This window comes from Ambystoma mexicanum, chromosome 6q, assembly GCF_040938575.1.
Source record: "Ambystoma mexicanum isolate Mex_15411 chromosome 6q, UKY_AmexF1_1, whole genome shotgun sequence".
Classification (NCBI taxonomy): domain Eukaryota; kingdom Metazoa; phylum Chordata; class Amphibia; order Caudata; family Ambystomatidae; genus Ambystoma; species Ambystoma mexicanum.
Window position 1 is genome coordinate 1,238,753,351 of NC_090937.1, and position 144,179 is coordinate 1,238,897,529.

The 144,179-nt window shown below is 44.0% G+C and overlaps 1 non-coding gene across 1 annotated transcript; it reads left to right on the forward strand.

The window, feature by feature from the left end:
• The first annotated feature begins 53,920 nt into the window (after positions 1 to 53,920).
• On the forward strand, positions 53,921 to 54,082 carry LOC138517244 (U1 spliceosomal RNA). Its single transcript, XR_011282454.1, has one exon. It is a non-coding gene; the product is annotated as a U1 spliceosomal RNA (small nuclear RNA).
• Positions 54,083 to 144,179: the final 90,097 nt, after the last annotated feature.

The window sequence follows — 144,179 nt, forward strand, 5'->3', positions numbered from 1 at the left end:
AAGCCAATTGCTGAAAACAGCTGCCTGTGGATATGGGAGGCAGGCCAAAATGGGTAAGGTTGTGTGGGAGACCCCAGGCAGAGCCGCTGTCCTGGAGCAGGGATGAACAGACCCGGGGTGGGTGGGTGCATTGTGTGTGCAGATGGACTGGGTCTCCCCACATGCAATAACAGGCAGGTCACACCAAAGACTGTCAACACCTTGGAAGACAGCAAAATCAGAACTCAGGACCTGATCAATTACTGGCAGAAAAGTGAGCTTGTAGCCGGAAGACTACGTTAGGGACACTGGACAAAGGGGTATGTCTGGCTTGGGCCGTAGCCAGAAGGCAGGAAATAGATGGCAGGCAAGCAAGAGCAGCACAGCCAATTTCATGGGACCAGGGGGTATGTGGACTACCCTTGGATGCAGTGGAGGGACAGGAACATCAAGGGAGGAGGTGTATGGCGGGAGAGAGACATTTTGATTGGGTAGGCTGACAGGAAGGAGGGGAGAGAGTAAGAGGGACTGGGAGAGAGGAGAGAAAGTAAAGAATGGACAGCTGAGGAGGGGCGAGATAGAGAGGGAATGAGAAGCAAGGAGGAGATTAGCTGGTGGGGAGATGAGGCTGGGGAAGGGGCCTGTTTGAGAGGGTGAGGGCTGAGAGAAGGGCGGAATAGAGACAGAAAGTGATAGAAGGAGAGGAAAAGTAGGAAGCTGGAGAAGAGAGGCCGAGAGGCCAACTGAAGTTAAAATAGAGCAGGTGCTTTGTGGGAGTGCTTTAGGAGTGCTGATTGGCTGAAGGGTACTCGTGAAGTTGCTACCGATCCATATCTACTACCTGAGCTGCTATCTGAACTAATTGTGTGGACCTGGGCTCTGGAATACTATTGGAATTCATATACTACTCTGAGAAATAATTCAAACTGCAAAGGACTTTAGAACGTTAGAATGTTACTCTGATACTTTGTTCTTATACTTTTTTCAGCTCCATTGTTGGCTCCTCCCCAACCTCCCAGTGTGCACTACAATACCTTGAGCACACGTGCATCGCGCGCCCACTTTGTGGGGGTTCTTTAGGAGTGCTGATTGGCTGATCAGCTGTGCAGCTTGGCGGAGGGCTAGCTGCTCTGTACTATTATTGTATTTCACTTCTGACACAGTGCTGGTTTAGTGCTCAATTGGATCTTGTAATGTGTAAAAAGAAAAAGCTTTAAACAGGAGTAACGGCTGTGCCAGCATGGAGCCGTATACACTAAAATCAGGCATGCCGCCCATTCCTTCACCCTCCGTGGTGAGGTTAAAGACTACAGCTCCTGCTCTTTCTGACCATTTGCACACAGAGCAGAGCTTTCTGGATGGCACTACATTGTTTGCTGGAATGAAGAATCTCAAGAATTCCAAATTATTAGGAATGGACATTCGTAAGTATTATGCTTCATGCTTGTCCTCACCATGCACGGGCACAAACTTGGTGCTGCGAGTGGCTGCTCCGCGTGGTGAGGCCGATGCAGCTACTCTGAATTCAATTACAGGCGAAGAATTACTGGATCAGTTCACGCCGCTGCCTGCGGCATTTGACTGTGAGCCAAATCAAGGTCAGCTGCCTAATGGTAAGAAAACACAACGCAAGGAGTTCATTTGTATTTGCAGGATGAGACTGTGATTCCTTATTTGTACTCACAGGCCTTAAAAATGCGAGTGCCTTTGAGAACAAAACAACCTTTCACGACAAATGAAGTAGTTAGCTCCGATGAAACATGCGCAGTGAATAAGCTTGCAGAATCGTATAAGCCAGTGCCTGAACGTTTAAGCTTAGAGGCAAACAATGTTTTGCAATTAAGAGTGGTCGCCCCAGTTGAAAATGAAGGGAGTTTTGGCTGTGCGCAGTGACCTGACTAAAGTTCCTTCACAGATGATTGATACAATGGCACCAGAAACCCATTATGAGCGATAACCCCATTGGACACAGTTAATCTGTCACAATCTCGCATCCTATACCATTATTCCCCTGACTCAGATGTAAATACTACCGTTTCCTTTCCTGGCCAACCCCACGCACATCATTCGGGATGAAACAAAAGTATAACTTAAGCCAAGAACCAATGTTAACTGTATTGCATAATAGTTTATACACATTGATTATATTATATGAATCTCTAAATAAAAAAGCTGAGTGCCATCAGATAACCTTAGACACGATAGAAATGAAATTAGAACTGATGTTTGAAAATGATAATAATCAAAGAGCAAGTGAGAAGCAATGATCTTTTGATGAGTCTCTAGATCAAACAGAATCTAATGTGATAATTGAGACCGTGAAGGATGTAACTTGGGCTGGCCTCCCGACGGAAGATACTCCTGCGTTAGTGATCACTGAAGAGAGCATTGTGTTCATTAACAGTCAAAACCCGCCTGCTGCAGTCGACATTGCCACATATGACGCCGGAGAAACATCTGCAGAGGCTTGTGGTGAGGAACTGTATGACGTTTTTCGTTCTGAGCCCAGGAGGAAAAAAAAAGAGGAATATCTGCTTCAAAGAGGGAAAAGAGCAGACTCCCACCATCAATAAATCAAGGAAAAAGCCAAAGAATCAATCAGATCTGCTAAAAATCACAAATTCACACACTAAAGCTTTTATTAAGGCGCTATCAATGCCTGTCTGAATAAAACAAGGGAAATCACTCAAAAAGAGCATAGCACCAACAGAAAGTCTTGCACAACTATCTGAAGATTTAAATCTGGACTCAATTGATGAAATACTAATAAATTGCTCGACATACTCCACTACTATGTCACCTCACGTGCTCCGAAATAACCTCAAAATAGGAGTAAATGAGATAAAAGCCCCTTAGATGTTGAGAAAGATACAGTTCCCAATAAGATGGCTGGCTATGAGAGGCTAGAACAAAGACGCTTACACAAAGCCAATGGTTGCAGTCGGGCTCATGTAGACTCGGTTTGTATCAATTTAGATATTGCCACTGAATAAGATAAAGCTATAATGACCAGTATAAAACTTCAGAAAGCAACAAAAAGTGATGATTCTGATGCCAGCCTCAAAGGCTCGTAAATGAGAATGGAAGAACCTCTAGAAAAAAGACTCACGATCGCACAACTAGCACAGAAAATAATGATTTTGAACAAAGACCAAGATCATAAATTTGTTCAGATGAAAGATCGGAAAAGAGATGATCCCTATCCTAACAGGACTACATTACTAACAATATTCAAACACATACCAAAACTAAAGAACATAAGATCAGGAGATATTGAAGCAATTTAGTATACAAGAGCTGCAAAAAAGGATGCAGTGTCATCATGGGTGCCTTTCTGCATAGGCAGAGATACCATCTGGCAGGAGAGAAGTAGTCTTGAAAAGAAAGGACTGCTGTTAACAGCCACACATGCTAAAGACACAAGTAAGGAAATTTCATAGGAGCTCGGTCTGTGAAGCTGAGCCCTACAACAATTCTAGAACCGTAAGTTTCAATGATGGCAGACACAATAATGCAAATAGGGAAAAAAAAATTCAAAATCAGCACACAAACTCAGCACTGCAAGTGGCCAATCGGGAAACTCTAAAGATAGAGACACCCATCTAAAAATATCATTGACCGGTTGAGAAATACCAGTAAGGACCAAAAAAAGAAGGTACTAATTAGAGCCAGGCTCCTAGTATCCCACCACTTAGATGTGTTATTGGGAAAAAAAGAGGGTTCTCCCATTTGTTAGATAAGAACAAATTCAAGCATCTTTAGGCATATGATCTACTTATTTTGCAAGAAACATGGCTGGTAGATCAACCCACATGCTCTGACTACGATATCGCCTGTATCCCCACCATAAAACAAAAGAAAGGGAGGCCATGGTCGGGACTCCTTATCGCTATGAAAAACAATCTAAAAGGGACACTGTATCCATGGGCATCTCCTCATGCTTTTCTACAGCTAGTCAGACTCTGTTTCAAAACAGACAGGTGTGAAAAGAATCTATGTATTGCTATACTAAATTTATATTAGAACTCGGCCCTGATAGAAGATGATGATTTTATCACAAATGTTATGCAATTGCTTAATGTAATAGCATGTGATAAATATAGCCATATGATAATGATTGCTGGTAATATGAATATAACTTGCTTGGATAATCGGAGGAAACAAGCAAGCGTAAAAGCTAGCGATGATTAAAATTGATGGAGATGCGCAATCTAACTATGCTGAATGGTACATTGTACCTTTAAGGATGACATTCCTCCGAAGTCTACATGGAAACGAGGCTCATTCTCATGTAGCATTGATTATGTGTTCATATCACAGTGTGCGGTACATAATGTTATCAACTTTCAAGTGGTAAAAAACGATGATAGTGATCATAATTTATTTATTTATGTATTTATTTATTTATTTAATTTATTTTACATTTTTAAAGCGCTCACACAGCCCGCGAGCATCGAGGCGCTGTTACAGGATTGTTTTTTTTTTTGTTTGTTGCATAATTGTTTTTGTTAATCTTAGTTGCGTATTTATAACGCGCTTAAACACCCAGAGGTTTCTAAGCGCGGACCCAGGGATCGAACCTGTGTTGCTTCGTGTCGTCTTGCTTCCAAGGCGCGCACGTGTCGTTAAGCTATCCTCCCGGGATATAATATACTTGAAATTGTCTGGGGTAGAACGCATTTCAGCAACACACATCATTACAACTCAGGCGGTAAGGGGTTTACGGCGCCGTAAACAGCGCCGACCCTTACCGCCTGAGTACGAGGTCCCTTAGCGCCATGGCGGACTTAACACCTGCATTTAGCAGGTGTTAAAATCCATGGCGCTAAGGGACCATGGAGTTAATTGTGCCACCGTAATTTACGGTGGCGTAATTAACGCCTTCCCCACTCCCATTATGCCCTATGGGGCAAAAATGGGAATGGGGAAGGGTAAATGGGGATTGGGGACTTACCGCCCCGCCAAGGTCGGAATGGGGCGGTAAGTCCGCCAACCACCATGGCGTAAACGTAGTTTACGCCTTGGTGGTAAAGTCACGGCCCAGGCGGTAACTTACCGCCTGGGTCGTAATGAGGGCCAGTATTACAATCATCCAAGTGTCACAAGGCCAAAACAGAATAAAGTCGAATTTACCAAAGCTAAAAAAAAATTGACAAGACATACAAAATGCTAAAAAGAAGTTCAACAAAGACACACGCAGATTAAAATTAAGTGTGAATAATGACGATAAATTGAAATTGAGACATCTGCATACTAAATATAAGAACTTTGTGTTACAACATAGAGCAAAGGCTAACCAAGTACAGAATGAACAAATGTTAACGGGCGAAACAACTAAATCAAGTTCTATGATATGGAAACTGTTAAAGGAGTTGTCTATTAAGAATACAGAACCATTGATACTAAATTCAATCGCGGAAGCGGATTGGATTGGATATTATGCAGATATATATGGACACCCCGACCAGACAACAGAAATGGCTTCCACCCAGCTTGATAATAAACAACTCCAATTTGATTACCATGACATTATGACATTAAACAGAAGACTGAGTACCTCACGGGCACCAGGACCTGATTGCCTTTCCAACATGGTACTCAAAGCTAATTTGATGGAATGGACAGAAATACTGTATCTATTGTTTATAAGGGTTAGTAAAACAAGAAGTATACCAGCTACCTGGAAGAAATCAATTCCAATCTTTAAAGCAGGCAATAGGAAGCTCCCAGAAAATGAATGGCCCCTGGCGCTCTTGGATATCCCGGGCAAATTATATGCCCTACTGATATAAAGGGATTTAACCAGATGGCTGGTTGGGACTAAGATGTCAGATCCACATCAATTGGGATTCATGGCCAGACTTGGAACATCTATCAATCTCACAATATTATCAGACTTAAAAAAAACAAGCAGAGATGAAAAAACATCAAATTTCTCTAGTTTATAATGACTTCAGAGTCGCTTTTGACTCAATTTCAAGAAAAATGTTATGGACAAAACTAGCCCAGGCAGGTTGCCCAAACTACATATTACAAGCCCTACAACAGTTTTACATGAATACGACCGTCCATTTCAAATATACTCAGAGTGGGTTACTATCCGATTCCATACCCACTAAATAAGGCCTTAATGAAGGCTGCATATTTTCTGCAACCTTGTTCTGCTTTTACATAAAATACTTGTATCCGCTATTCCATAATAGCATATCCTTCCCACCTAAATTAGAAGCCAAACCAATACCCGACTTGTTCTATGTGGATGATTTGGTTATTATTGATCGGACCCCAATAGGCCTGCAAAGGCATCTGAACAGGCTAGCAATCTATGCTAAAGAAAATATGTTATCAAGTATTAGTACCCAGCATTGCGAATCCACGTGATGCACTTAACGTGGAATGGCTCATTTCCGAGTCATACCACACTGTAATCCCGTGGACGCTGTTGGGTGTCCTGACCCACGTTTGAGCTATCATGCTGCAACATTTGGTGTTGTGGGCTTAGAAAATCCAAGATGGCCAAAAAGCCCACAAGTGCGCCAGAATCCAGGAGAACCACACAGTTTGTGCGCACACCAAAATGGTTACCTCACTTGCCACCCACCAGTGTAAAGAAAGATCTTTGTTAACAAAATCCACTGTTATTGATGTCACAAAGTTGCTGAAATCGTGGCTCACCGGACCACTTTAAAGATTCAACCCTTTTGTGGGGTTCCACATAACCATTTTACTGTAAGGAGCCCCATCAAAACAATGTTAAGCAAGGATTTACTACCATGTAAGAACCATTCCTGTTTGGAATGCATTAATCCAAGAAAGATCCCAAAAATGGATGCAGTACCAACAAAATCCTCAAGGCGGCGCTAGCGGTCTAAACTCTGACAGGAGAACTAAGTGCAGTTGCTGACAAAGGGATTTGACTCAGCTGACTTCAAAGGCTGCATTTTAATTAAAAATTAGCCACCTGCTGTTCCCAGAGGCCAGAAGCCTGGGAAACCCTCTCACCTCAAGAGATTCACATCACAGCCCAGGATATCACATGGTCATAATAACCAAATGCAAAGTGACCCCCTGGTCTGCTGACCTCAACCTCCTGGAGACCACACAATAGGCTATTGCACTTGAATAGAATATGTTGATTTTGACTGTTTCCTGTCAACAAAGGCCTGCCTGCCAGAAGACACATGTGATCACTGACCCACCCAAGTCTTGGAGGCGGACTCCAACACTCTGAGAACTGAATTGAAAGCAAAATATATATTTTACAGAAACACTGATAACTCTTTGTAATCAAATGACAGGAATGTATAACTTTGAGAGCCTTCATTTAAAAAATGTACCTTCGATTCAAGCCCAAACTCCAATTTGTGTGATGTTCTGGGGCAAAACCCTGCTATTTATGTATACTACAGACTCTGTGTTTAAGCTAGAGACATGGTCATTTACTGGGGTATGTATTGACAGGCCGTGTAAATGTATATAAATCTGGAGAAAATTCCGATGTTGCAAAACCCACTAAAAAGCACCAAAGGTTGCCATTTCTGAATGCAAGCCCCCAGGAAGAGCAGAATTGGAACAGGGGCTACCTCATGTGATATGTGATGGGTGCATGTAATTTCAAACCACTGTGTATCTATGAAATATGTATTTTGGATCAGATATAGATTTGGATGTCAAGTTGACAGGGGTGGGTTCTCTGTATCATAAACAGACCTCATCATGATGACACTTCATTTCATTCCCCCAATCAAGGGGAAGAGGAGGAAGTGGCCAATGACAAGTGGAGAGGGGTAGGGCCTAGAAAGCTAGCCTCTCCACCCACTTTCAAAACACATAAAATCAGACAGTCAGGACAGATAGGGACATTCAATTCCATTTGCTGCGGAGCATGCTGCCGGGCCATACAACATCCAGAGATCCAGACTTCAAATCCATCAATCTCCAGAACCTGTAGCAGTACTTAGAAAGCAGAGCAGTATCCAGAATCCAGAGAGGCTAGACAAGCAGAGCAGAGCTGACCCAGACCGCTGTTCGCAGAACCAGAGAGCTGAACCGGAGTCCAGTCCAAAACCTGTTGACCAGATCCGTGGCGAGGCCTCTTTCTAAATATATTGCGAGTACCTAGCAGAACTGTGCAGAACCAATCTCTTAGTTAAAATAATATAATCCAAACTATTTTAATATAAGTAGAACTGCCTTCTAGTTGTCACCTGTCATTTTCTAGCTGCAAGCTGTAACCTTTCGCTTTGAACTTTTAAAATTTCAAATCCGAAAAACTACCTTTATTTAATCATTCGTATCTCTGGAATCGTTTGGGCTAGGAACTTGGTTTAACTTTCCTCTGAAAGCTTAGAACCGACTTCCTACTCCTCATACTTGTGCCGTAATCACGATTCTCGCACTCGCGAATTTTACCGCGATTTGCGATTTGGTTAAAAATCCAGCCACGTGTAAAAACAGCAGCTTCCTTGCTTTCCTTGCTAAAAATTAGTTTGCCTCTTAAGAACCATCCCTGAATCATTGCTAGAGTGAGCCTGGACTAATATTTACTAGATACCACTCACCCTGAACCTCTAGAGGGAATTAAAAGCATTTTAGCATATTTTTCACTTCATTGCCAGCACATATAAAAGCATTTTGGGCCTGTGTTTCAAACTTCTGTAGCTAAGCTTGCTGGGGTGAACTGAATTACATTTGATTGCATTTATGAGAACTGTGTGCTTTCCTTCCATTTCCTTGCATTGCATAAAGGGGGGAGTGGATTGCCAGAGAAAAGTGATTATATTGTTTTGTTGAAATCATATTGAGTATTTCTGTACTGCAATTTCATTCCACCTTGCATCGTTTTGAAACCAGAAAAGTATTGTTGCTATCTTATCCATCCTATAACCACTTATCATTGATTATAAAGAAGTGTGCTAGTGCCGGACTATCCATTATTGATTACTGCTCAGATTAAGTGTGATATTCAATTATTAATTTATTATAAAGGGTGATATATATATATATCTATTGTTTAAATGATCAAATAAACCTTTTAAACTTGCAAAACAGAACTACTTCTTGGCTCAGTGGGGTCAGGGGGATTCCAAGAGAGGGGTGTTATATAGGGGTAGTCATCCAGAACGCATGAACTGGACGTAAAGATATATCAATAAGGGTTTCCATTCAGTATCCCAGACTAGGCATTGACTTAGCTGTAGTGTTGAATTGAATCCTCTTACAACGCAGGTACGTGCTTCGCGTGCCAGGTACACTGCCTCACTTACCTTGATACGCCGCCATTTTGCCCTCATTACATTCCGTTTCCTCAACCGGAAGCAACGCAATGTGGCAGTGAACACAGCTCTTTCATTCCGCCGTAAACGCCGTCAGGAAACAACCCTCAGGCTCAATCCACCTTCACGCTCCAGTGAAATGTACGCATTGGAGACAAACATAAACTTCTCCATTACAGGAATCATTTCCAAAGAGGAGTGGCTTAACGAGGAAAGCATGGAAAGAGAAAAAGGATCATCTACTTCATCAAACCAATGTGATTACATAAACAACAAGGCCTCCTGTGCTGTTGCCAAGCGCCATCTTTCAGTACCAGATGCGAAGCTTGATGTACTGGAATTGAATAGGAGTGAGCAAAATACTCAAAGTGCAACACAATAGACAGTTGACACTTTGAAAGGCTGGCTTTGCCAGACAGGATATTCCATTACTTTTGAAATGGAATCATTTGAAAGTCTAGCTTCATACCTATGTGCATTTTATGCTGAGGTGCGCACAGTCCAGGCAACTGAATTCCAATCACAAAGCCTAATATCTCTCTGTTCTGGTATTAATCACCACCTTAACAATCCACCCTTCAGCCAAAAAGTCAATATAATGCAATCTCCCGAATTCACTGCTGCCAACAATGTGTTCATTGCCATAATTAAAAAACTATGGCGAAACGGAAATGATCAAGTACAAAACAAAGCACCAATCACTTCCAGCATCTTACAAATCTATGGTCATGTGGCATTGTTTATGTAAACTTTCCTCAAACCTTACAATACAAAGTATGGTTTGACATACAAATCCATTTTTCAAGCCACAGACATGAGGATCTCCGTTTACTACCACCCAATGCATTGCAAATGAAAATGGCAAACAATACGCAACACTGACATACAACAAATTAAAGTAATGCCCCCGGGGCCACCGTTAAGGCCCTTGCTACGATCGGGCCTGTAACTTCAGGCCCCGGTGGCATTATTTTAGGCGGTAATGGCCCACCGGCTCAGCAGTTATTGCCACAATGTTAACAAATCTAACATCATGAGATGGAATAACGCCAAAAAAAGATTGGAGCGCCTATTCGAATGGGTGTTAGGTAATAAAGATATCGATATAACCAAGCAGCATAAATATATGGCCGTAATCATAAATGACACAAAAATGAAAGTCTGTATAAGGTTGGTTTAAGTAGTAAAATCAAAGCCCTGACATCCCAAGTGAACATTATACAATCTAAATACAGGAAACTTTCTATTGCTCCAGTGTTAACATTTTATAGGGGCAAGGTTGTCCCAGATATTACATATGGAGGGCATACTAAACTTCCGGAAACCCCAATAGACTGGAACATACTGGAAGGTGCATTTTGGAAGGCTATGCTACCTATTCCAAAATCCTATCCAGTACATCAGTACAGAGTGTGTGTTTTGTACTGGGTGTGACTTCTCTTTGCTGTAGTGGAGTGGAATAGGCTGACACTCTATGCAAAATATAAAACAGCGAATGCATATACTCCATCATTACTATCAGCCCTGGATAAGAGCATGGATAGAATTGGCTCATTTGCTGCTTAGCAGACTGCTTGTTGTACTGCTATGTCCAGTGCAGATATTTACTTAGATCTGTTAGTAACTAACACTAAGAAGCTGAAACGAAAATGTGTGGATCCTAGACTGGTGTAACACTATTATGGAATGCAGGAAATATAAAAGTTTCACTCAAGGTGTGTTTATGGAGAAACAACTTAACCTGATTCCATTGTACCTTATGAAGTCCCTTGACCATCAATACAGAGCAGATATCATGCATATGAGATTTCATTTGTGGGCCACAAAAACTGTGATTGCTAGAAGATCTAACACAGTTATAGATGTCACATGTCGCTTTTGCAGAAATCCCAGAATATTCTGAAAGATTGAAACATCTAGTTGTGGAATGTGATAATTAAACCGTTGTTAGACGAGAACATTACTTAAGGTTTTTTGGTGAATACCGGACATTGTCCAATTGAATATGTGGGAAGTAGTCTGCAATGCGAAGAGAATAGCTGTGAAAATAGCAACTGTACTCATTACAAGCCTAAAATGTGAATATAGACTGTCGAGAAGGCAGGGCAAAGCTGTTTAACTCTATTTTAAGTGATAGATGTTTTTAGGTTGCATACCTTGTTGTTTTTACATTGCAAGTTTTTGCATCTTCATTTTAATTTCTTTGTTAATGCAAGTGAAAATTGTGAACGTGTCACTTTGTTTAAACAGTGTGTTTGAAATGCATCTGTAACAACTGTAAATATTCTGATCTGATCAAATGAATTGTTTGTACAGTTGCACATGAAATGGAAACTATGGAAAAATATATATTTGAAAAAGTTGTATTTCAACTAAACCAAATATTAAAAAAAATAGAGCAGACAGTGAAAATGAGGAGTACCTACCAAAGGGGACTCCGCAGCTTCTCAGCCCCCAACCCACACAGTCAACACAACAATGCAGGCAACCCAGAAACAGATCCATATCCTCACTCCCCACGCATGTAAGACTGTGGCACCCCACTCCAGATTCTGCCTTACCCACCTACATCCCCTGTTAGAAACCATAGTACATGGACAGGTCAACACTGCCCTGCAGTTGCTTGCCCCTCATTCAGAGCCCAGCTCCAAGATGAGCTGATCCCACGAAGGGGGCAGGAATCATAGGGTGCAGTGCAATCTAGAGGGTGGAGGAAGTTTCCCAGGCATGAGCAAACAATATACAATCACGTAGAGTGCAGCCACTTGCAGTGCAAGATTGTAGCAAGAATTGGGAAATGAAAAGTCATCCAATACATTGAAGGTGAGAAAACATACATAAAAGCAACAGTACAAGTAACTTGTATGTGGAACACAGATAAAGACTGTCAGGTGTGCACATGTGTCAAGCAGTCCAAATCCCGATGGTTCAAGTGTGCTAAATATGCCCTGTGGAGTGCAGGGAAATATACAGGCATGCTGCCCGGCCATCAATGTGCAATTCAACTGATGTATTCCTATTAGCCAGGCACCCTAAAAAAAATAAAGTTGGACTCCATGAAAACCACCACAGGCATGACATGTAGTACTACACTTCCATGGGCCATAACGGTGCCCTCAGCAGGGCTATCTGTGCTGGGACATTGTATGGGAGTATTGTTTTACCAGGATTAAGGAGGAGTTGGTTAGTTGTCAAGCAGTGGTTGGAAATCTGTGAGGCACGAGGTGAGGTCAGGATGGGGATATGCAGGGCCTTGTGGATCTTGGAGATGATCTGGGTGTCATCTGCATTGTTGTAGCAGCAAAGTTCAAGTGAGCGGATAAGGGTGGGAAAAGAACTCTGCACAGGTTGAAGTGTAGGGAGGATAGGGAGTCTCCCTTGGGACCCTGTTGGAGTCAGGGCAAGGGGGAAGAAGGGTGGTAGGATGAAGATTTGTGGCCTGCCAGTGATGAAAGAGGTAAACCATCTCAATGCAGGGTACATGATGCCTAGAGATCAGAGTATGTCCATTAGGATGCTGTCCTAGGCAATATAAAAGGCTGCTGATGGGTTCAGGAGGATAACTCAAGCACAGCCTTCTGAGTTGGGTGCCCTTTGTGCATGTGCACCCAGAAACCCAAAGCACATGCATGGTTTATCAAGGAGACATGAACACACAGGCATGTGGGTCAAACCACATCTTTAGAGACATTCACCATCACCCAAACATTAACCAATCACCCATACAAACCCTACATGTGCCACTGTATGCACCTATTGGGGTGCAACAATCACCAGCCTTGAACATGATAGACCGTGCACAGCCTTACCTGCCAGCACAGCTGTTCTGCTGCAATTCCCTCCCCACTTCCACCAAAAACGGTGTCTCCGCATTGGGGCATGGTGGGCCAGTGTCCTGCAAAATATATGGGGACTAGGGTGGGAAAAGGGTGCTGGGTGGAAGTCTCAGGGCATGTGGGCCCTCGATGAGGCAAGATACCTGTAACAACATAGGACATTGGATTGGACCAGCAAAATGAGTCATTAATGCTGACTGTACATATGTAAATCAATGTAGATTGTTATCTGCGGTTGTATGTGGGATGCCATTGCCGTCGACTGAACCATGGCAGTTAGCTCCATTGTGCATGGCTGCATGTCCAGTCCCCCAACTCCATAAAGCCTAGAGAAGCAATGTCCCATCACTCAAGGTGACAAAAAGATAAATGATGAAGAGTCCATCTCAGACTGGGGTAACACTTAATTATAGTCCACCATGGATAAGGACACACAAAATAGAAAAAAATCCATATTGGACTGGGCTACAAATGAGATTAAGTCCACCCTGGATGGAGACAACAAAAAATGTGGAACGCCCATCTTGCATGGGGGTGAACAAATCAAATCATGCCCACCCTGGGGGTTGGGGTCCACAGAAGTGAACAAAAACATAAATAATACCCCCTCCATGAGCTCATGAACATCAGGGCATAGGTGGTTGAGGTGGATTGGGTGGGCTAGGACTGCCATCCTGTGGAGGATCCTCAGGTGGTGCTGGTGGTGGTGCATCATGTCCACACAGTGGCAAACCTGGTCTTCATTGGTAATGGCATCCTGTGATACAGATGCATGCATGACTACCCCAATAGTTTCAAGGTCCCGATGTACAAGTGTCCATAGAGTCCACATTTGTACTCACTGGTGACGCATCAAAATGCCGGCAGAACATCTTCCGCAAGATGCCCATCTCTATACAGTGGAGAAACCTTGTAGCCAACAGCTCATCATTCAGTGAATCCCCCAAGGTCTTTGTGTTATGTCAATTGGATGTTTCAGACGACAACATCTCCAGCTGCAGGCTTCTTCTGTTGGCCACTGCATTTCTATGCAGGAAATCCCACAGAGATGCCAGATCAGCCTGCTGACTTTTGATGTTATATTTATAATTCTAATTGTTATTTTATAATGTGCTTAATACCAGAGACCAGTTTCTAAGTGCAAGATCGGAATTCAAACCTGTGTTACTATGCACTATCTAATTCCAAGACAAACTCATTGCCCGTGAGCTATACTCCCGGGCCAAATGTTGACTTCCATGCCCAACCAGTGAGAGAGCCTTGTGGACTGCATCTTTGCATGCAGTGTCATTGTCAAGGTGTCCATAAACTGCTGCCAATGGTCCAGAGAGGCCAGATGCGGTGCATCCCGTGCAGCTGCTGAGGAGATGTACTCAGCCAGGCGATAGAAGTCCCTGACCATCTCCTGTTGGATGGTTGCACGCTGAATCTCCTGCTCCCACTATGACTGTCTATCATGCACACGTACACCACATGTGAGGGGCAGGTGAGGGCGGGATGCCAGGGGTCTGGCCAGTTGCAGTGGCACCCGACATTGGCAGCAGGCCTTCAACCCTCCATTGGACAACAGACCCTGCTGCGAATTTTGACACAGGGGAAGGTGATCTTGCAGCCATAACCACTGTTGCCGCAGGGCTACTCACTGACCAGACCCATGTCTCCTGGCTCCCTCCTGGGACTCAACAGCCACATCCAGACTGCCCACTGGGAAACCCTCCATGACCTCCACATGCGTTACCTCAGCTCTATGTGAAGACTTTGAAGAGTCAGTAGACAAGCCTGAAACCCTATCTTGGAGTGCTTGCAGTACCTGGGGATTCACATGAGGCACGACACCCCGACCTCCACTGGTGGTCTATTGTGCACCCCCCTCCTCTTCCTACTCCAACTTCGTATCTGCTGCACCATCACCTGCACAAAGACAGACAGCAACATTCCAAGGTATGAGCACCTGGCAGAATATGCAAAAGTGCATTTCATTGCATAAAGACATGAAATGGACAGCCACACATACATCAGACATTGTAACTGAGCACACTGTGACCTGTAAAGCACAGATGAATGGCATTCAGTGACCTGTGCAAACATGACAGGGTTTATCAGTCCATGTGAAATGGCATGGTTTATAGTATCAAGAGTACATACATACACATGGACATGATTGAGAGTGATTCCCATCAGTGGAAGGATGGAGGTCTGTGCATTATCAGTGAGCCACTACTCTATTCTATCCATGTTTTATTGCAGCATGTGGAAATACGACCGGTACATCTGCTGACCCAACATTGCATGCAGGCATATGTGTCGCCTTGATCTTCCCAACCACCAACGCAGCATTGCCCCCCAGCAGATACATGGTTCATCATGATCACATGCACCCCAACCATGTGTGAGGACAGTGCGACATGGAAATGAACAGTGCATGCTTGCATGGCCACTGATACATTGACACTCAAAATGTGGCCATCCACATATTCTCCTATCTGGGAGACAGCCTCATGCATTTTTGCACTAAAATGTTCGCTAATCCCTGTCAACAGGCAGCCAGGGCCAGGGAATGGATGACCGTGACATCATCCGCTCCTTGCTGCTATATCCTGTGAGTCGTGATTTGCATTCACAACTATATGAATGTGTCTAATGAGATTTGTCTTGCATGCCATTGCCACACATGGGTGTATTGGCATTGCAGTGAAACCCTCTATACAGTGATGTGTACTGTGAGATCAATGTGAATCACTCAAAGGCAGCACACAACCACCTCCCTGAATGCAGGTCATGTGATGGAAGCATACCGAGTAGCATTTCTGCAGTCCGCATGCTTGGCTGCCAACTCTACCCCAATGTACGTGAGCATCTGTTGAAAAAATGTACACACATATGGAAAGCACACATGGCACTCACCTGATGTGGCCTCCCACGCCAGCCACCTGCTCACTGCTAAAAAGTCCAGCGGTGACCTCTCCAAATGGGTTCATCTCCTCATCCTCTGGCAAGTCCCCACCAGTGGCCATGGCAGAGGCCAGGTTCCCACTGAGCTTCTCCTCGGTCCATCACAGGAGGGCCCCATCCTCTTTTTGACCTGTCTCGCAGGGCGCCTCTCCACACCACAGGCTTTGATGAGGTCAGTGACCTCCTACTCCTTCCTCTGACACTGAGTCGGAGTAAGGGTACTGCCAGCCGAAGGGTAGAGCAACACATAATTCTCCTCTGCATGCTGCTACATGAGGATTTGCAGCTACAAATCAGTGAAGTGCTTGCTCTTCGATGGACCCTTCTCCCTCACCTGTGCCTGTTCATGGGGTGGTGAGTCTTTCTGCTCTGCAGGATGTCCCCTGCTGCCCCTGGTGGTCGTTGGTGGTCCAGGGCTCTCCACCCCCATTGTCGTCTACGTCCTCGTCCACGTTCACGCATGTCAGCTGAGCCTTCCCACTCATGGTGCAGTCAATCTGAAATGCACCCCTATAAAATAGGCCATGTAATGCAGAATGTAGAGTAGTGGTTTTACAGGCAACTCCAACCAAAATAATGGGTAGGGAATGCATTGACGGCTCCGCAAGGCACTCCACAAAAATAAATGTGGTATGTGATGCGTATGGTCACCCAACTGAATAAATGTGTACATGATCTGCAAATGGTGCAAAAAGCACCACACAAAAACATTTGCTGTACGCAATGCATTTAGTCACCCCCAACTGTGAAAATGGGCATGCGATGCATAGAAGGCTTTGCAAGGCACACTACAACAAAACATTGTTGCACGCAATGCACCCCTAACAGAATAAATGGGTATGCAATGCTTAGATTGCTCTGCAACGCACCCCACAAAAGAGTACGCAATGCATAGAGGGCTCTGCAAGGCACCCCCACAAATGAAAATGTGGTACGTGATGCATAACATGGAGGCAAAGGCTCACAAAGCACCTCCAGATGAATGTCTGCTGTAGTAAATCCTCTGTCTCAATACCTTCTTGCGCACGATTCAAAATGTGCATCACACCTCTTAAATTTCCCTGGAACTGCTGTGGGCCGTGTAGGCATGCTACGTGCAGTGCTTAGCATTTATTTTATGCACTAATGTCCCTTACTCAGTTGTCCTTGCTGTCTCTGAATAGATGCAACACTGAAATCCTGCCACCATGTCATTGTATTTGCCTCCTCCTGCCCTGTCTTCCTTCCAGACCTCACCATCTGCTGTTGCCTGGTAGTGTGTGAGTGCCTGCTGCCCATTAGCAGTTCCTTGGAGTGCCTGCTGTTCCCCCATTGCCTTTTTTCCTGTGTCTGACCTGTAAGGCCCTGTGACCACCTCTTCTGCCATCATGGGACTGTCACCTTGTTAGGGAAAATTCTCCAGAATGGCTAATTTCCCTTACCCTCAGCAGCTTTGCTGGATTTCTAGGATTTATTTTTTTCACCTGCTAAGAGTGTGAACCTTTTTTCGCTCTCTTATATGTGTTTTGCTGTGTGTGTTTAACATTTTTGTGTTCATAGACTGTGGAGCCTCACCTTCTCCATAGGCATCATCTTTTTACTGTGTGTTACACAGCACATTCAATGCAGTGACACAGGGTTCCAAATTTAAACTCCATTTTCTGGGACTGACTACTGTCTCCCAGAACATGTAAAGTTGCCATTGACATTATTAGTCTTTTTAAATCCACAGGCCCAGTACAAACTATCTTACATAGAGTTCTGGAAAGGGTTAATAGTTATCCCTTTTTGTCTGTTACTCATGGAACATTATTTCGTTCCCTTTTCATTAAGATTTGGCAGGTGGCAGTGCTATCTACCATATATTGCTTACTGCGGTTTACTTAAATAGCCTTGGTACTGTTTTAGGCTATCTTAGTAGCCTCAAACTTAAACTCGCTGGACCACAATTACTTTTATTTTGTTCCAGCTGGGTTTATTCAACATTTCATTTTGTAAAAGTCTTTCTTGTGTTTTACTCTGTGCTTCCAAACCAGGTTTGGTTCCTTTGTCCACCGGTCTTTGGTGGTCTTATGCACAGAAGCGCTCGTTAGGTGCCTGAATGTCTGAGGGGGACAGGATGTGAGGGAGGGGTTTGAGACTCCCTGCACAGGGTCTCCTTGGAGACCTATGTCGCACTCTGTGTGATTGGCTGTGGTGACTGTCCCGCCGGGACAGCCACCCTGCTGTGTGATTGACAGGCAGGCTGTGTGACTGGGGGAAAACTGCATATAAAGCAGGTCTCCTGGACTGAGAAGGCAGAGTTGCCAGTGAATCGAGAGAACCGAAGAGAAGCTGAAAGAAGAGGACCTCTACCACGACTGAACCTCCCAGTGAAGGTCTGCTGCGGGTCCAAATCTCCAAACTTCGATGACAGGGAAGATCTGCAAGGAATCTTCTCCCCTTGAGCTGGTGGGACCAACCAGTTTGCCAAACTGCAAGCCAGGCCTCCCTCCTCTGGTCGAATTTGCTGTGCACAGCAACAGTGAACCGGATAGCAAGGAGGATCGGACCCTGCTTGGGTTTTAAGGAGAGCACCTTTTATTTGTTGCTGTGCTCTGCTGCTGGTTTCTACCCTGGGCAGTGCAGGACCCTCCAGTCTTCCTACTTTGTGTCAGTCCGACAGTCGCTTCAGGAACCGTGAGCCTGCAGGACCTGCCAGGAACTTCTGCCTCAGATACAGCCTTCTTCTCCATTTAAGGTACTGTTCAAATCCGGTCGTTCGTTCCATCCGACCGCGGTAAAAGTGCTTGAAATCTTTTGGCAATCCAAGGGCTTGTCCTTCTCTATTCTTTAAAGTAACTTTTCATCCGACCAACTTCGTTCTGAACTCTTGGGAAAGACTTAACCGCAAACTACTCTGAACTGTGTGTTCCTCTGAAAAGACTCTGGTCCTATGACTTTGGCTCATGCCTCTTGATTTGATTTCCTCACCGTAGTAGCTTTTTCTAGATTGCCGTGCTGACTTATTTATTGGTGCTGCTTAATTTTTGTCTAACTTTGTCTTTCCCTTCCTTTTAAATTACTGGAGTGCCATTTTTCTCACACTTCACTTTGAGCTTAACTTGTCCAGAATCTATTGGGTGTGGCGTAGTGTATTAAGATTGTGATTTTTCAACTGCTTGATAATAGTTAAATGTTTTATAACTGATGTGTAAATAAATGTATATTCTTTTTCTCAGAAACCTAGAGTCAGTGTTTGTTTGAACCATAGTAATTGCTGTCCTTTGTGTAACTATTGATACTGCTCACTTTACTCTTGAGATAAGTCTGGCTGCTCAGCCATCGCTACCACTTTGCTGTGTAATACAGGCTTGTACCAAAGGTGAATTTGTACTGTCATTTGTAGTCTTAATTGTGTGTGATGTTCCCAAAGGGTACTACATATGATTCTGCCTAATACACCTCATTGTTCCACCACCACAATTCCACAGCACATTGTCAGGACCCAGCAAGTGCACACCTGCCTCAGGGGTTGCCATGTCTGCTCAATATTCCTCTCCATCCAGTGGCACCCCTATGTCAGTGAGGCAGATGGTGACCAACTTCACCTATTCTGAAATTGTCATTCTGGTGGATCGGGGCATGGCAAATTATGATTCCCTCTACAAACCAGTAATGCAGCTCGTAACGGACAGATGCCTTCAGATTTGGGAACACATCTCAGTTGCCATCAATGCGGAGGGTGTGTCAGTTCATTCTGTGAAGACTGTGAGGAAATGCTGGGAGGACCTCAAGCACGTGAGCCAGGAGAGGGGAAGGCAGCCCTAGAGGCAGCTGCCATCATGGATTTGAATCATGTGGGCTGCCCTTGCATGTCATCTCTTCTGTTGTGGGTCCTTGAGAGGTTCTATCCATCACTCTACACCCAGATGTTTGACTGGCAAGAACATCTGGAAGCTGCTGGTGTGTACTCATGGGGTGCACTGCTCTGCAGTGTATCTGTGTTATGCATGAGTATGCATGATTGCAGGTGCTCCCTTCTGTACACAACATATGTGTTGGACTGATCTACACTGGCATGCATCCTCCTGCCGATGCTGGGCGTCTGTGATGACAGACATCTGTGAAGTGGACAAACATAGGTATGCCCTGTCAGTTCTTGGGGAGTTGGTACACTCATGCAAATGCAATGTGAGTTGGCGACAACAAGTGCTCTGACAGGCACAGATGGCAGATTACAATGATGGGGGCATATGGGAGACATGCATGCACAACATTTCTATGGGTTGATCATTTGCAAGTGAAGGTTGTCTCATTCACACTCAGCAGCGGAGACTGACACATGTGCATGGATGTCAGGAAATGTCATGTTGATGCATTGAGCTCTCAGGTACAGGGGTGTGATCGGTCAGCCTACTGCATGGGGAGCCAGGGGTGTATGTTGCTAGATGTAATTGTGTGTACATGTGCCCAAGCAGGTGGTTTGAGACCTCTCCACCCACTTGCATGGCCATGCGTTATGTAATCAGATCATGACAGGCTCATTGGGCCCTGCACAGAACAGAGTGGCTTGACAGATACTGTGTTCCCAGCGTGCACCATGTCTGCATGGGGGGGATGGGCGGGGGTGGGTCCCCGAGTCCAGCCATGTTCCCATGCATTCAGTGTCTGCCCACCCTACCAAGGGACACACTGCACACCCTTCTACCCCTGTGTTGTGCCTACTGGGACCACGCAGTGTGGGCATGTGGTCTTTGCCAGGAGGCCTGGCCATTGGCTGCATGTGCTAATTGTGATCCTTTGGACTGACTGTCATCTGATGGTGGACCTTAGGAATACATGTTAAGTTCAGAAGGCTGGCCGGCTCCAGAGATCCAGATGGGACACACGATTTGGAATGTACTCCTGCTGTGTCCATTAGGAGACATGACACTTTTGGACTGTCCTCCTTATATGTAAAATAGGGTACACATTGTATAATAAGCATAGTCGCCTCCCTCTGCCCTCTACCCAGGATGGACAAGGGCCATGCAATGTGCCCAAAGAGCTTTTCTTGCTGGGGGAGCTCATCTGAGTGGGCAAATACCTTTGCCGCCCAGAAGAGAGCCTGGCTGTCAAATGACCCTCAATGACTTGCACCACAACAGCAGGGCAGCTTGTCCATCTGGCTCCCTGCATGCCACAGGTTAGTTTTGCACACTTGGAACATCTCAGGTAGGTTGGACTGCTTATCCAGCCATGGCCGCTGAGACAGACATTTGCATGCCACCTGCTTTGGGACGGTGTTGAGTCGAGGCATGTCCCCTCAGGTTGTGCCCCCTTACATTGGTGTCTCTCCCCTCCAAGCAGTGCAGAGGCAGACCAGGCAACAGTTCACCTGTGCCCATGGGAGAATATAAGGATGGTGGGCTGGCCACAGGGACTGTCCAATACCTATCAGGTGTGGGCCAACATGAATCATGCCCAAGCACTTCTCAACTAACCTTGTATTGCAACCAACTGCAGTCCAGGGCAACAGAAGTTCAACAGGTCCAGCCTACCCTTACCAACACTAGTGGTGTGTGCATGTGCTGCAGCCGACTCCTTCTCAAAAGTGTAGTCATGTGCCCAAGCTTGTCCTTGCACCCATCCAGCTGGGCAGTTGGTGCATGCATGACAAATAGGGCCTGCAGCATTGGGCCATCCACTGACATTGAGGGCACATGGACAAGCCCGAAGTTGTGATGCTTATCTGATGCCAGCCATCTATGCTCTTGTCACCTGGCTCATATCAACGTTGGCAGGCTGCTACATTTGGGCATGTGTTGGGAAGGGGGCAGCCCTGACCAACCCACCTAAGTGCTTTGAGTGAGGTTAGATGCAGATGATGGGCCAGGGGGAGGAGAGGTGGTGAAAGGTCTACTTCTCAACACAAAGGACCCCACTTCAATATAATCAAATATAACCAGTATTGCTATTTGCATATCTAGTAGAAAACATAGGTAGAAGGGAAGGCCTGCACAGCGAATACAGCATTGTATGCACTAGGTCAAAATTGTGAAACGAGGGAAATCTCCAGCCATGGCCAAGCTCCCATGAGGACAGCAACACCTCCAACCACCACAACACCTATTCATTGTTCTTACAGTGTTGCAAATATGTGTTTTTTGCTCAAGAGGAATGTGCTCTAAAAGGCAGTGATCACAGACTGGCACCTGGTGTGCATGTTATCTCACACTGGCCAAAGCATGACCTGGGCCATCCCCTATAACTGACTAAACCATAAAATCCCTGAAATCCATGGTACCAGGTGCCCTTTGACCACCAACCCCAAAGTAACAAGTCCTGAAAAGTTCAAAGAGGATGGACAGGGCACATCGTTGAGCGACAATCATGTAATGTGTATTGCGAAGTGCTGGGATGGATACATTATAGTTCAAAATGGGAGTGGAGACCTTGGAACCAGATGGCGCAGGAGTGAATGAAATGTGTGTGTGAAGGTTAGAGTGCCCCAGAACCTCTGTTGTGCTCGTCTTAAGCCCTGCCAGGTGCACAGTATAGTGATGATAACATGCCCCAACGTACTTCGGTTCTCAAGCTTAGCCTTTTTCCAGCTCATCTCAATTCTTTCCATGAGCTTTTTGAGCTTCCCCACACCTTTTGCAATGATTGTTTTCATTCGCCGTCTATTTTCAGCTCAACATTCTCTTAGCACATCACATAACTGTAGATTGCCAAATATAGCGGTTGTTTTTAACCTGCATTTCGGTTTTGGGCACTGGACCCACTTATTATATTATCCCTATGCATTGTTGCTCAGCACAGAGTCCTCACCCAAAATGGCATCCCTCTCACGCCACCCACACGTTCATCCGGTGCTCGGGCAATGTGTTATTTTGCAAGCTGGAGCCGCGCACGCCTGGCTCCTGCTCTCAGTTACAGCTGAGACGCTGGTAAGAACAGCAACTTCTTGCAGACCTCTAGCATGACAGAGGGGCTATGCTCACTCCTAATCTGTGGCCAGACGCGCACTACCGTCTAATTGTTAATTAATAGTACTCTCTGTTTCTCTCTCTTCCCATCCCCTGTTGGGCTCGCTGCTTCGTGCTTGACTACAATTTCTTCCGCGCGCGCAGTTTCTATGCGAACACGCTTTCAATTGACATTGCAACTGCACAATAAGGTATGATGGCTCTTGCCTCCAGACTCTTTCATTTCCAATTAAGCTGCTTACTTATTTAATGTCACCACTAATACATTGCCTGTTATTATTAGAGTGGAGCCCACGATTCATTTTGTGTTTTTTTCGCTTACCACACCTCTTGGTAAGTGCAATTCCATTTTTCCAATCATCTACCAGGCTTTCTTCTGGGCAAATTATCTTTACACTATCTTCTTCCCTGCCAATTCCCTGCTATAGTGTCAGAATCACAAGATTACCCCTGCAAAGGTAGTTTGTTTTAATTCTTGGAAATATACCAACTAACTGGATGGCCAACCTTGATCAATCATGCTAACTCATTCTTTTGCCCTTTTTGTCTTTCCCCACCCCATCTCTTTTTCCATGTGACAATTCATTGCGTTATACCTTGATTTGCATTTCATTTTACCTTGCCATATGCATTGGTACAAATTGTCTTTGCATTTGGATTATTTCGATACCATTGTTTTTGTGTGGTTGATATATATATTTTAACCTCATATGTTTAACGTGTTATTGTGTGTTGACCTCCAACTTTGTTTTTGTTTCGTTGCTTGGGTCATTCTTATGGATTATACATTATGCTGTATTTTCATGCACTGGCCTAATTTGCTTGTACATAAACCTGTAGCCTCAGTAGAAGAGCAAGTCGCTCGAAACACGTGTCAGGCTACCTCCGTGGGAATTAAATATACACCAACTCTAATCTAAATTGTGTGTGTGAGCAGTGTGTTTGTAAAACCAACCCGCTAGAAATAGATGGATGTGACTAATGTAAATAATTTGTTAAATAGGGACCCGAGTTGTAGATGCACAAATGAGAAAATATGGAACAATGTTTTTTATTCTGTGTGACACTGATTGTACTTTTGGAGCTGTATTGGAGGGAGGATGTTACAGGGGGAGGTCATATAAAAGGGGGGAACGGAATTGTATATTATCCAAATGGGACAGTGCATGTACATGTTAATATACATATATTAGAAATAGTCTGAATACTAATAATAATAATAATAATGGAATGAATATAGGAATAGTGCTGATACAAGTGTTAGTGATGACTATAACAAGTACAACATGACAGTGGGCGGAAAAAGTGAAAAGGTTGTTCTCAGCAAGTAGGAGATTGTCTACCAATTTGAAACAATACCATGTTATTGTCTCTAGCACTGTTAAAGCTGCCATTCCTTAGAACATGTATAGAATAATGAAAAGAAAAGTACAGAGATAGTATGACATGTATCAAGGGATGGGTTTGGATGTGATTGAGGATATCCCTCATCCAGAGTTTACCAACTCATGGTATTCTGTCATGAGTTGTGTGGGAAGACATGCTGTGAATGGAAGCTATTATGTATGTTCACTCATTCTGCACACGTCAGGGGCTTCCAAGGTGTTAGTACTGCAAGCAGTCCCAATTATAGAGGCACAATGCCTAGTTCATCTTACAAAGAACATTCCAGGCACATAGTGTGCAACTGCAAATGGTGGGTCCAGATTGTGTACAGTGCAGCCGCGACTCAAAAAACATCAAATGTGTAAAGCTACCATATTTGATGACGAAAGGGCGTAAACATGTCAATAACAACTGGCAGGGCAGCACATTACCTTGCTTGGCAGAAGGACTGTAACATACAACAAGAAAAGCATAGAATGGGTGGACAATTTATGTGCACACATCTAGACAGAGCATATCATAAAGCTGACTTGGTTTGCAACAGTAGAAAAGCCGGTGCAAGTGCACAAGGTAGAAGAGTATAGACTCTGTTTCTGCAGCAAGAGTACAGAGGTTGTTGGCTTGTACGAATAATGCAATCAGACTCTCTTGATCACAGACATGAATTAAGGAACAGCAGTGATAATGGATTACTACTGGGTCTGTTGCCTTGCCAACAAGCTTACTTCCACCTCGCACCATCATTGAGGGGCTGTTGTTTGCAGGCCACATTGCACTGCACTGCGCTTAGTAATCCCAGAAGAACACCTGAAGGGGGAGCACTGCCTGCTGATTAGCCAACTAGTCTCCCTGCATTCAGAAATGAAGATACAGGTTTGTTGCCCACACAAGAGCTCCACGTCCTGCCAGGAAAAGGACAGTTCCAACAATTAAAGGGGACGAAAAGTTTGAATTACATATCCAAAGACTCTTCTGTATTGCTTGTCAAAACACCAGAAGAATACAGGTTCTTCAGCTCAGCAGAATCCATTTTTGCATCTTTACTTTTGCTGGGAGTGCAAGCTGCGACAAATGCCAAATGGTTGTAGATCGTGAGGTGGGAGCTGGTCCAGCTTGTGAACGATACAGAGAACGGGTTAAATGTGATCAAGGTTGAGTTGTGTGCCTTATGATGATGCAAAACCAATATGTGTTGGACTTGTTAAAAGCACAGAAGTAGGGGTTTGCAACAAATGGGAAATTCCTGATGCACATTTGTGCCTCCAGAGTATGCAGAGAAAGCATCATTATCCCACATCATCGCAGCTGTCCATGGCTCGGAGCGATCATGAAGATGTTGATGTCCGTCATTGTGTTCATCCTTGTTATTTTCTGCACCTGTCAACTGGGCCTTCGATGTTGTGAAAATGTGGCAACTAATAGCGCAAGAATGATGGTATCAATTGGTGTTTCAAAAGCACCTTGTGACACAAAAAACATTAAAGTACAGACTGATATCCCACAAATTGGCCCTAAGTGTGAAATGCTCCCCTTCCGTATGGAGATGAAGTTGACCATCTATACCACACTATCATTATGCCACCCCCTGATTTAGAAAATTACACAGAGGTTTGGGTGGACCTGGCAGGGGAGTGGGGATGAATCTATATGACTTGCTCACCTGAAGAGTACCCACGCTGGGAGGAGAGTTTGCGGTCAGTGTGTAGGGCCTTGGCTCCAATAAAAGTAACTCAGCCATATATGGAAGCAGAGAGGAGGGAGCGGGAGTGCGGAGGTAGAACAGAGTTAATTACTGTAGAAGTAACAAAATGGGAAAATGTTAGGCAGGGGGCAGCACCATCCCACCCCCCTAAGCGATTGAGGCGAGATGCATGCGAAGCACTATGATGGGCCATGGGCGAGGAGAGATGGCGAAAGGACCACCTCCCAACACAAATTACCGCACTTCAATATAATCAGATATATTTAACCTACATAGTGCAGCGTAGATACTAGTAACTATAGGTAGAAGGGAAGGCCTGAACAGAGAATGCGGCATTGTATGCACTAAGTCCAAATTGCGAGACAAGGGAGATCTCCAAGCAAACCCCGAACTCCCATAAGGACAGCCCACACCCCAACCACCACAACACCTATTTATTGTTCTATCAGTGTTGTAAAGATGTGTTTTTTACTCAAGCCCTACAAGGCCAAGATGACAGACCGGCACCTGGTGTGCATGTTATCTTACACTGGCCAAAGCATGACTTGGCCCATCCCCAGGCGACTAGGAGTTATAGCCCCTATAACTGACTAAACCTTAAAACCCCTCAATTCCATGGCACCGGGTGCTCTTTGACCACCAACCCCAAAGTAAAAAGTCCTGACATTTTCAAAGAGGACGGACAGCGCACATTGTTGAGCGACAATCGTGTGATTTGTATTGATAAATTATAGTTCAAAACGAGGATGTAGAGCTTGGAGCCGGATGGCATGGAAGGGAGTGGGTGAAATGTGTGTGTGAAGGTTAGAGTGCCCCAGAACCTCCTCTGGGCTCATCTTAAGGCCTGCCAGGTGCAGAGGATAGTGATAAAGTAGCTCTATGTTAGAAGTATAGTTAATTTGTTCTTTGTCAATCGACATGAGAAGAAGATGATCACTGCAGCACCCACGTGATGGAAGACAGACGGACTGGACTGGAACCAATGACCTGGTATCTCTTATGGAGCAGGCGGATCATGTATAGGCACACACCAACCAGCCGTACAGGTTTTTACTATATGCATTGTGTCATCTATGACAATGTTTTCCTTTATAAAATGCTGCGTGTACTACTTTTCGGCAGAACGTTCTTATCAGAAGAGTCTGTTGCTGTTGCTCTCTTCTGCGTTTGAGATTAAAACTTGTTATCCTTACAAGATCAACTAGGACCTTTCTTCCCTAGTGGGTTGTATTCTTTTCTGGTGTGAGCGTTTAGAGGCGTGCCTTCACATGTTACTTGAGTGGATCATTGTTACATGTCCAGGATTCACTCATTCACATGTGTTGTGGGAAGTCCGCAGTGCGCAGTGTCATTTCGTCATCCGACAGCAGACACAGGTCATGTGACATTGAGTGGCCATCTTCCCAGCACTGCTCACAAGTTATTTTGGTGGGGCTCAACCCACAGACGGTGTTATGCCACTATCAGACCCCAGCATAGTGCCGGTGGTTGAAGGCCAGACCCTGGATAATGGCCTTGTGGCTAGCACTGCCTCATGGCCACACAGATGTCCTGAGTTGCAGCTATGCTCGATGGACCCCACTTTGTGCATGCATTGTAGTCTGAGTATGTTGTTTCCCTCTGTGATGGACATGTGGCATGGTAGTTTGATGGGCTCCTCCATGCTGGTACCGGGGCACCAAAGCAGGTATGTGTAGTGCTCTAGTGCATCAATGGCATGGAACCAGTTGTGCACATTGTGGCACCACACTTCTGTGCCACTGTATAGGACATGACTGTCATGTTTCCCTGCCCCATACATTACTCCTTGTGGCTGTCCTGTTTGTAGCCTTTTCTACACTGCATGTCTATTCGAGTGTACAAAGTTATTATGCAAGACATGCAATGATGTTGGTGAGACATAGCCCTGACTGCGGGTTACACTTGAACCACTTTGGCATTGGTCTTGTGCCATGTCATTATTTCTTTAAATGCATTTGTGGCCACACATCAATCTGCTGGGTTGACATGTGCGTGTGCCATACCTGTAACTCATTGTTGTCCCTACACTTGTGTGTCAGTATTGTGTCAGTATTCACACTTATTTTATGGGCATGTGTGTGTGTTAGTTGCTGGTTGAATCGTATTGACTTAATGGTAATGTTTATGTTGCGTATGTCACACTTGCATTGTCACTGTTGACTGATGTCAATGTTCTTTGTCTACTTTTCCACAGTTGCCACAACTGGTGAGAGGGAGGCAACAGTGCTGTTTAGCAGAGAAGCAGGGTCATGGCATCCAGACCCAGGCACAGAACCAAGCCCCTCACTGTTGACGCCTCCTATTCTGAGAGCGCAGTGGATAGGGAAACTGTAGTACCATCAGACAAGGCTGCTGAGGGTAAGTCCCAGGAAGGGATTGTGGTGGAGGACAGCTCAGCAGCCATGGTCCAGGGTGCTGCCACACAGGGACCATCAAGGACTGAGGACACTATGGAGTCATCTAAGTTGATGGAGGTGGAGGAGGAGAAATGAGGATGTGCAGTCCATCGTGGAGGGCTCAGCACAGCCTCCTGTCCCTGGGCCATCTGCTACAGCAGTGACCAACTTCCTGGACCCCACCAACCAGATTGAGGCCCTGATTGAGCTGGCCATCTTATTTATGTATTTATTAATTTATTTGTATCGTGCTGAAAACCTGCAGGCATCACGGCACACAAAAACATAACAATACGAACATTCATGACAGGACAGAGAAAAATATCTAAGAGGGACCTATTTCAACACGCATCAGCTGAACAACGCGGTTATCATGGATTTGTGAATAAGGGCATGTTTGTTAACAGTCATAGTTACAGAGGTAGGGAACTCCAGGTACAAGCTGCTGTGACTGGAAAATACCTGCCTAAACCGTTTGTCTGCTTTAATCTGGGGCAGCAAACGAGTGCTCAAATTCCTGAGTGTAAGGTTCTCTTGGGTTCATAGATGATCAACCTGGCCTTCAAATAGTTTAGGGCTTTGCCATAAAGGCATCTGTGCACTAGCGCAGCTGCTATCCATTTACTTCAGGCTGTCACTGGGAAATGTGGTTCAGCACCTGCTTGCTGGTATTGTGAGGCAGACTTCATCTATTCATGATGTTATTAAAGCTTCTCGTGGGGAGCTTGTTCAGCATCATAAAATGAGCCGCTTCCTTTACCAGCTGGCAACTGCACTGCTCTTGGGTGGTGTCTGTGGCGTACCATTCAATTGCCCCCTCCTCCACTTCCTCCACTGTACTCCAGTTGTCCTCCAGTGAGCCTTCTGTGCCTCATACCACCTCAGCCCTCTGTGCAACAGTCCCATCACCACCACCCAGTCTGGTTTTGCCTACTTCCCTGCCCAAGGTGGATGTCCCAAGAACGCCACATGAGGTGGTGACTGTGCTGCCAAGGCACCAACACATGAGCAGGCAGTTGAGGGACAACAGGCACTTTAGCGCAGTGCAGGTGCCGTACACCCCAACAAATGTTGTCCGGTCGGAGGGCGTACCTGCACAGTGTGCACACTGACCGGCAGCAGCAGATGGTGACAGTGAGGAGGAAATTCTTAACAGGCCATTCCACCTAGAGGAGACAATTGCCAACTGTGAGACAGGAGGAACACAGGGGATCCCTACAGGCTATGGCCTCTGTTATTATTATTATTATTATTATTATTATTATTATTATTATTATTATTATTATTATTATTATTATTATTTCTAAAGCACTAGAGACAGATAGCCCTGAAGCAAAGCGCGCTAACATAACATACAACAAAAAACAAAAATCAGTAGGACTGGGGCAAGAAAACCAGGGAAAGATATTCATGAAAGACAGATTTTATTAAAAAAGAAAGGTTTTCAGGTTTCATTTAAAAGATGGGAGGCTAGGGCAAAGCCTGAGGTCAGGTGGGTGGGCATTCCACAGATAAGGAGTTTAAAATGGGAAGTATCAGCACCAGTTTGGCCTTTGGCACCAGAATGAGCCCTGAGTTGTTTCATCTCCGGGCTACGTCTGTCTGGAAGCCTTTTCAGCTGAGTAGCCAGGTAGGATGGACTCTTGCCATGCATGCAAGAATGTGCGATGCAGGTTTCTCTTTGCAATGGTAAGTCAGTGCAGCGGTTGCCAAGCAGTTGACACATGATCCATTTTGCGCAGTCCCATTGCAGCCCTCACTATAATACATGCAGGTGGTTGCTACCGTAGCACAGCTGGATACATCGAAGTAAGGCCTGATTTGTGTCAGAAGTTTGATGTAGTAAGTAACACTAGGCACCAGACAGCTAATGTGGTGTTTCATTGAGAGCCCTTGGTTGATAGTAACTCCTAAAGTTTTTACTTTTTTCGGGGTGGGGAGAAGACAGTCTACAATTTGGACATGTGCGTAGGCCTGATCTAGAAGGTGCAATTTAAGGCCTATGCCTAGATTATAGTTTAATTTTTGGAGTTGTTCAAGGTTCATCCGGTAAGTGCCACCTCAATGATGAATTTGGTTGTAGGTAGCATTGATGACTTCATTGTCCTTAGGGTAGGCACCAGAAAGTGGAAAAATACACTGAGTATCATCATCATTATTGGCGTAACAGGTGCCCTCTGCATCCAGATGATCAAACAGAGTAAGCATAAATAAATTAAACAAGGTAGGGGATAGACAAGAGCCCTGCGGCCCACCGCATTGCAGAATAAGACCCTCTGACATGGTGTCTCCATGGAAGATCTTGGCTGTCCGTTCTGCCAAAAAGAAAGTACCCAGTTTACTGCTTCCTTAGAGAATGCGGCACGTTCAAGCAGCCTGCTAGCAAAGATGGAATAAACGACCAAGTGAAACGCGCATGTTAGATCTAACAACATCAGCAGTGAGGTTTTACCCTTGTCCATTGTTAGGAAAGATTTCATAATTGTAGGTAATTTTCCTTCCATGTGGCAACCCCCAAACCTTTTGCTGTTGTTTTACACCTTGATCTAGACTTTGCCAGAGAAGCGAAGCCTTCCGCCGCACTCCTCTGGGCTTTCTTCTGGCGAGTCTGACATGCCCTTAAGAGACTTTGTTTCCCTTAGTCCTTTCCTCATGTTGCAGCTTTTGAGCAACATGAAACAAGAGTGCACTGTAACTTACATTACCGTGCTCGTGGGTCTCTAGTCATTCCAAAGGCCCTAGAAACTCTCGCTGGACTTATTATGAAATGCGCAAGTGTGTCACGGACGAAACTGGTGGCAGCTATCGGTTCTTTGTGTTTTGAACCCTTTTTTGCCATGTTAACCGCGCTTCCCGTGTTTGGCCCAAATGGGTGGCCTGGCCTCCAAAATGGGCATGCCACTAGGTTCTTTGTCCTGTCTGCTGACTGTCTTGCCCCTTCACTTTCACCCAGGTCGGCCCGACCCAGTGAAGTCCTTATTTGGTCATGCACTTTCCCGCGAAACACAACGCTTTTGCGGGCTTCTGCATGCCATGTGTGTGCCTCCAGGATGTGCGCTTGGGATGTCTGTTCCCAATACACATCCTGGGTGCCAGAGAGTCTAGAGTGTCCTGAATGCCTGGGACCACTGTGGTCCATGATAGGTCCACATATGGTGTGAGTGTTTGTGAGCAGATCTCCCATTGGGCCCTCTCGGTTTTGGCGCGAAGGGAACTTTGGATAAGAGGAGGCTGAAAACACCACTACCAGGTCGATCTCCTGAGTTCTCACGAACGAAGTATAAGGAGCCAAATATACTGCAACTAAGAAGCTGCGTCGAGGAATCGCTGGTGACCCGCTGAAGGTTTGGCACCCTGAACTGCTGTAGTCCTCCAAGACCACTTGGCCTCTGATCGAACGAGAAGGTCCGCAAAGGCGCTTCGACCATTTAGAATAGTGGGAACAACTATTCTCAGCATCTTCACCAAATCCTGTATGTAAGCCTTCGGAAGCATCCCTGGGCCATCCAGTGGACTGACCAGCCTACCCAGGAATCTTGCTCTGTCACCGCCGTCTGGCTTACTGCTAATCCTGTGTCCTCGGCACTCTCACACAATTTGTACACTTGGCGTTCCCAGGTCTGAAGTAAGACGTGTGCTTTGGGACCGGAATACACGCGGTTGCCGAGTTGCCCTGCTGTGGTAACAAACCTGTGCGTGTTCGCTGCATCTGGGACACCTTCGACCCTGACTCCTGCTGTCGCCGAATCTACACGGCATTGAGACGTTCCTCTGATCGTATCTGAACCTGCCAGTACCGAAACTGAACCTGAGAAGCCTGGGTCTGCCTGCATCGAGGACCGGTGAGTAGTCAATACCCTAACCGGTCGCCCTCCCGCAGAAGCCTGTGGCTTTCCATCTCTGTTGTAAACAGCAAACCCTTTCCCGTACTCACGCCCTGCTTCTGCCCCCAAGTGGAGGCCTTGCCTGAGTTACGGGGATTTGTTCACCATCTTTTCGTCCACCTTTCAGAACTGCCTGATTTCCCTAAAGAGACTCTCCTTTGCCCGTTGGCACCCGCGTGTGCAGGTACTTTTGAGCACAAGGCTCCACTCTTCGTAGGGCTCGGACTTCCTTCTAGTTAGGTGGCCTCTGATGTCAAACTGGATCTAAACGATTACTTGCACTGCCTGTTTTCCTCCCCATCTAGGTGGTCTGCATATTTCGTGCTTCTAACTCTTTTCACCCCTCGGTCTTGTATATATATTGTAATGATTGTGATGTGTTGGTTTACTGGAGTTTTGCTGTGATTCTTTACTATGGTCGATGTTACAAAGGCTTTGTAATAAATGTGTCTATATTTTTAATATAGCACCTGTCTGGAGTAATTTGTAAGCGTCCTTGCTTTGTGTGCTCATTGCAGGCTTTCAGTCACCCTCACCCCTCTTGAGACCTAGTCTTAACCGCTGCCATCGCTACCCTGATTGATCTGGCTTGTCCAGAGGTTACCCTGTTCCAAGAAACTAGGCTGGCCTTCTGAACCTCTGCCCCTCCAGAACAGAGTTCAGAAATCCATCTTAACATACATACATTGTAAGATGTTGGTTTTCAAGTCCAGCAAGGTGGACTCAGTGTTATGTACACTCCGAAAACCTGATTGTTTATAGCCTAGAATTCAGTGTTCAGTCGGAAAAGCCTGAATCTGTTGATGTCCTACTTTATACAGCAATTTCAGGAGAAAGAGAGAGTAATTGGTTGGTAATTGCCAGCCAAGCAGGGATCTAATGAGGGCTTCTTTAGGACATTTAGGTGTTTGGGTCATACCGGAGGCAGCTGGTGGCAGAGAGGCAGCGGGCAAGGGAGGCAACAGAATTGGTGGCCAGGGCTGAGGTGGCACAGGACAGGCAATAAGGTGGGCTGACATCCTGTAGGATGCTTGAAGGTCATCAGAGGAGACAGAGAGGCAGATGATGGCCACCCTGCAAGCCATCCAGTCAAGAATGGAGGCCCGCCTACAAGCAGAGGATGTATAATGTGACTCGGCCCTGGTCGAAGTGTTGTCAGACATTTGAGATGTGTAGCCCATTGCCATTGTATATAGTTACATAGCATTAGGTTTCATTTTGGACTTTTATTTTGTGTTTATCCCTGGAAAGTTTTACCCTTCCCATCATTTTCTTTTAAATAATTATTGTTTAATATCAGTTTTCATTCAGTTCATTCCATGCTTCTTGCAGTCTCTTTGTATGGACATTTACATTTTTCAGGTTCTCTGAGTGCATATGTTCTTTGTCAGTCATGTGGATTGGGGCCTCACTGTGTGTGTCATGTTGTTACTGGGATGTTCGCTGGGGGACGTGAGCCATGTTTTTGACATGTAGGAGTGGGGCTTTCAGACAGCAGGAGGGGGCCCTAGCTGATTATCAGATTCCATTCTGTGTGCAGTGAGACTGCGTGTTTGACGTCAGTGTGTTGGTGGTGTTGAAAGGAAGTATTTTGTGTGTGTGATGTTTTACTTATGGGTATGGTTGTGCTGATGTGTGAGATGTCTCATGATGATGTTTGGGGTCTCACATTGGAGATGGATACTGACTTGTTCATGTGTATTGCCACATGTTCCATTATGTTTTGTTGTGTGTTGTATCTGGTGTCAGCCTCTGCAAATTCTCTACTGGAGGTGGAGTGTATTGTACATTGAGTTCCTTTCTAGTCCACTGATGATTAGGTGTTCCTTTGGTACTTCCTGTAAATGTGTATGTGCCCATACGTCATTCACTTTTGTGGGTATTTGGCATCGTGGGGTTTGAGGTGGGATGTGGCTCACTGTGAGTGAGTGAGTGAGTGAGTGAGTGAGTGAGCAACACTTATCAGTTGTTCACTCAATGGTGGATTGCTGTGCCCCACCCAAGGTGCGGCTACCCACATACATCTGCAATCAGACACTTCCTGATCGTCCATCACCTCTGTCACTGGAATGCAGCTGAGTTCCTTGAGTCATTCTTCAGCCTTGCTGAACACATTAGCAGTCTCCATCACTCAAACACTCTCTGAGAACCTTCACATCACCCAACCACAACCCGTTTTTCTTGGGTCACTAGCACATACTTTGCAACCCAAACCTACCTATGTGCAGGATAAAATGCACACAGATATTGTAAATCAGTTGGACGAATCTATGATTCCTCATACTTTGGTCATCCAAGGACATTTGACTTTAGTGCTTTGAGGCCATTGCAATGGCACAAAGGCACAAATACCACATTGCATTACATTGCATTGGTATCTCACATGTATATGGAGTTGTCAAAATGTATCTTGTGCAACAGTATGGTGTCCAGTTGACATGCAGCTGCATGTGGTCTACGTCCAAGTCACGGTGGAAGCTACAGTCCTGGATTCAACAGCAGCACTCCCAGTTGTTCACGTTGGGGGAGGATATGTGGCGGGTGTCCTTCATGGTGGAGCCAGGCCAGTGGAGTCTAGGTAGGTTGTTTATCCACATGAGACTAGATGGGGTGCGGATTAGCAGGACCTGGTGGGGGTTAGTGGGTACAGGTGAGTGAGGTGGGTGGGAGTCATGAGGACTTGAGGGGGCTGCCTGTAATAGTGAGCAGAGGCCAGTGAGGGGTGGGTGGTGCAAGGACTTGCGGGCGCTGCCTGGGGTAGAGGGCTGAGGTCACTGAGGGTGGTTTGGAGGTGCAGGGACTTGAGGGGGCTGCATGGGGTAGTGTTTGGTGGTGAGTGGGGGAATAGGAAAAGAGGGCTCCGAATTTTAGCAAAGGCTCTGAACTTTAACTAAGGCTTTGAATTTCAACACAAATGAAAACTGATCCCATTTGTCAACAAGAGTGTGAGACTCAGGTGTGAGACCTTGGACAGCATCTGGTGTGAGTCAGTATTGAGAGTGCATACAGACATACAAGGTTAAAATGGGGTTTGAATTTGGCATTATATAACAGCTGATGTTATCAAGACACACCGCGCCACAGTAATATGGATTGAGAGCAATGAAGCATAAAATGTACTAATCCTATTAATAACCTCAAAACCCAGAAACCTTTCCCTTTACTAATATACAAGGCAGGTCAGTCCATATCCCTGTGTTGCAAAATATTGACGCAAGAAATATGGTACAAAGTGGCCTGTTTTAAAAGAGAATAAAGCATGGAGAATGAAAGCTGTTTTCTTTCAAGAAAATAAGCATGAAGAATTAGATTCATTTTGCGGTGAATATGTGACAAGTTGAAGATGTGGAATGGGGAGAGCCATGTTGCCCGAAGGAGCCTCATTGTTCTTGTTCGTTCTGCAGGAAACCACACAAGCAATATAACGCTTTTCATACATTTGCTGCCTTCTAAAAGCCAGGCTGATCACCTGTTCTCTACAACATTCTAGTGAGTTTCTTTTGTTAAAGGGAGGAGGTTTTGATTGCCACATGACATTGCTGTGAGAGTCAGTCATTCCTTATACTTCCTTTAAGCAGGGATGTATTCATGCGCAGGTCAGACAGAGAATTTATAAAGGGCTCTCAGAAGGAGGAGGGACTCTTTCAGGTACTCTGGCTCTTGCTCGTTGGCTGGCTCTCGGTCGGGGTGTGCTGCATTCGCTGGCAGGCAGGCTGGCTTGGAAGGCTTTGCTGAGTTCATTGATGACGAGATGAAAAAACATATAAAGGCATTCTCCAGTGTGGGGTCTGTCGAGGAATATGAAAAAAAAAAAGAAATTGCCAACAGTCCAGGAGGAGGGGCTCCTGACTTTACAAAAATATTTTACAGGCAGTTGTATGCTGGCGAAAGTTGTCATAAGTTAACAAATATGGGTAGTTGATTTCAGGTGCTGCGCTGAGCAATTTTCTATATTTCAAGGGTTTTTTGATAGCAACATTTTACAAAGAGTTGCAACCTAGAAAAGGGCATTGACATCATAAATGTAGACAGCTATTTTTCAAGTGTTTTTGACCACTTATTTGACAATCTTCAGATGTAATAGAAGGTTTATGAGGTGCCAAGATTAGTAACAAATTTCAAGGTCTGTTTTAGCAGAACTCTTGGCATCTTGACAAAGCAATACAAAATAAAAATGGCCAAAAAGGGGGGTTAAAATGTAATTTTGTATTCCTCTTTGTCTAGCAAAAGACAAGTAAGCCCTAAAATCAGTAGCAGATCACACTTTGTATGCAACCTAGACAAATGTGAGGACAGATATTATGCTTCTATCACTAGTGAAAAGAAATGTGCATTTGCAATGATTGACACAGGTGGCCAAGCAACAATAATATCTCGGGAACTAATGCAAAACATCAATGAGGGGAGATCCCCACAAAACTGTATATAGTTGAGGTAGAATTAAGGCCCTGTGCAAAACATCAATGGGTAAGAAATACTAGTGGAAGGTGTCATTGAGGTTGACATAAAGATAGGATAGCATAGAATGCTCACACCCATGCAAAAGTGCAAAAGAATGCCACACCATTGCTAAATCAGAGAGTGCAGTGGAAGTCTATCTTCAGAATGGCTGTGTGCCTAGCATCACTGTAATTCTCATGTGTCAAGATGAAATGCGAGGAGAACAAGAGAAGCAATCTTCAGAGATGTATTTGAATCCTAAGAAAAACTGGCAAACAGAGATAGATAAAAACACATAGGGCTTCATTACAAGTTTGCCGGTTTGGAAATAAGGGTGCCGGTAAGCTCATCGACAGCCTTGTTTCCAGACCAGCAAACTACAAGTCTGCCTACCGGGATCGCTATGCTGGACAGGTCTGACCCTGCAGGGCACAGCGGCCAAGGTAGGCAGACCTGTCATGGGAGCACAGGCACCATTGCTAACGGTACCGGTGCTCCCGTGTCCCCACTCCCATGGGATTAACAAATGTACAGGTGCCTGACTCCCCGGCTGCTGGACTTGTAATAGCCCGGTAGTTCCAGGATATCAGGCACCAGACAATTATTACAGGTCTGGCAGCAACCCGCCAGTAGCACCGGCAGGGTTCCCGCTGGACCCGTAATGAGGCCCATTCCGTTTCTATATAGATGAGGAAAATTACAAACCAAATATTGATGCAGAATCAGATCGGGAAAAATACATTTCAACAATTGCAGAAATACACACATATAAGAACAAGTTACTTCTTACCTTGTAACGTTCTTTCGATGAGATGTTCCTCCGACGTATTCCTTATCTTAGATATCTCTTTCCAGCTTTGCTGGCCTCGGAAATGTTTTCTCTAGAGGGTGCTGCGCGTCGACGTCCGCAGAGTCGATGTCCCTCGACAGCCTCCGTATCGACGCCGACGTCATCCTGCCTATAAAGGCCGCGTGCAGCGTCCGTTGCTCAGTTCCGTTTTGTAGCCCACAATAATTCTTTCTGGACTAGACTAATCACCCTGAAGGAGCGTAAGCTGCAACAACAAGGGAAGTAGTACTGTGGGGATGGATGGGAGGGTCGATAAGGAATACGTCGGAGGAACATCCCATCGAAAGAACGTTACAAGGTAAGAAGTAACTTGTTCTTCAAAGGGATTGTGTCCTCCGACGTATTCCTTATCTTAGATTAGCAGTATTCTGTTATTGGAGGTGGGAGTACTGACTTCATGCTTCCTCTCATTGATGAATAGAGTGCAATACTGCCCTTCCAAATCTAGTTTCCTGACTGGAGGAGGAATCCAAGTTGTAAAACCGTGTGAAGGTATGGACGGACGACCATGTGGCAGCAGCACATATGTCTCTAACCGGCACTCCTCTTTTGAGGGCCGATGAAGCTGCGATACCTCTGGTCGAATGAGCCCTAAGATTTTGAGGGGGCTCTTTTCCTGCCAGTTTATAACATTCCAAAATGGCTAAAATGATCCATCTGGAAATGGTCTGCTTAGTTATCGGTAACCCCAGCTTGTGACCTGCGTAGCCTACAAACAGCTGGTCTGCTTGTTTTATCCTAGCCAGTCTACTAATGTAAAAACTTAAAGCCCTTCTTGGGTCCAGCCTGTGTAACCGCTCTTCCTCTTTCCCCGGATGGGGAGGAGGATAGAAAGATGGAAGGGTAATCTTCTGTGTGATATGAAATTCAGAAACCACCTTTGGGAGGAAATTAGGCTTCACTTGCAGAACAACTTTGTCTTTGTGAAAGATTGTATGAGGGGGTTTACAAGAAAGAGCTTGTAACTCGCTCACCCTTCTAGCAGATGTAAGTGCTACTAATAAAACAGTCTTAAGGGTAAGAAATATTAACAAACACGAGTGGAGTGGTTCGAAAGGTGTGCCCATCAGGAAAGTTAGGACTAAATTTAAATCCCATAGGGGAACCTGGAATGGTCTTGGGGGATAAACGTTAGTTAACCCCTTTAGAAACTGTATTACCAAGGGTAACTTGAAATAGGATGGTTCTTCCGCAGTGCGCTTAAAGATGGATAGCGCTGCGAGATAGCCCTTGATGGTGCCAACTTGAAGGCCTGAATTTGCTAAATAAAGTAGGAAGGACAAAACCATTGGTGTACCACATGAAAAGGGATCGATATTCTTTTCCCTACACCAGCTGCAAAATCTGTTCCAACGGCAGCGGTATAAAGATTTTGTTGCTGGCCTTCTTGCCGAAAGCAACACCTCCATAACATCATCAGGGAGGTCCCAATCCTTGTACCTCAGCCTTTCAGAAGCGAAGGAGCAGATTCTCTCTGAGTGGAAGTCGAATTGGAGGGCAGATGGACAAGTCTAGAAGGTCCGGGTACCACATTCTCCTGGCCCAATCCGGGGCAATTAGGATCATGGTTTTCCGGAATCTTCTCAACCTCCTCATCATTTGAGGAATGACAGGGACTGGTGGAAACGCGTACAGGAGCGGAAACTCCCAGTCCACTATGAACGCGTCTCCCAGAGCTCCTCTCGGGGGAAATTCCCTTGAACAGAACAGATCGCATTTCCTGTTGACAGTGGTGGCGAACAGATCCACCTGAGGGGTTCCCCAAAGGGTGAAGATCTCTTGAAGGACTTCCTGAGCTAGTTCCCACTCGTGGGAGACTGTGCTCTGCCTGCTAAGAGCATCCACTGTCAAGTTCTTCTCTCCGGCTAGGTGAACTGCCGATAGAGAGATTCCTTCTTGGATTGCCCAAAACCAGAGCTGCATCGCCTCTCTGCACAGAGGTAGTGATCCTACGCCTCCTCTTTTGTTGAGGTAATGCATGGCCACTGTGGTGTCCGTCATTATCAGGACATTCTTTCCTTGTACAGATGGCAGAAAAGCCTTCAGCGCAAGTTTGATGGCCCTCAGCTCTAACAGGTTGATATGTAATCTCGAGTCCGATGGAGACCAACGACCGCTGATGGTCAAGTCGTTGGTGTGGGCTCCCCACCCCGTAAGTGAGGCATCCGTGACTACTGTTATCTCTGGCCAGGGTTGCCAAAACTGCTCACCTTTCAGAATGTTCTCCTGACAGGCCCACCACTGAAGGTCTCGAGCCACCCTGTCGGGAACCTGAAGAAGATCTGTCATTCTCCCTGAGAATTGTGACCACTGAGTTCTCAGTGCCCACTGGAGGGATCTCATTCTCAGGCGAGCCTCTGGCACTAGGAAAATGCAGGATGCCATGATGCCTAGCAACCTCAAAAAGTCGAAGGCTGGGAGACGCTGGGCATTTTGAAACTTGGTGACCATCTGTAGAATATCTTGAGCCCTCACCTCTGGTGGCGAGGCTTTTCCCAGGGAAGTGTCCAGGATCGCTCCGATGAACTGGAGTCTCTGCGATGGTATCATTTGTGACTTCTTTAAATTGAGGGAGAAGCCCAGTCTGTGAAGGGAGTGGCAAACATGATCTAGCTGGATCTGAGCTTGTTCCGAAGATACAGCTCTGATCAACCAATCGTCCAGGTAGGGGTAGACGTGAATCCCTTCCCTCCTTAGACTTGCAGCCACTACCGACATTAACTTGGTGAAGACCCTCGGGGCGGAGGTCAGCCCAAATGGCAGCACTCGAAATTGATAATGAGAGTTGCCAATTGCGAACCTCAGCTATTTCCTGTGTTTGAGATGGATTGGCACATGGAAATAAGCGTCCTGAAGGTCCAGAGATACCAACCAGTCCTGGAACTGAAAGGCCTGAAGGATCTGAGAAAGAGTTACCATCTTGAATTTGTCTTTCCTGAGGAATTTGTTCAATTCTCGCAAGTCCAAGATGGGTCTCAGTCCTCCGTCTTTCTTTGGTATGAGAAAGTAAGGGGAGTACCAGCCCTTGTTCCTCTCCGCTACAGGTACGGTTCTATGGCACCTTTCTCTAGCAGGTCTAAAATTTCTTGCAAGAGGAGCGGATCTGGAGCTTTTTGAGAGCTGATCCCCGGTGGATGACTCTGAGGTATAGGTAGAAGAGGCAGGCAGTAACCTTGTGCAACTGTCTCCAATGCCCAAGCATCTGACGTGATAGCCTGCCATTCCGCCAGATGTTGAGTTAACCTGCCTCCTACAGGTGTCCTGTGAGGGAAGTCCTCAGAGTTGTTTGGGGGTGGCTGATGCAGATGCCGATGGTAAAGAGGCACCTGCTGTTGCTGCGGCTTTTGAATATCTACCCCTTCCACCTCGGGTAGCTCTTCTTTGTCCCCTTTGAGCCGGTCGTCCTCTACCTCTTCCGAATGCGGAGTAGAAGCGAAAGAACTTGCCTCTCGCAGAGGTTCCTGTGGGACAAAAAGGTGTCTGACGGATTGCAGCGCCTAGGGATTTTGCTGCTTCCTTGGAGGTTTTCAGTTTTTCTAAACAAAGAAGAGCCATCAAATGGCATGTTCAAGAGCCTGGCTTGCATATCTGGGGCAAAACCAGACTTTCTCAACCAAGCAAATCTCCTGGTTGTTGTACTTGCCGCCATTGCTCTGCTAATACTGTCAGCCGAATCAATGCCCGTCTGGAGGGATTCGCACATAGCGTCTTTACCGTCCTTTATGATATTTAGGAATGCCTCCCTTTCTTCTCCCTCCGGGATGCAGTCAGCCGCTGTAGAAGCACACTCCCAAAGTGTATGGCTAAATCTAGCAAGGGTGCAAGTAGCATTAATAGATTTTAACGCCATGCTATATGCCGAAAAGACTTTCTTAGCCATAGCATCATATTTTTTATCGTCCCTGTCCTGTGGGACGGTAGGGTAAGCAGTCTTGATGTCAGTAGAAGATGCTGCCTGCACCACCAGACTTTCTGGGGATGGGTGTTTGGACAAAAACTCTGGGTCTGCAGAAGATACCCTGTATTTAGTAGACAGTTTTTTATTTACTGCCGGGACGACATCTGGGGTTTCCCAGTTCGTCATGATTTTTCTTTGAAGAGCTTTATGAAAAGGTACTACAGGATCCTCCTGTGGACCTTTATCAAGAATATCCGTGAGGTCATCCTGTTGGAAAGCCTGTGAAGGTGTTGACCACCCCAAAAATTCTGTGATCCTGGCCATTTAGGCTCTATAAGGGGTTTCAGCATGCTCCCCCGGGTCTGGCCTAGCGAACTCCACCTCTGGGGAAGTGTCTAAACCACTTGCCTCAATGTAAGGAATCATGGAGTTCCTTTAATCTGTGTTCCTCTGAGGATAACTCCTCTTGAACTGGGGTTGCAGATCCCTGCAACTCAAATGTCTCTTCTTGGTCAGATAGTTCTCCCTCTTCCATAATGGAGGACATTGTTCTCAATTGGTCTGAACTCACAAAGGGTGTGAAACCCATCTGCAAGGCAGAGGGTGCCAAACTTGTTGTAATCGGCCTCGAAAACGTCAATGTCGTTGACGCCGACGTCAAAGGCTTCGAACGTGGCGTCGAAAACAAAGGTGGAGGCCTCGAGGTCCTCGATAGAATTGGAATTCTGCTTGAGGATGTCGACAATCTCGACGACATCGTCATCAAAGACCTGGGAATAGCCACTGGGTGCGCCGCAACCGTGACTTTCCTTGGCGTCGACGCCGGTGTTGAGGATGGCGTCGAGTCGACAGACCCGTGTGTCGAAGGTCCCTTCGACAACGGCGTCGAAGACACCGACCTCGGCGTCGACGGAATCTTCGTCGATGGCGTCGACGGAATCTTCGAAGAAGGATTCAAGGTCTTTGCTTTACTCGAGGGTTTGTGACGCGCTCGAGAAGCTTCCTTCTCCGGGTGCTGCGACTCGCGGCGTTTTGGACCTTCGGGTCTTTCGGCCAGAGCATCGCTCTCGGCAGTCTTCGAGGGGGTCGAGGCCGCTTTCTCGAAGACGCTCATCATATTTTTTCGGAATTCCTCCCATTCAGCCCGGGAACTATGTTTCGTGGGGCAAGGGATTCTCTTAGGTGAAACAGAGGAAGAGGAGGACTAAGAAGGGGATCTTCGGCGTCTCCTTTTCGAGTGCTTCGATCTCGAGGAGTGATGGGACCCGCTTCGAGACCTGGAGCGCGAATGGTGACGAGGAGACGAATGTCTCGACTTCGTCGAGGAAGAAGAAGCTTTAGAAGTCTTACCTTTTTCCAGCTTCCCCCTACACTCCTTCAGGGCCTTAGCTGTCATGGACATACAGTCCTCGCACTCTGAACAATGGTGTTCAGCTCCCAAACACCACAGACAGACCCTGTGAGGGTCAGTCAGCGACATCTTTTTTCCACAGTCTCGGCATTTTTTAAAGCCGGACCGAGGGGTCGTCGGTTCAGACGAGGAAGCCATCGAGTATGGATCGAATATCTCGAGGAAATTGGAATAATTCTCTACGAAACTGAGCAACGATATTCCGAGGCACTGAGTAAGCGCGGAAAAATGGAACTGAGCAACGGACGCTGCGCGCGGCCTTTATAGGCAGGATGATGTCGGCGTCGATACGGCGGCTTTCGAGGGACATCGACTCGGCGGACGTCGATGCGCAGCGCCCTCTAGAGAAAGAATTTCCGAGGCCAGCAAAGCTGGAAAGAGATATCTAAGATAAGGAATACGTCGGAGGACACAATCCCTTCGAAGGACAGTATGGATCCCTATGCATGTGAATGGACATCCTGAAACAATTGAAGCCACTTTGGTGCTAGACCAGGAAAGAATTTCATTAACGAAAAGGTGTTTAAACAAATACTTGACAGAGAGGACATTGCAAATTATTTTATTAAAAATCAACACATTTTTGGGCTGGGTCACCCTGAATTGAGGCAAAGAATTGTGGGAAAACGCTAAAGATTACAAAGGGCGCTAAAAACAGTAGTCACATAATGTGAATGGTATTCAATTTCTTAAATCAAAAGGCCTGGCCTAGATTGGGTGGATCTGCACCTGCATTTGAAAATGAAAGAATAGCTTACCATTGTGCCCACATGATGCCATATGCGACTGAGCTTCAAGTCCAGAAGGAGATCACGATTCCCGCATTAACCAGACAATTTACAGTAGAATTACTGTAGCATTAAAATACAGAAAGGGACAATAGATGAAAGGGCCTGATACATTTGTCTGCCTAAATGAATCCATGAGACAGCAAAGATTAGAATGCAAATATACACTATTGTGAGAGATTGGGGATGGTCCATATGTATAATGGTAGATAACAAAGTGTGTCAGGACGTTCATTTAAAGGAAGCACAGCGTTAGGGATGACAGTGCAGAAATCTTACTACACTGCTGAGCTAATCAACACAGTGATTGGGAATATCCCTGGAAACTATGTGACATCACTAGGTGAATTACCTGAATCATTAGATTCTAATCCAAAGGGAATCTTTAGAATCCAGTCTGAATATCCGTATGAAACTGAAGAAGTGACATGCTGTTATCAAGATAATTGTGTTCTATTTGAAGTGGGTGAATCTGAAAGAGAAAAGCAGCAAGGTAAAACACAGCCATTGAGATGGAATTCAATATTACAAAATATTAGAGGGTAGCAGCTCTCCAAGTAGACACTGCCACACAATTAGAGGAAAGTGCAGAGGTTCCTCCTTTGATGGGTTTCCCAGAATGTCTAAAATGGTAGAGAAGCAGATTCAAGATGCAGATGCTTGCACACCTGAAGAAGAGAAAGATCAATTGAGGAAAATATGTATGTAATTCAAAAAGATGCCTATGATTGTGGGCTGACTGATTTACATGTTGCCACCCTGCCAGCATATGGTAGGGAGATAGTATTTGTGCAACACTATAGATTACACCTGGTCTGCCTGGAGTCCATGGCAGAAATCATTAAAAATCTGGAATCTAGAGCCATTATTAGACCTATTCAGAGTACAACAAATAATCCCATTTTAGGTGTGCTAAAGCCCGATGGCCAATGGTGCTTGTGTCAGACTTAAAATAATTGATCAAGAGGGTCCCTATTTCAAGGCGGCCCCTTCTGTTTGTTGATCAAGGACTTGCACAGGTTCAAGGGTCAAAGGTGTTTACCACGTTAGATCTCACAGCAGTACACTGGTGGGTACCACTAGCTGAAGACATACAAAACGTATTTCCATTTTCCTTTGACAAATTTCAATATGCATGGTCCCGGCCCCCATTTGTGTATGTAAATAGCAGGAGTGAATTTGGTATATTCCTGAGCCGGGCCCTCCCAGATGCGGCTGAGAGAGGAACCATAGTTTATGTGGATGATGTGCTGATCCTAAATGATGACTTAAAAAGTCAATTCAATGAAATTAGGCATGTGCTCGGTCAATTACAAACGGCTGTGGCAAAGGTTTATTTACAGAAAGCACAGTGGTGTAGACAAAGGGTACATTTTCTAGGCCATGAAGTGACAGAACATGGGTTAAATTTGCAAAAGAAAAAAAGTGGAAATAATTAAAACATTAAAATATTCCACCAACCTGAACATTCGAAAGAATTTGCTTGAAATGACAAGTTACAATAGGAAATGTGTTGAAAATTATGCAGAGATTACGCAGCCTTTGACTAAATTACTGAAGCAGGGTGTACCCTGGAAATGGGAAGAAAAACAAGGTGAGGCAGTAGCCAAGTTAAAACATTGTTTGATAAAAGAGCCATGTTTAGGATATTAGATGAAAAATCAAGACTTATTTGTGGAAATAGGATTCACAGGTCAATGTATGTCAGCAGTACTATACCAAAAACAGGATGCAGATAACAAAACCATAGCATATGCCAGCAAGGCATTGTCAGAGGTAGAGACCAAGTTTAGTGAATGTGAAAAGGCTCTTTTGACCACTGTCTGGGCATTGCAACATTTATGCCCCATTATTTAAGGGAATCTTGTGATTGTTGAAACACATCATCAGCCTTTACAATTTACAGAGTAAATAGATCAGATCAGGAAATTTGTCTCAGTCAAGAATTATTTCATGGAAACTAGCATTATAGGGATTTCCAGTGGAATTGAGATATGGACAGAACAAAAAGAGCCCAATTGCTCAAGGGCTAGCAGAATTACATGATTGTGCAGCTATCTGTGCACCTGAAGAAACATAATTAAAGGCAAATGTAAATGAATTTGAGCAATCCCCACAGAAAGCTTTCAATGAAGAAATGTGTAGGGTCTTCCAACCGTGTATGTAGATGGATGTGCTTACCATGTGGAAGGTGATTGTGAAAAAGAACTAGTGTCAGGAATGAGAAATTGGTGGGTTAAATGTAATGGTATTCCAAGGGTAAGCAGGCAGTTGGGTTCTAAAAGCAGTCAAGCTGCAGAATTGGCCACCATTTATAAGGCAATATCTATAGCAGTATAAAATAAACTTAACTAAAAACTTAATTAAAAAAATAGTTTTGTCTAATATTTACCCTGCTGGATATTGAGAGGAATGGTCACATATAACAAGAAACCATGTAAACAGGGCAAAATGATTAAAGCCATAGACAAACTTGTTTCAGAAAATAACCCGATCATCCATTGGAGGAAGATTTGTGGTCAATTGAAAACACCTGGGGAAGACAAGGAAGGAAATGACAATGCAGATCAATTAGCAAACATTGGAGCTGTGATGTGGAAATGTTTTTCTATTGAGCACCTGCTGGGTGAAATCCAGGTGGGTACGATGACACGCTCAAAAACAGTTGATCAGCCTGTGGCACAGTGGAGTTTTGAAACTCCTGATTAAGGCACAGAAGGAAGATTTTATTTCAGGCCCATGTTATAACCACTTGATAGATGCAGTGCAAGATCCTTTGACTGAGGAGGACTTTAAAGGGAAAGAAGAACTAGGAAATGTATTTGCAAGATGGACTGATGATTCAGGAATCCATGTCAGCCCAAATTCAATGGGTAGTACCTTTGTCATTTCAGGGATTGATGCTACATAATGACCATGATGCCATAACTGCAGGCCACAGAGATTCTCAGAAAACATTAGAAATGTTAAAGCATTATGCATATTGGCCACACATGTCACAGCATGTACAACCCTATACATGGGGATTTCTGCTGTGTGCACAATTCCAGCCTACTTCGCCAACACATATGGTGCCATTCTTGAAATGAGGTGTGACACTCCCATGGTCAGACCTACAAATAAACTTCATTGGGTCCGTGCAAAGGTCAGCATGGGGAAACGGGTATTTGTTGACAGTCATTTGTTTGATGTCCAAAAGGGTGGAATGTATACCAGCCCCATATTGCAGTGCGCAAACGGCAGCCACTTTGCTGGTCAATCACATTTTTTCCTGATTTGGATTACCTCAGAGAATAACATTGGACCATGGAAGCCATTTTACTACTACAGTAATGACAAACATGTGCCAAATCGTGGGTGTGAAAAGAAAGTATCACATTTCATACTGCTCCTCTTCTTCTGGAGGTTTGGAATGTTGCAATAGATCAATAGTTGAAATATTGAAAAGATTTGTAGCTGTAGTGGCAGGATCTAGGTGGCATCTGCGACTCCCTCTGTTGTTAATGGCTATTAGGTCAACCCCATCTAAATCAAAAAATCTCAGCCCACGTGAAATTTTGATAGGTAGAAAAACGGTTATAACACAACTCTTGCTTTACAGGACCAATACGTAGGCTCTGGTAAATGCAGCACAATCCACAAATATGCGTTAGAGCTGATAAAGCGCTTGCAACATGCTTTTGTGTTTGCTCAATGGAAGTTGGAAAAAGTCAGTGATAGTGCAGAATTATACTATGGGGCGACCAGGTATATAAGTTTGAAGTTGAAAAAGGTAAACATAAAAATGCAAATTTCCTTGCATAATGGCGCAGGCCATTTAGAATCGTACATACAGTTTCACCTGCAGTATACATAATAGCCATAAATGAGGGAGAGTTAACTGTGGAACAATTTGTATATGTTAACCAAATTAAACCGTTCTAGCAGAAGCATCGGGTGAGGAGGTTAGAATACATTGGAGAAACTAATAGTGTCATGGGTACTGGGCTTGGGTTTCCAGTTAAGCACATTTTCCCCTTAGCCCATGGGGGTATGTGGGGCAAGCAGGCAGGAGCACTGTGGATTAGGGCCTGGAGAGCAAGACACTTGTTAAGCACCCACTCTCTTACTCAATGAAAGAACTCTATGCAGCAGTACCTTTATTTATAGGCACTAGGCAGGTATCCATAGAAAAGGCTTCACTTCCTGTTCTAGCAACATGGACTCCTAATGTCCATGTCTGAGCTGTGTAAAGCAGTCCAGTCTCTGAGCGTGGCTGCCTTTATAAGCTATGCCCAGAGATCAGCCCGTGCTTTGTGTGGCTTCTGTTTGCTCTAAAGCTACACGCTCACCGTAGTTCCGACGACCAGCAAAGAAGGAGACAGAGTTTATTGTTAGTGGAAACTCCAGCAATTACCTGCAGCCCATTCAAGGTGATCTGGACCGAACATTCTCCAGCACCCTGGCACCTGCAAAAGAAAAGAAAAGGACAAACAACAGGTTTCAACGCAGCGCATCTCACCTGGCCAGACTCACAAGCGCAGCACACACAGACTCGGCAGCTCACTTACCCTGCCTCGCGTGTGCACCCAGGTTGCCAGCAAGGACCAATCCGACAACGGATCACTGCTAAACACTTCCAACGTTCGCAATCAGAATTTGTTCCTCAGGATCAGCGGCAGCATCCGGAACTCCTGCTCAGACAAAAGTGATCAAAGTAAGAACAGAAGAGATTCATTTCTGTGCCCCGCACATCGCAAGCTAGCTCTATGAGATTCCAGGTAGCACATGAACTCACTGTCATAGCGACGGGACAACCCTGTGACATTACAGCACAATAGACAGCTGAACTTTCCTGCAGCTTCCTACAGTAGAACTTACCTGCAACACCCAGACAGCAGAACTTACCCGCAGCAGCGTCACATCAGCAGAACTTACTTGCAGCATCGCACCATCCAAACTTACCTTGCGGAATCACAACAGCAGAACTACTGCAAACAGCATCTGAGACCCAGTGAATTAACTGGTCTTCAGGACACCAAGTTGTAGCGCCCCTGGGTCTCGCAAGATGGAGAGCTTGCCAAACTAGACAAAAAGGTGAACCAAGCCCCTAGCTTTAAACAATCAACACTGGGTATCAGGGAGGAGGGAGGCCCTGGGTAGTTCTCCACAAACAACCACTAAATCTTCTTTTCATTGGCAGGTTGGTCTCCCAGTTAAACTGGGATCAGAATCTCATGCAGGAAGAACTCATGCAGTAGCAGAGAGGGGCATCAGAGGACTTCATCGCTCCTGCAGAGACCCAGGTGAGCATGACAAATAGGGAGTGAAAAGTATAATTGTATCTTGAAAATGAAGCGATTGCATCTCAAAAAGGTTCACCATAGTAGGCAAGTATGTAAATAATATAGAAAATATCAAGTTAAAGTGTAAATGATGCGGTGAACGGAGAGGTACAACTGTCATTACATTTTAAAATCAGTGGGAAAAAGCGGGGATGAAACAGGTGAGTACATAAACAGGAATTTGAGTGCAAGGTAATACAACAAAGAAAAGATATAGGCAGGTTTCCAGGTGACATTTATTTTGATTGCTAAGTATCCCTGGTCGAAGTGTGAGTAGAAAAACATGGGCAATTGCCCATAGGCAGTGATCATTTTGTCTCTTGTATTTTGACTGCAAATGCTTCATTGATGCTAACCTGCATTTTATTTCAACCAACAGTGAAACAATGTGTCATAGTGTATCTTTTGTAATCACCACATGTATTATTTGCTGGTCCAGAAACGGTATCCTTGACTGTTATTTATATGGTACATTTATTTGCATAATACAACATTTTATTTCAGGTAATCTGCAAAGGAAAGAGAAAAAAGAATAACAGCGGGGACAACAACTGCAAATGAACTGTATTTGTGGATATTTAATCTTCATTTCTGAATTACAAGAAATGTCAAAACCCAACTGTTCACTGTGAACTGGGACAATCAAATGAGCTGGCTATGTTGATAACTTTTTCAGGTACTCTGGTAAGTGTATTCTGGGTTACCATCAAAGTGGTATTGCAGATAGAATACCACATGATAATAAAATCGTGATTTAGGGCACACAAGGTCCATTGTTGGCTTACCGTTTATGATCCCTGTATAAGAATAATTTCAAGCAGTCCTGTATATTTAGGGCTCACCAAAATACCACAAAATACCCCAACAGGCTCACAAGAATGCCACAAAAATAGGTGGGAGGTGCAAGGACTTGATGGAGCTGACTGGGATAGTGGGTGTAGGTCTGTGGGTGTGGGTCAGAGGTGTGAGACTTCAGGGAATGGCCTGGGGTAGGGGTTGGAGGTCAGCAGGAGTGGTGGAGGTGCAAGGTCTTGATGGGGCTAGCTGGGGTAGTGGGCAGGGGTAAGTGGGGGGGTGGGAAGAGGGCAAACTAGCAGGGGCTGCCCTGGGTAGTGGGCGGAAGTCAGTGGGGGTGGTGTGAGGTGTGAGAACTTAAGTTGATTGCCTGGGATAGCGGGCAGAGGTGAGTGCAGGTGGTGGGAGGTGAGAAAACCTGAGGGGGCTACCTGGGAAGTGGGCAGATGCCAGTGAGGTTGGTGGGAGGATGTGAGGAGGCTGCCTGGGGCAGTGGGTGGAGGTCAGTGGGGTGGTGGGAGTTGGGAGGACTTGAGTGGGTTGCCTTGGGTATTGGGGGAAGGTCAGTGTGGTCGTGAGAGGTGTCCAGACTTGAGGGGGCTGCTATGACTTAAGGATGCAGTGCCACAGTTTGGGTGACGCATGAACTTAGGGGTGACAGACCGCAATTTTTCCAGGGTGCTGACTTGAGTTACGGGGGATGGTTTGCAGTTTTGCAGAGTGCTGTCTTGCATTACGGACGCCGGTCCACAGTTTCGCTGGGGTGCTGCCTTGCGCTATTTGTGATGGTCTGCAGTTTCACTAGGCTGCTGCTTTCGTTACAGCGACTGGCTGCAGTTTTGCTAGGATGCTGGTGCAAAAGCTGTAACAAATGTTGTTTGTTGGTGTTAGTTTTTGTTTGCGTGGGCGTGTTATGGGCATTCTGGGTGCAACTCATTTTTGTTTGTGCTGCTGGTTACGCTTTAGAATCCATGAATCAGTGAACAGAGCTACATTTTTCACACACGCAAGTAGGCACAATGGGCCTCATTGCGAGTTGGGCGGTATTCCAGTGGTAAATCCACCAGAACAATGCTCAGTAGAATTACCGTTACCACCACTTGATCAAGAGGAATTACTGACAGATTACAAGTGGTGGTAGTAGAGTAAATCCCCATTTTCTCACAGTTCATTGGACTCTACTGGGCATTTTCGGCACAATTATTGCTGCTTTTATTCCGCCAATTTTGGCAATCTTTTACTAGACAGTTGGCCTCACTAGAAGTTTGTCAGTATTCTTGCTGTAAATCCACCAGAATACCGGCAAACAGAATTACTGTTAACTTGTCTGCCATAATTAACTGCAGATTACAAGTGCCGTTATACACTGTAAAACTCCATTGCCACAGGGCTGCATGGGGGATTTTGCTCCTATAATGGAGGACTTTTTTTGCTGATTGGGGTCAGATTTACCCCCAGCTCTTAGCTAGAAGTAAATCCTTAACCCTTACCAAAAAAGTTGTAGTTGGCCAGTTCGAAAACAATATCAGAAATGTTATTACCTGCACCTTTACCGTGTGCCGTTTACCGGCCAACTTGTATTGAAGCCAAGCAGGAGGATTTCCCTCCAGCATGATGGAGGTAAATCCCCTACTCCAGGGTCATACTTGTCGTATGGCGGGCCGGGAAAAGTGGTGTTAATTCTGTTACCACCATTTTATTCGTACACGCCATACTTGTAATTGAGCCCCAATGTTATTTATGGCGCAAAGTAATTTGCATAGACTTAGCACTTTTTCTATGATTTGGGCCCTTGCTGTTGATTTAGGTGTTCTTTTGTGAAGGCTCTCAAATCAATAGTAAAGCTCAAATTAAACATTCTGGAGTAACATTGTTATTTAATAGTAGCTTTTGATCCTCCACCCCTATTGGGGGAGGATAGCTCAGGGGCAACGTACTCACCTTGGAAGCAAGACAATGTAGAGCAAGGTTGTCCAACATACAGCCCGCGGGCCACAATGGGGCCCGCCAAGCCATTTTATGTGGCCCGCGAGGCCGTATGTTGGACAACTCTTGAGAAGAAAAAAAAAGAAAACTTTTTTTTTTTAAATGTGCCTGTGCGCAAAACTAACTTCCTCTGGTGACCCCATGGGATCAACAGAGGTAGTTACAGTCCTCAGCCACGAAGCGTTCATTTATTTATTTATGGAATGTTTGTCGGATATCCGACAAACATTGCAGAAATAAATAAATTCGTCAAGAAGATCTTGGGACTTGATGATGGAGGAAGGAGAGACTAATTTGTATCACGGCAGAGTGAGGGTTACCTCGGGAATACCATTCATTTTCAGTGAGCGCGGGTCCATACAATTGCCCAGTACTCCCACAAACTATGAACAATGGGATTAATATAGTAGCAATTACTTTGCATTTAAATATCCCATTTAAGGCAAGTAGGACCCACCATGCAAGAGAGGAACGGGATCCGGCCCAGACATGCCCGTTCCTCTCTTGCATGGTGCTCCGAGGGGCAAAAGGCGAGCCGAGTTGAAGGGAGGAGGTGGCGAAGTGAGGATAAGAGAGTGCTGGCCCGGGCGAAGGATTATGTGGACAGGTGCTGTGCAGAAGTTCCTCTCGGCGTGGGCAGCACAGTGGATTCCTGAACCCCTGATTAGCCGTGGGCCGCTGCTCAGAGGGCCATTGTGCGGAGTTACTTTCAAGGTTTGTCATCTCTGGACATATGTTTAGCAGGGGTTGCGGCGACAGACTGTCTGCCCCAAAAATTGTTCTTTTGAATTGCGAATGTCACCGAAGATGAACCTTTATCAGCTGAGAAACTTAACCTTTGCAGTGTTTTTTTTCCTCGTCTCGAGTCAAAGATGAACAGCGGGAGCTCAGTTACATTTACCTCTAAGCACAGTGAGGATTGATGAAAATGGCCATGCATTATACCAAGTACATTGGACATTATAGATGTGGCCAGTGGGGTATCAAAGCATGGCGAATACCACATGTACAGCACAATACGTTACCCTATAGTGCCCCAATAACACACTGCAACCTGCAAACGGGCCTCAGTGGACCACCTGCCAAGGTTTCTGGAAGTTGCTTATGATCTGGATCTATGATCTATGATATGATCTGATATGATAGGTTATTTATAACACGCTTAATACCCATGCAGCAGTGATCCCAATCGTACAAGTGAAACAGGTAAGCTCAAAAGGTATAACTTATTTTCACTCTTTTGGTAGCGCAGTCTGAGGGCACCCTATACCCTTCAGGAGAGGTGTGAGCTGATACACTGGCAACACAAAAAACAATAGTACTATGTTCCCAAAATACCTTAGTTCTTGTCTTTCAGATCTCAGCAGAGCCAGGCTTTTCAGCATCAGACCAGAAGCATGGGTGCCTTTGCGCTGGGCTGGGGTCAAGTCGGAGAGCAGCAGCGATGGGCCCCAATGATGCAGTTCTGTTTGGCAGTGGTGCTGATTTGTGGGTAGAAAACGCTGGGAACAGTAGGCCGTGCCAAGTGGATGGCACTGAAAGAATCAGTGACCTCTGGGCCCGGACAAGGGAATACTTGCCTTTGGCGCTGTGCAGGCTCAGCTGACACAACACGGCATATGGTTACGGCAAAGATGTCAAAGCTTCAGCATTGTCATTGAGCAGAACTCTGAGATTCAGGGGTGGTGGAGCGTCGAGGTCCAGGATGATTATGATGGTGTCAATGGGACCAGCGCTGAGCAGCTCCACTCAGGAGGGCCATGGGCCCATGTGGGGCCGACAGGCCAGTGGGCAGACTGCAACAGGCCTGCTCGAGCCATCCTGCTATTTATACAAATCTCGGGCCGAGCAGGGCCTGATGGGAGAAAGGAACTGCGCTACAATTTGCTCTTCTGCTGGGCTCTGCCTGCTGGAGCTTCCCCCTACACGCGGGACAGGCAGCTCTGCAGACGCTCAGAGCTTCCAGGGGGTGGGGGGTTGCGGCTGGGTCAGGGCCTGCCTTCTCAGCCTCGCTTAGTGGGGCTTCCCAGAACTGACCCAACCCCTGCCCTCTTGCATGCAACTCATACTTAGCTGGCAGGGGAGAATCTGATCTCAAGGGCAGATCTCCCAGGGTGAGGCTTACCCATTGCACATCGGATTTGCTGACCCCTGCTATGTTCCCAAATGCGGGATACACAACTGCATTATTTCTGGTAGTGGGGGACTGCGTTTGTGCTCTCCCCACGATTTATTGGTGAACGAAAAGGTAAAGTGTGCACTAGGCCTGCTAGGTTGCATACTTTAAGATTGTGCTCAGATTGTGTTTCTTCAATTAGGTTCACCTTTGGGTTATCACTTTTCCACATTTTATCTGTTGAATTGAATTATGCTTCTTTCATCACCACAGAAGTAATGTGTATTACAGAGATAAACTACCATATGTATTGGGCACACTGCACATGCTCAGGCAGCATCACTCATGCTTTGTACAGGACAATGCTGGCTAAATTGGGAACAGTCAGGATAGACATGTTGCTACAGAGGCATATTTTGGGTACAACCAGCATGACAATGTGTTACATCAGTGACAGTGGACAGACACATTGATCATTAAAATGTGTTGTGTTGTAAAATGTTCTTTTCTGCTGTTGGTGACATGGAATGTTCATGTTCCCCTTTAGAACTGATTGTAAACTTATGGCTTTTTGATCACCTTTTCTGCTGTAAAATGCACCATTTCAACCTCATATTTGAAAAAAAATTCTTGGGGGGAACCCCCCCAAACCCTCCCTAGAACCTTATAGATCCCTCGCTATTCTCGGTCGCCCCCACTATTTCAGAAAAATATTAACACATAGACACTGAAAGAAATCACAAGCAACTAACCTTTGATCACTGCCCATGACACCAAAAGCTATCTTTGGGACTGCATGGCTATCACTGCCTGTGATGCTATTGTGTCAAAGGTCACACAATATCGCTTTTTAATATACTGCTTTGGGTGAGGTTGTTGACTTTTGGCTCGCCGGCCCACTTGGTGACAAAATGTTAATGCTTCAGCCCCACATTCAGAAAGGTTGGACAAGCATGATGTAGAGCAACACAGGTACAATACCCGGTCCGCGCTTAGAAACCTCTGGGTATTAAGTGCATCATAAATAATCAATTACAATTATGACAACTGTTCATGCGCACGAGTGTATATGAACACTTTCATTTACACCAAAGCCAGCAGCTTCAACGTTGCAGAATGTATCGGTGAAGCTGCTCGCATTGGTTTAAATAAAGGTGTTCCTATACACCCATGCAGTGTATATGAACACTTTCATGTACACCAAAGCCAGCAGCTTCAACATCCTGCAATGTTGAAGCTGCTCACTTTGGTGTATCAGCAGCCCTTTCGTTAAATAACGATTCCAAACGATTCCCTCAGTATTTAACGAAAATGCTGCCGAGATTCTGCAATCCGCCTTTTTCCATTAGAACCAGGCGGATTACAGCGAAAGCACTGTCGTGCTTTGCGATGACGCCCAGGCCCACTTCAGGATAGCAGTGGTGCCTGGGCGTCATAAATGGCGCAGTGAATCGTGCTATTTAGAACGTTCACTGCGCCATGATGAGAATCGGGCCCTCAGTTCTTTCAGTTGTGTCCCTCTTTTTCTTTTATGCTTTTAATTTATCAGGTTTTTCAGACCACCTTTCTATGCCCATTTGTTTGTCTTTGCTTTGTATTTATTGCTTTGTCATTGTGAGGCCTTTTCATTTGCCCTGAGGGTTATGTGGGATTCAGGCCTATGGATATTTTTGTAAGTATTCAGGTTTTAAAGGCAATTCTGTAAGGTACAGTGGCCTTGTTGTGACTGGGTTCTAAGGGATGTGTGTTCTACAGTAAAGTACCATAACAGTAAAAGAGGAGCCTCCTTTACATTTTCTGTGATCTTTTGGATACCTGGAGTAAGGCAGTGTTGGATGTAAGTTGCTTCCACTTTTGGTGCACTGGTACATATTACCTGAAATGGCTCCCCTGTCTAATTGTGGTCCTAAATAATATTTGTTGTGCTGGTGTTTTGGGTAATCTTTGTACGAGTCAAATGAATGGTTTTGCAGCAGCATGTTGTACTCTCTAAATCCCTTGCAACAAATACTCTACTAGTCATATGTAGAGGATAACTGTGTAGTCCACTGTTGAGAGAACCAGGGACTCAATGATGAGTGTGTGCACACCTGAATCAATGGAATTAGAGCTTATTTTTTATTGAGTGTTAACTTGTGGATTCATTGTAAGGTCAGCACACATCATTTCCCAGATTCTTCAGTCATTTCAGTGCTGTGGCTATGGGATGGTTGCGAGGAAGGTGCCTTGATGAAGGTAATTATTAGTTGAGTTTTGTTGGGGCTAAATTGTAGACTTTTTCACATCATCCCGTAGTCCACTTGCGTGATGCTTTGGCATAGTTCATTATGTGCTCTCCGATTGTCCCCTTTGAGCCCAAAATTTACTTTGGTGGCATCTACACAGTCCTAGAATGTGGCATTGTGATCTTGGAGAGTTTCCATTAACAGCACCATGTAGCTGTTAAACAGGAGGGGTGAGAGGATGCAGACGTGTGGTATATGCAAGTGAAATAAGAGCTTCTGCATATAATTGTTCCTCCGGGAATTTGTAAGTCTTTTTTATACCAGTATTTTCTCTCATCACAAAAATGTGAAGCACTCAGTTACAGCCACTACAAATACATTTACATCTTGCACCAAAGAATCCTAAGACTCCATAACTAGTATGGAATCTTGTCACAAAACGATGGCAGACTCCTAAAAATATTGTAAGGGAGGAAGGGTCTCCCAGGCCCCCCTTCAATCCTATTAGAGTGTACATGATATGCTCATTCCGCGGCTGACCACGTGCCTCTTGCGAAGGTGTGCGGTACCCATTGAATGACACATAACAGTGCATGGCATGTACGCCACGAGAGTCCATTTTGTTTAGTCACAGACTCCATTTTACATTAGGCCACACGTAAACGCTAAAAGCCAGCCTGCATCTCTCCCCTTCAGTGTCCGTGTACAGTCAGCAAGCCAACCCCCCACCTCCTCCCCTGTGCCGTTTCCGTAGCTGTCTGTCCTGTTCTCACAGAAGGCTGGGCACGAGAAGTTAAACACTGTATCTCTCGCCTTCCCTTTTACATCACTGCCCCGTGAATGACCGGGCCGGAGCCTGGTCTTGGAAAAACCCATTTGTCTCCACAAACCTGCCTCTCACCCACAGACCCCATTCAAAGAAATATAGACTACAAGCCCCCTCACCCCAAAGTATTTTTGATGTGACAGTTGTATACCCTTTGTCTGTGTGCTACCCCAGCTCACCCCGCAGCACTAATCCTATGTGTGGCCATATATTCTTCTCGTGCTAACAAACGATAAACCATTTTCTCGCGAGATCTATAGGAACACTTGATGAATGTGTCAATGACATGTTGTGAATAGATTAGGCACCTGGACCCATGTATTCTCACTATTATTGTCCAGGTCAAATGTCTAATAATATCATTCTTATATGTAAGAATGTATATAAATAATGTTCAAAGCATGTGTCAGATAGTCTACATCATCACAACGTGGACATCGCCTGACCCTGCACCCCTCCCAGATGTGCCCAGCTGACCTGCACGCTCCACGAAGTAACCATCTCAACACCAGCCAATCGGGAGCACCACCCCTAAAGTTTGGATATGGTCCTGTCCCCTTCATCCAATGACTGCAACTTTATGTATCCCCTATAGCACACGTAATAGATGATGTGTTTCTGTAATATAACGTATATTCTCTGATGTTTGGGAAGAGCACTCTCGAAGTAAGCAGAGTCCTCTGCGTTCCCCATTTTACATTTTTCTCTACTACTTGTCTTTTACCTCACCTGCTCTTGGTCCTGGTCTCATTTCCTACTGGGGTGTGTCCAGTAGTGTCTTGTATTTGGTTATTTTATTATATTTGTGGGGAATGCCAGCTTTCAATATTTAGCTTACTTCTCTACAGCTATTATTTTCCCTTGTGGCTGGCATGATACATTGCAGCCACTGAACACAATCCCTTCCCTGAATCCAAACAGTTGTGCATTATTCACATAACAAAACCGATTTAGCCGGTAAAAACAAAAACATGATTTATCATATTTCAGTGTTCTTCCTCTACCTTAATATAATCCTCTTACAAATATGCATACCCCTCAACTCAATCCTATTAATTGTCTAACATTTGTTTGGAGGAGGAAACGCTGTTCGCTGGCAGTTACAGCATGGCTGTTGCTTTAAGGATTATACATATACCAGAAAAGGGGCAGAGCACCGGCGTGGAGCCTGCTGGTCAGTCCAGTTACTCACCTTAAAGCCCCCCTCTTTTCTCACTCTCTGCATTTGTTTGGAGGTGGAAACACTGGTATGCTGGAAATTGTGTCGTGGCTGTTTCTTTAGGATTCTATAGATACAAGAAAGAGTCGCAGAATATGGTGGTGAGACCAGTTACTCACCTTAAAGCCCCCCTCTGCTTTCACACTCTGCATTTGTTTGGAAGAGGAAACGCTGTTCTGCTGGCAATTACTTTGTGGCTGTTTCTTTAAGGATTCTATAAATACCAGAAAGAGGCGTGGAGCACCGGCATTGGTGTCCCCTGGCAAGTCCAGTTACTCACCAGTTAGCCGCCAGAGGGATGCTGCCATGACCCGTGTCCTGTCTGAGAGTTCTGTCCGAGACCAAGCGAAATCAAGCGAGGTGCATCATTGCGTCTGCTGTGGGTCAGCCTATGGCGGTGACAAGGAGCCAGCAGAGTGGGCGTGGGGCTTCAGCTTACAGCAAAGGAGACGCAGGATGTAGGCCAAGCAGTAATGAGCAGGAGCTTAACGTATCTGCTACTCAAGCACAAAGTTGTGGAGGTAAGCCTGCATCCCCTGCATCCCTCTGCCTGTGCTTGCGGGGGTGTTGGGATTTGAATGTGAGAAGACTCTGCCCACCTGCCCGCACCGCCCACAGAGTCTTGATTATGTTCCTCTTGTTCCGGAAAAAAAACACCATCTCATATGTTTATATGTAGAATTCCCCACAGGCACGGATAGAGTGGGTGGAGACTGGGCCATTGACAGGGTGATCTAATGTCACCTCTACGACCCCAGTATTTTAAATAATCCGGGTACTGCGGTGGGGGTCGGCATTGTTGGTCACCCCTTTGAAAACTGCACCGACAGCGCTCTCCTCGCCTCTAACCTAAACCTTTAACCTAAACCGCAATTCCAACTTGGAGTTGGGGGACGAAAGTGAGGAATCCAAGATTATAGTGCAATTAGCTTTATTCACCCCAGCAACCTTAAACAAGGATCTAATAGATGCAAAAGCTAAGGGGAAAGACATGGTCGCTCCTTGGGTTCCACAAATTAACCATTCCCCAATACCTGCACAGACCATTCAGAACACACAGCAGACACCGAATATACAGAACATAATGCCACCATCCTCCTTAAGCCTACCGAGGCAGGAGTGCCTTTGTGAAACCTTGAGAATAAGACGACCTGTGGCAGGCCGACAAACATCCCACGTCTCAGAACCCCCTTGTGACTCTTGATGGGGGGAGAACTCCACAGGTCGAGGCTTTAGACGGGGGGCAGTCCGGGCTCCTTGTTAACAACCAAAGCCATTTTCCATGAATACATGAAGCTCTCCAAAAACTATAACACAACTAAATATGGGGATTAAGAAACAAGCTAAGGACATATTTTTTCTTAAGAAACGTAATTTGCCTCAAAACTGAACTGAACACCTAGTCAAAGTCTCTGATGAGGAAATGCTGGAAGGAGCAGGTGTAATCTCTGACCTGATAAATGTAAAACGTCATTCACAGCAGAAAAAATAACTAGTTATTGGGTCTATAAGGGCCCAGCCCCCAAATTCTTGGACAACCCTTTGTCGGTTAACTCAAAGGTATCAACATCAGTAGTAACACAAGACCCGTCTACTCCCATGACATAGAACTTTCTGTCAATCCCTGGTTAGACTAGTACACCTTGCCATCTAGCATTTGTTGAGGAAATATTGGGGGGCTGGGCGATGGAGACCTCATTGCGACAGGATATTGGCAGAATTCAGGATATGATTAATACCATTGACATCAGAATGTCTCTTGCCTCGGTCAAGTCCTCAGCACCCCATCTAACGAAAAACATGGCAGGTTGTCCTGATGTAACACTAAAGTCACTAGTGAAAACACTGGGTGACCTTTGTGAGGAACTACATATGACCCCACAGGTATTCAAGTTGGGGTGAACAAAGGACTTGGAGATATCACTTTTTTAAATCATTCCTCTCTTTTAGAATCATCATAGTCATCCTGATCAATCCAGGAGGGTTCACGCCCTGTAGTCCGGGACACAACCGAAGTCACGGGGAGGTGCAAAGCTTCCAAAATCTATGCAATAGCATGTCGATGCTGACAATTGCCTTGCCCCCTTCTTAAAACTATACAAATCAATCAGAGCTAACATCAAGGACCAGGCAACCTTCGTTGCCATGCTTAATTCTAAAGTACTCTTTATAGAGGGCTATATTACCATGGCTAAAGATAAAGAAGTCAGAATGACAAGAACAACTAGCAAAAATAAATACTTTGTACCATCTAATACACAGAAGGGTGACCGGCACCTCTACCTCATGGACAAACAGTTGGTCCTTTCAAGGGATTTACCTATGAAAGTAGAAAAACTACCAGCATGTGGTTCCGGAGATGCAGTATTGACAGGAACCCCTGACACATGAAGAGCCAGCAGTTGAAGTCAGGCATTCACTGCCTAACAAAAATAACATGACAGCCAGCGAACCTTTGATCAACGTCCCTTCAGAATACCTCCCTGTAAGTCGTCTGATATACAGGTCTCTTCACTCAGCAACATTATGACCTGACTAGGCTGTGAGACCGAAGGCCCATAGATTTCAGCAGGTCACAAAAACAAAGGCCTAGAGGAAAATCAAAAAGACTTCTACAAACCTGGGTTGGATAGAAGGAGAGAATGGAATGATCTGGTGAGGTAGGATCGGTATCCCTCTCTGAGAGAGATTGGTCGGTTCATTCTGTGAAAATTGAGGCTGTGCCACCCACCCTTGTAAATTCCATCATCAATGACATTACTCAACTGACAAGTGTGCAACTGATAGTTGGCAAGCATAGAATTCCTTTCTCAAATCTTGCATAAAAACATATGGCGGCAGATGTCAAATATAGACAAAGTCAGAAATCAGCCCTGGAAGTCCACAATCGGCAGGGGTTATGGGACCCCCGGGTGGAATTTTGCAACCTAGCTACCAAAGTGCTTAACCCATTGAGCCTCACTACTGACCCGTTCCTTACCTTGGAGCAAACAAGAACAGACCTTGACAAACCTCACAAACGAACACAATCAAATGCTAAAGGACACCCCAAGCATGGCAACTCAGCAAACAAACTTGATGTCCGCAGACCAAGAAATGCAAAAAAGGAGTCCTATCATGAAGTTTTCATCTGGAAAGAATGCTAGATAGAGATGAGTCCTTAATTCTCACGAGACACAATGTCCTATCCTTGTTCCACTCTGTCCCAAACCTCAGACAGATATCTACGGAGGACTTGTCAGTGATAGAATTCATAGACGAAAGAGACACATGGGCGCCATATTCCTCCACATCCACTTGCCCATATTAAATAACACTTTGTTGGAAGCAAGTGGGAGTTTGTGATTACTAGGGTTTGATTTAACACCTGTGATGGAACTAGAGACTGATATAACTAAATTAAATTCCAGATCAAGTAAGCATTATTGCCCTGAAACCAAATACTCTTGGAGTAGTAAAGATCCAATAGAGGAACCCTTGGAAAAGGACAAGGCCAAAGATGTGACACAATCAAGGAATCCACCGGCCTGATTAGATCATAGAGGGAGCCCTCATACCCTGGAAAGGAGTCACGGAAGATGTTGATCACAATGTACAAAGGCCCGGACTCAGAAAGGAAGGTGGAAATCCCCAAAAAATCAGCATGTGGTGCACTAACAAAAGTCGTGTGGTCCTTGCTGCTGTGCACACTAACACGCCCACATATGAAGTAGCATCTGGAAGTGATCAACCTGGTTTGGGTATGTTTGACCAAAGTCAAACTGACTGTGGCAAACTGACCGTAAATCAATTCTGTCGGTGCCCAATTTAAACGCATATGCAGGTTTGCTTTTTGTTTTGTTTTTTTGTCCCCGCTTCCAATTATAAGGAAGCAGGGGACACCCCTGCACCCCCAATATTGCTACATGCCATCCCTGAATAGCATGGGACACCCCCGCAACACCCGTTCTTCAGGGTTGGCATGCAGCAATAGATGAGGTCAAATTGGCCGGAAGGCCAAATCACCCATATAATATTTGGTCAAATTGGTCATTGGACCAGTTTGCCGCGGTCAGATAGGTTAATACCATCGCCCCAGGAGATTAACTCTGGCATCATGGAACACCAAGGGCTTCTCTGTCTTGCTTAAAAGGGGAGAAGTGAAGATTGGAGATTTTGACCTCATCTGTTTACAAGAAACCTGGATGAGAGATAAACCTAGCCTGGATGGATATTCTATCTATATTAACTCAGCTAAACAGGCTGTTAAGGGAAGAACATTGATGGTCCTATTGTTTGCACTACAGAACGGCACATATTGGGAATTGACAAAAGCTGAAATCCCCATTCTGTTCATGCAAATACTTTCCTTATGTTGCCATCTGGGAAGTGGCGAAAGAATATCCAAGGAAAACAGTACTAATAATAAACCTTTACTGGAATCCAGCAGAGATGGGCGAGGCAGACTTTATAGATAAGGCCTGTGACCTTATTGACAACACTTATGTGAATGATAACTTGTCATGCCTAATACTCTGTGGGGATTTAAATATCAACTAATTCTCAAAAGATGGATCTATAAACCGAACTGAAAGCATGACCTTGACATCATCAGAAATAAAATGACTGGATTCGATTGCAGCAATGGATCAATGGGACCTCCATATCCTGAATGGTTGTTTTAAGAACGACACCCCTTGCAACCTACTTGATCAAGAGGCACTCAAGCAGCAATACTTGATTACATCTTTGTCTCTAGTGACCTAGTTCAGAATATAAAATCATTTGAGGATGTAAGGACTACCGCAAGTGATCATAACCCGTTTAGAGTGAAAATGGGATGTACGAATAAAAAGGAGCAAGTTGGAATGAACATGGATGTAGAAGTCACCAACGAAGACTGTAGACTAAAGATGACCCAAAAAAATATAGTTTGGTAGACCAATATTCAGAAAATATAAACCTAAAAGAGTCAAATAAACAAGTCAGCCCATTGGACTACACCCCAATCTTGCAGTCATTTATTGTTTCTAAGAAATCCTAAAGCATGGCACGGGGAAACATTGGCATACATATAACAGTGAGTTGGTAGCTAAAAGAAGGATTTTGAGGAAAGCTTTACATGGTTGAAGGGTATGGCTGTAGAAGCATTCATGCTGGCCAGCAAAGCACCTACTAATGACTATAGATATTGGCTGAGGGGATTTAAGGCTGTGGGCCATCTGTAATAAGAGACCGGGGGAGGTCTGGGTCATTATAAAGAGTATGGCCAAGTCTCAAACTTCCTACCAAGTAAACAGGGTCCCCAAACTAACCCGCGTGACCCACTTCAGGTCACTGTACTCGTCAGATGGTGATGTATAGGGTAATAAAGAAAACAGGTGGGGAAGTGAATGGCTGGTAGAAATGAACTTGGGCCTAATTAAGAACGCCAGAGCTTTGTGTGCCCCTGTCCCAGATGGAATAACTAATGCCATCCTAAAACAGGAACCAGAGATGTGGTCAGGCATTATCTCCATGATGTTTGAAAGGATTGAGTCGGACCGACGTATACCTGGATCTCGGAGATGGACAATCATTGTCCCGATATTTAAGAAGGGCAATAGGGATGATCTGAAAAAATATCGCCCTTTTGCCCTTCTGGATGTCATGGGGAAAATATTCAGATCATCTATATTGAAACGACTGAATATATTGGCCAAAACTGAGAGTCATATGGATCGCCTGCAGTCTGGTTTCGTCAAACGACTGGAAACCAGTCTGAACATCCCCTTACCTAAACTGCTGAAGAGTAGAGCCTTGGATGGATAATTTCAAACATTTGTGGCATTCGTTGATTTGGTCCAGGCATTTGAGAGTGTAAGCCGACCAAGGCTGTACGAGGAGCTGTCAAGGTGGGGCTGTCCGACGGAACTGTTACAACGTTTAAAAGAACATGATACCAGGACAAGTCTGTGGGTAAGGCTGAATGGAGCACTCAGAGGAAATATACACTTCCAGGTTGCTTAAACAAGGCTGACCGCCAGCCCCGGCTCTCTTCAATCTGTACATTTCAGATATAGCAGAGACTCTAGCACAGGCAAGATCCTTCCCTACCAAGATCAGAGGTACGCCAACAGGCCACCTATTATATGCTGACGATCTAGTCCTAATGAACCAAACTATGATCGGGCTTCAACATCAATTCACAGAGTTGGAGGAATAAGTGGAGGAAAATAAATTTGCTTTCAATAGATTTTAAACTAAAATCATGCTTTTTATACCTAACCGAAAACAACATTCACAGCCCAACTGGTACTTGGGTCACTCACAGATGGAGCTAGTCGACTGTTAGATATCTGGGAGTCCGGTTTTATATGAGCAAGATCGTAATAAATACTGAAGCAGTCATCAAAAGCAAAGTGACAACACTCGCAGATCAAGCAAGGCTGCTCAAAAAGAAATATTGTCTTTTCCCTGTTACCATTGCTGGACTTCTTCAATATGAAAGCTACAACTGCCTTATCTTATGGAATGGAGGCAACGTTCTTTGTTCAATATTCCCTATGGCCCTCAGAAGAGGGAGTATTATGGAAAAAAGTATTGGGATTACCAAGATCCATTCCAATAGAAGTGTTCCAACATAAACTTTGTGACTTCCTTGAAAGCCATTATAGAATGGAAAACATTGTCTTTCTACAGGAATCTGATCCAGGAGATTCCTTCTCCACTTTTAGCACTGCTAAAAAAGGTATTGAACCCTGGACACAACCACAAGTTTAGGAAATGGGAACTCGAGTGTAAACTATTGTTGAGACGGTATCCAAGAAACACTTTTGTATAAATGCAAACAAGGTCAAGACACATTTGTGGAGAGTGGACTGGATAGTTACTATAGACGAATCAGACAGGTATAAATCATATCGCCACCTGAAGCACAACGTCGGGGCCAGGGGAGTTGCTAGGTCTGGAAAAGACCCAGGGCTACGCTGATGTCGGAACTGTTGGGACTGGGGGCTAGCTAGTCTTTTGGCTGTAGCTCCTGAGATTCTATCCGGGGCTACAACCAAAAGATCAGGGGCTATAGCCCCCTTAGCCCCCCCCTAGCAACGCCCCTGGTCGGGGCCTATGGCTGGATCCCAAATTACCTGGACAAATTCCTGAATAGCCACTTCAGAACACAATTTATGAGATTCAGGTTAAATGTATTACCTACTCAACAGGTACTTTCTGTAAGGGTTGGTCTTGGAACTAGAGATGTTCACTGTATATTTTGCAACCAGTCAGACATCAGAGAAGACCTAAGACACTTGCTTTTTATTTTTCACAGCATTTACCAGTCTAAGGACAACACTTTTTCTAAGCCACTTGGGTCAGTTTCCAGCTGTGACACCTGAGGAATGGCAGACCTAGTTGCTGTCTGTGAACCGCCCCCCACTGGAATTGGCCGCAGTACAGTTCTTAGAAGTCGTACTCAGGAAAGACTACAGCGGGTCTTTGTGATGGTAGTGGCTGGACCTCTTGTTTCCGACCTTGAACACTGGACAATGATTTCATGAATACATGAGTTAGTATATGCCAGTGTAAGGGAAACATAAAGACCTTATTGTGCTTTACTTCTGAATCTAATCTAACTGGTTTTAGGATTATCATGGATTGATGATGGATTACATTTTTTCTTTTGCAAAAAAGTTTGTAATAAGCTAAAAATGCAAAATATATTTAAAAAGAAAAATTGTCAAACTTGTCTTCAGGCAAAGTCTAGTCCCTAAACTGCTCTTGTAATCTCGTGCATCTCTCCCTACCTAACAGAATGACATTGAGCATGTATGCCCTATTCTTTTAAAGTGTATGCTATTTTATACTCAACCATCTGGACATATTGCCTGGGCCAATGACAATTTTTGAGAAGGTCTATTCCACAGAAATGCTCAATATTCAGTTGTTGCCGGATGCGGCCGAATAACTATCACTACAGCACTTAGGAGAGGAGGAGTCCAGCATATCTTGATAGGTATTTTAATGTTATACATTTTACTACTGTGGATTATATTAATGAAGAGCAAGCATATTACCAGTCACAAAGAGTGGAGATTGCATTACTGTGTGGACATCAGCATGCTCATGCTTAGGGCTGATATTCTTGATCACACTGAATTTGCTTTGAGACCAATACAGGGGAAAGGATTGTTTTCTACAATACTTTGAAATCTAAACTCACTCTAATACTCAGTTTGTCATGTTCATAGTAGTGGATGATTTACACATACATGCTTAATTGGGGAAGATATTTCAAATATGACTACCCAATGCGCTCTGAGACCCTCTGTGTTGTGCCAACGCCCTGTTTGTGGTGTTTTGTTTTGTTTGCTAGACCACCTGGAGTAACTTTCCAAACATAAATGGTTCGATGGTGTTGATATCATCAGACCATGTTGGCAAGAATTAATTGGAGGGTGTGTGCACAGTTGGAAATAATAACAAATTGGGTACAGGTGCTCTGTTCATATAGTTCTTTAATGTGAAGGCAGAGTGAGTGTAAATGTTAGACCATGTTCACTGTTATATAAAAACTGAAAACCAATGTTCAAAGAAACTGCTGGAAAGAATCATGTATAGGAGAAGCGAAAGAGTGGCAACTGAGCAAAACAACAATGTCTTAGGGCCTGATTTACAAAATCGTTTTTAATGGGCAAATCCCATTGAAACACGCTTTGTAAATCAAGCCCTGTGACTCAGATGGGCATTGTGTAGCTGTGTGAAGCCGCACGTATCCTGCAGCCGGGGGGAAAGGCAGGATCTGCTGATGCTGCTAGAATGATTAGGAATACCAGAGAGATCCCCAGCGCATTTGGTCTCTTTGTTCTCGCACCTTACACTTCATACACAAGCAAAGCACATGGCAACTATCTCATGATCCACATAGATTACCATTCTGTGTGTTCAAACCCTTTTTTTTACCTGGCAATAAGTCATGCATTCTTAACAAAAAAAATGGTATCATGGTTTGTGGCATCAGTCAAACTGAGTGGTTAGCAACATTAAAATTAAACTTGAGATATCAGACTTAAAATAAGGGAAGAATGAAACCAACATTTAAAATCTCTCGAAATTATTGCTTCATTGTTTATAAGAAATCCTTTGAGTGGCGAATAAACTAAAGCGCACATAGGAAAGTAAACGTTAGCGAGAAACATCAGTAGTGTGTGGCTAAAGTTTTATGTCTGAAATACTAGTGGCTCTTAACCATTAGGAATAGCAGTTCCTTAACATTGTAATTGTTGCAGACAGTTGTTCACAAACAAGATGAAGAAGAATTATTTGGAATTTTCATTGTTCCTGTCAAAGTTGGACAATGACCTAAGTTTAAACGAGTCAAGATAGTATGTTTTTTGAAGGTTGAAAGTAATTATGACATAGCGAATGACTAGTCTACTAGCCCTTGTGAATGACAGTTCTCTCAAATTATTTTTGAATTGTTCGATTCGTTCATGCAAATATTATAGTTATTCGCATTTAAAGAACCTATATCTTGACCATGCTCCAAAAGATTAAACCACAATCTCTTCCAAGAACTCAACACTTGATTCCACACATCCCATCATGCAACTCAGGCCAGAGCCATATATTTGAATACAAACATAAAAAACTGGCCCTCCTTGAACTGTGCAAGGAACTGAGCACATAGATAGGTGAGGGATGCAAAATATTATTCAGAAGAGCAGGCAGACTCAACATCAGTCATGGTCACGCTTCATGGCACCCCAAAAAGAATGCAACCCTATATGGCTGCCTTCCAATCTTCAAGGATGCCATACATTTAGAAGCTGCAACATGAGCCATTTTGCACTCTGTAAATCTAAGTACACCAGAAAAACCACACATGAATACTGAATCTGGAGCTTCATGAACCTTGGCAATAGGCAGGCAGCACTTCACAACCAGTAAAAACAGGCATAGCCTGTATGAAATAATCAATAATGATGAAGGTCAGCCTTTGGCACTCATTGGTATACTCAACATATTGAAGAAGATATGAACAATCTACAATTTGTAAGAATCTGATACATACCTGCATGCATATGACATGATGATATGATAGGTTATTTATAACGTGCTTAATACCTAGAGGTTTCTAAGCACGGATCCGGGAGCGAACCTTTGGTGTTCCTTGTCGTCTTGCTTCCAAGGCGGGCACGTTACCCCTGAGCTATCCTTCCGGGACTTGTGCAAAGGGGACAGACTATACACTTTCAGGCAATGTCAAACATTATGGGCCTATCATTTTGATTCAACCACCACAGACCTTAACGGCGACCAAGAACAGTGACACTTTCTTTGAACACCAACTTTGAATTAAAATGTCGATCATCCTTTCGGTTCTCCACTGAATTCGATGATGAAACAATAACACAATATCCACATGGGGGAGATAACAATCTATGCCCCAAAAAATGTTGACTAACCACAAGTTAAAAATGTCTCTTTTACACACCTGAACCAAATGCTCTAAATTTTCACTTGGCTGATGCACACATAATTGACGGATGAGGATGCATGGCATTGTTATGCAGAGTTATAAATGCGTGCACTTCCTTCCATTAGGGTTTACTTGGGATCAGTTGATTCAACATGCAAGGTGCAACACAAACTTTCTGAAAACAAACTTCCTAATCAAACCCTCTTTCCCTGGTGCCTTTCGAAACTCACTTCTTTCCTAGATCCCAATACACAGAGTATCCTAGTTTCAAATGGAAATAATACACGGGTGAGATCTCCCTTTACTTTAGCAATAAGCCCCACACTGGGGGGGGCATTAATGCTTCAGGTAATGCCCTGGGGCCCATAGTTACAGGCCTGAGTGAAGCGAGGGCCTGAACGCAGGCCCTGAAGCATTACCTGAAGCAGTAATGCCCCTCGCAGCAAGGGGCTAATTGATATTAGTACGGTTAGACCGGGATACTAATAGTGTCTTTTTTCAGTTGTGAAATGGCTTCAGCGTTTAGATTGGTGTGATGGGATTACCCGATGGTACTGCCCCTGCTCAAGCCGCCTCATTGGCTGGGAGGATTAGTCCCCACCCCACGCAGGGTGCTAATAATAATTATTACCTCACTAAATCAAACACATTGCTTAGCTAAACCAACCTCACCTAATGTGGTCCGCGTGGTCGAAGTGTGGTTTTAAATTCTGCCACAATGATGATCCCCTTTGGTACACCCACTCTCCAACTACATAATCACATGTACTTTCAATGCATTATATTATTACATAGGTAGTCAAACTGGTTGTCATTACTAACTCTTCAAATATAAACAACCTCCAGAGAGTCAAACATGGGCAACAATGTGTTATAAATCATCATTTTTACTCCACGTAACAATGTTGTCACTTTAGCTGTAAATAGCATTTTCTAATCAGCACTTTGATTGTCACTGAAACCTTTTGATAGTCAAGAAAAAAAAATACTTATCTAAGCAAGTGGTCATCTCCCAAACAATCCCGTGAACCTAAAAAAAGTGGTAGTTTACATTATCATTCCAGAAACTGGTTCATCAACCTATGGGACCGCTAACCCCATATCAGGGCCCTGTGGTATACTTTTGATACCCTTTCCTTTAAAATAGTCCAACAATTAGGACATCAACCTCTCCCCTAAACGTTGGACTAGCACTGTCCCCCTTGTATCTCATTTGCTATTTGTCTCAGCTGCTGTTCAAATGAAATAGAATCATTGCCGTCCATGCGACTCTCAGTATGAAATGTTCTTAAATTGTTCTTACATTGTAAGAAACTTAAAGAGACACCTGTAATTGCATTTATAGATGTCTGTCACATTTGTACAAAACTGAAAGAGACAGCTCTAACTATATGTATACATGTCTATCACAGTTTTACTTTAAAAGGGTATGGAGAACACAATTATTTCAGCATAATAGATATCTGTCACATATTTTTTTTAACCACAGAAGACTGTACCAAGGGGACATGTAAATGTCTTTTACTGTTCCTACTTGTTAAAACGTCTAAAAGTCAGTACTTGCTGTAGTTATTTCCCACACCTCACAAGTGGAGCACACATATGTCAATCAGAAAAGTAGAGTTTTCAAGTTTTATTCACCTGAGCAAAATGTGATTATTTGAGTTTCTAGTCAAGTACACTCTCCCTGATCTTCCAGGTGATGAACATATGTTTATATGAGTGGTGTACACCTTATATTCTTCTTGCTGCTATTGTCAACCAGAAAAGTGAGACAACCGGGAAAACCAACACTTCAAATGAAGTGTTGTGGATTCAGTCGGCCGTGGACTCAAAAAACGCTGCAAAAACAAAAACAGAACTTGGGTCCGTGTTAAAGAGTGCGGTGGAAACACTTCTTCTCAACCCTCAACTCTCAGCATAAAATATCTGTATTTAATCATTTAAAACCTCTACGACAATCTCTAAAAGCTGTGGTGGAAACTCAAAAAGCAAAACATCTGACCATATTCACTGCTTCAAACTTTCCAAACTCACACTCAAATATAAATCAATGAAATTAGAAATGTTAAAATGTCCCATAATGGTTGTGCTATATACATAGTATGTTACATGTTAGTAAGAACATGAATATAAACAGGCACACATCCTGTTCATTAGTAACATATGTTTAAAAAACACAAGAATGATTTGCATCATCGCTTGACAGAACATGTCATGTTTCTGTTCCTGGTACTCTAAATGAAGAAAATTCATCAGGGACTGGACCGACGTTTTCAATTTAGCATACAAAGGCCCAAACACTTTGCAATGCTACTCTCTTGTGCAGTATAGAATAATCATGTTCCCATCTGCAACACAAACAACACATACAATTAGTGCCAATAATTTCCAATAGATGTGGCAACAATCTCCCCAACACTTGTTCTCAGTACCCTAATTATGTAGGGCAGGGCAAGAGCATACAACTAATGCTCAGCACGATGCTGTGTACTACTACTGCATCTGCAAAACAAAGCAGAACCAACGTGACTAACTTCTACCAACTATTGTGCATTATAAGTAAAGTAGCTCTGTGTTCTTCAATCTTAACTTTAACAGTGTGCTTAGATGTACACGTTAGAAACCTGGCATAAATGCCATGCCTTATTTTCAAAGGTAGCCATAACATATATCCATTGGTACGTTAAACATCCAAAACAATTGAATTTAAGAGCAGAACACAACTCCAAAATATAAATACATGTAAAGCTTTATTTCTTGCCAGTTTCTGGTTAGACAACTGAATCGGCTCATTTGTTCCTTAAGCTTAGAGAAACCATAAGGAACGTTAAATAATTGTTATTAATTCAATAGGTAATCAAGATTAGCTTCTGACATGGACATCAAGGTAAGATAGATACATAGAAAAAAAGAAACTGCTGTCACGCAAAGTCTAGAAGACATTAGAAGACATTCTCATACAGGATCAGGCCAACCTTTAAAAAGCATACTCTCCTGACTCTTAAAAACCGTGGTTGAGAATAGCTGCCTGCAACAACTACAATCTGAAAGAACTCATTTCACATTGGTTGTGAACTACTGCTATTCTAGACATCATAACTATTTAGTCAGAGGTTAGTGATAGGTTTCTTGGAAACTTTTACTGCCCTATGTGTGCTTCAGTTTAAGAACTGTTATTAATATTAACATATGAAGCAATAACCTGGTTTCCATAGTGTGAGATTGAGTCTCAACTTCCATGTTTATTTTTCAGTTAAAATGGTGCAACAATCACTTTTTACTTGTTTCTTGTTATTTTAGTCTTTAGAAAACGGGTTCATCTGTGAAACACTTATTGGCTGGATAATTGTGCGCACGTGTGTTTGTATAGAATACAAATCAGTTTGGATCATACATATGCTCATGTCTTTTTTGTCTCTGGATAATGGAAGCATACACACTGGATGCCAATGTATAGTGGCCAATAAGGGTTACAACAATAACATAAACTGACTGGCAACTTTAGGCTACCGTCAGATTATAAAAGAGCACAATGACAGTTGTTTGATTGTCCTCAGTAATCGTGCGTGTATGGATGTTAGGTGTATGCCTCTGATAGGAATGAGTTATTGATGGATTGATTCTTGATGTTGTTAATCTATTTTGGGACTCTATGATATGTCTAATTCTTCTCCTAAAACATTCACAATGCCAATGTATTTTATGACTTGTATTAAGATTATGACTGATTGATTGAGATGTGTTGTTTTTCTTGTACTTGACACTTGTACTTGAGTGTATATTATATGATTAACTTTTCTCAATAAACATTTTGTTAGGAAAATTCTCGTTTGATTTAACATAATAAAACATATCATGTTTGATTTACCATTAGTGTCCAGTGAAAAATACCATGCCACAACATGAATATGGGCCTCGTTACAACCCTGGCGGTAGCCTTGCCTGCACAACTCAGAGTTTGCCGGGCCTGATAGAACGGTACGGGCAAGCTCCCCGGTACCATTGTATCCGGACCGGCAAGCTCGTAATTATGCCCTATGTGTCAAGAGGCTGGCAAATGAGCCCCCCCTTCATATTCTCAATCAGATCTGCATTCCATGTGGTAACTTTGCTCAACTAGACACCGCCTGCCATGAAGGCCCTCCAGCTCCAGCACAGCATGAAACAGACCCTGGAAGGAGGGATTGCATCCTGGTTCCTGCACATGCATGGTAGAGTTGCAGCTCTCCCCAATGAATGCTGCAGGCCATCTAAAAGTGTGGGGAAGAGCTGGAGCTCCCCTACACACATTCAGACCTGTGTAGTCCCCCAGCATGTATCCCCATTGGACCATGCAAAACGACCTTGGCCTTGCATGGCTAATTAACGATGCACGCTGCAGTACCCAAAGTATCAAAGGGAAAACAGGTTTCCCTATACTGTTTAATCCAGGAAGAGCCCTGGGGTGCCGCCTCAGCTGCTTACTTACTTACATTATAAGAAAATTGTAGTTTTGTGTTCTAGATGCATTTTTGCCTGGTTATGATGTGCAACACACTATTGTTTTATATTGTTGTGCATTTTGTACACTTTTCCATTAATGCAATTTGACCAGATGTCTCTTATCGGAAAACGTGTCTGGACAAACAATTAGAAAAATGGGCTAAGCTAGTGTGAACTACTTCAGAATAAAATTAAGAAAAACATGAACATTGAAAAATCGGTGTCTTTCTCCTGGATAGCCTCCACTGGCATGGAAAGGTAAGTAGTTTAGCTTCCATTAACTACTGCGTCATTACATTATTTTCCATGCATGCTTTTCTCACTAAAATATATTAATCTTGTGAAGCCTTCTATCGTATGCCATTTGAAGACTGCTGACTGCATAATTTCCAACACGCTCAGCACATTTAATTAACGTATCACTCAACAAAAGCTACTTACTCTCAGCGTGCAAGGTGGCCGGAGCCTCGTGCTTCTAAATGAGGCTGAGACTGATCTGGGGGACTGGAGATTGGAAACCAATCCTCTAACCCTTTGAAAGCAAATCAAAACTTTCAAACTAATAAGCCGAATAAAAGACCTGCATCTGACAGCATGATTTTAAGTAGTTTGGGATACTTTAATCCAAAGAAATGTTGCTGAAAAATATAGTCAGCTGTCAATGTAGGCGTTTATGAAGCACAGGCAGGCCCTGAGCTGTGCTTTTAGAAAACCTGCATGCAGCAAGGGGGTGGTCTTGTTCTCATAACGGATGGAGATTCAGCAAAATGTAAGCTCACAAATCACCGCGCCACAGTGTGTGCCATCTGCTTCTCACTCAGCATAAGATGAATTAGCACCATATTAGGCACTTCATGTAATTACATTTGGATGAAGTTAATCTTGTCTTTATATTTCTTTTTCGCAAGCCGCTAGATCAACATTTACTAGTGAGAAATAACATGCCATAGTATAAGCCAATTCTATTGTTTTTGGAAAATACTTTATTAATAAATTCACATTACAGGGCCTGCAGTAGCGGGCGTGTAGTTATGGTTAAGTTGCTCAACTGATAGGAAGAGCACTTTTTGAGCGACTTAAAACTTTGCGACCCCCTTGATGAATCCTTACCAAACTTTGCAAAAACTGTATATGGCCCCATCAGATTGATTCTCTGGATTCTGGTGAGGTTTCCTCAATGGGGGGCAAAGTTATAGGGGGATCCCAAAATGTCTGTTGTTTCCAAAGACGCAATGGAAATAAACTTTTGCTCACGTTTACAGCACAAACCGCTAGACGGATTTTCACCAAATTTGAGGCAGGAGCGGAGGCTTGGTCCCAAAAGCAGGCTTTTGTAAATATTGTGTAAATCCATACAGTAGTTGTTTTTTTTTAAATGGGACAAAAATAGGTAAAAGAAAAGGGATATCTGGGTTCTATCCACGGACTCACTTCCCTGTTCACTCCATGGACGGGCCTCCAATTGATTCAGAAGGCGATGTGAGGTCTGCGGGCAATGGGCAAGCCTGCCGATTGGTCAATAAAAAATGTGAGGTGCGTCATATTTTCCAAAATGCCCACCATGTTGGATCCGCAGGCAGCCACAACCAGATTGGTGGGGAAAAAGTCTGGAAAACACTTTTTGGGTCATTTGGTGTTGGAAAGAGGGGCTGGGGAGGGTGGTAGAGTGAAAAAAAGATGGTATAGGGCTGATGGAAAAAGAGCATATGGGTGGTTTGGCAGTCCGTGGACACCACTATAGTCCGCAGAAAGAGTCTTCAGCGGACAGCTTGAGAAACACATTTGGGGTTATTTGGTGACTTGAAGAGGGCTTGGCCAGGGTAGGGGAGTGTAATATAGATCATATGGGGATGTTTTCATGGGTGAACAATAGGGTTGGTAGTTCATTTCGATCTCTGCAGACGTCATTTGAATTGGGAGGTTCATGGCGAGTTGTGGTGTGGTGATTGTGGCGAGTGCCAGATTCTTGTATGCATGCCCCTATTATGCTGTGGTGGTTGTGGCCAGTGGCTACAGCTTGAGAAACACATTTGGGGTTAGTGGTGTCTGAAAGAGGGTCAGGGTAGGAGAGTGGAATATAGATGATATGGGGATGTTGTCAAAGGTGAAAAATAGGGCTGGCAGTCCATTTCGATGTCTGCAGACGACATTTGAATTCAGAGGTTTAGGGTGGGTTGTGGTCAGTTGGCAGATTTATGGTTGCATGGCCTTATGATGCTGTGGTGGTTGCAGCCAGTGGACAGATTCTTGGCTGTGCCATGCGCCCAAGAATCTGGCCTCTGACCACAACCACCACAGCATAATAGAGCAATGCACCCAAGAATCTGTCCACTGGCCACAACCACCACAGTATAATAAGGCCATGCACCCAAGAATCTGGCCACTGGCCACAACCATTATAATAACGTGTATAGTAATTATACATAGTGTAGGGGCATTGTAACATGGTGACAAAATACAATTGAGGTACTTATGATTGCTGTACCATTGGGGGTACAGGTTGATTTTGTTGTACATGGTAATGAAGGAGACATCTTTGCTTCTTTCTCTTTGAAATAAGACAGTATAATATGTTAGGCAGGATAGTTTAAATTGTGTCATTGCATACAGTCTCACATATTCATGTACTTTTTAGACCCTCGTAATCAGTACATTCCAAGCACTATGTTTGAAACAACATTACTGTGTGTTCTGCATAGTTGCTGTTTCTGTTTGCATAGTCATTGGGTCATTGTGAACAGAAAACCATACTGGATTTTAGAAAACCTACTACATTTATGTGAATTTAAGTTTCACAGTATGTTTGTTTGAAGTGTGCAGTACTAAAGGGAATGTTTAAAATGCACAAATAAGTGTATTTGTTTTTACAAGCACTGTTGGAGTAGGAAGAATCGTAATGGTATATTTGAAATGAAGTGTAATGAAAGGTATTTTCGAAGTAGTTAGATACCTGTTGGTGTTTTCTAACTGTTTCTGTTTAGCTTTTCGAAAGTCCTGCTGTACTTTGTTTTAATGGTATTTTTGAAGTATTTAGATATCTGTTAGCGTATTGAAACTGTTTTGCATTTCAAAAGCAGCATTGCAGTACTATAGAAGTGGTTAGATACCAGTTGGCGTATGCTAACTGGTAACATTGTTATAGTTCTGAAGGTTATTTTTTGAAGCAGTCAATACCTGTTGGCGTATTCTAACTACTTTGTTATTTAAATGTAGCATTGCAGTTGTGGGATCTTCTGACCCACCGGCTCTGCCCTGCAACATCACTGTGTGATGCTTTCATAAAAAACAACAGAAGGGCCACCAAAAAGCACGCTAAAAAGCTCGACAAGTGCGTAGGGAAACCTGAAAAATAGGCTGCAAATCCATTTTGCCTATGTCAGTCGTAAAACAGGAGACCACACTGCCAAAACCTATCTTTGGGCTGCCCGCCGAGTAATATAAAACTGCTTGAAAAGGCAGTGCTACATTCCAAGGAAAACCCAGAAGTGTTTTAAAATCTGTTTTTCCTTGGCTGTTAAAAGTGCAAAATCATGGCTCCCAAACAGCAGCGAATATCCAACATCCCTGTGGGGTGTTCACCATCCCCTTATTTAACGAATCCCCATAAGCACAATGTCAGGAGAAACACCTTTCATCATAAAAAAAATCCACATTCAAAAGGTGCTTGCTTGGAAAAATATGTCAGAAATGGGCGTAGTACCGTCGCTCGCCTGCGTCCTAGCTGTCATTAGTTATACTGTCAGTTTAAAACTTGTGTCTTAAAATCAAATTGTAGAAAAGAAGAGACTTGCCATAAAAAGAAATATGGGTTTCTACAATTCAATTTCTATGTTTTAAAAAGACTGGACTGAAGAGATTTGTGTGTATATTTGTAGAAAATGTAAATTGTATTTTTAGAAAAGCCCATTTTTAAACAGTGTTTTAAAGTGAACTAATGTCAGCTACACTGGACAAAGACATTCCACAGCTTCTCCCCAAACTCCCCAAACAAAGGAATCTTCCCCCTGCTCTCTGCTCAGGAACTGGCATTGAGTTGTTAAGGGAAGTGGGAGGAGATTTTGGCCTGTTGCTCTGAGTAGGCACAAAAGGCTCCCATGACTGAAAGGAAATGCAAATTTGGGCGTCAACAGAAACCAGCTGCTAAGGAAGAGAGGCTCAGGTTGCCCTGGCCCAGCCAAACTTTGAAGGCCGAGCTAGACTGATATGTGTATCTGAATCTTCAAGGAAATATCTTTTTGGAAAAAGACTCATAGAAAACTGTGAACAATTTGGAAAAATCTGTGTTGTATAGGTTGTTAATATAAAAATGCTGCTCACAATTTGAAACTACTCTGAACCATGTGCGATATTCAGAGACTGGACTATCAAAATGTTGATATTGTAGCAATTGTGATAATGCTAGGAATATTAAAATTTACAGGATTATGTCCAGATGGCATGCGCATGTATGTGGAAAAATGTGTACAGATCTGACACTGGGTAACCAACCAAAAGCGCGAAAAACTGTCCGTTTTGAACCAAAACTCTCAAGAAGATGGGACTCGGACACATACGTGCTTTATTTAAAATATGATGTGAATATGTATTATTAGCAAGTTGGTGATATTTTAGATATGCTTTCTATGAAAAATAGATTTTCTGTGTAGAAACAAAAGGGAGGATTTTCCCAGGATTGTAAATTTCAGCATCACTATGACACTAGGTTTCCTTCTCAAATCAGGATGAGGGGGAATACTCTGACCAATCAGATTCCTAGAGGGTGGGCTTCGTATAATCAGCCTATCCACCCCTTTGGGAAATAGATAAATAGGGACTGTTTAGGGCCTAGAAACACACACATTCACCCATCACCTGATTTACTGGTGAAGCGCTCTGCAGGAGAACCTAAATCCAAGACTGCAGAACTCTGAAAGCAGAAGGCCCAATTCTAAAGCTGAACCTTTCTCAGCTTGGTTTTTAAAATCTTGCAGCCTGATTTTAAACCCCAGACTTCCAACGGGCACATCAAAATTGAACAGCCTGGCTGTGCTGTTTTCTGCTTCTAGCCAAGAACTCTTGCCAGAACCCAGAGATCCAAACCAGTAGATCAGAGCTGTAATGAAGAACCAACCCGTCAGATCCAATCCAGAGTGCCGTGCAGAGACCAGAGTGCCGTGCTGAGTACAGAACCGGGTGCCTGAATCCTGTCTGATGGGCTAGCCGAATTCCAGTCCAAAACCTTTGACCAGATCCTGACGGGCCTATTCCAAAACCATAGTTGTGAGTATCTAGCATAGAATTGTTCATAGCCAATCTCTTATCCTTAAGTAATCCTATCCAACCCATTCCAACATATCCAGAACTGCATTGTCGAATCTCTTTTGTTTTTCATGAATCTTTCCCTTATCCATATAGTCCTTTGTTCATTGTAGTGATAAATTCATCTTTGCGCTAATATATTACTGAAGAAAGACAAGTGTCTCGGTGGGCAAAGGTCAGAGCGGAGGCGCCCTGTTCTGGTGGCTGTACTGTGGGTATCTTGCATCTTCATAGTCTCCTTAGTGTCAAGAAAATTATTGTTTGTAATATTCAAAAGCGCATCTTTCATTTGAAAACCTTGACTCTTTCTGAAAAAAATCAACCTCTACTAAAACCTTCATAACTTCTGAACCATACATGCTAGATGAGTATAATTTTTCTGTAATTGCGTTTCTCTCACGCTGAAAAGTTTACTGTGAATCTGCATTTGGCTCAATTTCATCACATGTAGAATAGCTATTTCTTGCACTCAAACTCTGAATTCAGTTTCCTATCTGCCAGTCATTCAATCCTCGTTGCTAGTATTTACCTGAAGCTATTTAAAGCGCCTCCCACTAGTTTTGAAGCCCATTTAGAGAATTAGATCATGTTTTAGCATTTTCCCATTCATTTAAAATCACATTCAAAAGCAATTGACCTGTTTTGAAATCATTCCTGTTTCTCTCTAAGTTTGCCGGGGGGAATTGGGATTGAAACTGCATTAGTTGAGATTGTATATTCCTGAAACCTGTTTTATCTCCTTCCATCTCTACATTGCATATTAGGGGGTATTGAGTAGTATCAGGGGGAAAGAGTGATTACATTGCATTTGATTGAACAGACAAAAGTATTATTTCTGTGCTGCATTAATTTCCTATCATTGCATTTCATTGAACCCACACAAAGTTTTATTCTATGCTACATTATTCTTCTCATCTATACTCCTATTGATTAAAAAGATTGTTGATTGTAATATCACCCAACACTGATCATTGTATAAATATTAATAGTGTGATATCTAGATATTGCTCAAATTCATAAAAGTGTGATATATATCTTGTTCAAATCCATCAAATACATCTTTTAACTTTGCAAAACAACCTACTTCTTGGTTCATTGAGACCGGGGCGGGGGGGATTCAAAGAGAGGGGCGTGATATAAGGGTACATCATTCAGAAATAAACAAACTTTAGACATAAAAATATATAATTAAGGGTTCCAACCGGGCATCTCACGTTAGGCATTAACTTAGGTGGAGTGCTGGGTTGAAACCACTTACACAGTATTATGGATGCAGTTAGATACCAGTTGATGAATTCGAACTGTTGATAGTTCTGCAGGTCAGTGACTAAACATTGTAGACCCTCATAATCAGTACATTCTAAGTACTATGTTTGAAACAACATTACTGTATGTTCTGCACAGTCATTGTTTCTGTTTGCATAATCATTGGGTCATTGGGAAAAACGATGTATACAGCATAAAAAAACGACTACATTTAAGTGAGTTTAACTTTCACAATGGGGGTCATTACGACCACGGCGTTAAGGGGTTAACGGCGCTGTAAAAGGCTGCGGCACTGTTAACCCCTTAACGCCGTACTATGAGGTGCCTTTGCAGCTCCCGACCTTAACGGCTGGTCTGGACCAGCCGTTAAAGTAGGGACCCACAAAGGGACCTTGATGGCAATTACGGTACCGCAATTTGCGGTACCGTAATTGCCGTCTTCCCCATTCCCATTGAGCCCTATGGGGCAAAAATGGGAATGGGGAAGGGCCATGGAGAAAGGGGGAATTACTGCCCCGCCAACCTTGGAATGGGGTGGTAATTCCCCCTTTCTCCATGGCGGACTCCGGCATGGACCATGGTGCTAATAGCACCATGGTTTAGCGCCAGAGTCCTAATGAGGGCCAATCTATTTGTTTGAAGTATGCAGTACTTAAGGGAATGTTTAAAGTGCACTAACTGCTGATAGTTTCAGTGACTACATTTATGTTTAAGGAATATTAGGTAGGAATTTATTGATTTGCTGGTAATCTATGTTTTAGAGTAACGGAAGTGTTGTTGCATTCAAACCAACCACATCTGCTTTTAATGTATGCAGTATAGTGACCTGCAGTGGTTGTGGCACCAGTGTGGCAGATTATGCCTACTGTTGTGAAGGTTTTCTTGCCAAGAGATACTTGCCCATGTGTGAAGCTAGTAAGCTTGCAGTTGTTTTTGGTGTCATACCTGTTGTACCTCAAAAGCATTATTATCAGATATTGGCTATGTGAGTTTATGTGCAAGGTGGAACGATTGTCGGAATTGCAAAAAGTGCATAATATGGCATGATATGCATTTTGCACCAGCTGATGAAATTGAATGTATTCACAATTTGGTATAGATACATGCACAAATCGTTCATTAGGAATGTGCTCTTGTGAAACTTGGATACAGAGACTGCATGTATGCTTCCACGTGTACGGAATCTGGATATTTCATTTATAGGTATCTTTTTGGTTTCCAGTACTTGCAGTAAGTATATTAGACATTCTTGTGGATCTTCCTGAGTTTTTATGGTGGATTTTACCATTCCTGCACAGTAATTCAATTCATGCCTTATTCCTGACACACTGTAAGTGTTATCAGGATTATTTGTGGCATTTCTATAAAGGACCAGCATTTGCAAACACAACTGGTCTGAACAGTTCAAGTAAATGTTTTGAACAACTGGTGGCAAATGGAACAGATGATTGATTGCTGCATTTGTATGGCAATTTACACTGTTTGTTTTTGAAAATGTAAATGGACCAGAGAGTTCTGTCTCTGTGTCATTTGCTGGACCTCCACTTGTTTTTTAGAAGAAATATTTCTCTTTATATCTGTTGATGGATGGGCAGTTAGTTTCGTGGTTGGACTGCTTGATGGAATAGCAGTTGTCTTTTGTTTCTTTGGTAGTATTGTTGGAAGATCTCTTATAAAATCAGTTTTGATTAATTTTCTTTAACATTTCTTACCTTTTTGAGGAACAGGATACATATCTAGATGGGTTGTGTAGAGTGCACACAAGGATGGATTGTACTCTAGGATGGAAGGAATTAAGTCTTGACTTTGTTTGCATCAAAATTGATACATATCTAGATGGGTTGTGTAGAGTGCACACAAGGATGGATTGTACTCTAGGATGGAAGGAATTAAGTCTTGACTTTGTTTGCATCAAAATTGACTTGGAATAGTCCTTCGAGTGATGGAGATGTCAAAGTGCTAATAACTCAAATTTTTTTAAAGACGCTGCTGCCAATGTCAATCAATGCCTGATCTAGGGTAAGACCTTGAGAGAATTGTTCTCCGCGTACATACATGTCTTTGAAAAGAAGGAATTGTGCTGTTGAGCGCCCTATCCTTTTAACTTCAGAAAGTTTCTCTGAGTGGATGTTGACAAACTGAATGTTGTTTTCATGTGGATATGTCTGGAAGCCAACAACTGCACCAATTGCTCCATTGACTAAACATTACTCTATGTCAAGGTTATGTTTCAGAGCCACTCTGCAGTTTAAAGACAACATTAAAAAAAAAATCCAATCCAGCTGTGTTGGAGATACATTTTTCTAAGCTATTTCATTGTGTCGTTGATTATTGACACATAGGGAGTGTCATGCCATGCACTTCCCGTCTGTCTGTGGAGCTAATATGTAATATTGGTGGCATTTCTTTTTTTAACATTGTCTCGTTGAATTGACTACAGATTGCTAGTGTTGGCATTAAGGACATGCATTTTACATGTTCTTTTTCTAATTGTATCATGACATCAGGAGCAAATGTTTATGCCCATATAGCTCATGTGTTAATCTACTATTTAAGATGGATTGTGCATGTTTAGAAAGAAGACCAATTCTAATGCTTTTTAAAATGTTAGCATAGGTGAAGTCTACAGACTGATGCATGTTTTGAGTTAGTTCTCTGTATTTGAAATGTTGCCAGATATTTACATTGCCTATGCTGCCAAGTGTGTTGCAGCATTGTTTGTGTCCTAAGGTTTTAAAAATAGGTTCACCTTTGACTGGTGTTAACTGTAGGAGATGTCCAAAAACAATAACATGTTATCCTCCAAAGAGTTGTTTGTAGTTCGTTTTTGCAATCCGAGGTAAATTAAAGCCAACATTATATTGGAAACTATGCTTACCTCATCTATTTCGAGCATTTTCATTTATTTTAGACATCTGCGTACTTCAGTAGCAGCTTCTGCTGATAGTTTGTAGTATTCTAATTTATTTTGGTGTTCTACTGGAAGGAGCAGTAGTCGGTGTAAAGTATCACCTCTATGTAATAGGCAGCTAAACCTGTGGGGTCTGTTACAACAGCTGAAAGGTTGTTGTTTATCAAGTTTCGGAGGAATTTGCTGATGATTTTAATTAAGAATGGTTTTCCAGAACCAACTTCACCACTTACATAGAGGAGCAGATGTTTATAATTTTGATAGCTACAAGTTTTAATGTCATGCTTCAAACCATGTTCAATCACTTCTAGGTAAATGCTAAGTTGCTCATCATTAGCTGTGATTTCAGCACTGACAAGTTTTCTTCTGATTGTTCATATGGATACATGGTATTTTCTATTTCAGTCATGGCTATTTCTGTTTCACTTAGAATGAGTGACTCTCCAAGTGGTTCTTGGCTTCCTGTAAGAGAAGGTTGACTGCCATCAAGAGTGTCTTCATCAAGTTGTCCTTACACCCCTTCCTCTTGTTGGAGTTCATTGTCCAACATTGTTTTGTATTGCTTGAAGTTTACATTTGTTATACTGCTTTCATTTGCATTAATGCAGCTTCAAATGAGTTATGGTTACCTAATACATCCTCTTCTTTTCTCCATGGTTTAAAAATCTGCACTAAGCCCATGTAATAAAGTTCTCTATGTTGAGGAGTTTTAAATGATAATGTTATATGATCAATTAGGCTGGATTTGCTAAGTTTGACGAGGCTTCCTTCCCAAGCTGAGACCACAAATATTCTAGTTTTTTCATTTGCTTGAACATTACTTTTGTAGGAGTAGTTTTGGGCTATGTGCTATAGGCACATGTTTTCCAAAGCAGTACTTCTGTATGGGTAGTGTGTGTCTAAAAATGGGGGCTGTTGGGGTCATTTCTGGCTATTGTCTTGGTAGGATTTCATCACTCTTTTTCTGGATGCAGCTGGACCAAGCCTTAGCCAAACTATGTTTTCACATTTGCCATATAAGGCTTTACCGGTTAAACGGTAATATCTAATAATAATAATAATATCTATGGGAGAGCATGTCTATGCCGAAGCAGTAGAATTTTTTTGACAGTGCTTGGTCAGATGAAATGTCATCCCAGAGGTCTTTTAGCTCTGTTTTCTCAGCTTTGGTGGCTGTGACATATCCTGCAACAACATTGGAATTGCCCGCAATATATTTATTATCTATGTTTGCATTCCATAAGAGGGCAATGATTGCATTGTAATCATTGTTGTACTTTGAATCTTTGTTTCTTTTAATGTTGTATGTGTTTTTAGGCAATTTGATTTTCACACTGTGTCTAACAGAAGACATCGAGCTGTTTACGTGTCCTTTTGCTGAAACTGGTCTAAGGAAAACAAAGCGGCATTTGGTGTAGTATTTACCTTTGATTTTATATCCGTATCAGCAGTATTTTCACAAATATGTTTTTGGAAGCATAAAATGTGTACGTAGCTCAGTATCTGTGGTTTCTGAAGAGATGTCGCTGGATATGTATTTGTGAATAAACTGCAAAACAGAGGCATCACTGTCATGACCAAATTTAGGAGAATCTTTTATCCACAAAAGCAGGTGGAAGTGTGGTGCTCCTCTGAATTGATGTTCTTTTCTCCAAAAGAAGTGTTTCATTTCTCCGAGAGGAGGAGTACTTTTATTGCAGATGAAGTGCAGCATGGCAATAAAGCGGTGGTGAAAGTATCTTGATACATTTACAGGGTCAAGACAACAGAGTTCTCAAGGTGTTTTATGTCTATTCCTTCTTTAATTTGGATTCCTATGTGTAAGAAGTTGTGCAGGTTATCCCATGCATATTCTACACAACTTAAAGTAACAAACCATGTGGGTGGATGAGGTTCCTTAGCATGCAATGTACATCTGTGTGACATTGGAACCAATATTATTTTGTACCATGTAAGTTTGCCAAGAGATTTGTTATACTTGACAGCATAACTTCATCTTTGTCTTTTATCTTTTGAAAAAGTTGGGTAGCAGACATGTTAAAAACATTAGAGCTTTTTTTCAATGTGTGTGCAACTCGTAAAATAGAGTTGCTAGTTCATTTCAAACATAAGGTGGAATATGTATTCTATATTTGGTCTGAATCTGGGGTCTTCAGAATACATTCATAAAGAGCGATATTCTGATGCTATTATTTGTGTGGATCTTTCATCATTTCTTCCTCATTTTACTGTAGAAAGGAGTAGAGGAAAGGAACATGCTTCTACACCTTTCGCACATATGCTGAATGGAGATCCTTTGGCTTGATGCATTTGTTATGTTTCTAATGCATCGTCTATGATGTCTTTGGAGTGCAATGGGTGAATTGTATACTGGTCCAAACTTTTGGCTGCAGTAATAGGATCTACATGTTCAAATTGGTTGGTTGGAGATAATTCCTGAATTATTTGGGTGGTTTCTCTTAAGTTCTTGTACCCTGGGACCTGGAGCCCTTTTAGATGAGGTAGCAATACTTAGAGATGGGTTGGGATACAGAGTTCACCCATACATCAATAAACAAACCGACTCAGGAAGTTGGCAAAACTTAATACTGTTTTATTAACAATTATCTAAACCACAGAGTACAACAGACATCAACGGACGTGCGTTCAAGTCTCTCAAACTGTTACATGAAAAAACATTGTTATATAGTATAAATTCATCATCATTGGTGTCACACTACGTGGCAAACTACAAAGACCAACTTGGGGATGTGATACACTTAAAAGAAACATCTAGGTATACGTTCCATACTGACAGGGGTTGTGATTGAGTCGCTAAGATCAGGTGGACAACTAAGGCTTCCTCTAGTGCAAGTCATCTTCATTGTCACAAAATACATGACAATATATTGGTTATACAAACGATAGGGCTCTATAATTGGTTGGCACTCTCATAGACTTCTGGAATATTCCACTTGCTACCAGCACACAAGCTGGTTACCCCAGGTGCTGGAGGGGATTGGCCTGGTCTTGCCTCCCCACTCAATTAGCCCAACATCTATCATCACTCCTGCGGTCGGACATTCAATTAGGCTTTGAACTTGGCCTTGCAGAAGCTCTCTGTGCTTGAGAATAAAAGGGAGTGTGGCATGGTCTTATCTTCTGGTTTCGTTGTAGCTCAACCCACAGTCTATTTTGATCTGACCATGTGACTGGAGACCATGTTTACAAGCTCATTGTTGCATATAATACTATTAAATGATGAACTATTGATGCCTTCAGTGTTTTTTAATTCCACCTCAAACAGAAGTGTGTTTCTTTCTCATGTTCATGTAGCTTCTTGACAGAACCAGGCTCATGGTGGCCTCAACTCTTGGTGCTGGGCCAGCCAGCCTTTCTTGAATTTTCCATCATCAGATATTTTCCAACTGTGCTGCCCTGAAGCCCTTTCCATTCACTGGGTTAAAGTTTGCTAAAGTGCATTGTGGAACAACCAGATTCTATACATTCCTATGTATATACATTGGTGCATTGGCCAAATATATTCACTACGTAGCCAGCCTCAGGATTACTTTGTCTACTTGTGTTACAGCATCTGTACAAGTGTAAAAAGAGTTTGCATTTTTTCCTCAGTATTTCTTTGAACGAGCATCACCATTTCAATCCCGAAATGTTGCTTCACTTCAACACCTTCTCTTCATATCTTATAGAATGTTTATGTTCATTTGTGTCTTTCCTGGGTGTGTCAGTTCTGCTTCATATGATATCACCAGTCTCCTTTCACGTCCATTTTCATACTTCTTCAGGGACTCTTTCCAGAAGACTATTACTTCTTTGTGAATGCATATAGGATTTTCTCAATGCATACCTTATCTCAAGAATTCTTCGCGGGATAGGCACCCTGACTGGTACTGCACATGTTGCAATTTCCGGTTCCCAAAATATAGGCAATATGTGGGCAGATCTTTTAGTAGGGGTATTTGGCTCCTCATCTACATTCTCTTCTATGTTTATATCTTTGTAGTATTAATTGTTTCCATTTAGATATTGTCAGGCATTTCTAACTTCATTTAAATCTACTAGGTGTTGCCTAATGTTTTTGTCTTTTGTTGGTACACCATTATCTAGGATAATCAAAGATTGATCTATTGGCTGTTGCACTCTTAGCGTTTCTACATTTTTGTTAAGATCTAATGGAAAATATGCTACTTTGCCACACATGCATTTTAATAATTCAGAAGGAGGCAAATTGGCTGTTTTATGTTGAAGGTGTATTATAGCTTAAAATGTGAGTACTATTTGGATTATAATGTACTCATACAAATTAAGCTGTTGGGGAGCTTTTGGAAGTGGGAATATTTACAAGTTATTAGTGACAGCACTTGATGGCATTTGGTAATTTTCAAACTTTGTATTGCATGTGCAAAATAATGAGGGGGGCTTTATTTTGTATTTGTTTCTGTTATAAGCTATAAAGCTTATTGGAACCATTGGGATTCCTCACTGTCCTCTATTTTGTAAGTCATTTCTGCAATTTTTGTGCTTTTTTTATAAAAGGTTCTGAGACAGCAGACACAGACTTGGTTTCGTACTTCAGCAGATGTGCTTTGAAACTTTGCTATTTCTTTTTTGTATGAGTTTGTTATAAGATTGGTGTTTGTAAGGTTTTCGCTAATGTTTTCTAAAGTTACTGAATTTTCTAAGTCATCTACATTTTCAAAATATTTACTTTGGATGTGTTTAATTTGTTGAAGGAGTTCTTTAGCTGTTCCATGTAGGAGAATATTAAAATGTTGCAGTTGTAAAGCAGGACGTTTTGCATAATATAGTCTCTGCAGAAGATTCTATATAGCGGAATGGTGTGTTCCTAACATGTTGATGTGGTGGAAGGTGCTTTTGCAAGCAGTTCCCGAAATGCAGGCTAATGATTGTCCTCGCATTCCATTGTATTTGTGCACTGGACAGGAGTCCATGGTTTTTAAAGATTGTATTCTAATTTTGTCATTTACTTTCACATAGTGATAGAGGAATTGCCGTAAAGATTTGAAGGATTGTTGGCGTACATTACACATTGAGCAGAATGGGCATTTGTAGACTGGACGGACGAATTAGTATTCTACAGGTTGTTGTCTTCCTGGAGGTTGGTGTTCACTTCAATTGCGAAAGAAGAAAATTAGTGTGTATATATGGCAATGGGGAAGACATTTTAGTACAAAAAGACATTATTTATGAATGTAGGAGGAGTTGTTAACAAGATGTGTTAATAATATTGAGCCTCATTATGAGAATGGTGGTAACCCTGCCAGTGCTGCAAATGGGTTGGCATGGAAAGTCAGGTGCCAGAAAATGTTAGTCCCTATTCCTGTGGCACTCCATTGGACCCTACAGGAATGGGGACACAGGAGCACTGGCTCTGTTGCTAATGGGTTGGTTGGCCCTGTGAGAAGTATGCCTAACGGTGCAGCAGCAAGAAAGTGTGACATTTTTAAACAATGCAACATGGAAAATGCTGAGTATTTAAAAAGATGTCCTTTTTAGGAGACTGTACATGAAAGTTGAAAAATGGTTTTGTGGATTTATAGCAGCATTGTGAAATGTTTTCATAAAAATGAAGTGGAGATGAAAAATATCTGTAGAACACGTTTAAGTGGCACGTATGGGAAAGTTTACTATATTGGTCAGTACATGCATACTTGTCAATGTGATGCATTTCAATGTGTAGTTGCTTATTAAATGATGGGTCTTTTTTTGTATTGTGAGAGTTGTGGTTGCACTTTTTGCATTAAAAAAAGGTGCAAAATATAAGAGCCAATAAGCACATCCAGATTATAAAGGGGAATGATAGCAAGTATGCATGTGCATAAAAGTTAATACAATTGCACACACTGAGTGTTATTTCAAAATGTTGCGCACATCGTTTCCATTTTCTTTCATTTATGTTTTAAAAATGTACTGTTGTAAATGTATACATGCATTTATTAGTTCTACCTGGAATGGTGAGGAAATAAATATTTTTAAATACATTGCATTTTGCCATTTTTCATTCCATGTAGATGGCATGCATTAGTTACATACATGCAGTTTTCGTTTTGACTTTGGATTGTGAGTGTTTTAGTGTAACTTTGTTAGAGGGAGAAATGGTATTAAAAGTGACAGAATTAATGAAAAAATAACACTTGCTTGATTATGATGGGTCATATTGGCTAGTATGCATGTACTGCCAATATATTGAACTTTCACATTGGATCTGCCATTTAAACATGCTGTAGAAATGTTTTAAATGTGGTTTTCTTTTCTTTCACAAAACAGACACAGACAGTGCAGCTGGAATTGCAAATATGTATTTTTAAAATGCTCATTAAAAGAAAACTTTGTAACCAGACAGCAATGTAAGTAACTGACACTTGATATCAAGAGATGGGACAAACGAGAATATGATTATTGAGTAGCTTAATGCACGGTAAGTGGCAGAAACTCTGTTTACATGCATGTGTCAAGGACTGTCCGTGGACTATACAGCCACAAATGGGCATATAAAGTTGCCAGATCAACTAAGACACAGGGCCTCATCACACGGTAGGCGGTGGACCAAGGTGGTAATAGCACCTTGGTACATGCCGGTAAAATACCGGCACCGCCTTGGTGGAAAGGGGAATTACCGCCCTATTCCAAGTTTGGCGGGGCGGTAATTCTCCCTTCCACCATTGCCCTTCCCCATTCCCATTTTTGCCCCATAGGGCATAATGGGAATGGGGAAGGTGCTAATTATGGTACCGCAAATTTGCGGTGCCGTAATTAGCACCAAGGCCCCTTAGCGGGTTGTTTTTTAACGCCTGCTAAAAGCAGGCGTTAAAGTACCAACCCGCTAAGGGACCTCGTAGTAAGGCGGTAAGGGTTAACGGTCACCGGTACCATTACCGGTGACCGTTAACCCTTACCGCCTACCGTGTAATGAGGCCCACAGTCTAAGAATTCTGCGATGGTAACGTGTCAGCTTGAAATACCCTAGATTGGCCAAAAATGCAGTTTTAAACTGTCCAGGGGTATGATAGTGTCCGCAGGACAGAGGCAGAGCCCCCGAACTAATGATAAGTGTGCCACATGAAAGCGGACATGTCTGGACAGGCATGGTGTCCGGGGGTACCTCCATTTTGGTTACGAACATCACAGACTGATAGTTGTGCTTTTAAAAAAAACGGTCAGTAAGACTATACACACATATTTATTGAAAAAATTCAATTAGCAAAGAGATGTGCTATGGACGAGTATGCTTGTCCTATTTGCATAAACTTGCATAGAGCTCAGCATTTAAAGGGAAGTTAGGTATATGTTAAGACAGGATCTGGAAAAACGAATGTACACCAAATAACTTTGGGAAGGCCGGGAAGGGTTAGGTGTAAGGGAGGAGTTGAGTGAGGCTGGGTGGGGTATTAGCAAGAGGAAATGAAGTCCTGTGCATCTGAGAATGTTATCCAAATAGGACAGCACATTAATCTCTTTTCACGATACATGCCCCTGACCCCCTCAGTTATAACAGCCCCCTTGCAGCAGTGGGGCTAAAGCCCTTCACACTGGCCCCAAGGGCCTTAAAACTCCATCAGAAACATACATGGAGTCATTCCTGGCACCGTTGGCGCCAGGCTCATTATCAGGAATAAAGCAATACCAGTTTTGGACCTTAATCCACCATGGAGGCCTACTACACAGCTGAGTTCTTTAGAACCAAGCCATGTGGTTTAGTGTTTTGGGTGTAGCTGAGCCTGGAACTACTTGGCCTGGAACTACTTTACCTGGGCTATTTAAACCACACCCAAACAGCAGAACATGTTTCGCGTTATTCGGCACTCCTGCAACGTAACGCTCACCGTGTCCAGCTCCTGCTCATCTGCTTCTCCGGCGGCCTGATCCTAAAACCCTACATCCGGATTTCATTAATAACCTGGAAGAACAAGAACAGCATTAGCGAGCAAGAACACTTACCTGTGAAGTAACCGGCCTTGAATCCATCCTGCGCTTTGCTTACCTCGCCCATCTCCGGAGTTCGCCGCAACCTGCAAAGGTAAAGAAAAAAGGACAGCATTAATAACAATTCTTTCCTGGGCAAGCAGCGACTCCTGGAAGCACCTTGCGCTTCTCTTACCTCCCCCATCTCCAGGTTTCACTGCAACCTGCAAGGGAGAAGGAACAAGGTCAGCATTAACAAGGCACTTACCTGGGCAAGCAGCGCCTCAATCGCTCATTAATCCGGAACTTCACCGCAACCTGTACAAAGAAGAGAAGAGAACAAGTTAGAAATTAACACCAAGAAACAGCGCAGCACTCCATGCATCAATAACTCACTGTGGTCTTCGCCATCCGCGCAGCAACTCCGAGATCGTAACCATGCCTGTGAAAACAAAATGAGACACTGTTAGAGAACAGCATAGTGGAGCAAGACACCGAGAAGACAGAGAAAACGGAGGGAAAGAAAGAGACAGAATAAAGACGGAAACAACATTATAACTCACCTGGAAGACAGCAAGCAGAGTCAGAGTCACAGCCGGTCTGGATCTGACATAAGGGCACATGGACCAGTGAAGCAACTAGGTACACAGAATGCCCGCACCAACCATGTGCCCCTGCACAGAGATGCAGGACAGAGAGTTCAATGCACAAACACCTAAGGTGAGCAATAACCACAAGGGAGGGGATTTGGACCAGAGGGAGGTGGGAGTCCACCCATCACAGAACCAGTATCTTAACCCTCCATTCTCCTGTTATAGGCGCTACCCAACGTCTGGCATAACCAAGGAGAGAGGGGTCTGGGATAGCGCTTAGACCTCCATCCAGTATCGTGTGGCGCCCCCGTGGATACCAGGTGAGCGTAACATCTCTGCAGTAAAACATATCAGAAAATTATTGCACCTACTGCATAGATCTATGAGTAACCTTCACAACCCAGATTTGAATCTGGGCAAGAACTCAGCCTTTCATCCTTCTGAAATTGATCAAATCAGTAACAGCAAATTAATGAATTGTAAGATAACATGTCAGGCTAGTCTAGTCAGTAACATATCAGACACAACATGGTCTGCTTTTCAGCATTCATGAGTTGATATATTTGAGTATTACTAAGAATTATATTATTGCAATGTAGATTATTCATAACAGACATGACATTGACCATGAAACTTAATGTATGGGGTACACACAGTAATTAATTTCATCACCTTCTTTATTAAGAGGTAAATCTCTTAATGACCCACGTAAACCACTCTGCCTTCCACCTACAGTAGTGCAACTGCTTCTCACTCCCCAACCATTCTTCTAAGAGCTCTGAGCCCTTACTATTTTACCTTCTGAAGGCTGGCACCTTATCATGCACATATCCCAAGAGACAGAATAAGTATACACCCCACTAGGGAATGGGACCAGGAGAGTAATTGCAAGGGAACCAAAATGTATATAGGTGATATAAATGCAAGTACTCTGCTGCCTGAGAGCGCTCTGCCAAAAAATACACAGCCAGCACATTATAAGGAAAAAATACATCACTGGTGATGAGGGGCTATAGGTATACAAATCTGGATAATAATTGGAGAAACAGAATTATATAGTCAATTCCATACAGGATGGCCAAAATTGACTGACTGCTTCTCTGGTTTCATTCTCGTAGCCTGTGGGTCAGCAGGGATCATCTTTGTGGTGAAGGGCAGGGAATACCAAGACACACATCTATCTAACTAAGCTAAACAACAGGAACTGATAACCTGAGAATAATGGTCTACATAAAATCTCATATGAATGGGGGGATTTAGGACAAATGAGCTCATTTATTGGCATTCTAACCCTTACCATCCACAATACTTTTGATGACTTCATGTCCCGCACTCAAGTGCCCACCCAAAGATTGGATTTACCATCAGTGTTTCTGGTATTCGAGAATATGTGTAGGTTCTGGAAAATATATTGTTACACAGGATTAGGACTCAAAGGGGGTTCTGGTGTGGTCAGGGTGAGGCCAGGTCAGATAGGTATGAAAGGATTTGAGGGGTCAGAGCTAGGGGGCAGTGGTCGATTGGGTGGGGGTCGAGGGGCACAGGTGGTGTAGTGGAGATGGATGGGATCAGGCACAGAAGCCTGCTCTGATCTTAATCTCTGATCTGTGGTCTCTGGTGTCTTGCGTTCTTAAACCACATTGGGGATAGATGTTTGCGTTACCACAGAATTTGACCACTCAAGATTAGGTATGTGGTAGGATCCAAGGGAAGGGTCTGGTGACCAGATGCATTGAAAGGGAATAGAGGGCATGGGTTCAATGGGACGTGGCTTGACATGGAGGGGGTGGAGAGGGCATGAGTCGGTCAACAGAGATGGATGGGGTGCTGGGACAGGAGCAGGTTTTGGTCTCATGTTCGAGGATGAGCGCATTTTGTCAATGCTCGATACTTGCTAATGGCAGCAATGAATGGCAGTGTTTCCGTGAGAACAAGGTTTCGTGCTTAGTTGGCAGAGGTGGTGGGGGCTGGTTGTGCGCAGCACTGGGAGAGAGAGAGTGGACAACTCGGGTGAGGGGCAGAGGGCCTAGACAAAGATGGCATTTGAAGAGACACAAAATGGAGTGCAGACTGCAGGCCTTAACATGGTGTTTATGCGCCTCTGTCACAAATGAGAGATGCAAAAAAGTATAGGAGGGGTGGAGATGTCTCCCCCCTTAGCTCACACAATATTTACCTGGTGTGGGAATGGTGCAGGGGGGCTGGATGCACCGCATCTCCCCCAATACTTCCATAGTTCTAATTCCACTCTATTGCAACACTACACATCCCCACACATAATTAATAAAGACAACAAAAATAAGCATCCTAGATTTTCCTAATAAAATCACTTATTATAAACAACTTATTCCTGAAACATATTCCTTTAACTTGTTCAGCAATCTTATACCTCTTGTCACACCCTCTTCCGATCTTCCACATTCACCTCGCTCTCTTCCACATTCACATCCAGCCTCCCTGCCACTCTAAAACTTGAGGAGAACCATCTCCAGTTCGCAAGCACCTCAAGACATTCCTCTTTGCTTCTGTCTGCACCCCCCCTCATCCCTGCTGATCTGTTCTCTCTTGGCACTGTGCACCTGGCCACCCTCTGTCCTCCGGGCCCAGGCACCTGCTCAACCTGCCACCCTCCCGCACTGCCTCCGGTCCACCCCTTGCACTGGGGTCTGTATCTGTACCCATACAGTCCCCCTTTCTCCCTGCTCTTTTCAGACCTACCCTGTCTGCTGCCTTAAACCCAGCACTTGCCACTTGCTGGCTGCACTACACCTGTTTGTTGCCTTTACCATTTATTTATTTATTTATTTATTTATGTATTTATTATAATTTATCTGTTTCTCTCCCCTTCCATGCACTTTTCCCCTCCCCCTCTCCCATGCACTTTGTGTTCTCAATGTCTCTGGGCCTAGTAAGATCGTTGTTTTGTTCTCCCCTGTTCCCTTCCCTTGGCAATCGTGCTCTGAAACACTTGTGTACGAGCGCGATAGAAATAAAATATCAATATCTCTCTCTCCTCAAGTTCACAACAGCACAAATAGCATCTCTTCTCCCTCCAGCATTACCGTGTCTCACATCTTCCAACATAGAATAATCCCAATGATCCAAAATTTTCTTCTCAGTATTTCCCATATTTTCAGACACACATTTCACAACTCTGTTTACATTTCACGACTTCCATCTTGCACTCGCACCTGCAGTGGTCAAAGTAGTGGAACTATGTTCCCTGTTGGCCTGTCGTTGCTCCCCACAAACCATATCACCACACCCCCTTTGACGTGCAATGTAAACCCCAAAACAAATGTGCCTATTATTTAAGGGAATGTTCAGTGCAGTGCACTGAAGTGCAAGATTCAACTTCTTCCTATACTGCTATTTCAAATCCAAACATTCCAGGAATGGTTTCTTTTTAAAATAAAAGTATAGGAACAGTAACACTTAACACTTAATCAAAAGAATGAGAGGAGACCACTGCTCACCACATTCTTAAACCACCCTAGCACCTTCATACGGCGAGAGAATGTTTACATTCCATTCTTATTTTTTTCCCCATTTCACCTTCACAACTACTCCTACTCCAATCTTTTCAATTCCCTTTTTTTGTACTTCCCATGAACTTCTTGTCATGGTATTCCTTATTCTTCTCCTCGGTTTCAAACATCCTATTAGCAACAAAACCTACACTTACATTTTTGACCCCTATCCTCTCATTCATCCACGCTGCGGAAAACATACTCTTAGGCTCTCTACCCCTCATCAAAGAGAAAGGGTAAACCCCAGTAGCACTTTGGGCAATGCCCTAATGCTCCATAGCAAAAATCACATAAAGTCAATATATTTGGCTAAGCCTACATGCACACATTCCCTAACAACTCTATTCAGTCTCTACACCATGGCATTCATTTCCGGGTGATATACGGACAAAAACACCCATTCAAAACCCAGTTTGTCGCAAAATCCCTTAATCCCCTTTGCTTTAAATTGAAGACCATTATCAATAAGCACTGCCCATCTCCTAAATATTTTTTCCAAGAACACAATGACTTTCCTTGTTATAACCTTATCCACAACTGCCACTCTGGCCACTGTAAATACCTGTCCACTAATACCAACACATATCTATTTCCTTGACCTAATCCTTCATAGGGACCCAACATGTAAATTCCTAACTCCAAACATGGTAATTTTGGCATAGGAATAGGAGTCAATGGCAGAATTGGAGTCAATGGCAGAGTCTGAGTTACCATATTTGTGTCATAATTTGTACAAAGTGCACTCATATAGAGTATTCTCTCTATTTGAACCTTCTTTGCCGGCCACCATATTTTTCCCTCACTTTCCTCTTAGTTATGGTGACCCCAGGATGACCTTCATGTGCTAATTGTATTATTTGCCCTCTTAATTTTACAGGTGGAATCACTTTGGATCCTCTCATAATCCAACAATTCTCAATGAACAACACCTCCCTGACCATACAGTGCCCTTTCTTCCAACTTATCTTTTTATGTCCATCCTCTACTTATCCACTCTCTTACTTCACCAAATAACTCATCTTCTTTGTTACATTTCTCCCACTCATCTATTTTGAATTCTTCCACAACCCCACACACTTTTTCCTCCACTACCTCCTCAGAAACCTTTTAATTTACCGGTAACAGCATATGGGACAGAATATATCTGCCACAAAGTCTTTTTATCCTGGCAAGTATTCTACTACACAATTGTACTCCATAAATCTTAACCCTAAACGGGAAATTCTCTGCATTGCTTTTGACATCCCTTTTACTGTCAAAACCTCCACAAGACATTTATGATCAGTTCGCAAGAACTCTTTAACTCAAACATACTGCTGAAAGTGCTCAGCTCCCCAACAACACACCAATAACTCTCTCTCAATTACAGAAGAAAGTGTTTCTGTATCTGTAACTAGTCTAGACGCAAGCCTTATTATTCTTTCATAATCCCCATCCTTCTGAGACAATACTGCACCCAAACCCTTACAGCCCATATTGACAGTAATTATGCATTTCTTTCCTGGTGCAAAGCCCCCCCAATAATGGTGCTTCTGTAACACCTCTTTTAATTTCTCTCACAGCACACTCATGACATTCCTTGCATTCAAATATTATTTCCCCCTCCCCATAAATGTACCACAATGGCTGAGTAATTTCTGCAAATTTGCAATGAATGTATTAGGATGCTCCACTAAGCCCAGGAAGGAATGCAATTCTACCTTATTACTGGGTCAAGGGCTTGCTCTTCTGCTTTCATAGCCTTCTCTTTGCATTTATATCCACTTTTTGATAGGGTATGGCCCAAGTAGTCTACTTCTGCCATGCCAAATGTAGACTTGCTATACATGTCTCTTCCAGTTCTTTCTGGACTTTACATAATCTATCATTATGTTCCTTTTCTCCATGTCCACACACCACAATGTCATCCCAGAATACCTGCACACCTACCATCTCCCCAAACATGTGTGTGTCATTACTCTTTGAACAAATGCTGCAGTCCAAAAGATTTTCACACATATCTATACATGCCAAATTGTGTAATAAACGTGGTATATCATTGTGATTCCTGGTGTAATTGTATTTGATGACAAGCTGCTGGCAGGTAAATTTTGGAAAATACATCTTCCTTTCCTATCAAATTTAACATCTCAGATATCACAGGCGCGACTATCACCTTCTTCAGCTCCCTCAAATCCATACAAATTCTCATCTTAGTAATGGGTTTTCTTGCCCTTACAACTGGAAAATCCCATCAGAGGCCCGTACTTCTTCTATCACTCTTTCACTCTTGAGCCTGTTAAGCTCTGCCTTAACATCACCTCTCAGGGCAATAGGTATGTGCCTCACTGCATGTGATATCGACTTGAGCTCAATTTTGTTGCTATATCCTTTGAGATTTCCAATTCCCTCCTTACATACCCCAGGAAACAATTATTTCATCTTCCCTTTAGAGTATTAGAGTATTCTCCAAACTCGTTTTCATTTGTTGTTACAATCAAAACAGGATCTTCAGTACCTGGATGTAGTTTAATTTTAAGTTTGACCTGATCCTCCCAGCCTAAAATAATTACCCCCTTATTCGCCACATACACCTTCACTTCAGTCAATCTACCTTTAAACTCAACCAACGCTATTCTGTATCCAATCATTTTGATCACTGAACCTTCAAAAGATCCAGTATCTCTTATGTTTGAATTCTTCCATTTTTGGGTTATTAACTTTTATATAGCTCTTCCCATTTGTCCTTTGTAACAATGGTGTACAGTGACCCTGAATCCACCATTAGTTAAGATATCAGACCATCAATTTTAAATATGCTTTTTGGAGCCCCTTTTTTATTGCCCTGAACTATCGTAACAACGCCAACTTCTTCTTCCTCCTCACCTTCCTGTACCAATTTTGCCTTGTTTTTTATATATACACAACAATTCCAGAATGGCAATCCTTTTCACAATTGGAACATTTATGGTTCAAAGCAGGAACATTTTTAGAATTTGCATAGTGGCCTTTTTTCCACAGCATTAACATTTATCCAACCCATAGTTTCATTTTCTCCCATCCGGCATCCTCGGACTGTGTATTTTTCAAAGCTTCCTTGCTTTATTTTCCTGATCCGTTCCGACTGATGTGTCCTTTCCCCCTTTAGGATTGACTACTGTAACCTTTTCAGGTTCCTGCTAGTCCTTACCTTTTGCCTTAATGAACTTAGGACAAAACATAGGATATTCCACTCTCTTGGTAATCGCAATATAGTCTCCTTCAATGAAGGGTCACCTCACATCATAACCTCTCTTGTATAAAGCTACTACTCATATGTATTATAATCTATTCCATTATGAGGTCATCCTTTGTTAATCCCATGCCAAAATTGCACTTCAAAGCCAACTTCTTGAGGGCACTCAGATAGTCATCCACAGACTCATCCATTACTTGCTTCCTTCAATAAAACTAATATCTGTTCACAGCTACATTCATTTTGGAATAATAATATACATCCAGGCATCTGCAAGCTAGATTTTATTCATTGCTTTACCTTCCTCTGACCGCATAGGGCTTAATTCTCTAAATACTCTGTGCCCTTCTAGGCCCAAGGAATGTACCAATAATTACTTCTTCACCGGCGTTCAGATCTCATTCTCATTTGTCCCAATATAGTTTGCCCAATACTCCTTCCATTCCATCCATGGAATGGGAGGTTCACCTGGTACCATCAAAAACGACTGTGGCAGATGGATAGTGACCCCTTGCATGTTGAAATTATAAGAATGAATTACTACAATGATACTGACCCGAAGAAGATTGCAGTCACACAACGAAAAAGAAAAACACAAAAAAGAAAACACGTTTTTGTAGTAGTATTCACACAAAGAAGAGGATAGCTAAATAACAATCACATAAAGATTGTAACATCCCAAAATGGACACACATTCACACAGGTGGCTATTGTTGTTGCACACTTCCTAGTGCATGTACATCATGTCTAGAGGTCCTTTTTTTCTGTGATTTCAGGCACCGGCTCTAGCACTACTGGTAGCATGTGCTAGCCGCTCAAATGTCACACTCGACAGCTCAAGCTCCTCTCCCCATGTGCCTGCAACGTTTTCCTAATTTGGATACTCTCAATCACATGGGCACATGCAGGCATGTCACGCCTTCCATGAAGTACATAGTGAGCACACCACCTTAATAGGTATAATGGATTCCAGCTGTAATCTGGAGTAATGTGCCTACTTTTTGCTGTTGTGAAAAGCAGGGATATTTCATAGTAATCCACAGCATTTACATCAAAATGAAAATGTAATATTTGTGTAAATTTTGTTGCGTTTTTACAGTGGAGAGGAATGGGGTCACTGAAACGAATATTGTGGTCCATGCCCTCAGAAGGATAAAGGTCTGTGTTTGACCTTTCAGGCTTTGTACTGGAAAAGACCATGCTTGTCCATGTCAGAGATTTTTTTTTTTCTTTTTTTAACTTTATTTGTTTTTAGTCAAAAATGTAGACCTTACAAATAATTTGAGATTCTTTCAGACAATACAAAATTGTTAAAATCAAACAACATAAGATATTGTGATATAAACACAATCAATGTAACATGTTGAACATAAAATGTCAAATTCATAAATTAAAATCTGTACAAGAGTACATTAGATTTGAGCACCATCAATTCTCAACATTCATTAGTTCTCTAAAGTTGAGACGCATTTTCCAATTCTTTCTCGATAATATTTACAAAGTTCGTTGTTTTTACTACAGAAGTGTCCGTTGATCCCCACATACATTTAGTCCAAATCCACTCTCTAGCTAGAATCGTATTAGCTTGCACAAAGGACTTTATAAGAATGCATCGTATATTTTCAAAATAACAGCAATATAAAAACAGATGTTTTAAGGTATCCGTAGCTTGATTACAAAAACGACATACCTCGTTAGTGTGAGCCAATGTATTTTTAGACCAGTATTTTGTTCTAGATCGAGTGTGAATTAAATCTAGCCTGAAGCGCATAAATGTGCGACGAACCTTAGAGCAGGGACAAAGTATCAAGTAAGACATAAGTGGTTTCTGCTTGTGAATAAATTTGCGATATTCAGCACAAGAAGGGTAGATTTCCATTTTCGAACAGGTATCGCCCCAATCCTGTAACAATAGCTTTTTCTTGATTTTCTCTTGAAAAAGTTCCAAGTCTTCCATTGGGAGATTGATCTTATCCAGTAAAGTTAGCATGCGTTCTTTAAATTGCACCATAGAGGGAGGGTTGTTATCAGCTAGCATTCTGTTTAGCCCTATGTAGAGCGAGTTTCTAATAGGAAATAATATTTTAGCAAAATTATTTAGCATGCGCCAATTGTATCTGGAGGAGAGGGAGTTAATCCCAACTCGTGTCTTATCACAACATTAGGCATTGATAAAGGTAAGCCTAATACATCTTTCCAAATATGCCCTTGAAGTTGGTCCAATATTGGCCCTAAATCATGTAAGGTAAGTTCAGCTCCATATAATAAAATGGCTTCACCTTTTTTTGAATAAAATTCCAAAAGTGGCACTAGAGAAAATTTGCATATTTTCTTTAGTAGGATTTTCATTTGGCATTTTAATGGAGAAATTTTCGCATTCAATTGTTCCTTCATGAATTTATAGGAGGTATTATTTGAGAGAATCAATCCTAAGTACGGTAAAGTGGGGCTGATTGTAATTGGAGAAACACCAATTTTCCATACAAATTTACATACTTTTTTTCCCTTTTGAGAAAATAATAATGTTAGATTTTTGAGGATTGACTACCAAATTATTAGAGCTACAATATTACATAAAACAATCAAGTTTAGCTTGAAGACCTGACTGAGTCCGATCGAAAAATAAGATGTCGTCAGCGTACGCTAACCAAGACAAGTTAAAGGCGCCAATGGGAATTGCAAACGACTTCTTAGCATTCCATAGATCTTCTATATCTAGTAGGTAGAGATTGAATAGTATTGCTGCTAAGTTACAGCCTTGTTTAAAACCTGTAAAAGATGGAATAGCTTGGGTTAGAGACCCTTCCCTGTTGATTCTAACTTTGAAATTAGTTCTAAAGTGCAACATTTGAATAAGAATAATAAGATATTGGGGGAATTTTGCTTTCCGCAATTTTTCCGATAATTTGCTTCTAATAACCCCGTCAAACGCAGCTTTCAGATCTAAGGAGGCAACAAAGACGGGGCCATGAGACGGGCATGTGGCATGAGATATAATATGAGCCATCAAGCATGCATTAAGGGGGGTTCCCATCCGTTTGCGAAAACCCACTTGCGAAGAACATAAAGAATCGTGATAGCGTGCGAAAACTTCAATTTCTTGTAGAATTAGAGAAGCAAATATTTTCGCAGCAACATCAATGATCGCTATAGGACGATAATTATTTGGGTCTTCAATTGAGCCTTTTCTATGTAAGGGGATGATAATTGAAGTAAGCCAAGACTCCGGTATCCTTTTGTATTTGAATATCTCTTGGAAAATCTTAAGAAAAATAGGGGCCCAGAATAAAGGATCATACTTTATTAAGCAAGGAGGGAGTCCATCAGCACCTGCGCATTTAGAGCTTTTTAATTTCTGGATAGCCTCAAGTATGTCATTCTTTCCCCAAGGACAGACATTAGGAAGTAGATGGCAATCAGGTGGAGTATCAAGCACACTGAAATTTTCTGGGAGAGCATATTTGGCGAGAAAAAAAGAAGTCCAGGTTGCACTATCAATGCCAGAGACAAACTCACGCTATGGTTCTTTGTCTAGAGATCTTATCGTATTCCATATGTCTTTAGTCTTGCGATTGCAAAGAAGAGTTACTATTTTTTGATTTTGAAGCAGTTTGTTAGCATCATGAATCTCCTTTACTGCTTTTTTATATGAAAATAGAACATTTTTTTTAGCACAAAATACTCGGCATTGAAGCACAACGTAGACTTCTTTAACATCCGTATGCGAGCATGTTTCTTACTTTTTAAAACTGCTATCTTAGCACAAAAGTCATCTCTGTTATATTCACAAGAGAGTTGCTCAGACTTATGAAAAACACCCTTCGCCAAATGTGTGGCAATCATTTCACAATTCCATTTTTGGATTGCAGAGTTAAACATACCATTTTGTGCTTTGTCTTTCCAGAGGTCTCTATTGACAATGAATGTGAAATCTCTGCATGTAGCAGGAGACCAGTTGATTGAGGCACCTGGTCTGTGACTTTGAATTAGTGCTAACTGAGCTAATGGAGGACACAAGGTAAAATAGTTCCGATTTGAGGTAGTGATCATCACATGATCGCCCATATCAGTCCTAAGGGTATTTGTTTTAGTCATAGAACGAGAAAGTCCATTTGAGGCAAACATGTGATCGATCCATGAACTTGCATTACCCCTTTTCCAAGTGACATTACAATGAGTATCTGTGTGGTCAATTAAGTGTATATTTCAGGTTTTGAGGAATTTACACCAAATCTTTCCTTTTAGACTAGAGGCATGGTGATGGTGTGAGTAGGAACTCTTAGAGATGCCATGGTATCCCATATGGGAATTAAAATCTCCCCCGATAAGGATTTCTGCATGTGGAGCTTTGCAGAGTGCACGATTAAGAGCATCACCTAAGATCTCAACCGCTTTTTCAATTAGGAGTTGAGCGGGATTCCAATAAAGGGAGAGCAACAATAGATTTTCATTCGTTTTAACCAAGAAGGAAATATCCAACATGATGAACATATCCGATTCATATATATTATTGATAGTAAAATTTAAACGGGTGTCAATCAAGATCGCAATGCCACCAGTAGGTCTCCCTTTCATCCCTTTTTTAGCATGGTGGGAATAGGTTTTATAGCCGTCAAATTGGATGTCTTTCGTGGCCATAGACTCCTGAATAAATAGAATGTTAGGTAAGATTTTATGTTCTGCCGCTCTTCTCCATTTATTAAATTAAGTAGCCCACAGCAGTTCCACGACACAATGGTAAGGTCATGACTTTATGAAGAGGCTGTAGATGTACTTTTCCAGCATGGGGTCTGGCATGGATTCACATGCTCATGAATATTCCCCGTCGTCAGGCTGGGAATCCTCGGTAAAGAAAAAACCAGTATCAGTTTCGTTTCTAATCTGTCTTTCGTAGTAGTAACCAATCACTGGTCTCTGCGTCATACTGACCACGGCCAATGACTGCCCTCTTCCTAAGCCCCGCCTCTGGCAGCCATCTTCAGATTTTTACCGCACGTTCATGTGTTGGGATCCTCGTGCTATTGCTCTCGAGCGTTAGTGCTATTTATTCACGTTTTTTCTCAAAAAACTTTGTTTTTTTCGGTCAAAAGAGCCTCGAGCTCCACCGACTCTCCATCCGATCAACGGGGACCCGTGTCGGATTCGTCTACGCCCCTCAAGGGTGAAGATTCGTCGAGCTACGCTTTTGGAGGATTCCAGAAGTTTCTCAGGCCCATCTCGGTCATGGCCCAGGAGAAGGGAAGCTCGACGCCCGGAAAGCTGTTCAGGGTCTGCCCTGGATGCCAGCTACAGAATGTCTTTAAGGAAGACGAACACTCCTTTTGTCTTCACTGCCTACATGAGGACAAGACGCACGTGGAGAAGGACTGTGCGTTTTGCGGCAACATGTCGGAGCGGACCATGAAAGACCGCCATCAACGTCTCGCCAACTGGCTGGAAGGGAAGAGCCCGTCCGGCGAGAAAAGGAGGAAGAAATCCGAAGCGGTCTTCTAAGACCTTTGAGGACTCCCCGGCGACGGGGGTCCAACACAAGGCCAAGCACCGCGAGTCCGCTGGCACCGGGAGCGCTGAACGGTCGGCCTCTACGGGCGCCAGGCAGGGCGCACCCTCCCCGGCACCATCAACCACGAGCCAACGCTCTGGGTCGGGTAAGAGGAAGGACGAGCACCCGGCGAAGCTCCTGGAGAGGCCCCGGTCGAGCTCGAAGGCGGAGGGGGAGCGAGGCAGTGTCCCCCCCTCAAGGAGAAGGCGCTGAGGGCACCTAAGGTGGTGAAAGCCTTAATCCATCCGGCCAAGGCCTCTATCGAGACAGTCGCGGCGGCCCTGGCTCAGCCTGTGGAGGCTACACCAGTGGTGGCGACCTCGGGGCTCAGAGTCTCCCTGCCACCGCGGAGGGAGTCCTCTTTTATGCCCATCGACAGGACCCCCATGAAACCTCCGACAGAGAAGAAAAAGGGGGGGCAGGAGGTCGTCGTGGATTCGGCCTCAACCTCTGAGGAAGAACTGGTCGAGGTCTTAAGCCACGGCGTTGGCGTGGAAGAAGACCAGCCCGTCGGGAGGGATCCCGACGCAGGAGACGACGACATCGTCGAGGGTCCCGACGGGGCCCCTGACCGCACGTCGGACTCCCCTCTACCAGTGCCGCAAGACAACTCGGCGGCCATTTTGTTGGCTATACAGTCCTTATGCTCAGAGATAAGGACGAGACTGCCGTTGCCAGTGGAGATCCCGTTGGGGGACCCGGAACCAGGCCCTTCGGGCAGCCCCCCTCCTAAGAAAAGAAGGATTCACCCTCCACCTCCTTTTCAACCGTCGCGCCCCGTTCAGCCCTCCTCCCCGTCCACGACTCGAGGGGATGACACGGGGACTGACACGGCCGCGACCGGTACGGACGACGAGGTGTACGACGAGGATCTGCCGTCGTCGCCTCCCACCCGGGCTTCCCCGCCCGACGAGATTGGATCTTTTCACTCCATGATCGCCAGGGCGTCCGAGCTCTTCCAGCTCTGCCCTGAGGAGAAGAAGAAGGAAGGTTTCCTTTATCAGCGGCGCAAGGCCAAGAGGAAGACGGTCCTCTCGGTACCTCTGCTGGACGATATTTGGGATGAGGGCCTTGCCCTCCTCAAGAACCCATCCACGACGCCGGCTAGAAGAGACCGGTACGAGAAGAAGTACCAGGTCCCGTACGCGGCCCCCTTGTGCCTCTGGGCACAGCCTACCCCGGACTCCGTCTCCGCGGCGGCCAGGAAGAAAGCGGGGGGGGTTGTGGCCTCCACGTCGACTTCCCCGCCGGACGGCGAGGGAAAGAAATTGGACACGATGGGGCGCAGGGTCATCTCGTCTGCAGCGACGACGATTAAGGCGGCCAATGCCTTGGCTATCGTAGCCCGCTACGACAGGGAGCTGTGGTAGAAACTGGCTCCCCTGCTGGTCTTCCTACCGGACGACAAGAGGGCGGATGCCCTGGAGATCTTGCAGGAAGGTGAGGTGGCGTCGGACCACGCCATCACGATTGCGACGGACATCGCCGACACTGGATTTCGCCAGTTGGGCAACGGCGTGTGCCTTAGGGGGCGTGGATGGCTCAGGGCTACTGACTTCCGTCAAGACGTACAGACCAGATTCCTGGACATGCCGTTCGATGGGAACAACCTGTTTGGGAAAACAGTGGACGATTCCCTTCAAGCCATTAAAGCGGACACGGAGACGGCCCCGGCTCTCGGGGTTCCCCAGCAACGGCTGCCGCCCTTTCGGAGCGGCGGAGGCAAGGGTGCCTCCAAAGGTTCCGGCGGCGGATTTTCCACCTACCGTCAAGCGGCCCGTTCGTCGTCTCAAGAAGCTTACAGGGGACGAGGCAAGTCAGGCGGACCCCGCCGTCGTTGCCAAGGAGGTCAAGGCGGCAAAGCCTCATCTAAGCAGGATTGAACCGGCCGTGGGGTCGGGCCCCCACCGAAGCACCCCGGTGGGAGGCCGGCTGGCGAGCTTCGTCAGCGTGTGGGAGTCCATCTCCACTGACCGTTGGGTGCTGGACGCCCTGGCCCAGGGCCACGCGCTCGAGTTTCAAAGAAGGTGCCCGCGCGTCCCCCCTGTGGCCAGGAAAGAGCTTCACGTCCCTCAGCTTCTCCGGGAGGTAAAGGCGATGCTCAGGAAGGGCGCCATCAAACTCGTCCCAAAGAGGCTTCGGGGCTCCGGAGTTTACTCAAGGTACTTCCTCGTGAAGAAGAAGACGGGAGGATGGCGCCCCATCCTAGACCTACGACGGCTGAACAAGTTCATCAAGGCGCAGAAGTTCTGGATGGTCACCCTCCAGCACGTCCTGGGTCAGCTGGAGGAGGGCGACTTCCTGTCGTCGTTGGATTTGGAGGATGCCTACTTCCATATTCCCATCCTAAAGGGGCACCGAAAATTTCTCAGGTTCGTGGTCCAAGGGTGTCACTATCAGTTCAGAGCCCTTCCCTTCGGTCTGCGGTCGGCGCCCAGGGTATTCACCAAGTGCCTTGCACCAGTGGCGGCACAGCTGCGCCGAGAGGGGATCCACGTCTACCCCTACCTGGACGACTGGCTCATCAAAGCCAAGACGAGGGAGCTCGCCGTGGAGCACACGGCAAGGACCGTCCAACTTCTCACGGACCTGGGATTCTCCGTGAACTATGCCAAGTCCCACCTGGTACCCGCGCAAGACGCACTGTTTCTTGGAGCGAAGCTCAACAGAGTGTCCCTTCTGGCCTCCCCGTCGGAGGAAAGGACCAGGGCCATCCTGGGCAAGGTACAGCGGATGTTGGTTGCCGACGCGGCCAAGGTGAGGTCCATCAAGTCCCTCCTCGTAATGATGTCTTCTTGCATCTACCTCATTCCCATGTGCAGGCTCCGGATGCGCCCGTTGCAGGAGTTCCTGGACGCGCGCTGGATCCAAACGACGGGCAACTTCGAGGAGAGGATCACACTCGACGAGAGTTTCCGACGAGCGATCCGGTGGTGGGGCACCCGCGCGCATCTGACGGCGGGCATGGACTTCCAGACCCCAGGCCACCAGGAGACAGTGACCACGGATGCCTCCCTAAAAGGGTGGGGAGCGCACACCGGAAATCTGCACGCGAGAGGCCTTTGGCCCCCGACGGAGAAGTCCCTCCATATCCGTGCAGTGTTTTGGGCCCTCAGGTCCTTCCTTCCGTCCCTCAAGGGCAAGGTGGTGAGGATCTTCACCGACAACACCACCACCATGTTTTACATCAGGAAACAGGGCGGAACCAGGTCCCCAGCACTGTCCAAGGAGGCGCAGGACCTGTGGCATTGAGCAGTTGCCCAAATGATGTTTCTGGTGCCGTTTCATCTGGCAGGGATAAAAAACACCATCGCCGACTCACTCAGCAGGGAGCTGCGCTCGTGCCACAAGTGGAAACTACGGCAGGATCTAGTGAATCGCCTCTTCCGACGGTGGGGCACACCCCAGATCGACCTGTTCGTGACGGCGACGAGCTCCAAGTGCCGGAGGTTCGCCAGCAGGTTTCCCCAGCCGAGGAGCATGGGCGATGCTTTCTCGTTCCCCTGGGAAGGCCTGTTCCTATACGCGTTCCCTCCTCTGCCACTGCTGATCCGGCTCATCAACCAGCTCAAGAGGTCACGGTGCAGGATGATCCTCGTCGCACCTGCCGAGGCAGATATGGTTCCCGGACCTTCTGGACTTGTCAGCGTCCCCGTCAATCAAGCTGCCAGTGGACGCGGATCTGCTCTCCAGGGAAGCAGGCGCCATCCTCCACCACGACCCGAAGTCGCTGAACTTGCAGGCCTGGCTCCTGCAGCGCTAGAGTTTGGAGGATACGACATACCGGCCGACTGCAGAGAGGTTCTTGCAAAGGCCAGGGCGTCCTCGACTCTTAAATGCTACGGACACAAATGGAAGAGGTTCTCTGTCTGGTGCCACGCACAGAAGATTAACCCTCTAAGGATTACGGCTCCCCAAGTGCTGCCGTACCTGTTGACGCTGGCCAAGGCTGGACTGGCACACGCGTCCATCAAGATTCATCTTGCTGCGATCTCCCGATACACCAGAACCACGGGGCGGACGTCCTTGTGGTCTCATCGTCTGGTGAAAGAGTTCATGAAGGGACTGTTCAGATCGTTCCCGCCGGTGAAGGCTCCGGCCCCGGCGTGGGAGCTCAACGTGGTGCTGACCAAGCTCATGGGACCTCCGTTCGAGCCTCTGCACTCGGCCCCGTTGAAGTTTCTGTCGTGGAAAACAGCGTTTCTTGTGGCCATCACCTCCGCACGACGAGTGGAAGAGATCCAGGCCCTATCTTGCAAGCCACCATACTTGACTTTTCACGACACGAGGGTGGTGCTCAGGACGCACCCCTCCTTCATGCCCAAGGTGCCGTCAGACTTCCACCTCAACGAACCCTTGGTTTGCCTGTGTTTTTCCCATCGCCTTCGTTGCCGGCTGAGAGGACTTTGCACTCGCTGGATGTGGCTAGAGCGCTGAAGTTCTACGTGGACCGCACAAAGTGTTTTCGGAAGACATCACAACTCTTTGTGAACTTTGGACCTGTCAATCAGGGGAAGGCTCTCTCGAAGGCTTCCATTTCCAGATGGCTCTCCAGCTGTATCATGTACTGTCATCGGTTGGCAAACCGACCGCTGCCTGGCCGTCCGAGAGCCCATTCCACCAGAGCGATCGCAGCTACCACGCGTTCCTTTCTGGTGTACCCCTGCTGGATATATGCAGGGCTGCTACGTGGAGGTCGACGCACACCTTCACGAAATTCTACTGCACGATCGGGATTCCAGGGAGGAGTCCAGGGTCGGCCAAGCAGTGCTGCGCAACCTGTTCGCCTGAGGTGAGCCTGGTGAGGAGGTAAGATTGCTTGATGTTGAGTTTGATGTAATGCTTAATGTTGAGCCTTTGCCACCTCCCATGGTTGTGCATGTGTGTACTGCTATGTATTCTTTATTCATGAGCATGTGAATCCATGCCAGACCCCATGCTGGAGAAGGAACAAGTTACTTACCTGTAACTGTTGTTCTCCAGCATGGGTCTGGCATGGATTCACATGCGAACCCTCCCGCCTACCCCTCTGCGGCTCTTCACTTGGTCATACTGCCACTTCACGTGCTTCCAAATCTGAAGATGGCTGCCAGAGGCGGGGCTTAGGTAGAGGGCAGTCATTGGCCGTGGTCAGTATGACGCAGAGACCAGTGATTGGTTACTACTACGAAAGACAGATCAGAAAAGAAACTGATACTGTTTTTTTCTTTACCGAGGATTCCCAGCCTGACGACGGGGAATATTCATGAGCATGTGAATCCATGCCAGACCCATGCTGGAGAACAACAGTTACAGGTAAGTAACTTGTTCCTTATGTTGACAGCAGACTTTATGAGAGGCTCCAGCCATTTAAGCCCATTTAGGGCATTAGTCAAGGCAGAAAGTTGTTCCGACATGTTTTTGTTCGATGCATTATCTACAGATGGAGAATCTGTAGAGTCACTGTTTAGTTTCGGAGGAGGTGGTTGGTATTCCAGAAAGTACATAGCAATTTTTATTTGTGGAAAACCAACCATAACCAGACCAAGGATCGAAAGATCACTTTGGTAATCCCACATTAGCTTAGCATTTATGGGAGAAGACACTTTAGACAGCATCCTGTTGTTATTCGTATTAGGCAATCTAATCCACTCTATGTCATTTGTGACCAAATTTCTGAGTGGAGGAATTTTATATAGGGCGTTCATGAGGAACGATCTGTTAATGCGAGCTGTCCCATTGATTTTGACGTCACTGATCCATCCAATGGTATTTTTCATTTCCGAGGGGATATTCTGGAATTGGTGGATGGTTTGATTCTCTTCTACCTCATTAGGGCACTCTTGTTGGAAAGCCTCGTCAGCGCTTTCTTTCCATTCTTCGGGCAAGTCACCCCCTGCATGGAAATTTGTTATTCTAGGTTCAGTCCTTGTTTGACCATCTTGATCTTGTTGTATGATTGCTTCTGGAAGGGTGTTTTTAGCGAGGGTAGATACTGTAGAATCAGATATGGATTGACTAGGACCCTTCGTCTGCAGAACCTTTTCAATCAATTGACCTTGCTTAAAGTGAATATCTATGCAAGAGCTTTCATCTTTGGGGATTGATTCTCGTAGTATGGCAATTTTTTCTAATACTTCTTTGCTATGCATTGTTTTTGAATGTTTTCTTCTTCAATCACAGTGGTCGCAGTCTCTCCAAAACTATTCTCTTTACTTTTGAATGTAGTGTTTCTAGTGAACCCATCCGATTTTTTTGATGAAATATCGGTAAAAAATGAAGTTAAATGGGGTTGAACCATCAGCTCAGGCTGCACCTTAGATTCGATTTCCTTATGAGTTTTTTCTTTCATGTCAGCCACTTCCATATTAGAACGTTTCACGAGCTGCTTCTGTATTTTGTTTTTTTGAGAAACCAGTTGATTCAGAGCAATCTCATGAGTAGGAGATGGTTTCAGTTGCATGGCATTTTTGCTCTCCTCATTTAACTCATTTAAGTTTAATTTTTGTTCTGGAGAGCTCACCAAAATTGCACCTAAATTAGTGCTTATGGATTCTTTATTTCCACAAGAGAGTTTTTTAGACAAATCATGCATTTTTTTCTCAGCTTTGAGGGAGATTCCTTTCAGTCTTTCATGTTGCAGTTTAGCAACTTCCAGATAATCAATTTTATCAGATTCCGACGATGACTCCTTGTCCTCTTCTTTTTCTACTTTTTCAACCTTGCACTGCAATATTTGTGCAAAAGTCACTGGTACACCGTTTAATAGCATTGGTTCATCAGAGGTTTGTGTACCCATTTGTTTTTTTTCAACCTGCGGGATGTTGATTTCTGCAGCATCCTTCACTTTGCAGTTCATGTTATATCCCTGCCATGCTTCTTGCGCCATGATGTAACCTTCAACTTTGGTGACGTGGGAAGTGTTGTTTAGCATTTCCCTTTGTAACTCTTGCAATAGAAGATGCGAGTATTCATGACCAGGATCCAACAAGTTTAAAATTTTCATGAAGATAGGTAGATCATTGATTTTTTGTTCAAAGCAGTCCTCCTCAATAGTTTCTTGAGTCTGTGGCATGTCGGGCACATTGGAAAGGTTAAACACAGGAACCAAAGTAGTCTTCTGCTCAAATAGTGGGCTTTGTATGAGTGGATTAGACACGGATCTCTTTGAAGGCGAACTGGTGGACGGAAATTGTACATCAATCTTCTCTGTGATGTTTCCTGAATCTGTACACTGTAATTGGACTCTTTAATGTTGGATTTGTGAAAGTGTACGTGCTCCATCCGCATGCCTTGAGTAGACACTGGAGTGGAGGGGCCGAGTGATAAGCGCACTCTTTTGTCTAAGTCTGACATAATTACAGGTGCAAGCATAGAAATATCAGAAATCGGTAAATATCTATTGTAATGGATGTCAGCAATTATATTTTGTATGTTACAGGTGTGTTCCTCTGTATCAAAGGGATCATTGGTTATGTTATCGTTTGCTTTTTTTAACGAACATACTTCATCAGACCCAACGGGTACAATTTGTTTTTCAGACATAGAGTCTACTTCATCAAATGGTTTCAACACATCGTCTTGATTTGACATAGAAAGAAACGATTGTTTACCATTAAGTGAGGTTACAGGGTTAAATTTTTTCTTTTTATTTTTCCATTTTTTGGAGAGTCGGCGGAGGGAAGGGTTTGATAGGAACACTCCCTCCTCTTTTTCACATTTCTTAAAGCCAAATCCATAATGCAACGGTAATTGGCACAACGAACTCTAGAAGTTCTTATAAATCACACAGAACAAGAATAATTAACCACGTGGCTTAAACAAGAAGAAAAATCAATTTCCTACCACAAGTTCACTACTGGATAAAGGAGAGAGCCAGTAGGAGAGCACAGCGAACAGCAAACAGTACTTGTGGTACTCGCTAGGTGCGCAGCGCGGGTGCGCAGGAGCAGCTGTTTATGAATGATACAGGAAGAGGCGTGGCCAGGCAAGGGGCAGGCACTCTAAAATATGTAAACACAAACAAAGGAAGGAAGTAAATAGTCAGAATAAACAAAACAACACAAATAGTCAAAGCGCCGTTCAGGCGCGGCGTAGAGAAGGCACTAAGTATACGTCATAACGTTCTTAGAACGTTCTTATAGCTAAACGCCCCTTTGGGCATAGTGCGGAGAAGGCACCAATTAAATAAGTGCAGCATCACGGGCAAGCCCAATGTGGGAAACACAAGTCTTTAGAGTCACCTTTAAACTTCCTGTGAAAGGTCAGGCAGGCAAAGTGTTGCCGCAAAAGACGTCCTCCCGGCGAAATTCAGGCAGCTTTGACACGATGTGCAGAGTGAAAACAAACAGCCGGTCCTCACAGCAAACAATACTCGTGGTACTCGCTAGGTGCGCAGCGCGGGTGCGCAGGAGCAGCTGTTTATGAATGATACAGGAAGAGGCGCGGCCAGGCAAGGGGCAGGCACCCTTTAAACTTCCTGTGAAAGGTCAGGCAGGCAAAGTGTTGCCGCAAAAGACGTCCTCCCGGCGAAATTCAGGCAGCTTTGACACGATGTGCAGAGGGAAAACAAACAGCCGGTCCTCACAACAAACAGTACTCGTGGTACTCGCTTGCACAATGGCATGTCAACAAAATATGTTCTGTTAACAACAGACACAAAATAGTGCATTCCTTTTGATTTTTTCTCTGTTTTGTCCTCCTTCTGTATTTTTCTATTGTACATATGTCTTTCCAATTGTAGAAAGAATTGCAAAGGAACTCATCAAGCATGATATTTATTGTTTACTGCTTATTGTATTCTCATTATATAAATGTTTTGGCTGATGGAAAATATTTAATTTGTTTTATTGTAAAGTGCTCTATCTGTGAGTTAGGCAGTGCAATATACAATGTCACAATACAAACATACAACATTATTGATATGCTTCAAAAGGACGCTATTGCATATTTCACTGGGGCACCGCACTGATCCGGGCGGAGACCTGAGAGGCGCCAGCACTCCGGTGAGTCCAGTGATGAATGTCCAGTGATGTACCTTTGAGCTCCCCTTGCCCAGAGACTGCAACACGCTCCTGTAAACACGCACCAAGGTAGCTGCACATCCCCCCACTCAAGCACCCCCCCCTGTCAATGGCAATAAGCAGAGGCTGATGGGGAAGGGCGTAGAGGATTGGTGATTATACTTGTATCAGGGGAAGCTAGAGACTGCATTAAGAGCCGGGCTAGCACCATATTAAGAGTCGGACTTTCACTATCATCAACGGCTGAAAAATCTGCCTCCAAGCAAAGCCGCAGCAAAGTGAATCATAGCTGTCTGCCCTCTGAGAATGATACACCATGCCCGCCTGTTCCCATCATAACTTGTTCCACCTACCGTGCTCTGGTCCAGCCTCAAGGTACTGCTTATCATCTTTATGACTATCTCCATAACTACCCCCTCCCACCATCCCTCATACCATCCACCGCTCCACTACTCCACTCAGAAATCCAAATCTCATCTACCCACAACTTACTGACACTTCCACCACCATCAACCTTGGACTATGGAATGCACAATCTCTCTTCAATAAGACCATGGCAGTTCTGGACCTTTTTCTACGCCTACATGTTCATTTTCTCTGCATAACTGAAACTTGGATTCTCCCACATAACACAACTGTTTCTGCTTCTCTTACTACTTTGCGATCCTCCTTTGTACTTGTCCCTCGTGCCAATAGATGTGGTGGCAGCGTTGGCTTACTCGACAGTCCTAAATGTTCTTCTATTCCATCACCTTTACCCTTACCTGTACCCTTACCAGAATATTCCTCATTTGAATTTTTATATAAAATCTTCACTGCTCCTCATGCAATTTCTCTTCTCATTATCTACCGGCCACCTGGACCACTTGGCTCATTCTGTGAAGACATTGACCACCTTCTTGGTCACATGTTATCTAGTCCTACACCTCCTGTCTTGCTCAGAGACTTTAATCTTCATCTTTCCTATACTCATATATCATTCCCCTTCCTATCAATACTTGACTCTCACCTACTTCCCCACTTCCCACTCCTCCCACTCGTACCTCTGGTTCTACCCTCTACTTTATCTTCACCTCATTGTTTACTGCCACATCCATATCTACTCTCCCTGTCTACCTTTCAGATGACACCCTAATCTCAGCTTCCTTGCTCCCGCCTACTCCCTCTAGCACCCTCTCCCTCTCCTCCACTAAGACTTTCTACAGGCGTGAACAATGCAATTTTAACGTGTCGCTCTTCCGTGATACCTGCATACACTTTCTGTCATCTCTCACACACTTCTCCTCTCTCTTTGCAGATGAGGCTGCATCCATGCTCTCTTCATGTCTCACATCTAGCCTTGATCAACTTTACACTCTTTATTGCTTTCAGTCCACTCACAAACCTGCCCAACCCTGGCTCTCTCCTCATCTCTCTTCTATGCACCTCCTCCTAAGACATTGTTCTCCTACTAACCATGCAACCTATTTCTCTTATCACGTCCTATACAACAACTGTATTAAGTCTGCCAAACATACCTACTTCTCAGACCTGCTTCACAGTCAATCCACTCATCCTCAACGTTTCTTTCAAAACCTAACCCAACTTCTCTCTCCTCCTACAACCGATCCATCCATCAACTCATCCCTATCAGCATCTGACCTAGCCAATGTCTTCTCTTCCAAAGTGCACTTCCTATGGATAGACATACTATCTTCACCTTCCTATAACTTCTCCTCCTTATCCTTCCCTGCTCCCTCCAGAACTATTTCTACCTTTCCTCCCGTAACGGAATCTGAGATGGCATCCTATGACATTGAATTTAAGCAGCCCCCACTGACCCCATTCCCTCTTCGCTTATCTCCAAAGTCTTCCCATCTCTGCTAACCTTTCTCACCTCCTTCTTTAACATTTGTCTCACCACCTCTACCTTCCCTATTGCCTTTCATTATCCAATTATACCTTTCCTAAAGCAACCTACAGCTTGTGGGATGTCTTGAACCGCTTTTGCTCTGCCATGCAGCATCCCTGTGTTCTGATGGTGCCAGAAATATCAAAATGGCAGCAAAACCCTTGTGCGTGCCAAAACCTATGAAGATCGCGCTTTGCAACACAAAAAGATGGCTGCTCAATCTGCCTCTCCCTTCTGCTTCATTTCACCAGGAAATCACACCTAAGTGATGATTAGAAGGTGGGAGGAGAATTTGGGCTGCAGGGGGAAGTAGACAATGGACATCCTCCAGCTAAAAGGAAATGTGAAGTGTGAAGAGTCATAAATGTCCTGGGCCCAGGAGGACCTGGGAGAAGACTGCTTCTGAACTGCAGGGAGATAGAAGGAGGCGGAGACAAACAACCATGTGTTGTTTAACAAGGACCAAAGACACATTTTAAAAAGACTGATAACTTACTGTGTAAAATTGTTAAAAACACAAAAATAACAGCATTGTTAATGTAAATATTGACTGCACATTTTAAAAGGCGGCAGAACTCTGTGACATGTTCTAGGAAGAAACGGTGGAAAATGTGATATTACACAAAATTTATTTTTGATAGAAGCATGAAACTTCATACACTTATGCCCATGTTGAATGTGCACATTTGTAGAAATTTGCTCTGAAATTGGACATTGTGTTCGGGACAAAAAGGGCACAATTCTGTAAAAAGCAGGCACAAGATCTTACAGCGGCAGGGTTTGGAGGAGTATCTGCTACACAAAATATGTAATCTATATATATATATATGATTGTTATAGAGGTTGCACACATGGAAATATGTATTGTACCAAAAGTAGATTTTGTGGTCAAGAGGCTAGGGGTGGAATCTAAGCCTCGTAAACCCACATCATCATGGTGACACCCTGTTTTTCTCCTCCTATCAAGGAAGAGAGAAGGCTCTGACCAATCCCTGTCCAAGGGGCGCACTTAGGATAAACCAGCACACACACCCCTTTATCGTAAGGATAAATAGATACAGCTCAGCACTGAAAAAATACAGATAGATTCACCCACTAACCAATTGCTGGCGAAGCACCCTGTAGCACAAATATCCATCTTACTTGCTCCAGATTCCAGAAACTTGGCAAAGCAGAAAGGCCCATTCCATTAGCTGAACCATTTTCAGCTAGGCCTAGTTGTGCCGTGCGGTGTCCAGATCGCTGTGACGCTGCCAGTCTGTCCTGACCAGAATCCCTGACCAGAATCCTGACGGGTCCATTTGAAACACATTTAGTGAGTATCTATAGATAGAACTGTGTCACTAGCCTATGTACCTTGCTTAGTCAATCCCTTTCTTAAACCCATCCTCTCTTTCTTTCTGAGCCAGTATTGTTAGACTATCTTTGCGTGGACTTTTCTCTCATATGTATTCCTAAACACTAACTTCCTATTGATCGATTAAGAAAATAATTCCCAACCCAAACTGAAAGTAGAGTATCACACCTGAACTGTCATGAGCGGCCGTGAATGACCTTCCAGTGTGGCATTATACTTTTTGATAGGCTTTAACATAGTGTAAGAAATCCTTTTTGTCATTTTAAAACTGCATTGCTGTTTCCCATTGTTGCGCCTGTTTTAGAAAAACGACCTCCACTAAAATGCCCATAACTTCTTCCGTTTTTATGCTAGAAACAAAGTTTGCCGCAAATTTTAGTTTATGGAAATTCTGACACGTGTTAAACAGCTTTTGATTGCTTTGACCTTAATTTTAAGATTTCAAATTGTTTCTTATTATCAAATCATTGCTAGTGTTTGTGTGTAACTATCTAAAGTGCCTCTCATAAGAATTTAAACAATTTCAGCAATTTAAACCATATTTCGTTTTTGTTTTTTGCACATTCCATACTCAGATAACTTTAACACCATTTTGACAGCTTGCCAATCAATTCCGTTTTTCTCATATGTTGCTGGGGGGAAATTGGGATTGATATATTGTTTGAATTTTGCCATTCCTGAAACCTGTTCTCTCCTCCTATTTCTTTACATTGTCTATTGGGGGGTTGAGGGGTATGCAGGGGGAAATAATACCCACACTGATTTTTGATTTGAACACACACAAAAGTATTATTTCTGTGCTGAATTGTTTGGCTCACTATTACTCCTTGTGATTAAAGAGATTTCTTAGTGTTACATCACCCCATTGGTGATTATTGTGTGACCATTAAACATGGTGTGATTAATTTGTAACTACATGAATAAATATTTTAACTTTGCAAACCAGCCTGGTTCCTGGTTCAGTGTGACCGGGGGGGTTCCAGGAGGGGGGCGTGATATGAGTGGTACATTGTTCAGAATAAAAGAACTTTTAGACCCAAATAAATAAGGATTTCAGTTGTGCATTACACGCTAGGCGTTGACTTGTGTGAAGTGCCGGATTGAAAACACTTACAAGCTATCCCCCTTCTTGCTTCTAATTTTTGTAATATATCCCTCTTACCTTTCCTATCCACACTCCTTGAGGGCCTTGTTTATTCATGGATCTTCATCATTCATGTCTAGCCTATCTCTCCTTCCTCCGACTCAGTCTGGTTTCCACTCCTACTATTCAACTGAAACAGCCCTTACCTATGTACTACATTCTCTTCTCACTGCTCGCTACTCCAAACACTCATCTATTCTTATTTTACTTGATCTGTCCGCTGCCTTCACACTGTAGATCATTCTTTGCACCTGGATTCTCTCTTCTCCCTTGGTCTGTACGGGTCTGTTCTATCATGGTTTTCATCTTACCTATCCAACCGTAACTTTGCTGTCTCTTGGGGCAGCAACACTTCTCCTCACGTTCCTCTGGTCCATGGCATTCCTCAAGGTTCAGTCCTTGGCCTCTTTCTATTTTGCTTATATACTTCCTTTCTTACCCCCATTATCTCATCCTTTGGAGTGTCACAACACTTCTATGCTGACAACACCCAGCTCTTTCTATCCTTCTCGTTCTTCTCCTCAGACATTCATCAGACTCTCTCATCATGCCTCACCGCCATCAAGTCTTAGATGACCTCCCACTTCCTCACTCTCAATGCTGAAAAAACAGAGGTCCTATTCTTTCCCGCTAACACCCTCATCTTGCAATCTCCTCCCTCTCCCATCTCTTTTCCTCCCACCTGTCTCTCAATCTCAATCTCTCCCTCCGTTCGCAATCTTGGCATTCTAATCTCTCCTTTGACCACCACATCTCCCTTACATCCTGCGCGTGCCGATTTTATCTCTACAACATTCTCAAAGTCCGGCCTTTTCGCACTTTCCAGCTTACAATACTCCTCATCTCTTCACTAGTCTTCTCCCGACTATTCTATTGTTCTGTTCTGTCTTTTGGTCTTCCCCACTCACGCCTTGCTCCTCTTACATCTATCTATCATTTTTCAATTACTCACTCTGTCTTCTCTCCTACCATGACCCAATTACTCCTTTCTCTGGCTTCTCTTGGCTGGTTTCCCTTCTATTCTCAATTTAAATACAGCTTTCTCTGTCTTGTGTTTAAATGTCTCTATGGCCTTGCTCCTGACTACCTTGCATCTCTCCTTTCTTTTTACTCTCCATCTCGCTCCCTCATTCTAATAATGTTTTTAGACTCTATGTCCCATGTTCCCCTTGTTCCTAATCCCGTTTTGCTCATTCCAGCTCCTAGACCCTCTTCAATGGAACATGCATCCCCTGTCTCTTCGCTCCATTACTTCCTATCCTCTGTTCCGTTCCTCTCCAAAAACCCACCTGCTACAGTCCTCTAATTGATTTAATCTGCTTATGAACACTGGTTCACTTATTATTTATTATTACTTATTTATTATTATTATTATTACTATTTATTACATTTGTTATACGCCCAGACCCGGGGGTATCACGGCGTAGTTACAGACAGTGTGAGAAACAATCTTAATTTGTTTAAAAGAAAACAGTAAAATACAAATGAAAAATCATACATTATATATGCAATTGGTAAGGGGGACTAGTCAAGTGGGGGTCATGGTTAGCATTAGTATTGATTAAAAAGCCAAGTTTTCAATTATTTTTTTTAATTGGGGGAAGGACGTTTCATTCTTGATATTAGTAGGTAGGGTGTTCCAATGTCTGGGTGCGAGGACTTTAAAGCTGTTTCCCACTGCTTTTTCTCTTTTGTATTGTGGGATTTTGAGATTTGCGTTATTGTTGCATCTGATGAGTCTGGTGTGGTTTTTCTTCATGTATTAATGAGGTATTTGGGAGCTTTATTGGTGATGCATTTATGAGTGATGCTTAGGATTTTGAAGAGTATCCTAGCTTTGATAGGGAGCCAGTGGTTGTCTCTCCTGATGTTGGACGTGTTCAAATTTGTCTATGCCTAATGAAGCTCAGAGGGCTTTATTTTGCATAAGTTGGAGTTTGGTTATGTTAGTATTGGAGGTGCCAAGGAATAGGATATTGCGGCAATCGAGTTTGGAAAGTATAAGCGTTCTGGCTAAAGTAATGCAGTTATCAGCTGTGAGGAATTTGGGGGTAAGGGAGATGAGTTTAGATCTATAGGATGTGGAGGAGGCTAGGGTGTTGATTTGTTTAGACACTGTTAGAGTGGCATCAAGGCAGACCCCAAGTGTCTTGACTTGTTTGAGCACTGGGATAGTGGTGCCATCTATGATGAAAGATGTGTAGGTAGGTTGTAGAGAGACAATTTTTGAGGATGAACCTAATATAAGTAGCCATGTTTTGTCATCATAGAGACATAACCCATAATTGGCCATCCAGTTTTGGATTAATGAGTATATATTGTTGATGAGCAGTAAGTCGTGGTTGCCTGTTAGTGGGATGAGGATCTGGGTGTCATCTGCAGAATTAGTGTAAATGACACCCATGGCATCCAGGGCTGCAAAGAACAGCTTTGTGTAGGTGTTATATAGAGTGGGAGAAAGACATGAGCCTTGCGGGACGCCTAAAGGAACTGGTATGAGGTGTGCTGATTCTTTGCCGATGGACATGTTTGAGGTCCTATCCGCTAGGAAAGATTTGATCCATTTAGTGGCATCATTGGACAGGTTAAAGTTATTGGCTAGTGTGGCACAGAGTTTGTCATGGTCAAACCAGGTCAAAGGCTGCCGATAGATCTAGTTTACCTGCTTCTCTGGTGGCATCCATTTGGATTTTTAAATTGAGAAGGGCGGTCTCTGTACTGTGGTTGGGGCGGAATCCTGACTGTCTGCCCCCAATAGGTGGCGGTGTTCTAGGTGATTTTGTATTTGGGAGTATGCTATTTTGTCGATTTTTTTTGGAGAAAGGGGACTGTGGTAATTGGTTGGTAGTTGGTGGGTATTGAAGGATCAAGGGTCGTTTTTATTAGGAGGGGTATTACCCATGCTTTTTTGATGCTGGTAGGGACTGTGTTGGAATTGAAGGAGGCGTTGACAAATCGGTAATGATGGGTGATAGGGTGGGGGCGCAGAGTTTGACTAGGTGGGATGGAAATTGGTCTTCTTTACAGTTAAATACTTTGGGTTTGGCTATTATGTCTACCACTTCTTTGTTCGAGACTGGGGTGAAGTAGAAAGGAGTGAACAGAATAGTGTTGGATGGATTTGAGGTTATGGTGGGAAGTATTATTTCTGCTAGGAGAGATTTTTTACTCTCAATTTTTTTTGTAACATCGATATTTTTGAGGCTAGGGCGTCTTGTATTGTAGTGCACCAGGCTTTGCTGGTATTGTTGGGTGCTGTGACTTGACAAGGGTTCTCTAGTTCTCTAAGGATGGAGAACAGCTCTTTGCTATCCAAGTTGGCATTGGTGATGTGATGGTTGAAAGCATTTCCTTTGTTTGCAGTTATGGCTGATTTGTCATTTTTATTAGCCATTTCAAACACGTTTGCTGATTCGAGGGTGTTTTTCTTTTTTTCCGTGGAGGTGTTCTAATGATCTTTTTATACATCTGAGGGAGACTAGTTCCTCATTGAACCAGAAGAAAGAACGTTTGTCTGTTTTTGCGTCTTTTGTTAATGACAGGGGCGAATAAATCAATGGTATGGGTCAGGCTTTGTTGGTAACATTCTGCTAGGTAGGCATGGTTGTTAGTATTAGGTTTTATGTTGGCTAGGGCTGAGTTCAGGATGGGGAGAGATTATCAGCAGAGAGTATATTGATATTTCTGGTTTCAAAGGAGTCGGGAGGTTTATGGGTGGTGTGGTCAGTAGTGTTATATTTCAGTGTAAAGCTGATGATGAAATGGTCTGACCAGTCTACGTGGAGTTAAGGGTGAGGATCCAGTCCAGTGTTCTTCCTTTGGAATGGGTGGATTTATTAATCAACTGTTTGAAATTCATGTCTAACATAGCTGTGTCGAAAGCTGATGCGTCCCGATCTAGAGGGTCACTGTATCCTAAATTGATGTCTCAGAGAATGATACATTTAGTGTTAGGCTTGATGAATGGCGTTAGCAGTAGGGGGGTGTCTAGGTTGGGGTGTGCATTTTTATTGGTTGTCCTGTACACTACCAGGTAATTGGTGGTGGTTTTGGGGTTGGGGGTGAATTTAACTAATAGGAGTTTGTAACCATGTATTTGCTCTAATGGACATACTTCGATTTGCAGAGAGGTTCTGGCTATTAGGATGACTTGGCCTCCTTGGGTGTAGGTCCTGTCTGTCCTAAGGATACTGTATCCTGGGGGGATGGCAAGGGCTAAGAGTGGGCCTGCTGCATGGGTGTAGCCAGGTTTCGGTGACTAACAAGATGTTCAATTGTTGGCCCAAGATGAGGTCATGGATTTCTATGGCGTGTGTTCCGAGAGAGCGTGCGTTTATAAGTGCACCTTTGACCATGAGGGTGGTGACTTGGTATGGTGAGTTCCTAGGATTGGGTGAGTGGGTGGTGGTTTTGGACTTTGTTGGTGGTTTGGTAGGGTTTTTAGTGAGGTCTGTGAGTTGGAGATTATTAGGGATAATAACAGGTTTGGTGCACGTGTCTATGGTAATGGTAAGCTTGGTAGCTTGGTGGAGGGTTTTGGTTCTAGTTCTAAGTCTATTTAATCTGGTGAGACCCAAAATGGGAGTAGTTTTAATCTTGGTCACGAAAGAAAAGGGGGATTTTGCTATGTTATTCCTCAGACTAGTGATGGTTGGTGCTTCTATAGTGGTGGCTTGGTTTGAGTGATATTCTTGTGTGCAATAGGGAAGGGGAATGGAGGAGTGGATGGAAGGTAAGGTGTGGGGCAGGTCACTGGGTAATGACGCTGGCATCCTAGTTTGGCTAGTCCTTTGTGGACCTTAATGAAGCAACCTCCTGTACAAGGTACGGAATGGGGCATTATGCAGAATGGGAACATTGTAGTGGTTAAGAAGGCAAGCTATATTAGGGCAAATTTAGTTAATAAGTAAAGTTGCTATGTGGCACAGATGAGATGATGGAGCAGCTAAAGGTAGCTAGGCTGTGCAGCCCTGTGAGCTTTAGTAATCGAATAATGCTATGGTCATTGAGTTTAACTAGTAACTGGTGGCATACAGATTACATTTTTGCAGAAGGGCCAATTCAGCTAATGAAGGGTGGCATACAAATCACTCTGCACAATTAGGCTAGTTAAACTAATAAGGGGCAGTATACAAATCACTCTGCACAATTAGGCTAGTGCAACTAATACGGGGCAGCATACAAATCACTCTACTCAACTGGGCTAGTTTGGCTGATAACAGGCAGCACACAAATACATTTTCACAAATGGGCAATATATCGAGGCAATTCAAATTATAGGTACAAGTATAAAATAATACTTCAGTGAGTAATTAAGTGTGACTAGAGCAGATAATTACAAATATATAATTAGCATAGTACATGTGGTCTGTGTGTACTTACAGTGATGATACTTCACAGGCAACCGATTAGACAATATGAGGTATGCTGTAGTAGGCAAAGTTCACGGCACTCTTACTCTTATGAACGTTAATTTATTGGTACTGTTTATGAACACTGATTGACTGATTACTCCAAGGAATGCTAATTGAATGTTACTGTTTAGGAACACAGTTTGAATGTTACTGTTTGAACGCTGATATGCACTCTGATTCTTTATATTGTTGGCTGTCCTATGTAAAGCGCTTTAGACAAAGGCGCTATATAAAACACAATATATACAAATACAAATACAAAATTGTATATAATTTTGTTTGCTTTCTTAGCTCATCCACGCAATCACCTTAAACTGAAAGACACTTTATATATAATATGTACTCTTCCAATTTCAGTATAGCAGCATTTGTTTGAAAGAATACTCATCATGGCTAAACACATCTCTTGTACATTCTGGATTTAAAATTGATACCCGTGAGGGACAATGCGATTTTAACAAGCAAGCTAATTGGCCCTCGCTGAGTCATTATCAGCCTGACAAAGCCCTTCACCGGGGCGCATTCAATGTTCGAATGGCCGCCAAGGAATTGAAGAAAGGACTACGTGGTCCCTTCTCCCTGTTCCATGGTGGCCATCTTCTTTGTTTACTTACGTATCCGGTCCAAGGCGGCCATTGTGTTTTTTCCATTTTTCATTTGCTCAATGCCGCATCATCTGACAGGATACACCAACATAAATAAATGATGCTCTCCCAATCAATAGTCCTTGATCTTGTAAATGGGAACACAGCATCAACATTGACAAGGGTGGACCTGAAACCAAAAGAGGCCCCAGAAATAATTCTCAAAGTGACCCCATATCACACTTCTATAACAATCCCATCCCTTTTCCTATGAGAAAATGTGGAAATACATCACACAATAGGCCCAGGTTGCAGAGTAGGGGTACATTACCAGACTCCCCTATAGGCCTGTCCACCCCTGATCATGGGTCTGTTACTTTACAAGACACATGTCAGGTGACAGCATGAAAGACTGACATGAGAGGAATGCAAATGTAATGTCACACAAAAAAAGCTATTCATCAGCCCTCACCAAAAACCTGTTCACGGGAACATCCTGAGACGACTGATTCCAAGCAGCAAGTTGTGAAGGTGTAACCAGTAAAACGAAGCAAATGCATATATTAAGGAGACATACACATAGACACACACAATTATGTAGGACAACGCACATTGCAGTGACCATGACCATTAGCCAATCATCACCATGTTACATTATTCATGCAACCCTACGTGTGCCACATAATGCCACTATTCGATGCATATGTAACAAACCATGAACATGAATAACAGTGAACAACCTTACCTGGTGGTACTGCTGGTATGCTGGTGATCCCTCACCACCTCCACCTTACACTGCACTTCTACATTTCTGCGAGGAGGTTCAGTGTACAGCAGAGGGAATGGAGACATGGGTGGAAATAGGGTGCTGAGGGTTCTTCTCGGGGAGTATGGGCAATGGATGAGGCCAAGATTCCTGAAAGGACATTGGACAAATTGTTTGGACCAGCTAAAGAAGTCTGTCTGACAGACTGCACATATATACATCAATGTTGAAAGGAATGTTCACCTGCATGTGGGAGGCTGCAGCAGTACACAAGACCATGTCAGTTGACTCCACTGAGCATGGCTGCATGTCCAGAGCCCCAGCTTGAAAATGTTCCCAGTACCATTAGCAGTTGACTCACTGCCCTCGAAATCCCAATGGCCCTGACATGGGGACCAAAGGATACAGTCCACCCTGGATGAGGACAAAAAAAGAATATAGTCCACTTTGGACAGGGTTACAAAAAGAAATGCAGTCCACCTTGGACGCTATTACAAAGAAATACAGACCACCTTGGAAGGGGTTACAAAAAGAATACAGTGAACTTGGACAGGGGTTACAAAAAATAATAAAGCCCACCCAATAAGAGGACAAAAAAATATTAAAAATTGCTTCACCCTGGAAGGGAGAGGGGTTAATTAAAGTAGCAGATAACAGCCCCCTGCATGGTCTCAAGGACACCAGGGTACATGAAGAAGAGGTGGTGGTGGCAAGGGGCTAGGGGTGTATGGGGACATGTCCAATGGCATCACCTGTGTGGTTCAAGTGGAACTCCTGGGATGGTGCACTTTGACAACTTGATGCCAAAGCCTGGTCCTCATTGGCCATGGCCACTCATGAGAGTGAACAGAGGATATCACAGGGGCAATGTGCTGGTTTTGGAAGCAAGACCACGCAGAGCAACAGAGATTCGAATCATGTATCCGCACTTAGAAACCAAACACAGGTATTAAGCGCGTTATAAAAAAACAATAAAATAAATAAACACATTAAAAAAACAAATGAAGGCACAAATTTCTGCAAGTTCCTGATGATGGATGTTGCGAGTGGCCAAAGATTCATTCACACATGCTGAACCTTGACATTTTCAACTGCACGTTGAGAGATTTTCTCTTGGCGGTGGATGTCACTTGTGGAAAACATTTCTTCAGGCACAGATTGCATCCAGGAATCTGTGTCTTGACGGTGTGATTTCCTTAAGGTACGCAGCTTCGCATTCAGGTTTTCACTCAAGGTGTCTTTCTCCTGCCTCTGGTAGCCCCTTGAGGCAAACAATTCATCATGCGGGATTGTCTTAAAGCTGAACCATCATTGGTAATTGCCTGGCTCAGCTGTTGCATGTCCTCTCTTCTCTCTTGCTGCAACTGGCTGAGTTTGGCAGTGTGTGCAGCATTTGACGAGATTACATTTTCTGCAGGCGATCAATGTCTCTGCCCATCTCCTGCAGGACCTCGCCTCGTTGGGCACGTGCATGCAGCAACTCCTCCACTCACGCTGAATGTCCAGCAGACACATGGCCACCACATATGTGGGCCTACCAAGCCAGGATCCCGTCATTGGCTGGTGGTCTACAACCCTCTGACTGACTCCAGCCTCTGCTTCTACCTACATGATGGGTGAAGGCAATCTTGCAGACACTAAATCCTCATTTGACACTGGGCATCAAACTGCCAGGTGTAAGGTATCCTGCCTCTCCTTCTCCAACTCACGGAGCTCCATGGCATCAAGAGTACTTAGTAGTGTACCCTCCAACATATCCCTCAGTATGCCCTCACATCAGATTCGGCAGCATCATCCGAAGGGTCAGCAGGCCTGCTTATGATGGCCTGCAACACAAAGGGATTCTCACCAGGCACAGCACCCCAGCTGCACTGTTGGATGGTTGTACCTCATCCTCCTCCACCACTTTCTCCCACTCTTCCTCCTTATCAGCTGCTGGCCTCTCACCTGCAAAAAGCTGGTTGACAATATTCAGAAGCTTACCTACCTGCCTGAACATGCATGTTTGAATTCAAATGCACAGAGACACAATAGGGCCAGCCACATGTACACCATACATTGAAATCGGGTATTCTGAAATGTGAGAGGCACAGGTGACTAACATTCAGTGCTCGGTGCAATCAGGTCAGTGCATATTAGGCCCTGCATCAAACTACAGATTGGAGGTGTTTGGGGACCCTGCATACATACATACATGAGAGTGAAAGAACTAACAGTAGACGGATGGAGGTTTGTGCTTCATTACCGATTCCCTCCTCAACTTCAACCATGCCTACTTGCAACATGTTGAAGTATCAAGTTTAGTTCTGCCGACCAAACCTGCATGCAGGCATTTGTGCAGGGAGAATCTCCATCACTGCCTTTGCCACATTGGCCAAGGACAGACATGTGGTTACCCACGCTTACATGCATCTCAGCAATGAGAGTGTTACATGGGTATGACCAGGCTGCACTTGCATGAACATCACTCAAACATCTTTTTGCCAACCACTGCAAACTTCTGTCTGCAACACACCATCATGCGACTTCTCACAGACATTGTTGTGCATCCATGTCCACTGGCCGCCAGGGTCAGTGAATGTATAACTGGCATCATCCACTGCTTGGTGTTATTCCATGTGAGTCAAAACAAGTGTTCTTCATGCATGACACTGTGTGTCCAATGACATGTGTCTTGCAGGCCATTGCCACAAATAGTTGTATTGGCGTTGCAAAAGTCTGCATAAAGTCTGCATATAGTAATCTGTGCTGTAAGATCGATGTCAACCACAGATGTAGTACAAGCATTGAAGCATTCACCTTTTAGGATGTATAACATGTAATGGAAGTGACCATGGATGCATTACTGTAGTACGGAAGGGGGGAAATTGTAGGAATAATATTAAACAAGATTTCTTCACAATTTAGCTGTTCCCAATTTGGATCTTGGCTTCAAGATCATGTGACATACGAATGTGAGGTCCCTCAGAGTTTGTGGGACGAAATTAGGGCACAGTTTGGGCAAAACAATGCCTGAAATTTTTTTTTTCAATGGTGTAAGGGCTGTTTGAAGTGGTCCAGATGAATATTTTACTCAGACCTCCCTAGTGTGTGTGAGTTCAAAGGTGTAAGCAAATTTGGTAAGCAAAGTAACGCGTTTAATGTAACATCATGTAGTGGTTCAGAATTCACAAAGATATATAAATGAATAGTGGCCATGTGACATTTAGCATATGAACATGTACATTTAAATTGAGTAACACATCAAATGTTGTAAATACAATACAATTACAAAACGAATGGCTTTGCCAAGACGTTATGACTTAAACAAAATCAATGGGGGTCATTCCGAGTAGGGCGCAAAGGGATACCGGGCACCGTTAAGGACATCGTTGCAGGTAAACCCTTTGCGCCCTACTACGAGGTCTCTTTGCGGCCCCGTCCTTAACGCCTGCTTTTACCAGACATTATGGACGGGATCCGCAAAGGGACTTCAGAGCTAATAATGATACCGTAAGTTATGGTACCGTTATTAGCACCCTCCCCATTCCCATTGAGCCCTACGGGGGCTCAAATGGGAATGGGGATTGACATTTTCAATGGGGACTTACCGGTCCCGCAAAGGTCGGACTAGGCCGGTAAATCCCCATTGAACGAGGGCGGACACGGTACCGGTAATGGTGCTAGTCATGGCGCTAATGGTCCTTATTTTATATGCTTACACACAAGTTGGAAATTAAGCTTTAAATGAGGACGGTGTAAATTGAGGTTTAAACTCTCCCTGAAATTATTCCACTTGGAGATGCTCCTAGAATATCTGAAGCCAACGGCAAGGGGATTGTTTTCTTTTTTTTTTATCGACAGTCCCTGCGAACACTATCACCACATTCTGTCCGGAGGCTTCGAGGCTGAGCTGAAGAGGCATTAGACTTTAATGGGCTGGGTACTGGTGCACGGGTGCTACCATTTTAAAGCTGGGACATCTTCTATGACAAGGCACAAGAGCAACGTTTCTAACCCCTCACATTGGCTGAACCGCTGCGTAATGCGGCTTAATTCACAAAGGCTTACCTTTAAACATAGCTGCCCCATACCACAAGAAACCACATTTTGAATGAAAAGGGTATTTTGTGGTTCCCCGGCATCAAAAACATAAAATAAAGACCCCATGCGATCACTAGAGTTAAGAAATCCAAGTAGTCCGTGTTGGTGGACGCATCAGGCGCAACACTATAGGGAGAGTCATGTAAAAGGAGAGTCAGTGAGTGGCCATCTCTGGTATACACATGGAGGAGGCGGAGTTATTGTGTGGAGTAAATACTGCATGTCAAACATTCCATGCTCCGTGTAGACTGCATGCAATGTAGCGCATTGCAAAACGATAGGGGATGTGTGGAATGCTGTGAGAGCATCCTGAATCAAGCAAAGGGTGCCGTACATCTTTGGAATTCCCATCACAACCTTAAGCCAGGATTTGAGGGTAATTGTGGCTTTACTGCCCTCAAGTTTTAACATTGCATTCACATAAATTCACAAATTTAGAACTTGCACTTCCCCAGTATCCAGCAGTTGGCACAAGAGGACTTTGGTTGGAATTGCTTATGTAATGCCTACAGCAAAGCAACTATTGGCTATGTCTGTACTTGTGGTCTCTTAGTTATAAGAGGCCACTTTGATGCAAGAAAAATCACTCTATGTTCCTGTGTGCTTGTCCATGCCCATTAGAATACTATTATCATACTTCCGCATGGTTGTTTTTTCAGGGCCAGCAGAGAAGAAAGACGTCTGCTCCCAAAAGACTATAGACACTCAATTCTGAGCGCTTTCCTATAAACTGGATAGAGTTTTCAGGAATGATGAAGAAGTGTTTGCTTGTGGCACAGTACAATATACTAATATATGGAACTTAGGTTTGGGTTCTGTAGGCATTACACAAGACCTACTGGCCTGTCATCTATACTTGCAGATAGACATATCTAAAAAAGGTAGTAGCATGGGCAGTGTCAGTCACATCCCAGGCCCAATCACGCAGGCATGTCTGGAGCACTCCCAAAATCCATAATGGCCAGTCCAACTCTGGTCACCTACAAGACTTACTGGCCTCTCATGTGCACCTGCCTGTCTGGAACACTGCAGGTGTTTGTATTGACAAGCCTGCCGGGGTCACATAGCAGGCTTAATGGCTTCTCATGGGCCCTGGCCTGTCCCGCAAACAAATCCAATAGCAATATAGAAAGGTTCAGCCCAAATCCCATACTAGGCCCACTGGCCACACCCAGGCACCAGCTTGACTTGAAACCCCCTGATGCCCGTACAGGCCAGTCTACCTCTGGTCATATTATATACTGTACATGCTGACCTCTCAAAGGCATGCTGTTATTTTAATGAATGAATCACCCTTGCGCCATCGTCTAAGTGCAGGAGCGGGACTGGACATGCTGTTGATCTGCATTGTCTTTCTTGAAAATATTGAAATCTCAATGTGCATTACCTAAACAAATTGTGAGTTCCCCAAGCATGGCATCTTTTACACATAACCATATGACTGTCAAAACAGGTCAAACTCATTTTGGGATTGATGCGCGTCTTTGAGCGATGGTTGCAATAGTGTGTATTTCAACATTAACCTCTAAAACCCCAGCATATGTTACTCTTGCAACCGGTCATGAGAGATATAATAGCCTACATATGCACAAAATGAAACAATAAAATAATATGTGTGGGTTATTACTATTTTTTGAAGGGGCACACAGGAAAACACTGATAAACACAGATTCTGAACAAGTTTTTGAAACCACTGCAAAAACACGCCCGAATGTTTTCTTTAAAATACCTTAAAACAGGAATCCAAAACATACTCAACCAACACTGATACATCGACTGCAAACATGCAATGCCCCAATACAAGGAATGGCATCCGACAACCGTCCCTTGCAGCCACCACTCCCCCCCCTTGCAATGGTCCCTTCCCTACTTATGTAACACATGGCCATATGGCAAGTCAATCTAAGAAATGTCACCATGCCTACCTCAAACAACCCCCAACATGACTCAACACCTATCAACTATATTCACATTCGAAGTGCAATGCAAACCACAGCATACATTGTTGATACACCCACGCACACCATGTCCATGAATGACCAACATGCCTGTACTGCAAAGAATGGAAGTAGTCAAGCAACTGATGTGTATGACAAAGGCGTGAAACATGTACAACTCCAAACATGTCATCTCCCAACATCTACCATTGTCCACATACATACATTGCCAATTAAGGCATCATCACACTCACATGAAGCACGCACACATGTCTCACAGAACATAGACTAGGATTAGTATGATCCACAGAGTGTGGCCAAACACACATGACAGCCATAGAATATACTTAGTTGGAGATCATGTTCAAACAAAATGAACATATGGAGAAAGAAGCACAAGATCATGTCTACACCAGCAAGCCAAGACATGCTGCACATGGCACAAAGAGACAGCAAACATTGCTGTTGCACATTCAAATATAAACGTATTTGTGTAAAACTATGTACAATGAGGGTAACAGAAATATTGTCTGTGAATAAATAAATAAAACGAAAAGGAAACCTGCAACTAGTTAATTATATACGTGAGTCAGTGAGCTAGCCCATACCTATCACAGACAATGTCTCAGTCAAGGCCGATTCTCCCTCCACATCCGCCTCTTGCAGATGGGCCTCTGTTGTTTCCCGGAGGGCTTGCAGGACCTCCATCATCTGAGACTCAACCTCTTCCGTTGCCCATGAAGAATCCTCCAGGATTGCATCCCGCATCTGCCGCAATTGTGGTAGCTGGCATGGAGGCCTCAATTGAGGATGACTGGGGAACAGATGATGTAGAGGGGGCCATGGCAATGGCCTGTCCAAAGTGTCCACTCAAATGCAGTGCTGGTGCCAGTTGGGTCAAGAGGCAGGCCATCTGCCTGTGATGCTCCACAAGCAGCTTATGAGTTGTTTGCACAGCATCACGCTTATTAGCCTGCCACCTCAAGCCACCCATCAGCAGTGGTAGCACTGCCACCTGAATAGCCACATCGGTTGTCTGGGTGAAGGCATTGGGAAGGTCAGCAGGCCTGCAGCAGATGGTCCTGGGACATGAGGTTGTGCTGTCCCCTCCACAGTGGACTGAACAGCATTCTGGCTCAGGGCCAAGTGTGCAGCCTGCACATCCCCACCTGACACCATGGGCCGGCTTGCAATAGTCCCCTCCTCCTTCTCCTCCATCAACCAATACACCTTAAATGAGGTCTGCATGGCTTGGGGCCCCTGTGTGGTAAAATCATCAGCACCACCCTGTCCCTCTGCTGCTGAGGTGCCCACCACACTGATGGCATCCTGGGCCTCAGCAGCCTTGCCATCGGAATGGGATGCTCCGCAAGGCACATCACCATCAGAGGAGGTGGATGCAACTGGGCCTACCTGGGGTGTGCTCCAGCGTCTGGATGTGTTGCCCCTGGGATGCAGCTCCACAGCACAGCTTGTATCTTCTTCAGTAGCCGATGTGGGAAAGAGAGCAAGGGGCATAGGGATCACAGCATCAGTCAACAAACAACTGCCACACACAGACAGGCCCATTCTCATAAATGTGACAGATTCCAATCTCACAACGGAAGGCAAAAGGACAAGTCACAATGATGAGACATGCACATTTGATAATAGCACATTTATGTCTGGCCACATACACATGACAATCACAATGCAACAGAGACAAAAGTGCATCCGGCAGACATGGCCATGGAAAGGCTGCTTAGCCAGATGTGTCCATAGTGCATAGACAAATCTCCACCCAACCACATCCAGCAACAAGCATCGCCTGACAGTCCAACATGAAAGCAAGCAAGATGTACATGCCCTTGTTGCTGAGGATCAAGCAGCAATGTCCAACACAAACAAATATCATGATGACATACCCTGTATTCCCCCTCATTCAGTGGCCTGATCCATCCCAGTGTATATCAAGGTAGTCAAATGCAAATAATTGCCATAAATACACATCCATACACATTTGTCAGTCTCAGCTGCTGAGTGGAGATGATGCAATCGTCATGCCCAGTGGAAAAACCCATAGAGGAGCATGCATGAATGTACCTTGCATTCCCCCAACAACTCAATCTGACAAATGTTCCAGTCAGAAGCTTTGCGGTCAGCATCTCACATTGCATGCACACAACTACAGTTTGTCACCAGAGGCTGACTGAGCTAATACCTACACCTGTCCACTGCACAGATCTGTGCCATTACATACTTCCTGTGTCAGCATAAGGTTGCATACCATTTAAGGATTGTGCAACACACATGCCATGGAAAGTACTGACCTGATCAATTCAGGCATACCCATACAGGACATTCCAAATCTGTGGAAATGTACACCCCATGAGTACTCACAGGCAGCCTGGATTTGTGTTTGCAGGTCAAGGACCTGGGCATGGACTGCTGGGTTGATCCTCTCCAGGATCTGGAGGTTAAGGGGTGACACCCAAAGGCAGCCTGAATGGTGCACCTCCCTGGTGGTACCTGCCTCAGAGGCCACCTTTGTGTTTGCCTAGCTCCGGATCCTGAGATCATCCCAGCACTTCTTCACATTGGCCCACTGTATGGACTGCCACCCCCTCCATGTTGATGGCAGCTGTGATGTCCACCCAGATCTGTTAACGACCACACATTCCAAGTTGCTTCGTGGAACAAAGAGGGCATCATAATTAGCCAGGACCTGATCACCCAGGATGACAACTACTTCAGCTGAGAAGTTGACAGCCCTCAGTCTTTTCTTGGGGTAGCTGGTCGATGTGCTGGGCATGGTGCACCTGATGATGGTGGGAAATATTGGGCCCTAACTATGCATGCTGCGGAGCTGTGGTGGTGTTATTGAGGTGTGGAAGTCCTTATATCGCTGCTGAGGTGGTCACAGAACCTGATTAGAGGGCCACAGAAGAACAGGCTAGGGAGGAATACCAGGAACTCCAAGGAAGTGCCAGTGGTCAGCAGGCAGTTACACACTACCAGGCATCAGGAGATGTAAAGTTATGGAGCCAATAGAAGGTGGGAGGAGGTAAGATATGGCACAAGGCAGAAGCTACAGCAATGCACAGATGTCTACACTCCACGCATGAGGCAGCAGTGAAAAAATCATAGGAAGGGACCTATGTACGTAATATCTACACCACAGTCCTCATGCTTACATGTGTAATGCTGTAAATAACGTGCCATCCCCTGTGAACATGGAGACAGCAATATTTAGGGGGTACAACATGGATTACCTGGTGTTCACAGAGGTAGTGATATTGAGGGGATACAATGCAGATTTTGTGCTGAAATTTCTGAGCACCTTGCCATGAACGCTGCTTGCACCATGATTGGGAGGTTCCATGGAGGGAGAGTATGAGGATAGGGAAAAAGACAAAAGAAGGGTCCACCAACTAAACATGCTGGTGAGCCTACAGGTGCCTCTGTACCACCAAGGCCCACTAGGGCAAAGAATGGCCAGCCTGCAGAGCAGGAACAGGCAGAATCCCACGAAGAGGCACAGGTCAAGGAGAAGGGGCCAACAAGGAAGAAGCACTTCATAGATTTTGAGCTGTCAATCCTCTCGGATTACTTCGACGAACACCAGGTCAACCTGTACCCTTGGGCTGGCAGTAGCCCTCCTGTTACCAACAGTTGGAAAATGTGGCAGAAGGTCACAAAACACACCAATGCCTTTGGGCTGCAGGAGCACACTGTATCAGAGGTTCACAAGAGGATGGGGGACCTCATCCGACGGACCAAGGAGATGCTCTGCAGCAATGTGGCCTCTGCCCAGGCTACTGGAGGTGGATCACCACATGTGGATGCAATGACTCCATGAAGAACAGATGGAAGACATCCTCCTCCAACATGATCACTTGGAAGCAGTGCTGGAGAATCCAGGACAGTAACCTCTTCCACGGCTTCCCCTTGGCGCACAAACAGCTGCACAACAACAGCCAGCCATACTTTCATGGGAGACACATGCGAGAGTTATTAAGGTAGGTTAGTGCTCCAGAGTGAATTAGTCCATGGTTGTTCAGGCTACATAGCTGACAAATGTTGCTGTAATTACAATGATTGGAAGTCTAACACAATTGTCATACAGAACAAGGCCTGCAAGCCTGTTCGTCGGTTTACAGGGACAGTGAATGGCCGTGGATATCCATTACTGTTGGCAATGTGACTGTACCCTTTTCCCAACAGATCATAAGTGTATGCCAGCATAATGTATTGCCTGTTCAGCAGGCAACAGGATGTATATCTATGGGGGATTCCGATTGTTCTGTCCCTATGTGCAAAGGATATTGGGGGACACCCAATGAGCTGCTGTCAGGCAAGTGGTGTGGCCAAATAGTGTGGGAATGTTTGTGATCTACTTAGGCGACTCCAGTCTGGCCCTGCAAACATCTTCCTCGTAGCACCTGAGTGCCCCAGATGCCTCTCCATGTTGCCTGCCCCCTCTTGTAAGCCCTGTTGGGTTCAGCATTTAATACATCTTTTGCCCTAACAACATTTCCGCTGAACTCGAGGTGGCTAACACTGCGGCCCGCAGTAACTCCATGACCCGCCTAAGGGGTCCAGCAATTGGCCGGACTCTGATCTTCTTTCTCTTCCTCACCACAGCCATCAGGCGACACCGGCCCTAACAAAGGCCTGCATTTAAGATCTTCTCTACCACTCCTGTCTGGCCCTGTCCAGGTCTGGCAGCCAGTCTTGGATCGTTGACCATCTCCTGACTGTGTCGAACTGTACAACCCATATCTACTTGGATCATTTCTTCTCTTCTCTGCGCCACATGATCTGCTACCAAAGGTAAGACTACCGTTTGCATCCTCATTGTTTGCAATACTTTGCTTTTTAACTATAGTAACCCTCGAACGCTTGCCAGTGAAATGGCCTTCCTGCTCCTGTTTGATGCCCTCCTGCCCCACACGCCATCTCCACACCTTTGGATAATGCACTATTCATTTAATTTGCCTACAAAATCTGGTTTTGCCTCAGATCCCTATCCTGCAGCCCCACACTGTCTGCATCTATGACTGGCTCCTGCACCTTGTTCTTTACTTGCCCGTGTTTTCTGCTCTTTACCCACCTTGCTATCCACGCCATTCTTCCACAGATCTTCGCCTATCCTTTGTGTACAATTCTGATTATTTAGCAGCCCCCTGCACCATCAGCCAATTACTTTGCTGGTCTGTGCACTGTTTGCATGCATGTGCCAGCCCCTGTGCAAATGTTGTAAGGCTGTGCCAGTATGTTTACATACTTACATGTACCACCTATTGTATCCTCTCCTTTTCCTTGTGTCATTGCGCCACGTTTCCTGTTTGTTTCCCCCTCACTATTTTGTGTGGCAGGCCAATTCTGCTTCTTATACACTTGTTTTTGCATTTTTTCATTTAGACCTTCTCCAATATGTGAAGCTGCCCCTAGTGTTCACGCACTCCAATTGTACCCTTGTCTCAGCTTATGCCTGCTTGGTCCCACTACTTCCCGTTTTTAGCTCTTTCCTCACACCCTCCCTACACAGGTCCTTCTCCCCTTCCTAAACTCTCCCCTAGCCCCATTCATGTTACACCACTTGCACATTTCCAATATCTTTTGCCTAATATGAATCGTTTTGTTATGTTTATTATCCTGTACCTCCCTTCCTGCACCCTCTCCGCCCCCCATCTACCCAGCCTACAGCACTTGCACATTCCAAATGTCTTTTTGCCTAATATGAATCGTTTTTGTATGTTTATATTCCCACAACTTCTCTTACCTGCACCCACTTCCTAACCCCCTTCCACCTCTTGTGATAGTCCTTGCACTCTCTGAATGTCTCAAGACCTATTAGGAAAACGTTTGTGTTGTTTGTATCCGCTCTCTACAACCTTCCCTTTTGTCTTGATGCACCTTGAAACACCATGTGATGTATAGGAACATTATGAATGCCCAATAAATAAATACATATTCATCATGAACCTCTGAAAGCAAGATGGTTCATTGGATATTTAGTCAGACATGTCGCTATCCAACTCCTGGTGTCAGTACTGTGCACTGTTAGATTAAGCGTGGGCATTGGGGTGATGTGTATTTGGTGTGCATTATTGTGATGTAGCACCTTGTTGGGGGAGGTATAGGGAGTACTGGGCTGAGGGTGTACTTCTTGGTGCTGCATTACTGTGGGCAGCTGGGGCACAGGTTAATGGGGGTACTGTGATGGGGGTTAACCTGTGGGTGCTGCCTTAATGTAGGTGGCTGTGGCACAGGGTAGTGAGGGTACTGGGATGAAGGCAGACGTGTGTGCTGCCTTAATATAGGTGGCTGGGGTGCAAATTAGTGAGGCTACTGGCACAAGGATTTGTCGGTCGCAGGAGAGGAGTGGAAGTAATGGTGATTGCTGATAAGTAATTCTTGATTGCTTTTATTTCATGGGTCCGGTGCAAAGGTTGTTCAACAGCGATATGTTCTGTATGCCATGGCAGTGTATTGTGTGTGGCCCGGGCACTACTTGTTTTTCTTTGTGCAGCATGTCTCTGTGCGCATTTAATTCTATTAATCAGCCCCCAGCGCTGTACATTTGGTCCGTGCAATGTTCTTACTCGCACTAACTACTTTGATTGGTTTTAGTACTTTTTTGTAAATTAGGCCCTATTTGTAAAACACTTAACTTGAATATGCAGTGCTGTGGCTTGGTAATTATCACACGTGTTTTGAGAAGGCTTTGCTGAGGTGGGGCAGTAAATAATATGCAGCCCACAGTGCAGGTGGTCAAATAGTGGCATGACTGAGCAAGTGTTGAAAGATGCTCTCATGCAACCACAACATACCTTCAAAGTGGATATTACCAGGAAGTAAGGACTCCGGGATGGCCAATGAGAGGATGGCTAGGGCATATCGTAGCTACTATACATTTTTTATTTCGTTTGGTAAATTAAACATACTTCCTAAGGTGTATACAATATTTTAAATTCACAATGTTCATATACAGCTGAAATCCTCTCAAATACTGCATATTAATGTGGATGTTTAATTTGACATGTTTTAAAAAAACACCAAGTAAAACTTGTGTTTAAGTATTGTCATGGGATATCCTTTGATTCCCCATGCCTTTTTGTCCCTTTACCTCTATGTACTCCCACTCGACCAAACCCACCAAGAACCTGCCCTCCAAACAAAGGAGACCCATGACTTTGCCTGTGTTTCATATTTGGAGAAATGTGCAGAGGACGTAACAGATTTACTTGAAAGAAGCACAAGAAAAAACATATATTTAAAACACATATACATTGGGAGCAGTCATTGCCACAGGGCAATTGACTACCACCAATGTATTGCCAAAGTTCAAAACAAGGGCCATGATTTGTATGTGATAATGATCCCAGTGAAAATCTGTATGGGCAATTAAACTCATAGGGGCTGATTACCAACAAAGTAACCACTCATAATCTGAGTTACGCTTGAATTCAGAAAGAAGTTACCAGTAGTACAACTAGTCTAGACAACTTACTCCTGGAAATGCAAGAATAAGTCAGACGTATTTCAGAGTTACGCTATATAAGTTACTCTATATAATCCCAGAGTGTAGAGAATACATGTTCATTCTACAAATTGAGCAACCAGCACTACCACGGCCCCTGTTTACTCATAACAATTGAAAAAAACCTTTAAGAATGGCTCTCTTGCAAAGACAGAATTTCCAAATCCAAGCCCAAGACGTTGTTTTGTGTGGTATGGAACCCGTTGCGGGACAGTTCCCCTGTGGCAGCTATAGTACCTGTATATTTATGTCATTCTGTACTTCCTTGTATATCAACAATCGGGTCTGGACCCTGGGGGGCACACAATTTGCAACAGCAGCAATGTAATCTATGTTATAGAATGTCCATGCAAAAAAGTGTACATTGGTAAACTGCAATACCAGTACAAACTAGAGTCATAGAGCACAGATCCTGCATTAGAACTAATAACGTGGCATCTCCCTTGGTGGCACAATCAAGAACAACAGACCGGCTACCCCTCTCTTTTGTACCTTCAGTGAAAACCTGGCATTAAATCATAATTATCTGTTTATATGTCAAACAGATCAATCAGCACATTGTAGGGATAGACCATTTCTCAGTATCCAAAAAACATGTATTTTTATTTCATTTTGATAAAAAAAAAACAGTTAAAAAACTGTTAAAAAAAACATGTAGTCGCTTATATCAGAAGCCATCAATCAAAAAAGACACACTTTCCACTAAAAAAGATAGTGGGTTATCACATAATAACAGATAATTTTGTTTTTTTGCAATCCTATTTTTTAACAATCATTTTCAAAGCGTTATTTTGAAACCTATACATAGAATTGTAAGAAATTGGGGATTTGGACCAATAGATCATACAGTCTAGCACTTATTTATATATACATGTAGTGCAAGGGAGTTTTTTGTAATTAATGTTTGATGTTATTTTGTATTCCCTTAGCTTTCTGATCTAGTCAATAGTTATGGTCAACAATACAGTTAATTTATCGCAACCTGTAACTCAGAGTTGCAGATAAAGATAGAGAAGAACAGGTAGATATGTGTTTTCCTTTCAAGTCGACATATGTTTCAGCCACTCAAACACATACTGCACAATATCCTGTGCTGTCGGTCTATTTAGTGTTAGGGCCATCTTCAGGACTAAATGATTAATCAAGGATTCAATTCCTCCCCACATAGGTGTGTCTTCAACATCAATCTTGATGTCTCAACTCCAAATGCAAAAAGGTCACACATTCAAGCGGCGGGGGGGGGGGGGAGGGGGGGGGGATGCTAGCAGCCCACACATCCAGACATTCTGTTGTCATACATGTTGCCCTACTCAGATTGTAACCAGGTTCCCCTATGGCATTTGAATCGTAATTTACAATGTAGGCCTTGATTAAAAACACCACAACCCCAACTGCGGGGCAAACACTACACGAGGGAGAAAGAAACTCGCAGCCCCCACATCTAGGTTTTCCACTATCAAATCGGTTTCTCCGGTTATGTTGTAGGCGAATTGCCCTTGTTCATGTGTGTCCTGGTCATCCAAGCACGATAAATGACAATGAATAAATGACCGTGGCTGCTCTGTAAACTATATCTACATCTGCATAGTTCCATTGCATCGGCGGTGCTACTATTCCTGCAAAGATCAGAAAAGGTGTAAAGAGATAAAGCGCTCTCAGACCCCTTGTTTGAGAGCAGAAAAATTAAAAAATGTATTGTTGTCTCCTCACAGATGCTGCAGAGTGAACATCTGCCCAAGCTCCCCTTCCCGAAAACATGATATGGCCATAGCCTCACCTGGGGGCTCCACATCTGAGGCAATTACAGGAGTTCCTCTGCAACCTCTGTCAGTTAATTGCATTTTCTTTTTGTTTTGGCAAATACACCAAGTGGAAATATACATTCCCGAGTGGTGTGCTTCCTCTTGGCTAAAAGATGTACACTCTGAAATTGCACTCAACAGAATATTCCAAAAAAAGACCAATGGATGAGGGATATAGTTGGGAAAAAATGAAAATGAGGAACTACTGATGACACTGCCGCCAACCATCCAAGGGACATATGGCAGACCTCAAAACACACTTGTTCTCTGAAAGCACACTGTCGCATTAAACATGAATATGAATGTCAATGTTGCGACAATTCGTGAGCCAGATCCACACATATATCCATATTTATCTTTTAATCGTTGACATACGACAATGTGTAATGTACTGCTGTGCACAGTTTCTTCAGTGCATGTTTCAAATGCCAAGTATGTCAATAAAGTTCTAAAAAACATATGCAGACATGTGGGAGCCCCTCAACAGATAATATTTTGCAGCAGGCAAGGTATCCAATGTATTTGCTTTAGAACTGGCTAGAAAAACATGTTCCCTGATTTGCACATGTACTTCACGTTATAGTCACACACTTTATCATCAAGGGTGAGTCTGCTATGTTACGTTATGTTATTTGGCATTTATATAGCGCTATCATTGGTATGACCTCTAAGCGCTGGTAGGTTGAACGCCCTTGGGGACCATAGTCCAGATCAGTTGAGAGGTTAAGGTGTCGTAAGGTGCTTGGGTGCACCAGTTATGTGTGCAGCTGGTGTAACTGCATGATGGTAGCTGAATCCTAGCATTTGGGTGTGGTGTTATTGATATTGGTTGAATGTGTGCAGTCTGAGTTGGCTGCATTAGGCCTGTAGGACGCCTATGTGTGCAGCTAGGTTGGTTTGTCATGGGATACAGCTGCGTTTTATTAGAATGATGAGGTGTTTATGGGGTAATGTTCGTATGTGAGCAGCTAGGCCGAATTTGATCGAGGGGTATAGCTGTACTCTAAAGGAGTGATGGTGTAGAGAGTCAAAATAGTGATATGGAGGTGAGAGTTTAGGTTGAGTTATGATCTAAGACATAGATAAGTAACTTACAGAACTATCTCAGGCAGCCCTTTCTAGTTGAGTCGAGCGAGTCAGAGCAATTCTAATTATGTAGCACATGTGAGTGAGTCACAGTATTACCCCATGGGGTACTTAGGGATGTGAGCTAAGGTACTTTTCTAGAAGTGAATAAATCTAACAGGAACAATTCCTAAGCGTGTTAATATCACAGTATCATCACAGTGTGCATCCTCTAGATTTGAATCAATGTAACAAGACCAAATTATCAAGTTTCAAAGTGCGCGACGTAGACTAGTAAATACACAGTACTATCACAGTGGGCATTTTCTAGGTTGGAGTCATGTGGGTTGATGTGAGCCTGTGTTGATAGTTCTATCTGAGGTGGCAAGGCTAGCATTCACTATTCAGACCAGATGCGACGCAGGCCAATGTTCACAATTCCATCACAAGTGTGGTGCAGGCTAGCATTCACAATTTCATCAAATTGTGGCATTTGCTGTCTTTGACAATTCTGTCTAGATGCGATGCAGGCCAATGTTTACAATTTGAACCATATGTTGTTATCATTCATATTTCTGTCTAGATGTAACGCAGGCTCATGTTCACAAATCTATCAGAGTGTGGCTTTGCTATCATTCACAACTCTACCCAAGTGCGGCACTTGCTAACATTCACAATTCCGTCAGGATGTGGCGCAGGCTAACGTTCACAACTCTATCAAGGAGTGGAACTTGAAATAATGACCGTTGTACCCCGAAGATCACCTCACATTGGGTTGGCTTAGTCTGACAGCTGCAACTACACCGCAAGTTGCCACTCCACAACCTGTAAACCTAATTTCCCAAACATTGAAATTCTACTTTGCACATGCTTGAAAGAGTATATGAGCAGTGCAATACCATCACATATTTCTGCAACGCCAACACCAGACCTCTGGGGTATTTTTTAAAACTGTGTTAATGGCAGCCACTGTCTAATGGATGTTTGTGCTACGTCTCTTGAGGTTGTCACAAAGTAGGTTAGTCATCACAGCAGATCCCGTTGATAGGTTTCTCCTCTGGTGTAGCTAATCAAGGTCAGCCTCACTAACACTTTGAGGGCCCATGCCTTGGCAGGTGATGCAGATGACAATCGACAATTGAGGGACCTGATCCCAACCTTGCTTAAAATGCTCAGTAATGTGGATTCATAGCTAACATTAAGTACTTGCTGGATTCCTTGGCGAGCCCATGTTTCAAAGTGTCCTTTCATCTGCAGAGTGAGGAGGACATGAATTCAGCAATCATCTGAAAAAAGAATCTCTCTGCACATTTGCAAGTATGCATTGGCATAGTGCATGCATGATCAACATGAGAAAGAACACAGGCACAGCCTAAAGGGAGGAATCATCTTCTATAAAGACAGTCATCAATAGGAGCAGGCAGCACACGACCAGCCACACAGATGCCTGTCTATTTGACATATCTCCCTTTGGAGTGGATCAACACCCTTTCTAGCATTGGTACATCAAGTGGTCCATTTAGCCAAAGTCACTTGTACGAGATGCTGTACAATAGCTATGTTGCTCCTCCAATTAGCTTGCAGTTCAACAGTGTTTTTTAGTGCAGCTCGGTCTGTTGTCTCTTACCACAGGAGTAGCCCCATAGAGCTCCATGTTAAACGATTGGCATTTATGAAAAATGAATGACCGCTTTATTGAAGAAAGCAATAGAACAATATCTACCCACAGACAAAATACCAGCTTGGATGGTGATGGCGATGATTTTGCCTCCCAAAACCTGTAGGACACTGGGAAGTGGAGTGTGGTTGTTTCATTGTGCATGTGGCTGGGAAAGAAAGAGCTCTAGTAGTAACTGGGACTGAAAGGCCCTTGATCGTTGCTGTCTTAGTTGGGCCTTTGCATTGAATATAACCCAAGTAATGTTTTTGAATGCTGATCGCATAAAGGTGTTCATGCTTTCCCACATGGTGAAGCCAACGTCTAATGTTCTTTTTTATTGATTTGTTTCCACAGGGCATTGCACCTGTTCTCCAGCATTTTACAACCAGCACATTTGGTACTCATTTGTTTTAGAAGGCACTGCCACTAACTAAGATTCTCTGGTTCGCTCAGGGCATAGCCATCTCATATGGTACTCAGTATCTACCACAGGACTCAGGTACCACTATGGTTCTCAGGTTATCCCACTGTGCACCCATGGGACATATCACACTACTTAAGGTTCTTGTGCTCTTATACAGAGCTCACTAAGGTTCTAGAGTTTTCCCACTGGGCACAGCCACACCATAAGGGTCTCTGTCTGTTTTGTCTCAGAGCACAACCACCCACTAAGGTTCTAAGGTTCTTTCACAAGGCAGAAACACCCCTTTTGGTTCTCAGGATCTCCCACTCTGTGCGTTCTCAGTTTATTTTCATAGGGCCCATCCACTCACTAAGGCTTTCAGGTTCACCAAGAGGTCGCAGACTTCCCCTTAAAGTTCTTGGGATTTTTCCCATGGCCCAAGTGCACACTAATGTTCTTTGGTGCTTTGCACCAAGGTTCTCTGACCCTTTTACATGGCAATCCCATCCACTTTGACTACTCTTGAGGGATTTGGAGTCACCCTGTTAGGTCAGTTTCTTCGCATGGTGGCTTCTTTCCTTCCCCACTGGACAACAACCTCCAGGAGGGAGGGGTGATGTAGCTCCATATGTCTTCTCATGTAGTCCATTATTACAACATGTCCTAGCTTCCCCAGCTAAAAGAGTACTTACAAACAAGGCAGTAGGTCCTTAAATGCCACATGATGTTGTTGCAGGGTTTCTGCCTAATGATGTACACTGTCAGTGGAGAACATGACAATGGCCCTCATTACGACCCTGGCGGAATTCGCGGTGCTAAATGCACCGCGGAGCACGGCGGAAAGCCGCCGATAGCGCCATGGGGGTTGGCGGATTTTCCACCCCATGCCGACCTTGGCGGAGCGGTAAATCCCCAATCCCCATTTTGCCCTTCCCCATTCCCATTCTTGCCCCATAGGGTATAATGGGAGTGGGGAAGGCGTTAATTACGCCACCGTAAAATACGGTGGCGTAATTAACAACAAGGTCCCGTAGCGCCATGGATTTCTCCGCCCGGAAAAACCAGGCGGAGAAAGGCTCCATGGCGCTACGGGAACTCGTAGTAGGGCGGACGGGTCCGCCGCGAATAACGCTGGCGGAAACCCACTCCGCCAGGGTCGTAATGAGGGCCAATGACTTGTTGGGATGCTGCTTGCATCAGGGGCAAACACCTGGCCTCATTTGCCAGTAATACTGCCACACATTTGACAGACTGAAGAGCTGCAGCAGTTTGACCATGGCATGCCTACCATCACAACCATGTTGCACCCCAGCCTTTTGATGTGTTGGAACACCCATCCTTCTCCTTGGTATTGCTCGAGTCATTGGTGGTGGTTGCATAATAGCTAGGCACCTCACAGGGCATGTGATCTTGATGTATGCCTCAGGCACCATCTGCCACATGGCAGTCATCCTTAGGGCATTTCCCTTGCCCCTTCACTTCTGCATTCACTTGACCTAGTTGCCACAACACTCCACCATGCAAAAGATGTCAGGTTCATCCCCCAACAATCTTTCCTCGTGGCAGGGCAGAAATGTTGCATCCAGAGGTTTCTGTGGGCTATGTATGGGGAGATGTTGAGGTCACTGCTCTTCAGGGGTCTCTTGGGCATAGGTTTTCACCTCCACCATAGAAGGATTAGGAAGAGACTCTTACACCTTCACTGCTTCCTCCTTCTTCCCCTGAAACAAATTGTCACCTTTATACAGTTGCCCTGAATATTGAACATGTTTTCAGATCAGAAAATAGAGGTACTGCCCCTTTTCCTGAATGTTATTAGTTATTTCGAATGTTCCTTATGAAATGTGTTATGTCTTTTTCTAAAGGTTCTCATGTTTAGCCGAAGAGTATACCCTTAATGAGTGTTGCTTTTATTTAGGATTTGTGTGTTGGCAACTGAGGGATTTAGAGGCTGAACCATCATTCTGAAGCAATGGAGAAGTTCCAAAATGTCTGACTATCTCTGCAGTACAGAGCTGCACCTTCATGTCAGCTCACTTCTGTGGCACAGAAGCGGGTTTAGCAACTTCAGTGTTGATCTGTGAGTTGTTTGAGAAGTGTACAGC